Source organism: Oncorhynchus tshawytscha, linkage group LG04, assembly GCF_018296145.1.
Source record: "Oncorhynchus tshawytscha isolate Ot180627B linkage group LG04, Otsh_v2.0, whole genome shotgun sequence".
NCBI classification, from domain to species: Eukaryota; Metazoa; Chordata; class Actinopteri; order Salmoniformes; family Salmonidae; genus Oncorhynchus; species Oncorhynchus tshawytscha.
The window spans coordinates 66,867,380-67,011,558 of record NC_056432.1 but is presented as its reverse complement, the minus strand read 5'-3'; the positions used below and the strand labels follow the sequence as shown (position 1 = coordinate 67,011,558).

General features: G+C 43.1%; 6 protein-coding genes across 11 annotated transcripts; 4 read left to right on the top strand and 2 right to left on the bottom strand.

The window, feature by feature from the left end:
- Positions 1-41,023: 41,023 nt before the first annotated feature.
- Positions 41,024-80,699, top strand: LOC112249268 (chromodomain Y-like protein 2). Its single transcript, XM_024419077.2, has 7 exons — positions 41,024-41,520; positions 56,308-56,980; positions 60,558-60,775; positions 74,661-74,833; positions 76,620-76,830; positions 76,954-77,097; positions 77,395-80,699. The coding sequence occupies exons 1-7, from the start codon at positions 41,497-41,499 to the stop codon at positions 77,551-77,553; spliced, it is 1,602 nt and encodes a 533-aa protein (XP_024274845.2). The 5' UTR covers positions 41,024-41,496; the 3' UTR covers positions 77,554-80,699.
- Positions 80,700-82,956: 2,257 nt separating this feature from the next.
- LOC112249267 (COX assembly mitochondrial protein 2 homolog) lies at positions 82,957-88,848 on the bottom strand. 6 transcript variants are annotated; one of them, XM_024419070.2, is made up of 5 exons: positions 88,447-88,848; positions 87,940-88,006; positions 87,724-87,794; positions 83,569-83,640; positions 82,957-83,435 (listed from the first exon to the last, which is right to left on the bottom strand). In XM_024419070.2, exons 2-5 carry the CDS (start codon positions 87,974-87,976, stop codon positions 83,352-83,354), a joined length of 264 nt encoding a protein of 87 aa, XP_024274838.1. In that variant the 5' UTR covers positions 87,977-88,006; positions 88,447-88,848; the 3' UTR covers positions 82,957-83,351. The 6 variants fall into 6 exon arrangements, with proteins under 6 accessions (XP_024274838.1, XP_024274839.1, XP_024274840.1 ...); XM_024419071.2 differs by having other exon boundaries at positions 88,496-88,848; XM_024419072.2 differs by having other exon boundaries at positions 87,724-88,006; positions 88,447-88,847.
- A 491-nt stretch (positions 88,849-89,339) lies between these two features.
- LOC112249265 (centromere protein N-B) lies at positions 89,340-93,003 on the top strand. Its single transcript, XM_024419069.2, has 10 exons — positions 89,340-89,652; positions 90,051-90,096; positions 90,200-90,259; positions 90,427-90,500; positions 90,647-90,820; positions 90,934-91,035; positions 91,170-91,224; positions 91,354-91,463; positions 91,558-91,681; positions 92,701-93,003. Exons 1-10 carry the CDS (start codon positions 89,482-89,484, stop codon positions 92,787-92,789), a joined length of 1,005 nt encoding a protein of 334 aa, XP_024274837.1. The 5' UTR covers positions 89,340-89,481; the 3' UTR covers positions 92,790-93,003.
- A 132-nt stretch (positions 93,004-93,135) lies between these two features.
- On the top strand, positions 93,136-102,969 carry LOC112249264 (ATM interactor). Its single transcript, XM_024419068.2, has 4 exons — positions 93,136-93,515; positions 96,569-96,694; positions 98,663-98,862; positions 100,122-102,969. The coding sequence occupies exons 1-4, from the start codon at positions 93,285-93,287 to the stop codon at positions 101,905-101,907; spliced, it is 2,343 nt and encodes a 780-aa protein (XP_024274836.1). The 5' UTR covers positions 93,136-93,284; the 3' UTR covers positions 101,908-102,969.
- Positions 102,970-105,956: 2,987 nt separating this feature from the next.
- On the bottom strand, positions 105,957-108,987 carry LOC112249263 (uncharacterized protein C16orf46 homolog). Its single transcript, XM_024419067.2, has 3 exons — positions 107,909-108,987; positions 107,304-107,534; positions 105,957-107,026 (listed from the first exon to the last, which is right to left on the bottom strand). Exons 2-3 carry the CDS (start codon positions 107,505-107,507, stop codon positions 106,139-106,141), a joined length of 1,092 nt encoding a protein of 363 aa, XP_024274835.1. The 5' UTR covers positions 107,508-107,534; positions 107,909-108,987; the 3' UTR covers positions 105,957-106,138.
- Positions 108,988-109,120: 133 nt separating this feature from the next.
- LOC112249591 (protein phosphatase 1 regulatory subunit 3E) lies at positions 109,121-116,922 on the top strand. The gene is made up of 2 exons (XM_042321106.1): positions 109,121-114,134; positions 114,193-116,922. Exon 1 carries the CDS (start codon positions 109,521-109,523, stop codon positions 110,442-110,444), a length of 924 nt encoding a protein of 307 aa, XP_042177040.1. The 5' UTR covers positions 109,121-109,520; the 3' UTR covers positions 110,445-114,134; positions 114,193-116,922.
- Positions 116,923-144,179: the final 27,257 nt, after the last annotated feature.

Here is a 144,179-nt window from a genome sequence, read left to right as displayed (position 1 = left end):
GTCCCTTCTTATTAATGGTATCTGTTGCTTTAATACATGTCTTACTACTCGAAAGTCATCTAAATTGTCGCTCAAAAAACTCCCATGGATTATTTTTCAAATTGGCATGTTTTGTTTCTAAATGTCGGTGCAAGAGTGTAGGTTTCTTTTGCACATATAACACACGGTGCCTGAGGAGAGGCACTACTCCCAATATAAGTGAACCCCAAATCAATGTAGTTCTCATCATATTTACGCTTCTTTGATAGTCCAACGTCCTGTCTGTTGTTCAGTATTTTCCTGGGTAAGGGGGCAGTAGATCTTCGGCTGCATCAGATTGCCACTGTCCATGCTAGCTGGGCTAACAACAAATGTAGAATTACTGATGCTAGCATTAGATGTGCTCGTAGAAGCAGAACAACTTGTGTTGTCGACAGGTGCAGGTGTAGTACTGCTGGTAGTAGCAGTACTACCAATAGAGCTGGTATGTGTCCCTATGGACGAGGGCCTTATGTTTTTAACCATTTATCCATTTTCGAGCAAACGGAATGAGCAGCAGCTGCGTTTGGCTAAATACGGAACATTAGTGGAATTCCCGCAAGAGAGTAATGGTTAATGTGATTGGATGTTAATTATTTGACTAGGCTACCTGTATTTGACATTGTGTTGTTATTTCGCTGAACACTAGATGGTTTAATTTTATTTTTGGCAGTGAAATGAGGCTACTCATGCGAGAAAAAAACCTCATGCAAACATATAGCCCGTTGGAAAATATAAATGGAATGTTTGAAAATGTGAAGAAAAAATATCTATTTTTTGTGAATCACATTTTTATTTGGTGTACCCCGATGGCATTGTGCATACCCCCGTAACCCAGTTTGGGAATACCTGCTATAAATTAATATTTGTAAATGTGTTGGGAACATTCTAGAATAACGACATTACTGTATACATACACTACCGGTCAAATGTTTTAGAACGCCTACTCATTCAAGGGTTTTTCTTTATTTTTACTATTTTCTATATTGTAGAATAATAGGGAAGACATCAAAACTATGCAATAACACATATGGAATCTTGTAGCAACCAAAAAACTGTTAAACAAATCAAAATATATTTGAGATTTGAGATTATTCAAATAGCCACCCCTTGCCTTGATGACAGCTTTGCACGCTCTTGGCATTCTCTCAACCAGCTTCATGAGGTAGTCACCTGGAATGCATTTCAATTAACCAGGTGTGCCTTCTTAAAAGTTAATTTGTGCACTTGAGCCAATTTGTGCACTTGAGCCAATCAGTTGTCTTGTGACAAGGTAGGGGGGTATACAGAAGACAGTCCTATTTGGTAAAAGACAGAACATTTCAAGAACTTTGAACGTTTCTTCAAGTGCAGTCGCAAAAACCATCAAGCCCTATGATGAAAATGGCTCTAATGAGGAATGGAAGACCCAGAGTTACCTCTGCTGCAGAGGATAAGTTCATTAGAGTTACCAGCCTCAGAATTTGCAGCCCAAAGAAATGCTTCACAGAGTTCAAGTAACAGACACATGTCAACATTAACTGTTCAGAGGAGACTGCGTGAATTAGGTCTGGTCTTCATGGTCGAATTGCTGGAAAGAAACCACTACTGAAGGACACCAATAAGAAGAACAGACTTGCTTGGGCCAAGAAACATGAGCAATGGACATTAGACCGGTGGAAATTTGTCCTTTGGGCTGGAGCCAAATTGAAGATTTTTGGTTCCAATCGCTGTGTCTTCGTGAGACGCGGTGTCACGCCCTGACCTTAAAGAGCTTTTTATGTCTCTATTTTGGTTTGGTCAGGGTGTGATTTGGGTGGGCATTCTATGTTCTATTTTCTATGTTTTGGCATTTCTTTGTTTTGGCCGGGTATGGTTCTCAATCAGGGACAGCTGTCTATCGTTGTCTCTGATTGGGAATCATACTTAGGTAGCCCTTTTTCCCTCTGTGGGTAGTTAACTTTGTTTGTGGCACTTAGCCCTGTGAGCTTCACGGTTGTTTCTTTCGTTTGTTGTTTTATTGCCGACATTTTAAAATAAAATAAAATGTACCCTTACCACGCTGCACTTTGGTCCACTTTTGACGGCTGTGACACGCGGTGTGGGTGAACGGATGATCTCCGCATGTGTATTTCCCACTGTAAAGCATGGAGGAGCAGGTGTTATGGTGTGGGGGTGCTTTGCTGGTGACACTGTCTGGGATTTATATAGAATTCAAGGCACACTTAACCAGCATGGCTACCACAGCATTTTGCAGTGATACACCATCCCATCTGGTTTGGGCTTAGTGGGACTATCATTTCTTTTTCAACGAGACAATGACCCAACACACCTCCAGGCTGTGTAAGAGTTATTTTACCAAGAAGGAGAGTGATGGAGTGCTGCATCAGATGACCTGGCCTCCACAATCACTCAACCTTAACTCAATTGAGATGATTTGGGATGAGTTGGACCGCAGAGTAAAGGAAAAGCAGCCAACAAGTGCTCAGCATATGTGGGAACTCCTTCCTGTTGGAAAATAATTCCTGGTGAAGCTTGTTGAGAGAATGCCAAGAGTGTTCAAATCTGTCATCAAGGCTGTTTGAAGAATCTCAAACATAACATATTTTTTTATTTGTTTAACACTTTTTTGTTTACTACATGATTCCATATGTGTTATTTCATAGTTTTGATGTCTTCACTATTATTGTACAATGTAGAAAAAAGTCAAAATAAAGAAAAACCCTTGAATGTTCTAAAACTTTTGACCGGTCGTGTACATATAGAAAATAATCTGACTTGCATAAGGTCAAAGCTCTCCCTCCCTCCCTCCCTCCGACACCTTACAAGTGTTTTAGGAAGCAGTGTATTTTCTGTTAGTCATGGCATCTATGGTTCACTGTAACACTAAGAGGGATCTTCTCTCCATGGGTGTTAAGACAGAAACGGCACCCCACAATGAGATAGAGAGATGATATCTTCTTCCTGTCCCTGTCTAAGACAGTCACACAACGCACTGCACCAGCAGGTGACAAGCCTCAGGAATCTCACTGTCTCTTTCTGGAACACATTACATTAGATAACATCACACTCTCACCCTATACAGGTAGATAATGTCACAGACTCAAACTGTAACCAATCACATCATAGGCAGATATTGTCATAGTATCAATCTGTGATCAAGTACATTTTGAAGGTTGATAATGGCACTGCCATACTCCTATAACAAGGTAAATTGAGTAAACTACATTGTACAGGACAATTGTTCTAGTCAAGACTTTGCCTGAGAACTGCGGCACAAAAATATTACACAGCTGGGTAAACAAGGACCTGTGTCACAAACACACTGTATACCTATGTTAGAAACATCTCAACTCTCAACATGCTCTCGTACAAGCAATCGAAGCAACACGCTTCACAGTCCCACAGAACAGAAACTCCCGTTCAACATCTTCCTCCCCTCATTCATCCATTGAAATGACTGTTACAGCGGCCAATTTCATGGATGTCAAAGTATTCCTGAATCCCTCCACTTCCCTGGAGTGAGGAGAGACTTCCAGGCCTTCATAACTCATATTCTCTAGCCAACAGGCAACATTTCAACACCATCATTCACATTTGCTATTACAGGGATAGCGTGAGCTGTTCTCTATGTCTCCCTGTTGGGTGAAATATGAGCAAATATCTATTCGTCATGCTGGTTATGGATGGGTGTGTGCTCAAATGTACGCTAAGAACCGGTCATTTATAACCACACTGCTACAAACAATCATGCGTATATAAAACATGTATGACTAATGTACAGTGTATGCCTTTATTTCCCTGGTGGGTTATTGACAACAATCTCCTTTTCAAATAAGACCTGTAAGAGGTGTAGCAGACAGAGACAATGATTATTTCACTAATAAATAGTCCTCTTCTTCTCTAGACTCAACCTTTGACCCTTGAACTGGTTCTCTGTTTCTTTGAAACATTTCCCAATCTGGTGCAGAGATTGTGGCTAAGGGATCTGGGCATGTTTTGATTCCAGAGGAAACTAATTCAGTGTTGCTTTACCAGTGACCCTCTCTCTTTTCTCAGTCCTAACTGGCTGTGATTGAAGGGGTCAAAGGTCAGCTGTTAAGCTGCTCATGACACATCCCTTGAGAATGATCCATGTGCGTGTATGCTCACAGGCATTGGCCAGAGTAGCCTGCAGTCATAAAACTTATTTTCATTAATAAAATAAACCTTACCTCAAAGAGATATATTGTGGTCGCTTTAGTTATAATAGATACAGAATTATGTAATTGATTCCCATTCATAATCTTTTTATTTCTAATAGCTGTTAGGAAATATTGCACTTTGACATGTTATGGTAAGTCTGTCAGTGGCAATACTAACATAAAATGAATTGGATCAGTATTTCAACAGAGGTCAAGAAAGGTCAAGAGAATCTTACTCTGTTGTATGGAGTGCAAGGCCTATATTTACTTGTTGAACATCCTGCAAAGGGAAAAACAGCTAGTTCCAGGTTTTTACTGACAATGTGAGTTGACCGGAATTAACTCTGGGCCTTAGTCATATGACCAGGACCAACTCCTGTCCCTACACACAGTACACTAACCCAGGCCTGTCTGCCATGGCTGCTGTTAGCCTGCCTGTCTTTGTGTCTCCGTGTTAGTCATTCTATTTGAGTCACATTAACACTGCATGATGAGGTGTTAATGTTTGCCTGAACTCAGAGGGGGAGATATTAGGGCCTTCAGCTATGGCTGACATCTGGTTCCCATTAACTCTCCAGTCACACAGGCTGCCCCTCTCATCCACTGGATGATCCCCTCATTTACCTACTTGGAATGATGGATGGAATGGTCCTGGATAAAGGGCTACCACAGTCTGAGACTTCTGTGAGTAGTTGACAAGAGTGAGGCCTGTAATCTTCAACGATGAAATGACAAACAGCCATGCTCACTTTGTGGACTCAACATGTGACTATAAGCAAGATGAACTGACAGTCATGTCTAAGCATCAAATTGTATCCTGACTTTAACTGACACAACAGTGTTTTTCCACCATGCACATCTGCTTACTGTTAATGCCCACAGTGCCCACATTACGCTCATTGGCTACTCTGTGGCGGTTCCCTTACATAAGCAAGACATGCCGAAGTCATGACGGGACGACCCTGGGCTGTCCCTCTTCTCCCATGTTCATCAGTACGGTCATTGAACCACACAGGATTTCCCCACCACTGGCATAGAAATCTGGCGCCTGGCGATTAGGGCTTACGCCTTGTGAAATGTGATATTATATCATGCTCTGGATGTATCTCTGACTCTGACCATTAGGTATTAACACCAGACTGAAATGTTGTCCTCAGTACAGTTTAAAGAAAAGGTGTGGTCCTCAGAGCATCATGCTAACACACAGATGGGAAAGACATTAACCTTGTAGTGTTCTGTAAAACCATCCAGATTGACTGCAGGCATTACGGCTACAGGTGATGACATCTAATCTCCTGCATGTTCTAATGATGAACATGGAACATGAAACAAACTAACACGGACACTTTCTGAGATGTAGAATGCCAATGCACATACATGAACTATACGACAGTAATGCATTGAACACACACACACACAAATAAAAGTCCTACCAGCTCATGGAACATGTAAGTAGAGGGGGATTACCACTGTAACCCAGCAAGAGGTTTTCCTAAATCTCCTCTTACAGAATGGGTGGCAAGACACAGGGCACATAACCAGACTGTGTGTGTGTGTGTGTGTGTGTGTGTGTGTGTGTGTGTGTGTGTGTGTGTGTGTGTGTGTGTGTGTGTGTGTGTGTGTGTGTGTGTGTGTGTGTGTGTGTGTGTGTGTGTGTGTGTGTGTGTGAACTTAATCCAGTGTTCAAGACTATTCAAGCCCAGCATGCTGAGACTTCACACTCTCCACCCCAGAAACCGGTTCTGGTATTTCTGAGGGGGGCTCTCACTCTCCCGTCACGCTATATACCACATCCTGGCAGCTGCCCCTCCCAGTGGGAAGAAGGAGTGAAGGAAAGAAGGAAAGAGAGAGAGAGAGAGAGCGAGAGAGAGACTGTTGATGTTGGAAGCCACCAGCGGAGAAGGTGACAAGCCAAACTCCAGGAGCTGGGCTGAGGTGCGGGCCCTCCCCCATCCTACCCTTCTCTCTTCTCCTCTCTCATCTTCTCTGTTTTTAAACCACTCTGTTCCCCTTCTCCATTATGGTTCATTCTTCTACCCAGCTAACTATCTCCTCTCTTCTCCTCTCCACTTATGTACCACTCATATATTCTACTCCTCCCTCTTCCTACTCATATCAGCTCTTCTCTTTCCTCCTTTCATCTAAACATGAACGTACACATCCTTTCTGCACAACATGTTTGGGTTTGGGTTTTCCTCGTGGAGCTTTTTCTGTCTGTTTCGGTCTCCTCCTTCTCTGCCCTCTGCTAATGCAGGCATGAACGAGCACCCTCTTCCCCTGTTGTTGCTCCTCTCTGTATCTCAGTGGGAAAGGTGTTTGTCCATTGAGAGGAGAGCTGGGTTCTCTAGAACAGCACACATGGCCAAGCCTTTGATTGAAGTTGTTTGCCAATGGTTACTTATCTGTTGATGAACTTCCAGAAGAGGAGTGAGTGTAAAATATGGGGAGTGTGTACTAGGGGTGTAATGGTACAAGCATTCATACCGAACTGTTCGTACGGAGACCTCAGTTCGGTCCGCACTGTGAACCTGAATGAATACATCAAATAAATATAAAATAAATATAGAACAAATAAAAACAAGCTGCTTTCTATGCTTGGTATGCCTGTTGAGTAAAACATTTCAGGCTATTCCATTAAAACAACAAGATCCTATGCACATATCGTAATCAAAATTCAAATCAAATTTGGCGCATTTCATACTGTCCTTTTGTGAGGTGCAGCCGGGAACTAGTTCTGTATAGTTCTGTACAGTGGCGAGTGGTGGGGTCGATAAACCAGGAGGATTCTCCATCATCGTTAGATGAACGGCGATGGACAGAGAGGGTATATCGCTACTGTTTAACAAGAAGAGCCTATGCAGCAACAACACCTCAAACATGTTGACACGTTTACGCAGACATCACCCCAGTATTCACCCCAGACATCACCCCAGTATTCACCCCAGACATCACCCCAGTATTCACCCCAGACATCACCCCAGACATCACCCCAGTATTCACCCCAGACATCACCCCAGTATTCACCCCAGACATCACCCCAGACATCACCCCAGTATTCACCCCAGACATCACCCAGTATTCACCCCAGACATCACCCCAGTATTCACCCCAGACATCACCCCAGTATTCACCCCAGACATCACCCCAGTATTCACCCCAGACATCACCCCAGTATTCACCCCAGACATCACCCCAGTATTCACCCCAGACATCACCCCAGTATTCACCCCAGACATCACCCCAGTATTCACCCCAGACATCACCCCAGTATTCACCCCAGACATCACCCCATTATTCCTGCCACCGGAACAAGACGGAAACGCAAAAAAACAACATGACTTATTTTCCCTTCTGCAGTCAAGCAGTCTTTTGCAGCTGATTCTGACTGGGCCAAATAAATTACAAGTGCGATAGGTATCTTTATAGCCGCGGATATGCGCCCATTCTCAGTGGTTGAGAAGAATAGTGGGTGTCAGCACCTCGTGAAAATGCTCGAGCCACGTTACGAACGCCACCCTCGAGCAACCATTACAGCTAACACGTAGTACCCGCTCTAAGCAAGCTAAAGCCGAATATGTCAATGAATTGGCCATCGCACCCTGAGTTGCGCTTACTGCAGATGGATGGACCAGCAGGGCTACAGAGAGCTACTTATCAGTGACAGTCCATCACATTACCCTGGAGGGGGAAACTAGAGGTACAGTGCTACAGACACGCCCCCTTTATGAGAGTCACACAAGTGTGCATATTATTCTCTTTGTAAGAAAGCATGATAGGTCTATACAGGTCGGAGCCATGTTAAATATTGATTGCACAAGCATATTGCACTTTATCTTAGTGTTGTTGATGAGTAACTGTGTGTTTTCATTGAAGAAAATACAAAGTGTTGTTATTCCTAGTTGGACTCTCATCAGGGATTATATGACTCATGATCATATGGAATCAGGAATACCAAACAGTTTCTATTTCATTTTCCCACTGTACTGAAACCGAACCATGACCCCAAAACTGCCATACGTGCCACACCGTCGAAAGAACTGGACCAAAGCTCAACAGGGTGAGCGTACATTTTTCCTTAATTTAAAATGACGCCAACAAAACAATAAACCATACAAAACGACCGTGAAGCTTACGGGCTATAGTGCCACAAACAAAGACAACCTCCCACACAGAAAGGAGGGAAAAGGGCTACCTAAGTATGGTTCCCAATCAAAGACAACGATAGACAGCTGTCCCTGATTGAGAACCATACCTGGCCAAAACAAAGAAATACAAAAACATAGAAAATACAACATAGAATGCCCACCCAAATCACGCCCCCCCAAAGGTGCGGACACCGGCCGCAAAACCTGAACCTATAGGGGAGGATCTGGGTGGGCATCTATACGCAGTGGCTGCTCTGGTGCAGGACGTAGACCCCGCTCCACCTCTGGCTCACCCCACTTTGGTGGAGCCTCTGGTGCGGGGACCACCGTCACCAACCTCGGACTGGGGACCCTCGTAGTGGGCCCCGGACTGGGCACCCTCGTTGCGGGCTCCGGACTGGGCCCACCTTAGCCCGGCACGTGCGGGAAGCTGGAACAGGCCGCACTGGGTTCTCCTGGCGAATTGTGCGTAGAGCTGGCGCAGGATAACCCGGGCCGAAGAGACGCACCGGAGACCAGGAGCGCTGAGCCGGCACAATCCCTCCTGCCTGAATGCCAACTCTAGCACGGCAACTGCGGGGAGCTTGCAGAAAGCGCACCGGGCTATGAGAGCGCACTGGAGACGATGAGAGCTGCATAACCTGGTACCTGACTAATCACTCTCTATAACCTGACTCCGCCAATCTCCCCGTGTGCCCACCCCCAAAAAAATGTTTTGGGGCTGCCTCTCGTGCCTGCTTCGCTGACTTGCCTCCTCATATCGCCGCCGCTCTGCTTTAGCTGCCTCCAGTTCCTCCCTTGGACGGCGATACTCCCCAGCCTGCCTCCACGGTCTCTTACCGTCCAGGATCTCCTCCCATGTCCAGGAGTCCCTTTCACCACGCTGCTTGGTCCTTTGGTGGTGGGAAGTTCTGTCACGACCGTCGAAATAACTGGACCAAAGCGCAGCGTGGTGAGCATACATTAATCAGAGTGGGTTAAATAAATAACAAAGGGGAAAAGGCTGCCTAAGTATGATTCCCAATCAGGGACAGCTGTCTATTGTTGTCCCTGATTGGGAATCATACTTAGGCAGCCTTTTCCCCTTTGTTATTTGTGGGAAGTTGACTTGTGTTAGTGGCACTTAGCCCTCGTAAGCTTCACGGTTGTTTTTCGTTTGTTGTTTTGTTGGCGACATTCACTAAAATATAAAGGAAAAATGTACGCTCACCACGCTGCGCTTACCACGCTGCACTTTGGTCCAGTTCTATCGACGGTCGTGACAATATGTACCAAACCGTGGGTTTGGTGAACCATTACATCCCTAATGATTATGATTCTCGTTAGTTCACATTTAAAATGTGATAATGTGTTATGTCCACCTCAAACTCTCAACCTTTAAAACTATTTGTCTTGCATTCAATATGAAATAAAGAGCATTATAGAAGGTTACATGAGCCGGATATGTTAAGGCCAAACCCTCTTCCATGAAGCCATATTGGACAAGTGGATCATGTTCTTATATAATATGTCTTGAAAAAAGACGTCTCTCCAGTGCCAGGGTCTTGACACTCTTGGATCTCAAAGAGGAAATGGAACTTAAAAATAAAAAATACTGAATGGCCGCAGAGGAACAGGTCCAAAGCCAGATTCTCCACAACACAATGAGCTGAAACCCAACCTATCACACCACAGGATGGAGAGAAGGAGTGATGGAGAGATGGAGAAGATGAAGAGAAGGAGCTATTGAGAGTTTCACTATATGTAATGGTATGTTTTTATTCGGCCTCAACATTTTGTTCTCTACATTATATATTTTGAGGGAGACAACATTAACCCATGGGAGCTTTTATATTCCATCCCATGACACTGATGTTACCCCAGTTGAATTAAAGTTCATGGTGTTGTCATGAGAAATTGAGACATATAGTTTGTAATCAGTCTACAAAGGCTCTGTCCCCTTCAGAGGTGACCTCTAGTCCCACTCCTCCTCCTCCTGTTCTCTCCATCCTCCTCTCCTCCTTAGACTTCACAACCTCCACCCTTTATCCACCACGTCCTCTCTCTCTCTCTCACTCACACACACAAACACACACCTGCCATCCCATGTAGTTTGTCACCCCACTGCTCTGATTACTGGTAACACTGTCTAGCCTATTTCCATTTTCAGCACCTTGTCTTCTCTCTCTTTATGATATTATTACATCCCTTTATCACCACCATCAATACTCCTCCACCACCTTGTGTGTGTGTGTGTGTGTGTGCGTGTGTGCGTGCGTGGTGTGTGTGTGTTGCACCGTATGATGGTCCTAGTTGGCCAAAGCCCTAAAGCGTTACTTAGAATTGTGTAAATACAGCATATGTTACAATCCAGCTTGTAGTTTATGTATTCTCTATCCCACATCGTCACCACTTCAGTTATATGGAGAAGATAATCAGTATTGATCACTGGGCTTGGATGTCATTTTCTTGCATGTTAATACTGGTTGGCTGCTCGGTGTTGTCCTCTGAGGAACGCAGACGTTCGATAATTTGACTAACCAAGCATGTGGAGGTTTTGTTACAGGCCTGATAAACAAATTAATCAAAAGGAGATTAAATAGACATCACCGAGAAATCCAACTCCATTTCTCAAACTGTTAACTTACACAGATAAGACAGGGACAGGAATAATGACAGGGAATCACAAGAAGAAGAGATGAGAGAAGAAACCACAAATAAAGAAAGGGAAAATGTGTTCCATCATTTCCATACCGCTCCTCTCATACAGTATGTGTGTAAATCACATGTTTCACACACATTTAAAGCGGACACTTTCATCTCTCCTCTAGTCATTGAATAACTTCACCACAAATCCATCTGCCATTTCCTTCCTCTTAGTCCAGGGTTAGTCTTTCCAAGTCCAGCCCCGGAGTTTTCAACCAAAAACCCATATTGAATGCAGATCATGTTTTTGGAGTGTGGGACAATTCCAGGTGTCGGCCAAAGGGGAATGGGCCGATGAGGGAAGGAGGAGGGGTAAAAGGGGATGGGGGGGTGTCCTGAAAAAATTTGAATGAAATCTTAAATAAATCAAACCAGCACACCACCTAGCAAATCACTCAGTGTAACAGAGATGTTCACAGGCAATATTGTATACTGGGTCTCAGTGTTGAGTCTATGAACATCGTTTCAAAATGGTTTACAAAGACATTCAATATCAATTTATATGGTAAATCTATATTGTCAAAGTAAACCTTTTATTATTGATATTTTAATGGATATCTATTTCAAACACTTCTAAAACATGTGACCGAAACGGGGAAAAAATGTTTTCACCATAATGTTGTTGATGGTTATCTGCCAGGAGCGTGGAGGCACCAGTATGTTGCCTGCTGAGGCATCAAACCACAGGAGATGAGGCTGTTGTCCATGACAGAGGGACAAAGTACAACAAATGAGCCCCTATTCTGGACTACCTTAACAGACAGAGATCGATTGAGGTGAGGAGATAAATAGAGCTGGTTTATAAATACACAGAGGCCTACCATGAAATGGAATAGAGACATGTAAATACGCAGAGGTCATCATACATCATACTGTTGGCACACAGAGGCACATTCAGTGGAAACTCAAACACAACTGTGCATGTGTCAGTCTAAAGTCTGTGTACAAAAGGCATAATTCAAGTACATAGTTCCATAGTCTTATCAAACCATTGTCTCTCAGTAGCAGACACTACGCCCATCCTTATCATTCAGAACATTCTGTGGAAAACCACAGAGCAGGCCCAGGCTTCCAGCTCAGTAAATAACAGTTAGGCCAATGGAAGGGAATTATGGACGAAGGGACGACAGAGGCAGGTAAGTAACAGTCACTTAGGCCAATATAAAGGAATTAGGGGTGAGGAGAAGACACAGGATCACTAATGGGGATGAATGGTAGACATCAGCCAGAGAGAGGGAGAGAGAGGGGGGGGGGAGAGAGGGAGAGAGGGCTGGATCTGCCAGTAAACTGCAGAAGAAGTGGATAGGGGTGGAACTGCCAGTAAATACCACAGAAGAAATAATGCAACAGGAAATGCTTCCTTGGATTATGTTAGATAATGTTACATTTTTTCTATCTTTCATATAATACTGTAGATCTGCTTGTTCTCTCATAAATGCAGTGTGGGCGGGCATGCGTTGTGTGTCTGTCTCTGTGCGTGCGTGCGTGTGTGTGTGTGTGTGTGTGTGTGTGTGTGTGTGTGTGTGTGTGTGTGTGTGTGTGTGTGTGTAAATCCCCAAAAGTCCCCTCAAGGATAGTAAAACAAAGAAAATTCTCCCTCGTGGGGACATTTCCCACATCCCAAGCTTAGGGGTTAGGTTTAGAGGTTAAGGTAAGGGTAGGGGTTAGGCGTTATGGAAAATAGGATTTTGAATGGAAATCAATTTTAAGCCCCCACGAGGATAGAAAAACAAGTGTGTGTGAGCACTTGTTTCTTTGTGTCTGTGTACACAGTAGCTTGCCTTGATTAAAACCGGGTGAGATTAGCATGTGCGAGGCGTAAGCACGGTTTCACAATTATGCCGTTTGAATGTCAGAGGAGCAGTGTACTGCTGACAATTACTATTGACATCTTGCTAATTGTAGCTGAATAATTAATATTTAGTGTTGTGGAGAGGAGAGGAGGGGCCAGGAAAGGTGAGGTGGCTACAGCAGCCCTGAACCCTGGTGCAACAGCAGTGACGCCAGTCGCTAATTGGAAATAGAATCATAATATTGTTTTATTGTATTATTTTACTGTTCCCCATCTCAGTTCAAGTTGTAGTTCATGGTTAAGGAGGTGAGACATTATCTGAATTTAAATCAGGATACTGTTGCTGCTGAATACAGATGACCAACAAATACAGAATGTTTTCAAATTATTTAAATATTCCCGTGCTCTAAAGTGCTGGTAAACAAATTCACCAGTCACATTGTACTAAATTCCTTAGATAGAAACAGTGTGTGTGCAGTATGTTAGCAATGGATGTAGATATTGTGATTAATTTGGCTCCGTAAATTCTTTGTGAAGGACTTGTCTGCCCTCTGCAGGGTAAGAAGAGACACAGTCATGTCATTCACCAAACTCCTATGATGATGGGGCCACCAAACACCTCATTAGTTATATTCTAATATCTAGATGTCATTGCATTACAAGTTTAGCTACAAGTTTAATTACAAACTGAACAGGGAGTTTCATCTTCCTAACAGATTAGAGTGGCTTGTGAGAGGAGTGACTGGAAAAACACACATCACTCTTTAGGTCTAATTTCTCCTATCTACAAGCTAATTCACACAACTGCAAATAAGATGTCATGTGATTTCCAATTAGGACATGACACTGCCATTCATTCAGTCAGATGTTGTGGAGGGGATGCATCTGTCTCAAGTCCAATCAAATCAAATTGTGTTTGTCAAATGTGCCGAATACAACAAGTGTAGACCTTACCGTGAAATGCTTACAAGCCCTTAACCAACAATGCAGTTCTAGAAATAGACTTAAGAAAAGATTTAATAAATAGACTGAAGTGGGGAAAAAAATAATAATCTAAAACTAACACAAGAAAATGACTACACAAAAGCGAGGCCATATACAGGTGGTACTGGTATCGAGTCAATGTGCGGGGTACAGGTTAGTCTAAAGACCATTAGATGAGAAGCATGTGATGATGCTATCTGTTCTGATTAATAATGACGTCACCTGATTCAGCTGGACTAATGACGCTCTATTCATTCCTGCTGCTGCATTAACATGTGATTAAGGATGTTGAGCGTCCATCATAGAAATGCTGGTCTGTTAGAGAAATGATTGAAAGACTATCATAGTAGGATGGAGTTGTACTTCTTCACTGATCTAAGGTCAGATTTACATTTCTACCTCCTATAGTTATGGTTAAGATTGGAAGATGGTTAGCTGATCCTAAATCTGTGCATGAAGCCAGGGCAACGTCTACCAACAGTTTAATGTGGTGGTCTGTAGGAGAGGTAGCAGTATAGCAACGTTTTTTCTATAATACAACAACGCCATCTAGTGAGTGATCAACTGAACCGTGTCGTGATGTCCCGTTTCAGTCAACCTGTCCTTAAATAAACAGACTGTGTAGAGTAGACTACATTATGACCAGGGACTGGTAAACAATTAGAGATGATACCGTTCTTTACCTTGATGTATTCAGGTGGGTTCTTGATGTCCTCCTCTCATTCACCTCTTGTACATCCTCAGTTCTTCATGTAGAGCCAAGCAATACAGCTCTGCTCTCTCTCTCTCTCTGAAAGTCCTGTTGTGGGATGGGTATGTTTGCACAGTGTTAGACTTTACAGCACAGAGGATGAAAATACAGCCAAGAACAGAGGTGGAAAAATAACCCAATTGTCATACTTGAGTAAAAGTAAAGATGCACCATATGGCCAAAAGTATGTGGACACCTGCTCATCGAACGTCTCATTCCAACACCATCCAAACCGTGATTCATCACTCCAGAGAACGCATTTCCACTGCTCCAGTGTACAATAGCGGCAAGCTTTATGCCACTTTACACCAGCTTTACACCGCAAGCTTTACACCAAACACCAAGTGCTTACCGCCCAAATAGGTCCACAGACGATGCAATCTCAACCACACTGCACACTGCCCTAACCCATCTGGACAAGAGGAATACCTATGTGAGAATGCTGTTCATCGACTACAGCTCGGCATTCAACACCATAGTACCCTCCAAGCTCGTCATCAAGCTCGAGACCCTGGGTCTCGACCCCGCCCTGTGCAACTGGGTACTGGACTTCCTGACGGGCCACCCCCAGGTGGTGAGGGTAGGCAACAACATCTCCTCCCCGCTGATCCTCAACACTGGGGCCCCACAAGGGTGCGTTCTGAGCCCTCTCCTGTACTCCCTGTTCACCCACGACTGCGTGGCCACGCACGCCTCCAACTCAATCATCAAGTTTGCGGACGACACAACAGTGGTAGGCTTGATTACCAACAACGACGAGACGGCCTACAGGGAGGAGGTGAGGGCCCTCGGAGTGTGGTGTCAGGAAAATAACCTCACACTCAACGTCAACAAAACTAAGGAGATGATTGTGGACTTCAGGAAACAGCAGAGGGAACACCCCCTATCCACATCGATGGAAAAGTAGTGGAGAGGGTAGCAAGTTTTAAGTTCCTCGGCATACACATCACAGACAAACTGAATTGGTCCACTCACACAGACAGCATCGTGAAGAAGGCGCAGCAGCGCCTCTTCAACCTCAGGAGGCTGAAGAAATTCGGCTTGTCACCAAAAGCACTCACAAACTTCTACAGATGCACAATCGAGAGCATCCTGGCGGGCTGTATCACCGCCTGGTACGGCAACTGCTCCGCCCTCAACCGTAAGGCTCTCCAGAGGGTAGTGAGGTCTGCACAACTCATCACCGGGGCAAACTACCTGCCCTCCAGGACACCTACACCACCCGATGTTACAGGAAGGCCATAAAGATCATCAAGGACATCAACCACCCGAGCCACTGCCTGTTCACCCCGCTATCATCCAGAAGGCGAGGTCAGTACAGGTGCATCAAAGCTGGGACCGAGAGACTGAAAAACAGCTTCTATCTCAAGGCCATCAGACTGTTAAACAGCCACCACTAACATTGAGTGGCTGCTGCCAACACACTGACACTGACACTGACTCAACTCCAGCCACTTTAATAATGGGAATTGATGGGAAATGATGTAAATATATCACTAGCTTTATATCACCACTTTAAACAATGCTACCTTATATAATGTTTACATACCCTACATTATTCATCTCATATGCATACGTATATACTGTACTCTATATCATCGACTGCATCCTTATGTAATACATGTATCACTAGCCACTTTAACTATGCCACTTTGTTTACATACTCATCTCATATGTATATACTGTACTCGATATCAGCTACTGTATCTTGCCTATGCTGCTCTGTACCATCACTCATTCATATATCCTTGTGTACATATTCTTTATCCCCTTACACTGTGTATAAGACAGTAGTTTTGGAATTGTTAGTTAGATTACTTGTTGGTTATTACTGCATTGTCGGAACTAGAAGCACAAGCATTTCGCTACACTCGCATTAACATCTGCTAACCATGTGTATGTGACAAATAACATTTGATTTGATTTGATTTGATTTGATGTGTTGATGGGGGTTTGTTTTCTCAGCCTCAACACTGGAGATGAATAAGATATGGAACTGGCTGGCAGGACCTCCGCACTACAGAATATATGAAAAGCATTAATGCCCTTAAATTAATTACCCGCCCAGCCTCCCAACTTTTACTGACCTGCAACTTTCAGCAGACGTCCGGAGACATTTACATCCAAAATGTATTTTGGCAGAAACGTGCTGCCTGGATCAGCTGGTGATTAAAGTTTGATTGGGAAATACGGTTCGGTTCTGATTGAAATAGACTCTCAATCCATTTGTTGCATTCTATTATTTGAGTGCTGGCTGATTTAGTACCTGAACAAAAACCCTGTAGGCCTATGGACACCTCTCGGACCATCAGATTACACGACCGGGCTTACCGTTTTCTAAGCTTTTTGGGAAAAACCTTTTTATATGAAAAGTACAGACCATTAAACAGTTAATTCACTATTAGAATATGTATCATTATCATAATGATACAATCTTAATTAATTCATCAAGATATGTCCTTCGGGGCACCGGGGTCTTGTAAGATCTCTCCTACAATGACAAGCTTGTGAAAAGTTAGTTGAGTACTGGTACAGTGTGGCATATCTGTTTTATTTTTACTGGTCAATGGAGTCTGTAAAGTCCTTTTATTTGAAGCGCTAGATGAGGACTCAAGACAGTGAATTCATGCATTATGCACTGGCCATTAATTGCCTTCGAGATGAACTAGAGATGAAGACAAACAGCCGTAAAAGCCTGAATGTTTCATGACTTCTATAAGGTTTCCTGCCACCTCTCTCCTTCTCTTCTGTGTCCTCTCTTCCTCCCTACTTCCCTATCCCTTCTCTCTTCTCTCAAACTGTCCTCCTCCTTAGTGTTGGCAGGCTTCTCTAGCCTCCATCCAAACTTTCAATCATATTGTCCATCTATGCTCTAGGATCCTCTCATCTCATCTAGGTGTCCTCCCCTCTCCTCTCCATCTGTATGTACATATCTATCCTCTCATCTCATCTATTGCCACAGGTCCTCTTTAAATACCTCCAATATAAGGAGGGTATTAGGTTTTTGAACAGGGCCCATGTATTTAAAGCCTCCATGAAGAGAACACCCAGTGAAATTTTCCAGGGAATAGATGTTGTTAGCTAAAGTGATATTTTGCATGGACATGAACAACAAAATTAGATTAGGAGTTTACCAGCCATGAAAATGTTTACACAATTAAATGCAAATCAGGCACACATTTGATTGAGCTGAAGGACATTGTCTGCCTAAAGTCACATTCAGCAAGTAGTATCCTTGATGTAAAATGAGTGATATGGCCTGCATTTGACCAGCACTGCAAGACAAGCCCTGTCTTACAATTGCCTCTGCTAACATTAGCTGTAACTATAGGCCTTCTCATGAGTCATTCCACATCCCTTTTGATTAGCTGAGGTGATTCGGTCAACTGTGAAACGCATATCTAGAAACAATTGTTATTTGATTGCGACTGAAAACCTTGAACACTTAAATATTATTGAAAAATAAATGTACAAATACAAAATATGCACTTATTTTTGGCAGTTTTTCCCATCGTTTTTTTTTTTGTAAAAGTTTTGAGACAAAATATTTTCTACAATGTAAAAAACCTCAGCGCACAATAAGTGCATCTTCTGTATTTCTAAAATGATTTGAAAGTTGAGTTTCTGAGGTTTCCAAAACAATATTGTGTGCAGTAATCAGGGCCAGTCCCAGTCACTGCCTGGTACGGCAACTGCTCGGCCTCCGACCGCAAGGCACTTCAGAGGGTAGTGCATACGGCCCAGTACATCAATGGGGCAAAGCTGCCTGCCATCCAGGACCAGGCTGTGTCAGAGGAAGGCCCTAAAAATTGTCAAAGACCTCAGCCACCCCAGTCATAGACTGTTCTCTCTACTACCGCATGGCAAGCGGTACCGGAGTGCCAATTCTAGGATAAAAATGCTTCTCAACAGTTTTTACCCCCAAGCCAGAAGACTCCTGGACAATTTGCACTGTGTGCCCCCTCTTGTACCCTTCTGCTACTCTCTGTTCATCATATATGCATAGTCACTTTAACGATACCTACATATACATACTACCTCAATAAGCCTGACTAACCGGTGTCTGTATATAGCCTTGCTACTCCTATTTTCAAATGTCTTTTTACTGTTGTTTTATTTCCTTACTTACCTACACACACACACACACACACACACACACACACACACACACACACACACACACACACACACACACACACACACACACACACACACACACATACCATTGGTTAGAGCCTGTAAGGAAGCATTTCACTGTACAAATAAACTTTGATTTGATTTGATTTGATCTTTTGGGGGCCCTAAGCAACATTTTGTTGGGAATTTTGTTTTATCCCCGGATTTCTACAGCAAACTGAACATTTTCATCTGGATCTTCACAACTAGCTAACCGCAATCCCGGATGACTACTCCTGGCTAGCATTTCCATCCCAGAGAAAGCACCAATTTAGCTTGAAGCTAACCCGGCCAGGGCTCCTGTGCTACCACCGAAGCATACACCAGGGCTACAATATCAGCCTGCTAGCTACCTAGAGCTACTTGGAACCCTACTAATTCCACGACTGGTCTATCGACGTCACCGCACGAAGAAGCAAAAACAGACTTACCCCCATCGCGATGTCCCCCCCCAGCCCCTGCTATCTGCTTGCTTGCTAACCCGGTATGCTATCTGCTAGCTTGTACTGGTCTACTAACTGCTAGCCCATGCTAACTGCTTGCTTGCTAACCCGGCCTGCTAACTGATAGCTTGCCCTGGTCTACTAGCTGCTAGCTTGTGTAGCTCCGGCCTACTAACTGTTAGCTTGTTAGCCTGCTAACTGTCTGAATCGCCGTGTCCCCAGCCAGCCCAACCACTCACTGGACCCATATGTTCACTTGGCTACGCATGCCTCTCTCTAATATCAATATGCCTTGTCCATTACTGTCCTGGTTAGTGATTACTGTCTTATTTCACTGTAGAGCCTCTAGCCCTGCTCAATATGCCTTCACCAACCATGTTGTTCCACCTCCTACATATGCGATGACATCACCTGGTTTAAACATCTCTAGAGACGATATCTCTCTCTTCATTACTCAATGCCTAGGTTTACCTCCAATGTACTCACATCCTACCTTACCTTTGTCTGTACACTATGCCTTGAATCTATGCTATCGTGCCCAGAAACCTGCTCCTTTTACTCTCTGTTCTGAACGCGCTAGACGGCCAGTTCGTATAGTCTTTAGCCGTACCCTTATCCTACTTTTCCTCTGTTCCTCTGGTGATGTGGAGGTTAATCCAGGTCCTGCAGAGCCTAGCTCCACTCCCACCCCCCAGGTTCTCTCATTTGTTGACTTCTGTAAATGTAAAAGCCTTGGTTTCATGCATGTTAACATTAGAAAACCTACTCCCTAAGTTTGTTTTACTCACTGCTTTAGCACACTCTGCCAACCCAGATGTCTTAGCCGTGTCTGAATCCTGGCTTAGGAAAACCACCAAAACCCCTGAAATCTCCATTGCTAACTATAACGTTTTCCACCAAGATAGAACTGCCAAAGGGGGCGGTGTTGCAATCTACTGCAAACAATTTGTACCCAAATAATTTGAGCTTCTACTTCTAAAAATTCACCTTTCCAGAAACAAGTCTCTCACTGTTGGCGCTTGCTATAGACCTCCCTCTGCCCCCAGCTGTGCTCTCGATACTATATGTAAACTGATTGCCCCCCATCTATCTTCTGAGCTTGTGCTACTAGGTGACCTAAACTGGGACATGCTTAACACCCCGGCCATCCTACAAACTAAGCTTGATGCCCTCAATCTCACACAAATTATCAATGAACCTACCAGGTACAACCCCAAATCAGTAAACACGGGCACCCTCCAAATACACCTCTGCTGTTTTCAATCAAGATCTCAGCGATCACTGCCTCATTGCCTGCATCCGTAATGGGTTTGCGACCAAACGACCACCCCTCATCACTGTCAAACGCTCCCTGAAACACTTCTGCGAGCAGGCCTTTCTAATCGACCTGGCCGGGGTATCCTGGAATGACATTGACCTCATCCCGTCAGTAGATGATGCCTGGCTGTTCTTTAAAAGTGCCTTCCTCACCATCTTAAATAAGCATGCCCCTCTCAAAAAAAATTGAACTAGGAATAGATATAGTCTTTGGTTCACGCCAGACCTGTCTGCCCTTGACCAGCACAAAAACATCCTGTGGCGTTCTGCATTAGCATCGAATAGCCCCCGTGATATGCAACTTTTCAGGGAAGTTAGGAACAAATATACACAGGCAGTTAGAAAAGCGCAAGGCAAGCTTTTTCAAACAGAAATTTGCATCCTGTAGTACTAACTCAAAAAAGTTCTGGGACACTGTAAAGTCCATGGAGAATAAGAGCACCTCCTCCCAGCTGCCCACTGCTCTGAGGCTTGGAAACACTGTTACAACCGATAAATCCACTATAATTGAGAATTTCAATAAGCATTTCTCTACGGCTGGCCATGCTTTCCACATGGCTACCCCTACCCCGGTCAACTGCCCGGCACCCTCCACAGCAACCCGCCAAAGCCCCCACCATTTCTCCTTTACCCAAATCCAGACCCCTACAAATCAGCCAGGCTAGACAATCTGGACCCTCTCTTTCTAAAATTATCTGCCGAAATTGTTGCAACCCCTATTACTAGCCTGTTCAACCTCTCTTTCGTATCGTCTGAGATTCCCAAAGATTGGAAAGCTGCCGCGGTCATCCCCCTCTTCAAATGGGGTGACACTCTAGACCCAAACTGCTACAGACCTATATCTATCCTACCCTGTCTTTCTAAGGTCTTTGAAAGCCAAGTTAACAAACAGATAACTGACCATTTCAAATCCCACCATACCTTCTCTGCTATGCAATCTGGTTTCAGAGCTGGTCATGGGTGCACCTCAACCACGCTCAAGGTTCTAAACGACATCATAACCGCCATTGATAAGAGACATTCCTGCGCAGCCGTATTCATCGACCTGGCCAAGGCTTCGACTCTGTCAATCACAACATTCTTATTGGCAGACTCGACAGCCTTGGTTTCTCAAATGGTTGCCTCGCATGGTTTACCAACTACTTCTCTGATAGAGTTCAGTGTGTCAAATCGGAGGGCCTGTTGTCTGGACCTCTGACAGTCTCTATGGGTATGCCACAGGGTTCAATTCTCGGGCTGACTCTCTTTTCTGTATACATCAATGATGTTGCTCTTGCTGCTGGTGATTCTCTGATCCACCTCTACGCAGACGACACCATTCTGTATACTTCTTGCCCCTCCTTGGACACTGTGTTAACTAACCTCCAGACGAGCTTCAATGCCGTACATCTCTCCTTCCGTGGCCTCCAAATGCTCTTAAACGCAAGTAAAACTAAATGCATGCTTTTCAATCGATCGCTGCCCGCACCTGCTCGCCCGTCCAGCATCACTACTCTGGACGGCTCTGACTTAGAATATGTGGACAACTACAAATACCTGGGTGTCTGGTTAGACTGTAAACTCTCCTTCCAGAATCACATTAAGCATCTCCAATCCAAAATTAAATCTAGAATTGGCTTCCTATATCGCAACAAAGCATCCTTCACTCGTGCTGCCAAACATACCCTCGTAAAACTGACCATCCTACCGATCCTCGACTTCGGTGATGTCATCTATAAAATAGCCTCCAACACTCTACTCAACAAACCGGATGCAGTCTATCACAGTGCCATCCGTTTTGTCACAAAGCCCCATACACTACCCACCATTGCGACCTGTACGCTCTCGTTGGTTGGCCCTCGCTTCATACTGTCGCCAAACCCACTGGCTACAAGTCTCTGCTAGGTAAAGCCCCGCCTTATCTCAGCTCACTGGTCACCATAGCAGCACCCACTCGTAGCACGCGCTCCAGCAGGTATATCTCACTGGTCACCCCCAAAGCCAATTCCTCCTTTGGTTGTCTTTCCTTCCAGTTCTCTGCTGCCCATGACTGGAACAAATTGCAAAAATCTCTGAAGCTGAAGACTCACATCTCCCTCACTAGCTTTAAGCACCAGCTGTCAGAGCAGTTTACAGATCACTGCACCTGTTCTTAGCCTATCTGTAAACAGCCCATCTACCTATCTCATCCCCATACTGGTATTTATTTATTTTGCTCCTTTGCACCCCAGTATCTCTACCTGCCCATTCATCTTCTGCCGATCTACCATTCCAGTGTTTAATTGCTATATTGTAATTACTTCGCCACCATGGCCTATTTATTTCCTTTACTTACCTTATTTGCACTCACTGTATATAGACTTTTTGTTTTCTTTTGTTCTACTGTATTATTGACTGTATGTTTTGTTTATTCCATGTGTAACTCTGTGTTGTTGTATGTGTCGAATTGCTACACTTTATCTTGGCCAGGTCGCAGTTGTAAATGAGAACTTGTTCTCAACTAGCCTACCTGGTTAAATAAAGGTGAAATAAAAAAATAAAACATTTTTTTAAATGTGGCTTAGTTGCTAGCAGCTAGATAGAGGATTTAAAAGCCTGTTTTATCATGGCCAGTGCCATTGGGGACTTTCACAATGTTTAAGCAGTCAACTGCGTGGTACTTCCTATGGGTCAAGGAAGGCTCAAATAATTAAATCTGGGTCATCAGGAGGGATCAACCAATGAATTATGCTCGTGAGCAAACATTTAATAACTGCAGGTGGCATTAAATCACCAACCTTGGCTTTATGCCTGTTCAGAAACACACTCCTGGTGGCAGTATGCCTCCTTTCAGTTTGTTTACCAATCATAGAAGTAGTAGAAGAAGAACATCATTTTTTTTTGATTGCCTCAATGACACTGTCTGTGCACTCACAGATGCCATAACGGGACATATACAAAGAAGAGTCCTTTATCATCCTCTATGCTAGCGACCCATATTGACTAGGGACGACATCATGTGACGAAATATTCATTTTCAATGGAGGGAAAGCGATGAGACGCTGAGTGGGCGGGGCAGTGTTGGGTAATGCGAGCAGGGTCAAGAGAGCATGAACAGGGCGGGAGTGAAGTTGGGGAAAGCTGAACTTCATACAAATGCTCAGCAATATTGCAGAGCAATTAACCAATCGAAGCTCACCATAGCATCCAGACACTACTGGATTGGCTGTTGATACCTAGCACTAAGTACAATGCTGTCGGCTTGCTAGCACCCACATCATGGGTGAAACTAGCAGCAAAGTGTAGTCAATCACGGCCGTAGGGCCGGCCTGGGCGATGATTATTTGCGGTTAGAAGAGGGTCAGGACCGCTGTACACATTGACCCTGCTGTGGTCAATTGTTCAAATGAGAACATGTGGTTATATGGCCTTGGGTTCTCCAGAGCTACCTTAACTACAGCAGAGCAACCATACAGACGCCATGAAACCAATCCGCTTACAAGTCAAGGTGCAGACATGAGCAATAAAATAAATCAATAAAGAGGTGAATTACTGATTTCATATTTATTCAGTTAAAGGGAGAATATAAGTTATATTTTGTATTCAGTGTTTGTTCAAGGGCAGACATGTCAAGTCTCTATCTGTGTCTCATTGTGGCCAAACCATTGAACAGCCAGCTGCCGATGACAGTATGTAGGACGATGTCAGAGAACTCTAAATACAAAGACAATATTTTCTAAGTTTGTACTCTGACACAATCGTTCAATTGGTTTAGGCGCCAAACATTTGTTTGTTGCTCCGCTAGGTTAATTTGTCTTATCATGCCTTTTGTTAATTTAAATGTTATCACTAACAAGTGCACGTGTTTTGGGGTAATGAGATCGCGAGAAATCGTGTTTAGAACTTAGACCTACCTGCATTCTTTCTAGCTGAAGAGGTGACATTTTGGGAATTTATTTCTGTCTTGCTTGCAGGTAGGTGACTCAAACAGCCTAGTGGTTAGAGCACTGAGCCAGTAACAGAAAGGTTGCTAAATCAAATCCCTGAGCTGACAAGGTACAAATTTGTCATTCTGCCCATGAACAAGGCAGTTAACCCACTGTTCCTAGGCCATCATTGTAAATAATAATTTGTTCTTAACTTACTTGCCTAGTTAAATAAAGGTAAAAATAAGGTATAATAATTTTAAAACAAAGCGGATTTCAGAAGCGCCAATTAGCATGCTGTTTGGGTGATGCTAGGCCTTGTTGCTAACCCTAGGGGAGAGTGTATTGTGTTGCAGGCAGGTGCAAAGATAGGGCTGTACCTGTGCAAAGCACATGCCCATTTGCCCTTCCAGTCTCCAAAGTGTCCTTTTGGGTGACGGTATAATTAGTATACATTTTTTTAAATATTTTTTTTCCATTTTTGTTCGGAACCGACTGCCAGCATGTCATCATCAAGTTCGCCACACCCACACCCCGTTCGTTGGTTCCACCTGTTGATCTGCCCTGTAGCCTACAGAGCTTGTGTCCGCCCAGTTGCGCCTGGTATCCAAACGAACATGGCTTGAGAGATGCAGTTACCGATGGAGTGTGTGTAGCTAGCTAGCTACCTAGTTTATTAAATATCAACAAAACTGCCACAGAAGCATTACACTTCATTCACACTTTATAACACTTGATTTAGCCTACACCATCATCAATATTCAGTCTGGTTGGCTGATACACAGCAGCATTACACTTCATTCACACTTTATAACACTTGATTTAGCCTACACCATCATCAATATTCAGTCTGGTTGGCTGATACACAGCAGCATTACACTTCATTCACACTTTATAACACTTGATTTAGCCTACACCATCATCAATATTCAGTCTGGTTGGCTGATACACAGCAGCATTACACTTCATTCACACTTTATAACACTTGATTTAGCCTACACCATCATCAATATTCAGTCTGGTTGGCTGATACACAACAGCATTACACTTCATTCACACTTTATAACACTTGATTTAGCCTACACCATCATCAATATTCGGTCTGGTTGGCTGATACACAGCAGCATTACACTTCATTCACACTTTATAACACTTGATTTAGCCTACACCATCATCAATATTCGGTCTGGTTGGCTGATACACAGCAGCATTACACTTCATTCACACTTTATAACACTTGATTTAGCCTACACCATCATCAATATTCAGTCTGGTTGGCTGATACACAACAGCATTACACTTCATTCACACTTTATAACACTTGATTTAGCCTACACCATCATCAATATTCGGTCTGGTTGGCTGATACACAGCAGAGAGAGGCAGAAAGACATATAGGTAGGCCTCAAACACAATCAGTAAAAGAAATGGAGCTATCTAACAATCAGATTTACATCAATTATCTTCATCAATGATCAGCTGATAGCCCACCCTCTTTTCCTGATGTCAATCTTCTTTAGGTGGTACTCTTACTAGCTTGCTTACAATTTGTGATGATGAGTGAGTGTGTTGTTGCAGAAATAAATAGGCATATGCAACAACAACAAATGTATTATGTTATGAATTCCGAGATATGAGAAAGTATTTAATTTATGTTTTGAGCACATGCCGCCTGAAAGGTGAAAGGTCATTGGGTCTTTGGTCACCTTCCTGACCAAGGCCCTTCTCCCCTGACAATTCCTTCAACCTCATGGCCTGGTTTTTGCTCTTACAGGCACTAACTGTGGGACCTTATATAGGCAAGTGTGTGCCTTTTCAAATCATGTCCAATCAATTTAATTTAACACAAGTGGACTCCAATCAAGTTGTAGAAACATCTCAAGGTTGATCAATGGAAACAGGATGCACCTGAGCTCAATTTCGAGTCTCATAGCAAATGTTCTGAATACTTGTGTAAATAAGGTATTTCTGTTTTTATTTTTTTATACATTTGCAAAAATGTTTTTAAAAATCTGTTTTTGTTTTGTCATTATGGGGTATTGTGTGTAAATTGATGAGGGAAAAAACCATTTACACCATTTTAGAAGAAGGCTATAACGTAACAAAATGTGGAAAAAGACAAGGGGACTGAATACTTCCACTGTACGTTAGTCTGAGACTAATCATTGAAGTTGTTTGACGAGGGGCGTTGTACGAAACAAAGTAATCAACGATTGGATTGTCTCTAGCCCAATTGTCTCTAGCCCGATTGATTCTGGCTCTAGCCCAACCCACTGAATTCTGAACGTCCCGAATGTGTTTGCATTCAGTGAAGGGTCGGGGAGGTACACAGATCCAGACTCACTGTGGAGAAGAAACTAACGTCTGTAGGTTTGGCGTAGAGTTTTGCCGGAGAAAGGAGTCTGGGTAGCCAGGCAATATTTTCCTATCCTCACGGTAATAAAAGTCCTCATACTAAATATTGCAGCGTGACCATGCTATTTAAAAATGCACCAAATACAACAACCTTACAGTGAAATGCTAACTTGTAAGCCCTTAACTAACAATGCAGTTTTAAGAAAAATACCTAATCAAATAAGAAATAAAAGTAACAAATAATTAAAGAGCAGCAGTACAATAACAATAGCGAGGCTCTATACAGGGGGTACCAGTATAGAGTCAATTTGCGGGGGCACCGGTTTGTCGAGGTAATTAAATAACTGGTTCCACAGTAACTGGTTCCACAGCCTTTTTTTCTTTACTCAACTCTTTTTTTCTTTACTCAACTCTTCAGTCAGTGTCACCTGAACTTGACATGTTTAGTTTGCCCAAACTTAGCTCCAACATGAGAAAAACGTAGGCACAAAAAATGCTGTCAACTTAAAATTATGTGTTTGCTCACTTTGCCTCATATGTTCATTCATGTTCATTCATTCATTCAGTCGTTTAGCTCAGTTACCTTAGCAACCTTAGCAACCTTAGTTACCAAGAAAGCTAAGGTAACTGAGCTAAACGACTACCACCCCGTAGCACTCACTTCCGTCATCATGAAGTGCTTTGAGAGACTAGTCAAGGACCATATCACCTCCACCCTACCTGACACCCTAGACCCACTCCAATTTGTTTACCGCCCCAATAGGTCCACAGACGACGCAATCGCAACCATCGAGACCTTGGATCTCGACCCCGCCCTGTGCAACTGGGTACTGGACTTCCGGACGGGCCGCCCCCAGGTGGTGAGGGTAGGTAACAACATCTCCACCCCGCTGATCCTCAACACTGGGGCCCCACAAGGGTGCGTTCTGAGCCCTTTCCTGTACTCCCTGTTCACCCACGACTGCGTGGCCACGCACGCCTCCAACTCAATGATCAAGTTTGCGGACGACACTACAGTGGTAGGCTTGATTATTACCAACAACGACAAGACGGCCTACAGGGAGGAGGTGAGGGCCCTCGGAGTGTGGTGTCAGGAAAATAACCTCACACTCAACGTCAACAAAACAAAGGAGATGATTGTGGACTTCAGGAAACAGCAGAGGGAGCACCCCCCTATCCACATCGACGGGACAGTAGTGGAGAGGGTAGTAAGTTTTAAGTTCCTCGACATACACATCACAGTCAAACTGAATTGGTCCACTCACACAGACAGCATCGTGAAGAAGGCGCAGCAGCGCCTCTTCAACCTCAGGAGGCTGAAGAAATTCGGCTTGTCACCAAAAGCACTCACAAACTTCTACAGATGCACAATCGATAGCATCCTGTCGGGCTGTATCACCGCCTGGTACGGCAACTGCTCCGCCCACAACCGTAAGGATCTCCAGAGGGTAGTGAGGTCTGCACAATGCATCACCGGAGGCAAACTACCTGCCCTCCAGGACACCTACACCACCCGATGTCACAAGAAGGCCATAAAGATCATCAAGGCCTGTTCACCCCGCTATCCTCCAGAAGGCGAGGTCAGTACAGGTGCATCAAAGCAGGGACCGAGAGACTGAAAAACAGCTTCTATCTCAAGGCCATCAGACTGTTGAACAGCCACCACTAACATTGAGGGGCTGCTGCCAACACACTGACTCAACTCCAGCCACTTTAACAATTGAAATTGATGGAAATTGATGTAAAAATATATCACTAGCCACTTTAAACAATGCTACTTAATATAATGTTTACATACCCTACATTACTCATCTCATATGTATATGTATGTACTGTACTTTATATCATCTACTGCATCTTTATGTAATACATGTATCACTAGCCACTTTAAACTATGCCACTTTGTTTACATACCCTACATTACTCATCTCATATGTATATACTGTACTCGATACCATCTACTGCATCTTGCCTATGCCGTTCTGTACCATCACTCATTCATATATCTTTATGTACATATTCTTTATCCCTTTACACTTGTGTGTTTAAGGTAGTAGTTTTGGAATTGTTAGGTTAGATTACTCGTTGGTTATTACTGCATTGTCGGAACCCGCCATCACACAATTACCAGTTGAGGACACAACAGTTCACCTGACACAAGACCGACTCCAAACATTACATTACTCCAAACAAGCATTTCGCTTCACTCGCATTAACATCTGCTAACCATGTGTATGTGACAAATACATTTGATTTGATTTGAACTATAATTTATTTTTATTTTTATTATCTTACCTAAAAACTAGTTACACACACACACACAATGCTTTTAACATACGTTTTAAATGTACATATTTGACACGCATTGACATACATGATCACATTGTGCATGTTCCTTCATACAGTAATTAGTATTCAACATCTCTTCACCTGGGATTTGAACTCATAGTAAAATGAATATAGTAAAATATGTACATTTGTACGTTCCTGTATTATGTCCAGTCCCTGTGTTGAACATGTAAGTATCCAGTGTACAATTAGGTTTCCTACCAAACATCAAATGGACTCTGGAGTTCCACTGAACGCCTTAGAACTCAACTTTTTTCCTAATTGTCCATTTTCTTCAGATCCAGCTAGATGCTCTTGTGGTCTCTTTCTGTTCCTGCACATTATCCTCCCCTGGCTAAAGATCACAGCATCAGCTCCAGTGTGCAGTGCTGAGTGTGTTGTGCTCTGGGCTGTGACAAAGATTGTATTTCTGCACCAAGGGGACCAAAGGGGTTGTATTTCTGTGTTGCACAATAGGATCAATACGCTAGCCATCTAACTTTTATAAACTTTCAATAGAGACTCTCCACAAAGACTGTTTATTTTTGTACAGGAGTTTCATCAGGGTCCATGAACCTGGATTTTAATTCCCAGATTAATATTGAATAAAAGGTTGGATAAAAAATATATGAATATGGGACATTTAGAGAATCTAGATAATCAGATATATAGAGTTGTTAAAGCTGGCTAATTCATTGATGGTGCTTTGTGACATACCCCCTATACTGTTCAGAGCCTGTTTGTACACAGCACACACTCCTGCACTCAATGAGGAAGTGGGCATTTCCTGGTAGTGTTTACATAACTCCAGCTAGATGTTGCACTTAGGAACTGATGTAGGATCTTGGTCAGCTTACACTCTTTGAATTGTAACCTTTGAGGAAAGGGGAAAATACAAAACACTGACCTAAGATCAGTGTTAGGTGCTAGTTTATCCAACTGTGTTTACATGGTGCTGTAGGGCTGCTGTCAAACACACAGAGCATATTTGGCGATGTCAACAAAAATGTATGTGAACAGTCAGGTTTGAAACCATGTTGTATATTTGCCATATGACTGTGTTAGCATGCTAGCTAAAGTCTGGGCATTTGCTAATGCAAGTCTGCTGGTCTCAAACAAGGGTGATCATTATGCGAGCTTGGCTCACCCAATCCAGTTTCCTTTTTCTCCTAAAGCATTGATATGGGACAGCTCTATGTTTGTATTTTGCCCGCACCCAATGCATTGCTTTAGACAGAAACCTAAATCTGCTCTTCTGCAATGAGAACATTGCCCCCAGACATTGGCAATGATGAATAAAAGTAATTCCCCAGCAAAGGCTGCTCCAGAACGAACAGCCACTTGAGGAGCAAAATAAATCAACGTTCTGGGGAGTCTCACACGGCGATAAAGCCTGAAGTTGTGTATTACTTTTGTCTGATGCCTCATGACTGTTTTTGACTGAATCCTTTGCGGGCCACCAGGAGAGAAATGAATAAGCTATGTAGAGCATGGGGCTGCTGCGAGGAGGAATGGCTGCTGTGATAGACTGGAATGGTTCCGCTTTCCCTGGTTAAGGATTCACAAACTGTTACTGTGTAACCACACTGCCTGTTCTGTGGTGCAGAAGGAAATATTCAGCTCTCTAAAAAGCATTTGGTGTGGTGCATGTTCCATTTCTCACACAATTGATGATATCGACTCAGCATCAGGATGTTGTTTAACCCAAATTCTGGAACACTGCTCGTGGCAGCCATTTTTTATTTGTCCTATAATCATTTGTCCCTCTATTGCTTACTCTCTCTGTCTTTCTCTTCTCCTCACTATCTCTCTTGTTTCTCTACCCTCACTAACTCACACTCTTCCCCTCTCTCTCTAGAAGGCTTTATTTATTCATATGCAGTGCTCCCTGCTCCTCTCTCCTGGCTACCTGCCACATGACTATGGTTTGACCCTGTTTGAGCTGAAACCCATTACCCCGTGTCAGGGCCGGCCCTAGACATTAGCAACCCCGACCGCAAGAAATACATCATTTTTTAGGAACTAAGTCTGGGTCTCAATTTACTGTTGAGAATTAGAATAGCAATTTCAAAATGTGATTGTGTGAAAAAATGTGAACTGCATCAGCAGTTTTTCTCTTTTTATGTCAGTCACTGACTGTCACTCAATTATCCCTTGACAGCTATTTATTTTGGTATTGGTAAGTTAGTCTACCCAGCTTTCTAAACTTGTAGTAATCATGGTCAAATAACCGACCGGGCACACAGGGCATGTGCCCAGGTGCCCTGACCTCCAGGGAGCCCCCATTGATTTTGTTAGTCACCCTCACTCAGATATCATATTAACATGGCATAAGTCTTGGAAAAATCTATAGAATTGCATGAAATCACCTTTCAAACTGCAAAATCTTCTCTCAGCCCGGTTGAAAAATGTGTAGAATTGCAGCAAACCTTCTTTTAACTTGCTTTTCATGCATAAGCATGGTAGCAATTGAAAGGGAACCGTTTGGAGATTATGGGAATATTATTAGACCAGTTGAGGACACAACAGTTCACCTGACACAAGACCGACTCCAAACATTACACTGTTGATTACACTTTTGATTACATTGTACATTTACTGTACACATTTGCCTCATTTGTATGATAACGAAATGTGAAAATACTCTGGATACGTTCAGTATAATGATAAGAATATTCTTTAAAATCTGGGGTAGGGACAAGGGTTTGAGTAAGAGGAAACTGGTGTCTCCAAGTAGCCACACACCTCTCCAAAGTGTTGACAGTTCCTAAGTAATTCCCCCATGCACTTCTATAACTCAAAGAAGTCTTCAACTATAAGGTGCTTTTTTGAGCTCTCCAGGCTGTGCCGTTGAGGAACTAGAGCAAGCACACTTAGTTGTTTTGTTTGGAACACAGCACAGCATCCCCGCCATCACACAATTACAGTTGTTTACGCAATCCATAAACATCCATTATAAATCACTATCTGGGTCAGGTGGGCATCATTTGAAAGGTTGTTCTATTGCCAACATGACTAGCTAAGTTATAAAAAAAACAATCTTACAATGTTAGGCTTTCACAGGGCAATTTAGAGAAACAGATCATAATGTTGGGGCGTATAGAAAAGAGTTATGCATGCCACATTTGTCTGTTTTCTTAACAATAGACAAATACAAGCTCATTCTGTTCCGAACAACTCAGGGTATGACGCTATATCATCTTGTAACCATACATCAAACATAGCGATAATAAACTTTGACAATGTACATGACATTAGTTTTATGTTGACGAAATGTGAAGTGAACATTTGGCTTGTTTGTATGACATTAAAGCGGTATTTACAGTTGAAGTCGTAAGTTTACATACACTAACGTTGGAGTCAATAAAACTTGTTTTTCAACCACTCCACAAATGTATTGTTAACAAACTATAGTTTTGGTAAGTCAGTTAGGACATCTACTTTGTGCATGACAAGTAATTTTTCCAACAATTGTTTACAGACAGATTATTTCACTTATCATTCAATGTATCACAATTCCAGTGGGTCAGAAGTTTACATGCACTAAGTTGACTGTGCCTTTAAACAGCTTGGAAAATTCCAGAAAATTATGTCATGGCTTTAGAGGCTTCTGATAGGCTAATTGACATAATTTGAGTCAATTGGAGGTGTACCTGTGGATGTATTTCAAGGCTTACCTTCAAGCTCAGTGCCTCTTTGCTTGACATAATGGGAAAATCAAAAGAAATCAGCCAAGACCTCAGAAGAAAATTGTAGACCTCCACAAGTCTGGTTCATCCTTGGGAGCAGTTTCCAAACGCCTGAAGGTACCATGTTCATCTGTACAAACAATAGTATGCAAGTATAAACACCATGGGACAACGCAGCCGTCATACCGCTCAGGAAGGAGATGCGTTCTGTCTCCTAGAGATGAATGTACTTTGGTGCGAAAAGTGCAAATCAATCCCAGAACAACAGCAAAGGACCTTGTGAAGATGCTGGAGGAAACCGGTACAAAAGTATCTATATCCACAGGAAAAAGAGTCCTATATCGACATAACCTGAAAGGCCGCTCGGCAAGTAAGAAGCCACTGCTCCAAAACCGCCATAAAAAAGCCAGACTATGGTTTGCACCTGCACATGGGGACAAAGATCATACTATTTGAAGAAATGTCCTCTGGTCTGCTGAAACAAAAATAGAACTGTTTTGCCATAATGACCATCATTATGTTTGGAGGAAAGGGGGAGGCTTGCAAGCCGAAGAACACCATCCCAACTGTGAAGCACGGGGTGGCAGCAATATGTTGTGGGGGTGCTTTGCTGCAGGAGGGACTGGTGCACTTCACAAAATAGATGGCATCATGATGGAGGAAAATTAGGTAGATATATTGAAGCAACATCTCAAGACATCAGTCAGGAAGTTCAAGCTTGGTCGTAAATTATTGAATTTTTTTCACCTTTATTTAACCAGGTAGGCTAGTTGAGAACAAGTTCTCACATACAACATCACAGAGTTACACATGGAATAAACAAACATCCAATAGAATAATACAGTAGAAAAATGTATATACAGCATGTGCAAATGAGGTAGGATGAGTGAGATAAGGCAATAAATAGGCCATGGTGGCGAAGTAATTACAATATACCAATTAAACATTGGAGTGATAGATGTGCAGAAGATGAATATGCAAGTAGAGATACTGGGGTTCAATGGAGCAAGATAAATAAATAAATATAGTATGGGGATAAGGTAGATTGGATGGGCTATTTACAGATGGGCTATGTACAGGTGCAGTGATCTGTGAGCTGCTCTGACAGCTGGTGCTTAAAGCTAGTGAGGGAGGTAAGAGTCTCCGCAAAACCTAAACCCATAGGGGAGGTTCTGGGTGGGCATCTGTCCGCCGTGGTGGCTCTGGCGCGGGACGTGGACCACACTCCACCATAGTCTTGGCCCACTTAAGTGGCTCCTCTGGCGCGGCGACCCTTGCCGCCGACCTCGGACTGGGGACCCTTACAGCAGCTCCTGACTGACGGGCGGCTCTGGCAGCTCCTGACTGACGGGCGGCTCTGGCAGCTCCTGACAGATGGGCGGTTCTGGCAGCTCCTGACAGATGGGAGAACCTGGAGGGAGGAGACGGAGAGACAGCCTGGTCCTAGAAGTAGGCACAGGATAGACCGGGCCGTGGAGGTGCACTGGAGGTCTCGAACTAAGGGCCTGCACAACCCGTCCTGGCTGGATGGTGATTTTACCCCGGCACGTGCGGGGCACAGACACAGGGACGCACTGGGCTGTGCAGACACACGGGAGACACAGTGCGCAGAGCCGACGCAGAATATCCTGGCCCGAGGAGACGCACTGGCTGTCTGGGGAGCAGGGCTGGCACCATCCGCCCTGGCTGGATCCTCACCCTAGCCCGGCAGTTGCGGGGAGCTGGGATGTAGCGCACCGGGCTAAAAACTCACACTGGGGACACCGTGCGCTCCACCGCATAACACGGTGCCTGACCAGTACGACGCCCGCCACGGTAAGCACGGGGAGTTGGCTCAGGTCTCCAACCTGACTCTGCCACACTCCCCGTGTGCCCTCCCCCAAAAAAATGTTTGGTGCTGCCTCTCGGGCTTCCTTGCCAGCCATGTTCCCTCGTATCGCCGGTTCCCTTTTCCTGCTGCCTCCGCTCTCCTGGCTGCCTCCACCTGTTCCCATGGGAGGCGATCCCTTCCAGCCAGGATCTTCTCCCATGTGTAGGATCCCTTGCCGTCTAGAATGTCCTCCGAAGTCCAGGAGTCCAGAACCCTCTGGTCCAGGTTACCACGCTGCTTGGTCCTTTTCTGGTGGGTGATTCTGTAACGATTGTCGTCGGGAGAAGGAGAGGAGGACCAAAGTGCAGCGTGGTATGTATCCATGATATTTTTAATCAAGAATGAATACACGAACAAAAACAACAAAATGATAAACGAACAGTTCTGACAGGTGCAACAAATATTAACCAGAAAACAATCACCCACAACTCAAAATGGGAAAACAGGCTACCTAAGTATGGTTCTCAATCAGAGACAACGATAGACAGCTGCCTCTGATTGAGAACCATACCAAGCCAAACACATAGAAAAAGAAAACCTAGACCTACAACATAGAATACCCACCCACATCACACCCTGACCAAACTAAAAATAGAACATACAAAGCAATCTACGGTCAGGGCGTGACACAGTGAGAAATACCTGCTGGAGCGTGTGCAATGGGTGGGTGTTGCTATGGTGACCAGTGAGCTGAGATAAGGCGTGGCTTTACCTAGCAGAGACTTGTAGATGACCTGGAGCCAGTGGTTTTGGCAACGAGTATGAAGCGAGGGCCAGCCAATGAGAGCATACAGGTCGCAGTGGTAGGTAGTATATGGGGCTTTGGTGACAGAACGGATGGCACTGTGAAGGATGCTTTGTTGGAAAATAGGAAGCCGATTATAGATTTAATTTTGGATTGGAGACGTTTAATGTGAGTCTGGAAGGAGAGTTTACAGTCAAACCAGACACCTAGGCATTTGTAGTTGTCCACATATTCTAGGTCAGAACCGTCCAGATTAGTGATGCTGGACGGGCGAGCAGGTGCGGTTGAAGAAATGGGTCTTCCAAATGGACAATGACCCCAAGCATACTTCCAAAGTTGTGGCAAAATGGCTTGAGGACAGTCAAGATATTGCAGTGGCCATCACAAAGCCCTGACACAAAGCCCTCAATCCTATCGAAAAAATGTGGGCAGAACTGAAAAGGCATGTACGTGGAAGGAGGCCTACAAACCTGACTCAGTTACACCAGCTCTGTCAGGAGGAATGGGCCAAAATTCACCCAACTTATTTTGGGAAGTTTGTGAAAGGCTACCTGAAACATTTGACTCAAGATAAACAATTTAAAGACAATGCTACAAAATACTAATTGAGTGTATGTAAACTTCTGACCCACTGGGAATGTGATGAAAGAAAGAAAAGCTGAAATAAATCATTCTCTCTACTATTATTCTGACATTTCACACTCTTAAAATAAAGTGGTGATCCTAACTGACCTAAGACAGGGAATTTTTACTAGGATTAAATGTCAGGAATTGTGAAAAACTGAGTTTAAATGTATTTGGCTAAGGTGTCTGTAAACTTCTGACTTCAACTGTACTTTAATCGTCAATGGCTCATATTTCAAAATACATTGAGTCCTCTTAATTTACAGCATTTCTCTCACTCAGACAATTACCGGGAGGGATGTTGGCATCTTCTTGTCGCAAATGTGTGCATGTTCAGAACAACTGTCAGTTAAAACCCTGACTTAATTTATAGCATGTTACTGTGCAGCCAATGTTCCATTTTAGGCACTTATCAGTGCCCAAATCTGCCATTTTCAACCTGTCTATGGGTGTGAGTGCTTAGGACCCCCAAAATGCTAGGGCCAGCCCTGTCCCCTGCTTCAGAACTGAGGTATCAGGGATGGAATGGTGCATACCCCATTCCTCTCTACCTTGGTTGAAGAGCCTGGAACAGGATGTAATAAAAGTAAAGGGGTCATTCTCCTCGTCCGTGTGATTGGAGGTCAATGTTGGGATTCTGCCCAATCATCTTTTGGCCTATAGGGTTGATAGGATATCATACACGGTTCATTGTGGATGCCTTCCACACACACACACACACACACACACACACACACACACACACACACAGACAGACAGACAGACAGACAGACAGACAGACAGACAGACAGACAGACAGACAGACAGACAGACAGACAGACAGACAGACAGACAGACAGACAGACAGACAGACAGACAGACAGACAGACAGACAGACAGACAGACAGACAGACAGACAGACAGAGACACACACACACACAGACAGACAGACAGACAGACAGACAGACAGACAGACAGACAGACAGACAGACAGACAGACAGACAGACAGACAGACAGACAGACAGACAGACAGACAGAGACACACACACACACACAGACAGACAGACAGACAGACAGACAGACAGACAGACAGACAGACAGACAGACAGACAGACAGACAGACAGACAGACAGACAGACAGACAGAGACACACACACAGAGACAGACAGACAGACAGACAGACAGACAGACAGACAGACAGACAGACAGACAGACAGACAGACAGACAGACAGAGACACACACACACAGACAGACAGACAGACAGACAGACAGACAGACAGACAGACAGACAGACAGAGACACACACACAGACAGACAGACAGACAGACACACACACACACCTCCAAACCCTCTCAAAGGTTCTATGCAGTGCACCTTTCTCAAACACCTCAGGTACTGAGGATAACAGGTGTGTCATTATACAGTTGAGTCTCTGAGTGACTTCAGATTATTCTGAGAAATGTATCATGTGCCATATGTTTACTGCTCTGGGCAAGTGTTCTGCACACATCAGTTGTTTATGAAAGGCATCCACAAGAATATATGATAGTTCTGATAAATGTGTTGCGTAGAGGTGACACCATCTTTCTGATGCAATGGAACAACAGTGGACTTAAGAAACTGCCTGACATTGTTGATAAAAGACACAAATCAAACAATTACCTGAATGAAGTCTGTTGGGAGGACAGATAGTTTGAGAAAGACAATGTCTTAAGTATTGCCAAATAATGAGTAATCATTCCCAACTGATACAAGGTCAAATATGTCTGTGAGGACTGTGGCTCATGAACAAAATACTATTGGTTTATAATGGCTTTAAGTGCTGGAAAAGACAGGCTGAACCTTGATGTGTAAACTACAGGGGGATTCATTGACATACAGTAGATGCTATGCTAGGCTTTTTTAGCAGATTTGTTTTATTGTATGAACACCTCAGAGGCAAAAGGCATAGTTAAAAGCTAGCTCTGTCAAAGAAGCAAGCCACATAAGCACCCTGACTTTAAAGGCTTGATGGCAAAACATACAAGTACAGATTTTCTAGAATAGATGAAGTGTAAAATGGGGTTTTAAAATTTAAACAGGCTACGGAAAATGACCATTGCTGTGGGATTCACACTGGCATGTATGACATTTAGAAGTGATCACAAACCGCACACATACACCCACCACTTTACTGCTGGGTTTGTCTGGTGACATATGGGGGGAGAACAAGTATTTGATACACTGCCGGGTTTGCAGGTTTTCCTACTTACAAAGCATTTAGAGGTCAGTAGTTTTTATCATGGGTACACTTCAACTGTGAGAGACGGAATCTGTCTTAATTCCCTGTCTTAAGTCAGTTAGGATCACCACTTTATTTTAATCCTTGATGGCGTAGTGTGTTACTAATGGTTCTCTTTGAGACTGTGATCCCAGCTCTCTTCAGGTCATTGACCAGGTCCTGCCGTGTAGTTCTGGGCTGATCCCTCACTTTCCTCATGATCATTGATGCCCCGCGAGGTGAGATCTTGCATGGAGTACCAGACCGATGGTGATTGACCGTCATCTTGAACTTCTTCCATTTTCTAATAATTGCGCCAACAGTTGTTGCCGTCTCACCAAGCTGCTTGCCTATTGTCCTGTAGCCCATCCCAGCCTTGTGCAGGTCTACAATTTATCCCTGATGTCCTTACACAGCTCTCTGGTCTTGGCCATTGTGGAGAGGTTGGAGTCTGTTTGAATGAGTGTGTGGACAGGTGTCTTTTATACAGGTAACGAGTTCAAACAGGTGTAGTTAATACAGGTAATGAGTGGAGAACAGGAGGGCTTCTTAAAGAAAAACTAACAGGTCTGTGAAAGCCGGAATTCTTACTGGTTGGTAGGTGATCAAATACTTATGTCATGCAATAAAATGCAACTTAATTACTTAAAAATCATACAATGTGATTTTATGGATTTTTGTTTTAGATTCCGTCTCTCACAGTTGAAGTGTACCTATGATAAAAATTACAGACCTCCACATGCTTTGTAAGTAGGAAAACCTGCAAAATCGGCAGTGTATCAAATACTTGTTCTCCCCACTGTAGAAGGTAGGACACCGAGGCTTACATTCACTGCTGTATATCCAAAGTAGAGTAGAGTCATTTCAGTTCTGTCCCTTCCTCCTTTTTGCTCTCTGTGACAAATGATTTGGGAGTAAGGTATGAGGTGAAAGTGCAAACAGAGAGCTGACATCATGTGTTCAAAAGGGCACACCTCCCGGTGCCTGATAATTGTGTTATCATTCTAACAGTGAAGGGCATAAACCCTTTGTCACGGTCTGTAAATAGCCATGGCTAAACATGGGCGTTTGCCAAAGCAGCAGGAACATGTTACTTATGGTCAACAGGTACGATGGGTTATTATGCAGTCATACGGCATTGTAGCACTTACCAGGAGCACTTATACGTTATAACCCCACTATATCTTAGTAGTACTGTACATGATAGGCCTACAGCGGTTTTGTAGACGGGAGACGTTTGTGTCCATCATACCAATACCGTATAGTGGTTTCACAGCTAGAAATACAGAGAATTCAACTTTTTCAGGGATGTAATTTCTTATTCTTCTCTCTCCCTCTCTCAGTTTTGGCCTTGCTTTACACCTAACACTTTGCCTAGTCATGCCAAATACAATGAAATGCAGAGCCTCTGGAAGCATATGATACTTGGTGTTGGTGCACCTCCGGCTAAACAGTCCAAACAGTTTCCAGCAAATGGAAAAGGTGACTTATCCTCAGAGGAATCTCATACAGCAAACTGGAATCTATTCAGACTACACCTCCTCCTCTGTCATTTCCTCATTCCCTTACTGCCAGAGATGTCCCTGATTTTAAAGGCAAAACGTGTCTGACGTCAATGTTTTAACATGCCAGTAACATCCCTACAAATCATTCTCACAAATGTTCAGCACTTGTTTCATACTCCAAGAGAGGGTTTGTTACAGTTAGAAATGGTGTCAACCTCTGACAACATTGAGGAAACTCCAGAGTTTATTTTACCTGTCATTAAATGGCCAGGGAAAACCCATGATTCTAAATAAGGCTGTATGAACTGCAGTAGGAGAGAGAGACGCAGACAGGGGACAGTAAATGGGGTCACAGGAAGATCCACAAGCCCTAATTTCCCATCAACCGTGCTGCTGTGTTGGCTTAGAGGCCGTTGTTGGGGGTGGGGTTGAAGGGTGTGGTTTGTTGTCAGCCACACACACACACACACACACACACACACACACACACAGCCTTACTGGAACACAAATAACCCCTACTGTATGTCTCTGTAGAGAGAAAACAAGTGTCTCTAAATATCTGGTGAGTAGGGGCTAAATGTGTGTTGAGCATTTAAGAGTTTATTATGAAAGCAAACCACAGCCAATTAAAGGGGTATCACAGGACTATAATCAATATAGAGCATTACAATCTAAATTATCTATCTATTTCCCTCATACACTTTCCACTAAACTGTAAACTGTCAATAATTGCCGATGTGACTTACACAACTGTTGAAAGTACCATACTGTTGCTTATCACTGTCTTCAGTCTTATTTGCATTGCATTGTGGCTATTGCCCATTTGTCAAGTCAAGGCTGGGCAACCCTGGATGTGGAATGCAACAGGTTCTGAAGGATTATGTTTTAAAATAAAATAAAACAAATGTGAGTCCACACTATGTCAGTATTGAAAAAGCAGTGATAATCTTATTCTTAATTAAATTAATAACCAGTTGAGTTTAGCCACCAACTAAAACACGAAGGTATTCAGAGGAGCAGGACTATTTTATTAAGCATTTCATTTACACCTAATGAGTAAATGTAACCCATTCATTATTGGAAAAGTAGGTCTATCTCATTTAGGGTAAATAAATGTTAACAAGTATGTTATTACATGGAGAACAGTCATTACAGTGAGTGTCAGGGTCATCGTGTCATTTTAACATTTAATGTGAAAAATTGCAGTAAAATGGAAGAGGACAATATGTTTACTACAATGTGCAATGACAGTTCTCTAATCAAATGTACTACATCGCATAAATCACAATAACACATGTGCTAGGTGAAATTGATTAAAAAACCAATTAGTTCTTCAAATGATCGTCTCAATTCAACTGGACAGACAGGAAAGGAAAGCAAATTGGACTCATCATTTGGTGTCCCTCAACAGTAGACGTCTATTCATCAGCCATTTGGTTCATGGATATTGGGCTACCTCTACAGCGCAGAGGACTGGAGCGCATTTCGCACATGATTTACGTTCATACGTTGACTAATTTCAGTCATCCACTCGGCACTGAATAAACAGCACCGCCCCAATCTCCCCTTGGTTGTTTGTTTTAAGTGAAGAGCGATCCATCGCAGAGCGCAGGGCTCGATTGACACTGTCTGATGATCTGCTACTGCGGCTGGCTCAGAATAACAAGGCTGCTCGCTAATACCCGTCCATCAGGGCTTTCGCCAAAACACCGAGCGAATAGGATCCAAAAAAGCCAACAAGGCAAGCAAGAACGCCGCGCCGCCGAAGTCCGCACCACAGGATGGCTTCGGGAGACCTTTACGAGGTACTGTGAAACCATGTCTAAGCGACATACTCTGTAGTATTGACGAATACTGGAATTAGGAAGTAAGGGGAGGTCCTCGTTTATGGTGAAAAAACGAAGTCCTAAACCCTTTAACAGGCGTAACTAACCAACCCTCTCGAGAAGATGAGGCTCGTCGTTTTTTTCGATGTGCCTCGGCGACTTTTGTATGGGGTGAATTGTATAGAGTTGTGTGTGTTCGAGTTCGCGATAAGATCATAAAATATAAACTCCCTATCGGTCGCGCTAGTTGAAAGTCATGATAAAGTGACAAGAGCACTAAACGTACACGGCGAATTGCTCCAGATTGGTGATGGTTAGGAAGGTGCGCATGCCAGAGGATAGGCAATGTATTATTAGCCTAGCAAACATTTAGTGGAGGTGACAACAATGTAGTGGAGAAGCTTCGATGGAGTTATTGTGTTTTAACTAGATGATGCATGTGTCGTACCAGAATGTGCGCCTCAACAATTCCGGGGCGAAAAGTTTGCTAAATGTTGGGTGATGGATGGATGGAATAGCCTAGAAGGTCTCGATGATTACGCGCACATCCCACTGGCCACACGTCAGTTCAACGTCTAGTTTAGGCCTAGATTTGGTTCAGTTTTCAACTAACGTGAATTCAACGTAAAATCAATGACATTGTGCATTTTTTTTTGTTAGTTTTAGGTTAAAAGTTGGGCGAAAAAAGATGACCTTATGTTGATTACTTTTTGCAATTCTTTTTGCAAATCCAGTTTTCCACGTTGATTACAACGTCATCACATTGCTTTTCGGGGGGGGGGTGAAATGATGTGGAAATATCTTTGATTCAACCAGTTTTGGCCCAATGGGGGTGGCATGATTTATGGTGATAGATTGACCAAGATGTTGGCAGCAATAAATAGTCTTCCATGCTAGTCTTGTGCTTATTGTAGGCCTATTGTTGACAATGTAGCTGACTCCAACTCTTCTTTATTGGAGGAGTGATGTCATGCGACCATGTTTCACTTTCTTTTCACGGTGGCCTATACCAGTTGCACTGCAAGGTCATAAACTAGTTGGATTGTCTGGTCATCACCAGATAGGTAAATAAGTTGCCTTGTACTTGACCTATTGTGTGGCATGTTACCATCAACTGTATGCTGTAGTGATTGATTAGAATTCTTATTCATTACATTTGAGTCATTTAGCAGACACTCTTATCCAGAGGGACTTACAGGAGTGAGTGAATACATTTTCATACTGACCCCCTTGGGAATTGAACCCACGACCCTGGTGTAGCAACCGCCATGCTCTACCAGTTGAGTTGAGCCATTAGTAATAACAAGTCATTTTTAGTCATTAGGAATAACATTGTCATAAGGCCTACATTTCCTGTGTTTGCTGACATAGTTGGAAAATGTGCATGTCCACTTTCCACCGAATACTCCTCCTCAGGCGTTTGAATCCATATTCATTTTAATCATTGCACCGTAAACAGTTGACCTTAAAATAAACAATGCAGTAATGAGAAATGCACTTATATGATGGGAGGTCTGTTGCTCTATATAACCTAACAAGCCCTGGTCACATTTCATATGGCATATTAATTGGCTACACCGTAAATGTGCAATTTCTGACGGTAAGTGATCGGTGGCGATCACTGACTGAAATTGACAGTTAGCACATGTTCCTTCTGGAAGTGCCTTTTTTGCACATAGATCTGTGTATTCCAGTAAGCGAGTATGAGAGGAAGACTTCACTATCAATAGTGTCCCTCTGTATGACTCATGAATTGGATTCAGGAAATGTAGGCCTGTACGTGTGTTACACGTGAAGGTGTGTTTAGGCTACCTAACAAACTGTAGGACTATAATACACTTAGTTTAGAAGCATTAAGAAGCTATGATGTGCTGAAGAGGAATTTGAACTGGAGTTTTTACTTTCCAATTAGGAACTGCAACATCTAGGCCTATACACCCAGTTAAATGCCATGTAAGTTGAATCAAAATTATCTGAATCGAATTTGAAACATTGAAGAGCTCAGAATTATTGATATTTCAAGATCATGTCTCAACTTAATTTCGCAAAGTTTTCAGAGGAATATCTTTGAAATATGATAGGCCTATGATTGTACAATTATGCTACTTATGCACCATCACTCAAACATTAATCTATCAGTTTCTCTCAGTTCCTCTCTGCTTCTCTTTCTGCTTCTCTCTGTCCACCCCCCACCCCACCCCCCGCAGACACACTCTCTCACTCGCTCTCACACTCTCTCACTCATTTTATGTTCTCCCTCTCCTTACCTCATATTGATTGAGATGGTCTGGCCTATTCAAGTGGCCACCTACACTAGATGCTCCAATGTCTCAGAACACCTGCAGTTCTGCTAAATCCTCTGTTGTGTGACTGAGCAACAGTAATCCTATGGATTAGCAATAGATAGGCTATATTTAGGAGTTTGTGTTATGTTATCAAGACATGCATGATATGATGTAGGGAAATATGAATATTCTGTTATAGAAATAAATCACATTTGTACGCCTCCAGAAAATGTCATGAAAGTGGTTATGGAGTGAGCTAAATTAGAACCTTTTGATTAGTCAACAAGTGATATAAATATTGTTCAACACAATGAGCTGTCAAGATGCAGCTGAAATAATCATCAGTTCATTATTCTCTTCATTCAAAATTCATAAAGTAATCAAGTTGTTAACCATCTACATGCAGCCTTTATCAGCACAACACACAACCACAAGTTCTAACTCAAAACAAAAGTAGTTGCAACTGGCCATTGGGAGCGGTGGAGAGAGACTGGAGGAAACGGGTTGACCTCGCAGGGGGAAACGTGGGCCATGAGGGCAATAAACTATGCATTGCATGGGAGATACACAGCACTTAATGGGTCGCCAAATACACTGAAGCTGTCTCAGACACAGTATACTCACAATGTGTTCTTTGAGTCTTCAAGCCCATTGCTTAATTTGAGATTTGGCTTCTTTAATGAATTTGGTGTTCACCAACAAACATAAATGTCAATTTAATTGTTAAAGGAATAAATGAACCCCTATGACACCCGATAAACTGCAATACTCAGCCCTGGAAGACCTCAGTGTGTTCCTGCTATACCCAGGCTCTGGGTACTGTGAACAGGATGCTCAGGATAGGCATCTCCCCCTCCACTGATTCCCTGCCAGCTCATAGTCATGTATTGTGTGTGTTGTTGAACCCCTCTCCAACCCACACCCCTTGTCTGTTTTACTAACCTGAGGAAAGAGAGTGTTTTCTCTCTCTGAAGTCGGCTTTGATCTGGTTAGTGTGACAGTGCGCGGGGCGGTAAGCATCATAATCGTCTCTTCATGACAGCCCTGCTGCTCGCCCATCTTAGGTTGTTTAGTCATACTAATGTGCACAGCACCTCGGGTGGCAGGAGCATTCGTCACTTCTGGAGCTCAACAGCTCCACATCCACACCTAAAGCCTTTAACATTAAACATTCTCCTGATAGCCTAGTTGGAATGCAGAGGGAATATAGGAGGAGTGTGTGTATTTCTTTTTTGTTTCTCGTGTTTATGTCCACTTGTGTCACAATCGTTTAGAGATCGATTGGACCAAGGTGCAGCATGGTAGGCGTACATTTTACTTTCATTTAAAATGACACCGAAAAAACAACAAAATACAAAAACTAATGTAACGTTACATGCAGTGCAGAAAGCAACTACACACAAGCAAGACCCCACAACTAAAGGTGGAAAAAAGGCTGCCTAAGTATGATCCCCAATCAGAGACGATAGACAGCTGCCTCTGATTGGGAACCATCCCCGGCCAACAAAGAAATAGAAAAACTAGAATGCCCATCCAAATCACACCCCGACCTAACCAAATAGAGAAATAAAAAGGCTCTCTAAGGTCAGGGCATGACAACTTGTCTGCAAATGTGCACGTAATCAGTGTTTCTTGGCTTGTGACTCCTATTGAATAGTTGGTGAACAGGCATACAGAAATAATCAATTTGGAAGTAAGAACCCAGCAGGGTGACATGTCAGGTCTGGCCACTAACAATGGCCCTTATGTCAGAGTGAGAAAGAGGATGTTACGGTCTCATCACACCAGCCGAACTGTGTGTGTGTGTCTGTGTATATGCATGCACGGGTGTGTGTGTGTGTGCGCTACTGAGATTGAACGTCTGCCCCCTGCTGATTGTCCCCCTTGGGGGTGGTCATTGTCAGAAGGAACAGATTGGCCAGGGCCACCATGGCGCTGTAAGAAGCAGCTGGCTCCGGGGAATGAGGTGAAGACTCCACAGCACAAGTCTCTTTAATATATCTCCTCTCTCTGGTAATGAGCAAGCTGGGCACAGACCACCATTCAGGCTCAATATGATACACTGTGTGCAGTGCATTTGGAAAGTTTTCAGACCCCTTCACTATTTCCACATGTTGGTACGTTGCAGCCTTATTCTAAAATGTATTAAATAAATAAAAATCCTCATCAATTGACACACAATTTCCCAGAATGACAAAGCGAAAACAGGTTTAGACATTTTTGCAAATTTATAAAACATTTTTAAAAAACAATACCTTATTTACATTTTTTTTTCATCTTTATTTAACCAGGTAGGCTAGTTGAGAACAAGTTCTCATTTGCAACTGTGACCTGGCCAAGATAAAGCAAAGCAGTGTGACACAGACAACAACACAGAGTTACAAATGGAGTAAAAACAATAAACAAGCCAATAACACAAACAAATCAATGACACAGTAGAAAAAAGAAAGTCTATATACTTTGTGCAAAAGGAATGAGGTAGGCAATAAATAGGCCATAGGAGTGAATAATTACAATTTAGCAGATTAACACTGGAGTGATACATGAGCAGATGATGATGTGCAAGTAGAGATAATGGTGTGCAAAAGAGCAGAAATGTAAATAAATAAAAACAGTATGGGGATGAGGTAGATTGGGTGGGATATTTATAGATGGAATATGTACAGCTGCAGCGATCGGTTAGCTGATCAGGTAGTTGATGTTTAAAGTTGGTGAGGGAAATAAAAGTCTTCAACTTCAGCGATTTTTGCAATTTGTTGAGGATTTGTCGAGGATCGGTAGGATAATCAGTTTTACTAGGGTAAGTTTGTGGGCGTGAGCGAAGGAGGCTTTGTTGCGAAATAGAAAGGCGATTCTAGATTTGATTTTTGATTGGAGATGTTTAATATGAGTCTGGAAGGAGAGTTTACAGTCTAGCCAGACACCTAGGTATTTATAGTTGTCCACATATTCTAGGTCGGAACCGTCCAGGGTGGTGATGCTGGTCGGGCGGGTGCGGGCAGCGAACAGTTGAAAAGCATGCATTTGGTTTTACTTGTATTTAAGAGCAATTGGCGGCCACGGAAGGAGTGTTGTACGGCATTGAAGCTTGTTTGGAGGTTAGTTAGCCCAGTGTCCAAGGAAGGGCCAGAAGTATACAGAATGGTGTCGTCTGCGTAGAGGTGGATCAGAGAATCGCCCTCATCAAGAGTGACATCATTGATATATACAGAGAAAAGAGTCGGCCTGAGAATTGAACCCTGTGGTACCCCCATAGAGACTGCCAGAGGTCCGGACAACATGCCCTCCAATTTGACACACTGACTTCTGTTTGCAAAGTAGTTGGTGAAAAACCAAGGCTATTGAATCTGCCGATAAGAATACGTTGATTGACAGAGTCAAAAGCCTTGGCCAGGTCGATGAAGACTGCTGCACAGTACTGTCTTTTATCGATGGTGGTTATGATATCGTTTAGTACCTTGAGTGTGGCTGAGGTGCACCCGTGACCGGTTCGGAAGCCAGATTGCACAGCGGAGAAGGTACGGTGGGATTTGAAATGGTCAGTGATCTGTTTATTAACTTGGCTTTCGAAGACTTTAGATAGGCAGGGCAGGATGGATATAGGACTGTAGCAGATTGGGTCTAGGGTGTCACCCCCTTTGAAGAGGGGGATGACCGCGGCAGCTTTCCAATCTTTAGGGATCACGGACGATACGAATGATAGGTTGGACAGGATGGTAATAAGGGTTGCAACAATAGCGGCAGATAGTTTTAGAAAGAGAGGGTCCAGATTGTCTAGCCCAGCTGATTTGTACAGGTCCAGGTTTTGCAGCTCTTTCAGAACATCTGCTGTCTGGATTTGGGTGAAGGAGAAGCTGGGGAGGCTTGGGCGAGCAGCTGCGGGGGGGGGGGGCAGCTAGCAGCTGTGTTACCTAGCCTCAGTGCAGTGGCCAGCTGGGAGGAGGTGCTCTTGTTCTCCATGGACTTTACAGTGTCCCAAAACTTTTTGGAGTTAGAGCTACAGCGTGCGAATTCCTGCTTGAAAAAGCTAGCCTTTGCTTTCCTCACTGACTGTGTGTATTGGTTCCTGACTTCCCTGAACAGTTGCATATCGTGGGGACTATTCGATGCTATTGCAGTCCGCCACAGGATGTTTTTGTGCTGGTCAAGGGCAGTCAGGTCTGGAGTGAACCAAGGGCTATATCTGTTCTTAGTTCTGCATTTTTTAAACGGGGCATGCTTATCTAAGATGGTGAGGAAATGTACTTTTATAGAATGACCAGGCATCCTCAACTGACGGGATGAGGTCAATATCCTTCCAGGATACCCAGGCCAGGTCGATTAGAAAGGCCTGCTCGCAGAAGTGTTTTAGGGAGCGTTTGACAGTGATGAGGGGTGGTCGTTTGACCGCGGACCCATAGCGGATACAGGCAATGAGGCAGTGATCACTGAGATCCTGATTTGAAAACAGCGGAGGTGTATTTGGAGGGCAAGTTAGTCAGGATGTCTATGAGGGTGCCCATGTTTACGAATTTAGGGCTGTACCTGGTGGGTTCCTTGATGATTTGTGTGAGATTGAGGGCATCTAGCTTAGATTGTAGGACTGCCGGGGTGTTAAGCATATCCCAGTTGAGGTCACCTAACCGAACAAACTCTGAAGCTAGATGGGGGCGATCAATTCACAAATGATGTCCAGGGCACAGCTGGGAGCGGAGGGGGCTCGATAGCAGGTGGCAACAGTGAGCAACTTATTTCTGGAGAGGTTCATTTTTAAAATAGAAGTTCAAACTGTTTGGGTATAGACCTGGAAAGTATGACAGAACTTTGCAGGCTATCTCGGCAGTGGATTGCAACTCCTCCCCCTTTGGAAGTTCTATCTTGATGGAAAATGTTGTAGTTTGGTATGGAAATCTCAGAATTGTCGGTGGCCTTCCTAAGCCAGGATTCAGATGGCAAAGACATCAGGGTTGGCGGAGTGTGCTAAAGCAATGAGTAAAACAAACTTCGGGAGGAGGCTTCTGATGTTGACATGCATGAAACCAAGGCTTTTTCAATCACAGAAGTCAAAAAATGAGGGTGCCTGGGGACACGCAGGGCCTGGGTTTACCTCCACATCACCCGAGGAACAGAGGAGGAGTAGGATGAGGGTACGGCTAAAGGCTATCAAAACTGGTCTCCAGTTTTGACCGTTGTGGACAAAGAATAAAAGGAGCAGATTTCTGGTAGAATAGATGGCGTGGTAGAATAGATTCAGGGCATAATGTGCAGACGGGTATGGTGGGGTGCGGGTACAGCGGAGGTAAGCCCAGGCACTGAGTGATGACAAGAGACGTTGTATCTCTGGATAAGCTGGTTATAATGGGTGAGGTCACTTATAATGAGTGGAACTAGGGGCTCCGCAGTAAACTAAAACAATGATAACTAACCAGGGGCGTGCAAAATTATTCAGCCCCCTTAAGTTAATACTTTGTAGCGCCACCTTTTGCTGCGATTACAGCTGTAAGTCGCTTGGGGTATGTCTCATCAACATATGTTGGATATTTCATATATATAACTTTTTAACAAAAACTGAAAAATTGGGCGTATTTTTGAACTATTCCATTGTAGATTTTGGAGAGCATTTGCAGCAGTTTTCATGATTTTGGATCAGGTCTGGACTTTGTCTTGTTGGAAGACAAAGACAAATCTCCGTCCCAGTCTCAGGTCTTTTGCAGACTCCAGCAGGTTTTCAGAATGGTCCTGTATTTGGCTCCATCCATCTTCCCATCAATTTTAACCATCTTCCCTGTCCCTGCTGAAGAAAAGCAGGCCCAAACCATGATGCTGCCACCACCAACAGTGGGGATGGTGTGTTCAGGGTGATGAGCTGTGTTGCTTTTACACCAAACATAACGTTTTGCATTGTTGCCAAAAAGTTCAATTTTGGTTTCATCTGACCAGAGCACCTTCTTCCACATGTTTGGTGTGTCTCTCAGGTGGCTTGTGGCAAACTTTAAACAACACTTTTTATGGATATCTTTAAGAAATGGCTTTTTCTTGCCACTCTTCCATAAAGGCCAGATTTGTCAATATACGACTGATTGTTGTCCTATGGACAGAGTCTCCCACCTCAGCTGTAGATCTCTGCAGTTCATCCAGAGTGATCATGGGCCTCTTGGCTGCATCTCTGATGAGTCTTCTCCTTGTATGAGCTGAAAGTTTAGAGGGACGGCCAGGTCTTGGTAGATTTGCAGTGGTCTGATACTCCTTCCATTTCAATATTATCGCTTGCACAGTGCTCCTTGGGATGTTTAAAGCCTTTTTGTATCCAAATCCGGCTTTAAACTTCTTCACAACAGTATCTCGGACCTGCCTGGTGTGTTCCTTGTTCTTCATGATGCTCTCTGCGCTTTTAACGGACCTCTGAGACTATCACAGCGCAGGTGCATTTATACGGAGACTTGATTACACACAGGTGGATTGTATTTATCATCATTAGTCATTTAGGTCAACATTGGATCATTCAGAGATCCTCACTGAACTTCTGGAGAGAGTTTGCTGCACTGAAAGTAAAGGGGCTGAATAATTTTGCACGCCCAATTTTTCAGTTTTTGATTTGTTAAAAAAGTTTGAAATATCCAATAAATGTCGTTCCACTTCATGATTGTGTCCCACTTGTTGTTGATTCTTCACAAAAAAATACAGTTTTATATCTTTATGTTTGAAGCCTGAAATGTGGCAAAAGGTCGCAAAGTTCAAGGGGGCCGAATACTTTCGCAAGGCACTGTATAAGGCATATTGACATATGAGAGACATACAGCGAGGCATAAAGAAAGCACAGGTGTTGATTAGGAGAGCTAACTAAGACCACAACGGGTGAGACAACCACAGCTAATGAACTAAAACAACAACAGGTAAAATGGCGATGACAGGGCAGAGAGGGTCAGTTAACTACACTCAGGGCCTGAGTTCGAGGCTGGGGCCGACAGATCATTTGTATTATTATTATTATGTTTTTTACAAATAAATAAACAAACAAACAAAATGGAGTACAGTGATTAATGGACAGTCCAGCGGGCATCAGCTATGTTGCCAAGGGATCATAGGGGGCAGCAATAGAAGGAACAGGGGAGCCGCGGAGTAGTTGCTATCACGCGGGTGACGCAGTGTTTAAAGCGTCTGCTCCGACTGAGGCCGATTGAAGGCACAGCGGATGGAGTATTCGTCGGCAGACGTGTCGTGGTGGTGCGGCGGGCTGCCGTGTCGACTCAGTAGGCCGGGAGGTGGGCTTCGGATAGCTTCGATACTGGGTAACTCGGTGGGTGCTAGCTAGCTGTGAAGATCAGGAGAATGGGCCAGGGATTACGACAGGAATCCGGCGTTGTAGTGGAGAGACAGTCCGTTACTGGTAGGCTCGCGAGTATTATCCATGCTAAAAAAAGGGCTGGTACCTGTGCAGAAGGTAAAGGCCGCTAGCAGTGGCTAAATAGCTTGTAGCTAATTAGCTGGTTAGCTTCTGATGGCTAGGTGGTTCTTGCTGTAAGGTTTAAATATGAAAAATAATAGCGGTTCCGTATCACATTGGGTGAGGCAGGTTACCGGAAGGTATAATTGAACTAAAATGGAGAAGAGATTGAAAATAAAATTGAAATATATACAAAAAAAGACGAAAAAATACAAAAGTACACAAGAGGATGAACAAAACACGTCTGCAGTGCTACGCCATCTTGGAGAATGAGTATAAGTATTCAGACAATAAATTGAGCTCAGGTGCATCCTGTTTCCATTGATCATCCTTCAGATGTTTCTACAACTTGATTTGGAGTCCACCTGTGGTAAATTCAATTGATTGGACATGATTTGGAAAGGCACACACCTGTCTATATAAGGTCCTACAGTTGACAGTGCATGGCAGAGCAAAAAAAAAAAACAAGCCATGAGGTCGAAGAAATTGTCCGTAGAACTCTGAGTCAGATTTGTGTCGAGCCACAGATCACAGATCTACTAAAAAATGTTTTGCGGGGGTTGTTTAATCCATTTTAGAGTGCTGTAATGTAACACATTGTGGAAAAAGTGGGGTCTGAATACTTTCTGAATGCAGTGTAACTGTTATGCACAGGCCAGCATAGTATCAATGTGGAGCGGCTCTGTATTTCTGTACCTGTTTCTCATCCCATCCCTGTCTGGTAATGGGCAGATGGCCATTTGGGCTCAGTGTCTTCCTATGTGTTAATGGGCTTGCTGGGAGGCAGACGACCATTCCGGCTTTCTGTGTGTGTGTGTGTGTTACACAGAGGTGTATGTCGTGTGGAGCTCTGCGCTACTCGCTCTCTCCTGTGTGGGTGCAAAGCACTACTTTTTTGTTACTCCTTTTTTTTTAAGGCATTTCATTAAACTCTCCTCTGTACACCTACACTGCCCCTCCCACCTTCGATGTCATGTGGGTGGGAGGATGTTTTCTAAAGGAAAGGAGAAAAGCATTTGAACTGGAGGCAGGCCGCTACATAACTAGTGGGGAGGGTAAAGTATAGGAGCCAGACTGATGTCTGCATGCTCCTTAGTGTGGGAGCCTGCTTGTCTTCCCACAGCATGTCATCCACAGCATTGTGTACGAGACAACTAAACACCAAGGAAAGGCTGGGGCTAAATGTCAGGGCACTTCCATCTGGTACAAGGTTAACTGCTGAAGAAAAACAACTCTTGGCAAGATGTGAGGTTGTGTGATGAATGGAGGACTGGATCAAGAAATGGATTGCAGTATAAAACAGACTCTGTTCTCTATAAAACCGCCCCCTTTCCAATACTAATTTGGTTTCTATCTTTGTTGTACTGTCAGAGAACAACCTAGGTCAACAGTTCAAGTTAGTAGTTGACATTCAGTGTACTGTATATTAATTTGCACACTAAGAGCCCATCACAGATTATTGAAAGAGGACATCATAGATATCGAGTTGTCTAATAACACACTTGAATTCTACAGTGTGTGGCTTCCTAAATGTAATAATAAAGATTGCTTCTCTGCAGCATGTAATGATGGTTATTGGAATAAAGCATGAATGGCTACAGAGAACCTCAGTGAGGTCCCTGATGCATCAAGGTCTGCTGCTAGTTTCTCCAGTGCCATTGTCAACTGCCTCCATGAGAACAGGAGATCTAGAGGGAAGGTCCCTCCTGAGATGTGGTGGAGGGCGTGAGAGAGCTGCTGCCAACCAATTAGGCTTGTTTCTGTCTGCTTGGTCTCTGGGGGTGGACATGCAACAGGCAAACAGAAGAACACCTGTACCACATGCACATCTATACACACATGAACATACTCCGAAAACAGAATGTTATACAGAATAATATCGACCACTGAAAGGGTCATGACCCATGATCCAGAGAACATAACCTTTATTATGCATCCGGGTGTCTGTGTGTAGAATGGAGAAAGCTCCCCCTTGACTATTTGTATTCTGTGGTCATTCATAATGGCTCTGTCAAATGTCATGCTCAACGTGTGTGTGTGTGTGTGACCATGAATATCCACAGTCATGTTTAAGGGTTCTCCATGATAACAGCCTACATGTCAGCCTATGGGTTCTTATCTCCTTCCCACAGTGGGTCCTACTGTATCTGCCACCAGCAGCACGTTACAAATGTACTTTTAGGAATCAACTATCCCCGGAAGCCGAGAGACATACACTACATGACCAAAAGTATGTGGACACCTCCTTGTTGGACATCTCATTCCAGAATCATGGGCATTAACATGGAGTTGGTCCCCTCCTTTGCTGCTATATCAGCCTCCACTCTTCTGGGATGGCTTTCCACTAGATGTTGGAACATTGCTGCAGGGACTTGCTTCCATTCAGCCACGAGCATTAGTGAGGCCGGGCACAGATGTTGGGCGATTAGGCCTGGCTTACAGTCAGCATTACAATTCATCCCAAAGGTGTTCAATGGGGTTGAGGCCAGGACTCTGTGCAGGCCAGTCAAGTTCTTCCACACTGATCTCGAGAAATAATTTCTGTATGGACCTCGCTATGTACTCGTGGGCATTGTCATGCTGAAACAGGAAAGGGCCTTCCCCAAACTGTTGCCACACAGTTGGAGGCAAAGAATTGTCTAGAATTTCATTGTATGCTGTAGCGTTAAGATTTCCCTTCACTGGAACTAAGGGGCCTAGCCCGAACCATGAAAAACAGCCCTAGTCCATTATTCCTCCTCCACCAAACTTTATAGTTGGCACTATGCATTGGGGCAGGTAGCGTTCTCCTGGCATCAGCCAAACCCAGATTTGTCCATCAGACTGCCAGATGGTGAAGTGTGATTTATCACTCCAGAGAACGCGTTTCCACTGCCCCAGAGACCAATAGCGGCAATCTTTACACTACTCCAGCCGACACTTGGCATTGCGCATGGTGATCTTAGGCTTGTGTGCGGCTGCTCGGCCATGGAAACCCATTTCATGATGCTCCCGACGAACAGTTATTGTGCTGACGTTGGTTCCAGAGGCAGTTTGGAACACTGTAGTGAGTGTTGCAACTGAGGACAGACAATTTTTGCGGGCTGTGCGCTCCTGCACTCGCCAGTCCTGCTCTGTGAGCTTGTGTTGCCTACCACTTCACGGCTGAACCGTTGTTGCTCTTAAACATTTTCCCTTCACAATAACAGCACTTACAGTTGACTGGGGCAGCTCTAGCAGGGCAGAAATCTGACAAACTGACTTGTTGGGAAAGGTGGCATCCTATGACGGTGCCACATTGAAAGTCACTGAGCTCTTCAGCAAGGCCATTCTTCTGCCAATGTTTGTCTATGCAGATTGCATGGCTGTGTGCTAGATTTTATACACCTGTCAACAACAGGTGTGGCTGAAATAACCAAATCCACTCATTTGAAGAGGTGTCCGCACACATTTGCAGAAGTCTAAGAACTTCATGAAGTTATCTGTGCTAGAATATTCTGAGATGTTAAGTTTTACTCTATTTTTGAATGGATATGGGATATGCTGCCCTGACGTTCCCAGCTCTCTGGAGTTGCTACTATTGGCCGGCTTGAGTAGTGTTAATATAGAGTTTAAGAAGAAGTGCTTTGTGCTTATACTGTAAGTGTCTATATGGCAAAACCAAATAATTTGGTCAGCTTTGAAACAGATTCTTCCACTTCAGAGATCCTTCAGTTTAGTCAGGGGTGTGTGTCTGTATTTATGTGTGTACTATTCCACTGACATCTACTCTTTATCAGTACATTTGTGTTCCCCTGCCAGTCCTTCTGTGTTGGAGCCAGGATGGAATTGCTTCTATTGTTGGTGTTTCTGTTTGTGTGTGTGTGTGTGTGTGTGTGCTGTTCTTATTGAGTCTGTCTGTGTCAGTCTACACTTTAAGGTTTGGGATTTGTATTATTTGTGTATTCCAGATATAGTCGCTGAACATTGAATGTTTCCTCATTGGTAATGGACTTGTTCAGTGCTGCCAAACATTGTCTCCATCATTACCAGCTCTCCTGAGTCTAATTATTGTGCTTTTGACAATATGTCAAAAACACCCTGCCTGTCTGTTACACAATGGACAAACGAGACTGTAGTAGAGGCACTATAATCACCAATTTCATTTCATGTTTCTAGAACAATGAAATCTCTCAAGTGAATGAGAAAGTGGCCATTGCTTTCAGACAGCAGTTTGGAGTCACGCTTCTCACTGGTTTGTAGGCACGACATGGCTTTCACCTCTCTACGTGATTATTAAAGAGTTTGACAACCCTGTTTGTAAGCTTTCAAATGATATCAAACCCTGCTGTTTATCTTTTTTCAGTGATGAAAACATGGATGTCTCATGGTAGGGTGGGTATGCAAAAGGGGTCAACTTTGACCACATTTATCTCCTGAATGTTTTGGCAATTATGTCAAGCAAGTCACTTTCTGACCACTTCTACCATGGGCAAACATGCATGGAATATTTCATGCAAATCAAAAGTGGGGCAGTCAGAAAGTGATTGAATTCATATAGAACCACCCTTATGCCAAAATACTCAGTCTGTCAGCTCCACATTTTACATGATTGAAGTTCGAAAACTTGGAAATGTACCACTCTGACTTGCTGATCAATCCTCTCTCATCATCCACAGAACAGATATCTGGTTCATCTGTAATGGTGTGATCACAGTGCTGCTCCCATTGTTCCTCTCCTACATCTCCCATAACCACTCTCTCTAACGCATGATGAGAGCTTGCCTATCAGCACAGCAATTCCAGAACAGAATCACTGATAGACTGGTTATGCTAACATTAAAGAGGAGAGATTCAAAGTGGAGCTCTAACCTGGTCAGACTTTATTTACATCCCTATAACACATACTTACCACCTGTCACCATGACATTCTCTAGTATTTTTGAATCTAATTTGAAATCATTACAAACGGTGTCGTGTGCAAATTTATGAATGAATCGCCAAGAAACTGATAGGTATTTGTTAGGTAAGGATAATGCCATTGAATTGTGATCATGTCATTTGAAATTCTGACTCTCTTTCTTGATTTTCTCCCTCTAGGTGGAGCGGATCATGGACAAGCGGCGCAACAAGAAGGGGAAGTGGGAGTACCTGATCCGGTGGAAGGGTTACGGCAGCAAGGAGGACACCTGGGAGCCCGAGCACCACCTGCTGCACTGTGAGGAGTTCATCAACGGCCTGCATCTGCACACCCAACACAAACAACCCAAACCTCCCAAGCTGCCCACCGGGACGACAGGGGGACCATGGAGGCCGGGAGGGCCCCCAGGGGGGGTTGGACCACACCTCCTATCCGCCCGTCCTCCCGCCCCAGACTCCCCGAGAGCACGAGCAGAGGCACGTAAGAAGAAAAGGACTGGTGTTAGTCCAGGGGCCGGGGTTAATCCTGGGGCAGGAGTAAGGGAGGGCATGGGTTTGGGGGTTGGTACTGGAGCTTCTCAGAAGCAGAAGAAGGTGAGCGGAGGAGGAGGAGGAGGAGGGGGGGGGAAGCATGTCTCTCCACACAGGATGACCAAAGCTATGCCGTACAAGGCTCCTCCGGGGGGACTGCAGTTTGTGCCCCCGGTAAGGGCCCCTCATAACGGACTACAGAACGGAGAGATGGACCATGTCCTGTACAGGGCAGCAGCCGGGACACACAGACTGACCCATGACACGGAGAGGGTGATGGGGGGCGTGGAGACCCCCGGGACACCACTGGTCAATGAACTAGGTAAGTGACGCACTCTGGATGGTGTATATATACCTTTATTATAGATAGTTGGACCGTGAGTTTCTCCTGGCCAAGTGACCTGGCTAGAAAACATTCAGGCCCCTAGCTATTGATTGAATGAACATGTGCAGTAAACTGTAGGATTGATAGACAGAGGGATAGACGGAACATTTACATCACAGCTTGAGGTGATGCTGGTTTGTTCAGTCAGCTTGCTATCTTGCCAATATGCCAGCCAACGTTAGCTTACATAGTATCCCAGTGGAAATGACATTGTTATATTGTTGTTGTCATTTTTGTTTTCACTCAATTCCAATTCAATGTAGTTTTGTTCTCTATTGAATTACAGTGATTCCAGCGGGATGGGAATATTCATTTGAATTGGAAATCCATTGTATCCTGGACAGTTAGCTACATGCCATAGTGGATCTGGTAAACCAGGTTGTATCTCTGCATTGTACCAGATGTAGATGAGACAGCCAGAGGATGCCTCCGTAACCTATAGTTGAATGCATGCTCTGAGGTCCTTATGGTTCAGTATTGTACTACTGAGAGTGGTGATAAGGACAGTGAATTTCACTCCCGGGTCACAGTCCAAGACTAACCTCATTGAGTTAATGATTATATATATGAAGTCCTTTCCACCTCTGCCAGGGTCAAATCACAATGTGTGGAGGCTTTGTCATCACATTGATAGTTAGATTCTTCTACATTTGTCTTGATAGACTGGGTGTTTGTCAGTGGTAGTATTTTGCACTCTTATTATGATTTTGTTTTAGTCCAATCTCATACCCAAGCAAATCAGTGCCATGTGGCACATTTAACACATTGCAGCATACTGATGATATACTGAAGGCAGTTAATGGCCACATTACCACAATGTGTGACACTTTACAACTTGAAACACAGTACTATTGTACACCTCATATTTATGTTAGGTGTGAATCGTGTTCTGTAAAGCATTTTATTGTTGCTGTTAGTTCTCTATTATCACTCAGGATAAGCTGGAGCCCTCGGCCACGGTAGAGCTGTGAAGAGGTTGAATAATGTTCGCTTATCTGACTAGAACAAGGCATGGAAAGTCACTGCATTTATTTGCGCCAAACTACGAAGAAAAGCCAACAGCAGGCATCCTTGTAAAAAGCATAAACAATCTGTGCTTTTCCACAGACACCCTTTGTGTGTTTCCACAGACAATTATTGTTTTCCTATCCAGAATCAGTAGACCCCAGCTGAAAGGCACAGCAATGGGCTCATAAATGTGACCCGTTTCAGGAAGCTAGGCTTATGTCGTACGTCACTACTTCACAGGAGAGTCATTTGAACGTAATCGTTTTATTTTTATAAAAATGTGTTTTTGGGCAGAAATGCCTTCTGGAATATGTGAATGTTCATCTGTCTTAATAACAAACTTGTATGCCATGTGTAAATACAAATACAATTGTTAAATTACGAGCCTAGTTGGTTTAGCCACGGAAAAAGACAGGAACCTTCCTGCTAGCCATGATTGGCTGAGATAATTGTTGGGCTGGACTTGCCGAGAGATGAGTTTGGATTGGTCTGCCTTGTAGCATGCTTCTGTCAATAACAGAAGCCTTCCTACCGCATATTATTTTTAAAGATTTAACATTAGCCATGGAGAACTGCAAAAGTGTTGCTACTGCTCGAAACAACATTGCTTCCCTGAATTTAGCAGGTGCTATTGACAAAGTGGAAAAAAGTTGTGGACTACTTTCTGTACACGATCAGTATGAACTGGAGGTACTTGACACAACGCAGGCCAAACAAGTTGTACAAGCAAACTGCACCATTTACACCTTTTGTATCCTGTGCATGTGACAAACAAACTTTGATTTTGTTTGGTATAGTGTGTGTTTACCAGAGACGGTAATGTGAACAACAACATTACCTGCACCAAAGTCAGATTAGTATATAGGCAAAGGACTACATAGTGTATTGTTACCTGGAGTTTCTCCTTATTGTAGGCTACTACATTCACTACTTTTAGTCTTGAAATCTTTGGTTGTTTACTACAATACCTTACTCACTCTGTTTAGCACATGGCCTCGCATGTGAATCCCTAAAGAGATGGGTGGGGCTAAAGCTTAAGAGGGTGTGAACGATGATGAAGATGTGTAGACAAAGAAGAGCTCTGCAGTAGGTGTACCAAAACTTTCAAGGGCCATTTCCTCAAAAGTAGGGTTACAAGTTTATCAACTTTCAAAGCAGAATTACTTTCCCATTGTTCCTCATCTGCAGTGTAAGATGTACCATTTTGTAGCTCTGAATCACTACTTTTGTCCAATGTAAAAAACACCATTTCTAATTTTGCCACATAAGACCGAATCGAGGTGGTCGGTGACAAATTAGCTACAGTCCCTTATGCTTTGCATTATCGTCTCTACCTCTGTCTATCATGAAAGCAGGACAGGGTTGAGGTTATTATGTCATCCATCTATATACATCCACTATACGGATTCATTAGTGTCACTTTGCCTTCATAGAAACATTTGCCTCAATATGGTCCCATCGCAACAAATGTAATAGTTTATTGGTTGGGTGATAACATTGACCTACGATGTCTAATGTCACGAGATGACAGACGAGAAATGTCTGTCACACTTACAGCTAGCCTTGGATTCTAACATCTGTCTGGGGTCTGGGGACTCTTGACAGGCCTACCTACCCCTGAGGGATCAAACCAAGGTTTGGACATGGTTTCCAGCATTTACGATCTAGCTCTTTTTCCCATGGTCAAATCAGGTCATAGAATACTTGTGCTGAAACATTTGTTGTGATAAAATATATTTGTAGAAATAGAATAAATGATCATTGTAGTTGGTAATGGGTCAAGTTAAGTTTTCCTTGGTCAGTAACTGAATGTTGGTCCCTGTTTGGTCTTCTGTGCTCACTAACTGTTCTATGTTGACCTGTAAACAAAATGAATCACTTTGTTTCTCTCTGAGGATCCTAGTCTTGCATTTGAATGTTGTCACAGCCATAGTTTACCCCAGACTGGGGAATTGGTGTGAATCCATTCTCTGTGCTCATTTGCAGTCATGCCTCTTTCATTGTCTTAGAAACAAATAGAATCAAGATGGGGTCTGATTCAATAGTTATGATACGTTGACAGGAGCAGCATGCAAAATGAGGATGATGTTTCCTGATGATAAAATTGATATAGCCTTCTCACTCTTTCAAGGGAGTATTTTAAGAAAGTGTGAATAGACAACTATTGAGATGCAAACAGAGCAATGTAGTTGACCAAGTTTTTTTCCTTCGATATCAGTAATGCACATCCCATCTCTACGGAAGTTAAAATATGATTTACATGTCTATTGTGTCACTAGCTGAGCTGGCACTTGCAGTACTACTGTGGGCACAACAAATGTATCTGAATAAGTCTTCCAGTGAAGAGGCTCAAGTACACCCCTTGAGATGCACCAGGTCGTTTTCCAGGAAAGTCTCTCTAAAGTAGGGTACACTGCTCTGACTCCTGATGGATCCTCTGCCCATCACGCACTCTGCCCATCACGCACTCTGCCCATCACGCACTCTGCTCCATATGTTCCAACAGGCTCCACACTCTCCAACGGTGAGGTGAATCTGCACAGCTCTGTGAAGAGGAAGCTTGGAGAGGACAAAGGCTACGTGTTCCACAAGCGGCTGAGGTACAACGTGCGGCAGAACGAGACCAACTGTCGATTCCGTGACATTGTCGTCAGGAAGGAGGAGGGCTTCACGCACGTGCTGCTCTCCAGCCAGACGTCTGACAACAACGCACTAACACCAGAGGTAGGGGATACGTTACACACACACTCATGAATGCACGCACACACACAACAACAATGCAATGACACCATAGGTAAAAGCTTTGACATAGAAATTGGACTCAAGCTGTGCATGACCTTTTTGAATAATTCAGTACCTAGTGTTTTTTCCCATGTATGTACTGGAGCACTACATAATGTATATGTCACTATGCATTGCCTCACATTTTAAATGAGTAACAATGTGACTCGACTGAATTACGGCCCATCGCAGACTATTGTTTGATGGGATTTCTATGGATATCTCAATAGGAAGATTATGACCGAGAAATTAATACCTCTCTGATAGTGTTACATTTTGATGCCAAAAACCTTTTATTGTCTTGACATAACTCAGCATAGAAGCGTTTTTTCCTATTTTTCTTACGCACTGAAAATGGGAATGGATTGTCTTTGTGTAAAATATGACTATTGTCAAAGTATGCCTTCACAGTGGTTCTCCGCAGGACTTTCTTCACTTCAAACGACTGTACTGAGCGATTCGCAAGCCTGTCCATTAATGTTTTTGGGAGTCTCGATACATGAGAAAACCCACTGCCTCTCAAATGACACTGGTGCCCAGTTATCAGCGGGTCCTTAACTGATCATTACCACTGCTGAAAAGCTGGTATTAATTGGCCAATTAGTTCCTCTGCTGCTCTGACTGTCCACGGTACTGGAGGCTTTGTCCTGGCTAACTCACAACATGGCTATAACAACTAGGGCCAATGTTTGTTCAATTTACTTTTTCGCACCCTCAAAAGAGCTTATCTCATTGGCGACTGTTACTGTAGAAAACTGCCATGAGCGACCGGAGCAGCTCTAGTGATATGCAAGATTCCCTTGCATCAAAATCCTTCTGCTTAAGTGTGGAATACGTCTGACTCATCCACTCTCAAGTGCTGTATTTCCATACTGCTCTTCTATGATACATTCCATAGATTTCCGAGCTGAGTGGTCCCCCTTTAGAAAATCTTCTCTTGGGAGATGTGTATCTGTCTATGTGTGTGTTTGACTGACAGCTGATTGCTTATTTCCCCAGGCATCAAGCTATTAATGGGGCGGCAGGTAGCCTAGTGGTTGGAGCGTTGGACTAGTAACCGATAGGTTGCAAGATCAAATCCCTGAGCTGACAAGGTACAAAATCTGTCGTTCTGTTCCTAGGCCGTCATTGAAAATAAGAATTTGTTCTTAACTGACTTGCCTAGTTAAATGAAATAAGATAATAAGCAGTTGTATGAGTCTATGACACTTCCCTGTGCATCCCAGTAGGCCATAACATAATGTTTGTATAAATCAAATCAAATGTTATTGGTCACATGCAGATGTTATTGCGAGCAGATGTTACTTAGCGACAGCGTCTTCTCCATGTTAATGTGCTCGCTCCCTCTTTTCACCTCTGGACACTTTCTTTCCTTTATCAAGCCTGTAGATGACCATTATTCTGTATATGGAAATGCATATTTAACTGGCTCTGGAGTGTGCTTGACGTAATCTTACACAAGGTCATATGCAACCCAGTATTTTTCATGGAACATTTGCCCTCTGCCGTATGTTCCTCCAGTTGTGCCAGATAAATTAGGGATCATTGGGGGTGAAAACCTTCAGTCTGGGGAATCACTCATGCTTTGTCTCTGTTTTCTTCATATTATGTCTAGTTCTGATTAGCTACCCAGGAAAGGGCAAATAATAGCCCATATTAATATATTTAGCCTGAGAAATAAGGTTTATGAAATCAATAAATTGCTCAAATCAGTTAACATTCAAACAGTGCCTTCAGAAAGTAAACACACCCCTTGATATTTTCCAAATGTTGTTAGAGCCTGAATTTAAAATGGATTATATTGAGATTTCTTTGGTCACTGGCCTACACACAATACCCCAAAATGTCAATTTGGAATTATGTTGAATAAGTCTGGCTGCACATCTGATTTGGCAAACTTACTGTAAATTGAGAAATTATGTGACTAAACTGAACAAAAATAAGAATAAATTGTATTATGAAACCATGATAAATGACAAAGTATGATGGATACAAGTTTTTTAATACTTTAAATGAAATTATGGGCAGAAAGACTAATTAAACTCAATCTTTCATTGAATCAAATGCCTCGTTTGTCACAAAACCTTTTGATGTTGCCAATTACTTTAAGGTAGAGTGGCCAGACGGAAGCCACTCCTCAGTAAAAGGCACGACAGCCTGCTTGGAGTTTGCCAAGAGGCACCAAAATGACTCTGACCATGAGAAACAAAATTCTCTGGTCTGATTTTACCAAGATTTAACTCTTTAAATCAACACATCGGTAGGAAACCTGGCACCATCCCTACGGTGAAGCACGGTGAAGCATGGTGGTGGCAGCATCATGCTGTGGGGATGTTTTTCCGTGGCAGGGACTGGGAGACTAGTCAGGATCGAGGGAAAGTTGAACGGAGCAAAGACCAGAGAGATCCTTGATGGAAACCTGCTCCAGAGCACTTAGGACCTCAGACTCGGGCAAAGGTTCACCTTCCAACAGGACAACGATCCTGAGAACACAGCCAAGACAACATAGGAGTTGCTTTGAGGCAAGTCTCTGAATGTCCTTGAGTGGCCCAGCCAAAGCCCAGGCTTGAACCCGATCGAACATCTCTGGAGAGACCTGAAAATAGCTGTGCAGCGATGCTACGCATCCTACCTGAGAGAGCTTGAAAGGAGCTGCAGACTAGAATGGGAGAAACTCAAATCAAATCAAATCAAACTCCCCAAATATAAACTAACATTCAAAAGTTTGGGGTCACTTAGAAATGTCTTTATTTTTGAAAGAGTAGCACTTTTTTTGTCCATTGAAAGAACATTAAATTGATCAGAAATACAGTGTATATTCTGGTTAGAGACAGTTTGCGCTGTTTTGTGAAGGGAGTAGTACACCGTGTTGTACGATATCTTCAGTTTCTTGGCAATTTCTCACATGGAATAGCCTTCATTTCTTAGAACGAGAATAGACTGACGAGTTTCAGAAGAACGTTATTTGTTTCTAGCCATTTTGAGCCTGTAATCAAACCCACAAATGCTGATGCGCCAGATACTTAACTAGTCTAAAGAAGGCCAGTTTTATTGCTTCTTTAAAATCAGGACAACAGTTTTCAGCTGTGCTAACATAATTGCAAAAATGTTTTCTAATGATCAATTAGCCTTTTAAAATGATAAACTTGGGTTAGCTAACACAACATGCCACTGGAACACAGGAGTGATGGTTGCTGATAATGGGCCTATGTATATATTACATCAAAAATCAGCCGTTTCCAGCTACAATAGTAAATTACAACATTAACAATGTCTACAGTGTATTTCTTATCAATTTGATGTTATTTAAATGGTAAAAAAAAATGTGATTTTCTATAAAAAAACAAGGACATTTCTAAGTGACACCAAACTTTGAAACGGTAGTGTAGGTGTGCCAAGGTTGTAGTGTCATACCAAAGAAGACTCAAGGCTGTAAACACTGCCAAAGGAGCTTCAACAATGTACTGAGTAAAGGGTCTGAATATTTATGTAAATGTGATATTTCAGTTTATTTGTAATTCATTTGTAAAAATGTCTAAAAACCTTCTTTAAAAAAAATCATTATGGGGTATTGTGTTTAGATTGATTAGGAACAAAAAAAAGTGTCAATTTTAGAATAAGGCTGTAACGTAACAAAATGTGTAAAGACGAGGGGTCTGAATGCTTTCCGAATGCACATTATGTCATGCATGTATTGATGTCATAGAGCAGCTGTCAATCAGTCATTCTGTATTGGCTTTATTTTAGTATCTGTCTATGCAGTATTTATGTGGAACCCCCACTGGGTGAGACCATTATTCCATGAACCCCGAGGTCGTCTGGAGCCTCCATAACCCTGCCATCACCCCACTCGCTGACCTTAACCCATGTAGTCTGATTACTAGGGCAGGGACAATACCGGGGTATCAATATTTTTCCCATGGCAAAAATTAAAGCACGAAGCAAGTCTTTGGTCCTTTTTAAAAATCTGTTGTATGTTAAATAGTGTGCTATTTGACATCTAATGAAGCAGTCTTTTTCATGATTTCTGTTTGTGACAACTCCCTTTCAGCCCTTCCTCAACTCTTCATACAAGCTAACCACTTCTTTGGTATTTGAATTGGTATTTTATTAGGATCCCCATTAGCTGTTGCGAAAGCAGCAGGGGTACAAACAAAACGTGTCATAATAAAGAGATTAATAGACAGAACAGCTCAAGGACAGAGCTACATACATTTAAAACACCACACACAGCCTACATATCAGTACATACACACACAATATCTAGGTCAAATAGGTGAGAGGCGTTGTGCCGTGAAATGTTGCTTTATCTGTTTTTTTAAACCAGGTTTGCTGTTCACTTGAGCAATACTACTGTATGTTTTCTTGCATTTGTTCTGGATTTGGGGACTGTGAAAAGACCCCGAGTGGCATGTCTGGTGGGGTAAGTGTGTGTCAGAGCAGTGTGTAGGTTGACTATGCAAACAATTAGGAATATTTCAATTGTGTTTCTTATAAAAAGAAGTGTTGCAGTCAGTCTCTCCCCTACTTGTAGCCAAGAGAGACTGGCAGCATAGTATTGATATTAGTCCTCTGATTACAATGAAGAACAGGACGTGCTGCTCTGTTCTGGCAGCTGCAGTTTTTCTAGGTCATTCTTTGCAGCACCTGACCATATGACTGAGCAATAAGGAAGATAAGATAAAACTAGAGCCGGCAGGGCGAGCTTTGTGGAGTGGGGTGTCAAAAAAAAGCAGAGCATTGCATTATCACTGACAGACCTCTCCCCATCTTTACAACCATTGAACCAAAATGTTTAGACCGTGACAGTGTACAATCCAAGCTAAAAAACCAAGTAATTTAGTATTGCTCAACAGCCCCGTTTATTCTTTATCAGATTCAGCTGAGGTCTAAAACTTAGGGAATGATTTGTACCAAATAAAATGCTCTTTAGTTTTAGAGATGTTCAGGAATAGTTTATTACTGGCCACCCATTCTAAAGCTGACTGCAACTCTTTATGGGTTACAGTGATTAGTGTATAGGGTTGAATCATCAGGATACATACAGTGCATTCACAAAGTATGACCGCTTGACTTTCACCCCGTCAATCTACACACAATAACCCATAATGACAAAGCATGGCTGTGTGCTTTGGGTTGTTGTCCTGTTGGAAGGTGAACCTTCGCCCCAGTCTGAGGTCCTGAGCGCACTGGAGCAGGTTTTCATCAAGGATCTCTCCGTTCAGCTTTCCCTCGATCCTGACTGGTCTCCCAGTCCATGCCGCTGAAAAACATCCCAACAGCATGATGCTGCCACCACACTTCACCTTAAAGCTGGTGCCAGGTTTTCTCCAGAAATGACCCTTGGCATTCAGGCCAAAGAGTTCAATCTTGGGTTTCATCAGACCAGAGAATCTTGTTTCTCATGGTCTGAGAATACTTTAAGTGCCTTTTTAGCAAAATCCAAGCGAGCTGTCATGTGCCTTTTACTGAGGTGTGGCTTTCGTCTGGTCACTCTCCATAAAGGTATGATTGGTGGAGTGCTGCAGAGATGGTTGTCTTTCTGGAAGGTTCTCCAGTCTCCACAGAGGAACTCTGGAGCTCTGTCAGAGTGACCATCGGGTGCTTGGTCACCTCTCTGACCAAGGCCCTTTTTTTTATTTTTTTTTATTTCACCTTTATTTAACCAGGTAGGCTAGTTGAGAACAAGTTCTCATTTGCAACTGCGACCTGGCCAAGATAAAGCATAGCAGTGTGAGCAGACAACACAGAGTTACACATGGAATAAACAATTAACAAGTCAATAACACAGTAGAAAACAAAGGGGGGAGTCTATATACAATGTGTGCAAAAGGCATGAGGAGGTAGGCGAATAATTACAATTTTGCAGATTAACACTGGGGTGATAAATGATCAGATGGTCATGTACAGGTAGAGATATTGGTGTGCAAAAGAGCAGAAAAGTAAATAAATAAAAACAGTATGGGGATGAGGTAGGTGAAAATGGGTGGGCTATTTACCAATAGACTATGTACAGCAGCAGCGATCGGTTAGCTGCTCAGATAGCTGATGTTTGAAGTTGGTGAGGGAGATAAGTCTCCAACTTCAGCGATTTTTGCAATTCGTTCCAGTCACAGGCAGCAGAGTACTGGAACGAAAGGCGGTCAAATGAGGTGTTGGCTTTAGGGATGATCAGTGAGATACACCTGCTGGAGCACGTGCTACGGATGGGTGTTGCCATCGTGACCAGTGAACTGAGATAAGGCGGAGCTTTACCTAGCATGGACTTGTAGATGACCTGGAGCCAGTGGGTCTGGCGACGAATATGTAACGAGGGCCAGCCGACTAGAGCATACAGGTCGCAGTGGTGGGTGGTATAAGGTGCTTTAGTGACAAAACGGATGGCACTGTGATAGACTGCATCCAGTTTGCTGAGTAGAGTGTTGGAAGCCATTTTGTAGATGACATCGCCGAAGTCGAGGATCGGTAGGATAGTCAGTTTTACTAGGGTAAGCTTGGCGGCGTGAGTGAAGGAGGCTTTGTTGCGGAATAGAAAGCTGACTCTTGATTTGATTTTCGATTGGAGATGTTTGATATGAGTCTGGAAGGAGAGTTTGCAGTCTAGCCAGACACCTAGGTACTTATAGATGTCCACATATTCAAGGTCGGAACCATCCAGGGTGGTGATGCTAGTCGGGCATGCGGGTGCAGGCAGCGATCGGTTGAAAAGCATGCATTTGGTTTTTACTAGCGTTTAAGAGCAGTTGGAGGCCACGGAAGGAGTGTTGTATGGCATTGAAGCTTGTTTGGAGGTTAGATAGCACAGTGTCCAATGACGGGCCGAAAGTATATAGAATGGTGTCGTCTGCGTAGAGGTGGATCAGGGAATCGCCCGCAGCAAGAGCAACATCATTGATATATACAGAGAAAAGAGTCGGCCCGAGAATTGAACCCTGTGGCACCCCATAGAGACTGCAAGAGGACCGGACAGCATGCCCTCCGATTTGACACACTGAACTCTGTCTGCAAAGTAATTGGTGAACCAGGCAAGGCAGTCATCCGAAAAACCGAGGCTACTGAGTCTGCCGATAAGAATATGGTGATTGACAGAGTCGAAAGCCTTGGCAAGGTCAATGAAGACGGCTGCACAGTACTGTCTTTTATCGATGGCGGTTATGATATCGTTTAGTACCTTGAGTGTGGCTGAGGTGCACCCGTGACCGGCTCGGAAACCAGATTGCACAGCGGAGAAGGTACGGTGGGATTCGAGATGGTCAGTGACCTGTTTGTTGACTTGGCTTTCGAAGACCTTAGATAGGCAGGGCAGGATGGATATAGGTCTGTAACAGTTTGGGTCAAGGGTGTCTCCCCCTTTGAAGAGGGGGATGACTGCGGCAGCTTTCAATCCTTGGGGATCTCAGACGATATGAAAGAGAGGTTGAACAGGCTGGTAATAGGGGTTGCGACAATGGCGGCGGAAAGTTTCAGAAATAGGGGGTCCAGATTGTCAAGCCCAGCTGATTTGTACGGGTCCAGGTTTTGCAGCTCTTTCAGAACATCTGCTATCTGGATTTGGGTAAAGGAGAACCTGGAGAGGCTTGGGCGAGGAGCTGCCGGGGGCGGAGCTGTTGGCCGAGGTTGGAGTAGCCAGGCGGAAGGCATGGCCAGCCGTTGAGAAATGCTTATTGAAGTTTTCGATAATCATGGATTTATCGGTGGTGACCGTGTTACCTAGCCTCAGTGCAGTGGGCAGCTGGGAGGAGGTGCTCTTGTTCTCCATGGACTTCACAGTGTCCCAGAACTTTTTGGAGTTGGAGCTACAGGATGCAAACTTCTGCCTGAAGAAGCTGGCCTTAGCTTTCCTGACTGACTGCGTGTATTGGTTCCGGACTTCCCTGAACAGTTGCATATCCCGGGGACTATTCGATGCTATTGCAGTCCGCCACAGGATGTTTTTGTGCTGGTCGAGGGCAGTCAGGTCTGGGGTGAACCAAGGACTGTATCTGTTCTTAGTTCTGCATTTTTTGAACGGAGCATGCTTATCTAAAATGGTGAGGAAGTTACTTTTAAAGAATGACCAGGCATCCTCAACTGACGGGATGAGGTCAATGTCCTTCCAGGATACCCGGGCCAGGTCGATTAGAAAGCCTTCTCCCCCGATTGCTCAGTTGGGCCAGGCAGCCAGCTCTAGGAAGAGTCTTGGTCATTCCAAACTTCTTCCATTTAAGAATGATGTAAGCCACTGTGTTCTTGGGGACCTTCAATGCTGCAGACATTTTCGGTACCCTTTCCCAGACTGTCTCGGAGCTCTACGGACAATTCCTTCGACCTCATGGCTTGGTTTTTGCTCTGACATGCTCTGTCAACTGTGGGATCTTATATAGACAGGTGTGTGCCTTTCCAAATCATGTCCAATCAATTGAATTTACCCCAGGTGGACTCCTATCAAGTTGTAGAAACATCTCAATGTTGATGAATGGAAACAGGATGCATCTGAGCTAAATTTCGAGTCTCAATGCAACGGTTCTGAATACTTATGTAAATAAGGTATTTTTTTATTTTGTTGCAGAAAAATAAAAACCTGTCTTCACTTTGTCATTATGGGGTATTGTGTGTAGATTGAGGGGAAACAAATATTTTATAAATTTTAGAATAAGGCTGTAACTTAACAAAATGTGGAAATAGTGAAGGGGTCTGAATACTTTCCGAAGGCACTGTATAGAGGGGGCTTGATTGCTGCTGCTATGTCAAATTAGGATTCTGCCTTCTCTGTCATTAAGGGGAATATTTATGCTGGGATCTAGAGCCATGTGCACTGATGGCTCTGTCTGTAGCCTCAGTTTCATTGGGCAGGTGTGAAGAATTACACTGAACAAAAATATAACGCAAGGTGTAAAGTGTTGGTGCCATGTTTCATGATCTGATTAAAAGATCCCTGAAACGTTCCATACGCACAAATTGCTTATTTCTCTCAAATGTTGTGCACACATTTGTTTACATTCCTGTTAGTGAGTATTTCTCCTTTGCCAAGATAATCAATCCACTTGATAGGTGTTGCATATCAAGAATCTGGTTAAATGGAATAATTATTACACAGGTGCAGTTTGTGCTGGGGACAATAAAAAGCCACTCTAAAATGTGCAGTTTTGTCACACATGCCACAGATGTCAAGTTTTGAGGGAGCGTGCAATTGGCATGCTGACTGCAGGAATGTCCACCAAAGCTGTTGCTAGATAATGTAATGTTCTATTATGTACCATAAGCCACCTCCAACATAATTTTAGATAAACCGGCCTCACAACTGCAGGCCACGGCGACTTGTGGGCGAGTTGTTTGCTGATGTGATATTGTGAACAGAGTGTTTCATTGTGACGGTGGGGTTATGGTATAAGCAGGCATAAGCTACGGCCAAACAAACACCATTTTATCAATGGCAATTTGAATACACTGAGTTAGCGTGACAAGAACCTGAGGCCCATTTGTCGTGCCAGTCATCCGCCACCATCACCTCATGTTTCAGCATGACAATTTTCACCTCTGGATGAAAAGCGTTCCCAAAGTAAACTGCCTGTTACTCAGGCCCAGAAGCTAGGATATGCATATAATTGGTAATATAAAATATATAATATAAAATATAAAAGTTTCCAAAACTGTTAAAAATGTCTGTGAGTATAACAGAACTGATAAGGCAGGCGAAAACCTGCGAAAAATCCATCCAGGAAGTGGAATTATTTTCATCTGGCTGTTTTTCAACTCAATGCCTATAGAGAATCCAATGGGTTAGGAATCAGATTGCAGTTCCTATGGCTTCCACTAGATGTCAAGTCTTTAGACATGGTTTCAGGCTTTTATTTTGAAAAACGAGTAAACAGCCATTTTGGTCAGAGGACAGAGGAACTTTGCAGACCTGATTCAGCGCACTCCCGTGAGTGTGCCGTTTGTTTCTTTTCTTTTCTATTGAAAACAGTATTGTTCGGTTGAAATAGTATTGATTATATAGACTATTAACAACCTGATGATTAATTATAAACATTGTTTGACATGTTTCGACGAACTTTAACGGTACTTTTAGTATGTATTCGTCTGCCTGTTGTGACCGCCTTGGAGCCATTGGATTACTGAACAAAATGCGTTTTTGGGACATAGAGGAACTTTATCGAACAAAACGAACATTTGCTGTGTAAATGGGAGTCTTGTGAGTGCAACCATATGAAGATCATCCAAGGTAAGTGATTCATGTTATCGCTATTTCTGACTTTAGTGACTCCTCTAATTGGCTGGTAAATGTTTGTTTGCTTTTTTACAAGAGGTGCTGTCCTCAGATAATCGCATGGTATGTTTTCACCATAAAGCCTTTTTGAAATCTGATACAGCGGCTGGATTGGTGACAGGGGTGCAGTATTGAGTAGCTTGGATGAATAAGGTGCCCAGAGTAAGCTGCCTGCTACTCTGTCCCAGATGCTAATATATGCATATTATTAGTAGTATTTGATAGAAAACACTCTGAAGTTTCTAAAACTGTTTGAATGATGTCTGTGAGTATAACAGAACTCATATGGCAGGGGAAAATCCAGGTTTGTCCAGGTTTGTAGTTCATCTCTTTGACATTCCAATATACAGTGTAAATGGTGTCATATTGCACTTCCTAATGCTTCCACTAGATGTCAACAGTCTTTAGAATGTTGTTTCAGGCTTCTACTGTGAAGTGGGGGCGAATGAGAGCTGATTGAGCCAGGTATTTGGCAGAGTGCCACAGGCTCTGAGGCGCAGTCACGAGAGAGTTAGCTCTCGTTCCATTGCTTTTCTACAGACATAGGAATTCTCCGGTTGGAACGTTATTTAAGATTTATGATAAAAACATCCTAAAGATTGATACTATACTTAGTTTGACAAGTTTCTACGGGCTGTAATATAACTTTTTGAACTTTTCGTCCGACGTTCGGCTGGACCTGAAGGCGTGTTTGGATTTGTTTACCAAAAGCGCTAACAAAATAACCTATTTGGACATAAATGATGAACTTTATCGAAGAAATCAAAATTTTATCGTGGAACTGGGATTCCTGGGAGTGCATTCTGATGAAGATCATCAAAGGTAAGTGAATATTGATAATGCTATTTCTGACTAATGTTGACTACACAATATGGCGGATATCTTTTTGGCTGCTTTGTTGTCTGAACGCTGTACTCAGATTATTGCATGGTTTGCTTTTTCCGTAAAGTTAAAAAAAAAATCTGACATAGCGGTTGCATTAAGGAGAAGGATATCTCTAGTTCCATGGATAACACTTGTATTTTCATAAAAATGTATGATGAGTATTTCTGTGAATTGATGTGGCTCTGCACAATCACCGCATGTTTTAGAACTACTGAACGTAACGCCCCAATGTAAAATTAGATCTTTTGATATAAATATGCACGTATTGTGTAACATGAAGTCCTATAAGTGTCATCTGATGAAGATTATCAAAGGTTAGTGATTTAATTATATCTCTTTGCTTTTTGTGACTCCTCTCTTTGGCTGGAAAAATGGCTGTGTTTTTCTGTGAGTTGGTGTTGACCTAACATAATCATTAGTGGTGCTTTCGCTCTAAAGCATTTTTTAAATTAGACACTGTGGCGGGATTAACGAGAATTTGATCTTTAAAATGGTGTAAAATAGTTGTATGCTTGAGGAATATGAGATTTTTGTTGTTTTGTTTTGGCGCCCTGCACTTTCACCGGCTGTTGGCGAGGTGGGACACTACCGTCCCACATATCCCAGAGAGGTTAAGCCGATGTATAACACTTGTATATTTTATGAATGCTTATTATGTGTATTCCTGTATTTTGAATTTGACGCTCTGCAATTTTACCGGATGTTAGCCAGGTGGGAGCGTCCCACATACCCTAGAGAGGTTTTAAAGTGTCTGTGACCAACCGATGCATATCTGTATTCCCAGTCATGTGAAAGCCATAGATTAGGGCCTAATGAATGTATTTCAATTGACTGATTTTCCATATATGAACTGTAACTCAGTAAAATCTTTGAAATTGTTGCATGTTGCGTTTTTATTTTTGTTCATTAAATATTGATCTGATTGCTCAGTTAGATACAGTTAAGTTGGAAGTTTACATACACCTTAGCCAAATACATTTCAACTCAGTTTTTCACAATTCCTGACATTTAATCCTAGTAAACATTCCCTGTCTTAGTTCAGTTAGGATCACCACTTTATTTTAAGAATGTGAAATGTCAGAATAATAAGAGAGAATGATTTATTTATTTCAGCTTTTATTTCTTTCATCAAATTCCCAGTGGGTCAGAAGTTTACATACACAAATAGTATTTGGTAGCATTGCCTTTTAAATTGTTTAATTTGGGTCAAATGTTTCGGGTAGCCTTCCACAAGCTTCCCACAATAAGTTGGGTGAATTTTGGCCCATTCCTCCTGACAGAGCTAGTGTAGCTGAATTAGGTTTGTCGGCCTCCTTGCTCGCACACGCTTTTTCAGTTTTGCCCACAAATATTCTATAGGATTGAGGTCAGGGCTTTGTGATACCTTGACTTTGTTGTCCTTAAGCCATTTTGCCACAACTTTGGAAGTATGCTTGGGGTCATTGTCCATTTGGAAGACCCATTTGCAACCAAGCTTTAACTTCCTGACTGATGTTGCTTCAATATATCCACAAAATTGTTCTTCCTCATGAAGCCATCTATTTTGTGAAGTGCACCAGTCCCACTTGCTGCAAAGCACCCCCACAACACGATGCGGCCACCCCTGTGCTTCACGGTTGGGATGGTGTTCTTCGACTTGCAAGCCTTCCCCTTTTCACTCCAAACATAACGATGGTCATTATGGCCCAACAATTCTATTTTTGTTTCATCAGTCCAGAGGACATTTCTCCAAAAAGCATGATCTTTGTCCCCATGTGCAGTTGCAAACCGTAGTCTGGCTTTTTTATGGCAGTTTTGGAGCAGTGACTTCTTCCTTGCTGAGCGGCCTTTCAAGTTATGTCGATGTAGGACTCGTTTTACTGTGGGTATAGATACTTTTGTACCAGTTTCCTCCAGCATCTTCACAAGGTCCTTTGCTGTTGTTCTGGGATTGATTTGCACTTCTCACACCAAAGTACGTTCATCTCTAGGAGACAGACCGCGTCTCCTTCCTGAGCAGCATGACGACTACGTGGTCCCATGGTGTTTATACTTGCGTACTATTGTTTGTACAGATGAACGTGGTACCTTCAGGCATTTGTAAATTTGCTCCCAAGAATGAACCAGACTTGTGGACGTCTACAAAAACTAATTCTGAGGTCTTTGCTGACTTCTTTTGATTTTCCCATGATGTCAAGCAAAGAGGCACTGAGTTTGAAGGTAGGCCTTGAAATACATCCTCAGGTACACCTCCAATTGACTCAAATTATGTCAATTAGCCTATCAGAAGCTTCTAAAGCCATGACATCATTTTCTGGAATTTTCCAAGCTGTATGTAAACTTCTGGCCCACTGGAATTGTGATTCAGTGAAATAATCTGTCTGTAAACAATTGTTGGAAAAATGACTTGTGTCATGCACAAAGTAGATGTCCTAACCAACTTGCCAAAACTGTAGTTTGTTGACGAGAGTGGTTGAAAAACAAGTTTTAATGGCTCAAAATATGTAAACTCAAAGTATGTAAACCGACATCAACTGTATAACCTGTTTACGCTTGCATTGCCTGTAGCGTGTACGCTCTTATCTTGTCTGTAGATCATGGGGGTAATGTACAGCAGGGCTCTGATCTGATAGTTCAATCTTCCCTCTCTCTTCCTCCTCTCTCTCTCTCTCCACCCTAACTCACTTTCTCTTCTCCCTCTCTCTCTCTGTGTAGATAATGAAGGAGGTGTGTCGGGCTCTGGGGAACGCAGCAGCTGATGACAGTAAGCTGTTGCTGCTCAGTGCTGTGGGGAGTATCTTCTGCAGTGGCCTGGACCCGTCCTACCTGATAGGACGCCTCTCCACAGACCGACGGAAAGAGAGCAGCCGCATTGCTGACGCTGTACGGTAAGAGAGGAACATAAGCTATAGCCACACACGCGCGCGGAAGTAACACACGATTGCAATTATCCACCTAAAGAAGGCTACAGCAGGAACAGAGAACACAGCACACATGCACACTTACCTAGACATCTCTTACCGTTAGTGCATTTACCTGACGTCTTACCAAGGTCAATTATCTTAGCGCACTGGAAGATAATTTTGCTTATTTTAACCTAAAAAAGGCTTGATACAAGTGGGTAAGATAATTTATCTTATTTAAAGATATTTGATCTTAATGAGATGTCTTACCAAGACCAGTTATTTTTCATACTTTAACTTCAACGTGGTAGGGGGCAGTATTTTCACGTCCGGATGAAAAGCTTGCTCAGAGTAAACTGCCTGCTACTCAGGCCCAGATGCTAGGATATGTATATTATTAGTAGATTTGGATAGAAAAAAATCCAACCAGGAAGTGGGAAATCTGAGGTTTGTAGGTTTTCAAGTCGTAGCCTATCCAATATACAGTGTCTGTGGGGTCATATTGCACTTCCTAAGGCTTCCACTAGATGTCATCAGTCTTTAGAACCTTGTTTCAGGCTTCTACTGTGAAGTGGGAGAGAATGAGAGCTGATTGAGTCATGGGTCTGCCAGAAGGCCATTGGCTCAGTCAGGCGTGCGGCCGTTAGAGTTAGCTCCATTCCCTTTCATTTCAAAAGACAAAGGAATTCTCTGGTTGAAACATTATTGAAGATTTATGCTAAAAACATCCTAAAGATTGATTATATACATCGTTTGACATGTTTCTATGAACTGTAATATAACCTTTTTGACTTTGTCTGGACCTAGTGCCTGCACATTTGGATTACTGTACTAAATGCATGAACAAAAAGGAGGTATTTGGACATAAATGATGGACTTTATCAAACAAAACTAAAATTTATTGTGGAACTGGGATTCCTGGGAGTGCATTCTGATGAAGATCATCAAAGGTAAGTGAATATTTATAATGCTATTTCTGACTTTTGTTGACTCCATAACATGGCGGGTATCTGTATTGCTTGTTTTGGTCTCTGAGCGCTGTACTCAGATTATTCCATGGTGTGCTTTTTTCCGTAAAGCTTTTTTGAAATCTGACACAGCAGTTTCATTAAGGAGAAGTATATATTTAATTCCATGCATAAGTTGTATTTTCATCAACATTTATGATGAGTATTTCTGTAAATTGACGTGGCTCTCTGCAGTTTCACCGGATGTTTTGGAGGCAAAACATAACAACGCGCCAATGTAAAATGAGATTTTTGGATATAAATATGAACTTTATCGAACAAAACATACATGTATTGTGTAACATGAAGTCCTATGAGTGCAATCTGATGAAGATCATCAAAGGTTAGTGATACATTTTATCTCTTTCTGCTTTTTGTCTCTCCTCTCTTTGGCTGGAAAAATGGCTGTTTTATTGTGACTAGGTACTGACCTAACATAATCGCATGGTATGCTTTTGTCGTAAAGCCTTTTTGAAATTGGACACTGTGGTGGGATTAACAACAAGTTTATCTTTAAAATGGTGTATAACACATGTATGTTTGAGGAATTTTAATTATGAGATTTCTGTTATTTGAATTTGGCGCCCTGCACTTTCACTGGATGTTGGTCAGGTGGGACGTTAGCGTCCCATGTACTCTTGAGAGGTTAAACTAAGTCTGCTTGACCTGATTCGCCTAAAGTAGGATAAGCACGAATAAGCACAAAGACACAGTCATATTGTACTGTATAGTTTATAATCACTGTTTTGTGTCTCCTCTCCCAGAGACTTTGTGCTGGCATTTATCCACTTTAAGAAGCCCATCGTGGTGGCCATCAACGGGCCTGCTCTGGGCCTGGGGGCCGCTATCCTGCCTCTATGTGATGTGGTGTGGGCCAGCGAACGGGCCTGGTTCCAAACGCCCTGTGCTGCCCTCCGCCTCACCCCCTCTGGCTGCTCCTCCTACACCTTCCCCCAGATCCTGGGAGTGGCTCTGGTGAGTCTGGTTGCCTGGTCCCCTGTGCAGATTTTTCTTCAAACCCTGCAGTAAAACACGATTAAACTAATTATTCAAAGTTTTACATCTATATTACCTTGTCCCCGCCTCTCACCCTGACAGACCAATGAGATGCTGTTCTGCGGGAGGAAGCTCACGGCACAGGAAGCCTGCAGCCGGGGCCTGGTGTCACAGGTATTCTGGCCAACCACGTTCAACCAGGAAGTGATGCTGCGCGTGAAGGAGATGTCCACCTGCAGTGCTATGGTAGGCTTTTCTGACATAGAGATAGTCATGTTGAGCTGAAATGCTATATCCCAGGCCTTGAGCTAGGAGCCTGCCAGGAGCATTGGTCTATAAATTGAATATAACTCTTAGATAATATTATCTAACCACAAACAGAAACCACAAATAAGTGAAAAGGGAAATATATATATATATATTTGTGCATGGGTTCTATAACTAATACAGTACAATGCTGCCAGATCAAGTGTGTAAAAATGAAGGGCCTCAATCTATGAAGCATGCTGCCTCTTACTCTCTGTTTGACCCTGTGTGTGGAAGGTTCTGGAAGAGTCTAAATGCCTGGTACGGAGCATCCTGAAGTCGGTTCTGGAGGAGGTGAATGAGAAAGAGTGTCAGATGCTCAAACAGCTGTGGTGCTCCACCAAGGGACTGGAGGCGCTCTTCAGCTACCTGCAGAACAAGGTGTATGATAACTGACCTCTCACCTCCACACAGCTGCAGAACTATCTATGGTCCACGAGATCTGGTCTTCAGTTACCTACTGAGCAACATCCCTGAAGATATAGGGCTTTGGTCTTCAATTACCAACAGTCTTCTTTAACAACCAGCAGAGCGTAGTTTGCCAGTCTCCGAGGCCTTATCTCCTCTCGTCAACATCTGGGCCTGCAGAGCACCACCATCAATGTTTGTTTTACTTTGGTCATCCCTCAACGTCCCTGCCTGTAAGATGAGCAAAGCATCAACTTCTGGAGAGGATTCATTCTGCGTTCATAATGGCCTACTGGGAGTCCAGTGCCGTGAACAAGGCTCTTCAGGAAACGGATACACAGCAGCAGAATGTTGTGGGAGTGTGTGGAGGCAAAAGAGCTCATCTGATGGCTGTCATTGTTCAATTATTTATTTGAAAATGTATTTAGGTTTGATCCTAAATACAAAAAAAGCATACAATGTGTATATATTTTCTATTAGTCTGCTGTTTTTTTGTATCTTGCTTTAGTCTTTCTGTTTTGAGGTGAAGTGTCCTCCTGGGCTCTGAGGTGTAGTGAAAATCAAAGCTATGCTTGAGGTCAGAGTGGAACATAGATTTTCTCACCTTACAATGCAGTAACCCTGGCCAAAGAAGTAAATAATAATTGAAGTGAAACCTGTCAATTGAATTAGGTGTGTGGTAATAGGAGGGCCACAGGGGAAGAGTTAGAGGTAGGTAATGCCCAATGATACACACCCATAATTGGGAAGTCAATGTGAATGGGCAGTGTTGACAGTGAACTCTTTCTGGATTTATATAGACCATTTTGCGATGCTCTTTTGGAAGTGTTTATTCAATTGCTTGTATTTGGTTTGTCAGTAAGGGTCTTTGACCTCTGATTGAATGTGAATGTGTAGAAGGGCCCTCTTTGACCACGACCAACACTCCCATAGAGAACCAGAGCTGTCTGATTCCATCTTTTCATTAGAATGTGGAGACTGTCGATAGATCAAAAGGAGACCTCTCCCTGGGAAAGGGAGGAAAGAGAGAATGAGGGTGAGACATATGTCATCATTATTATATCAGCAGCAACAAGTGCAGCGTCATCATTATCATCAAGGTACATATATGATGTGTATTACAGTGCAAAGGTGTAGCGGGAGGGGTTTGCTTTACTCTTCTGTGTTGACTAACCTTGCCTGAGACCTGAAGACTTCTTTTGGCTCCCAGAGCTAATGCCCAGCCTTTAGCTCAGAGGGCTACTGCAGTCTTGAATCGTGAAGACGACCAGGGTTTGATACCCCGTTGATTATATAGGCATGTATATTACATTGTGAAGAGTGTAGCTATGATATTTGGACAGATAATTATTTTGATATTACCTTGCAATCGGTTATTAGTGAGACATTGTGTATTTTTGTAACCACAGAAAGATGTTTTGTCCCAAATTAATCACTGCACTTTTCGTCTGTTGGCTGTCTGTGTTGTGAAGATGCAGTAATAGTGCAGCTGAAGCAGATAATACCTGCATGTGATGATGGCTTCAGGAAATGGGAAATGTATATCTACATATATTGTATGTATGGATATCTATTTTTGGTTTACCCAATAATGAAATGTAGTTTTGTGGAAATTGTTTTGTATCATTCAGGAAGTGGTGGGTTTTTGCAGTTGTATACATATATGAACCATGTAGGTGTTATATGGTGTAACTATATGCATGTACAATATTGTAGATACGTGTGTTGCCTGTCAAAATACTTTACATTTCAGGGTATGTTTTGTATTGCCATAGTAAGCAATGTTAGAAATCTTGCACAATTATTATATGTATTTATTTAAAGTTAATGCTAAAGTTCCCCTTGGGGCTACAGTGCCATAATGTTTTCCTTTCCCCAGAGGCATCTCTTTCGCTCTTATCTTCTGTTCCAGATATTCTCAGTCAATTGCTTTTTTCCCTAGATCTGCCCTGTGTGATAGTGGTGACACAACAAACACACACCAAAAACATGGTTACATGTAGCATCATTATTTTTAAAGGCTGTTGATAACCACTTTATGCCAAACTTTGAAACATTTAAAGTAATATTGCTATTAACAGCTCTGACAAATCAAAGCTCTATCAATCTCTAATCAACCATTCCCAATTATATTTGAATAACACTTTCCCTAATTGATGTATTATTTGCGTGTTGATCAGTATATTGCTAAAGTATAGTGTAAGATTAAATGTATATTAATATATTCAAGATTTGAGTTTTGCCTGTACCTCTCCCCAACTTGGTCTCAAGAGTATTTTGTCTTATGTATGTAAACCCATACACTCCATTTTTAGTATGCTATGTTACTTCTGTATGGTATGTATTCATTTGTGGATGTCCATCAACCGTTCGTATGATATGTTACGAATTTGCAAAATGTATAATATATTACGATTTGCTAAACGTATATGTTCCGAATTCTAGCTAGGTGGTTAACATTAGCTAGGTGGCTAACATTAGCTGAGGTTAGGGGTTAGTATTAAAGTGTGGGAAGGGTTAGCTAACATGCCAAGTAGTTGCAAACTAGCTAAAAAGTAGCAAGTAGAGAAAGTTACTAATTAGCTAAAATGCTAAACTTGGTTGTGATGAGATTTGAACTCACAACCTTTAGGTTGCTAGACGTTCATGTTCTACACCAACCCATCCACCCCACACCAACTCATTTTTGCCTTAAGTAAACATCTGTCTTATCTAACCATACCAAACGTAACATATCATACAAATTTGTATCTCAGTTTACATTTACTTTGTTACGTATAGTCTGAGACCAGGCTGCTCTCCCAGGACCCAAATAGAGTAACATTGTGTTTGAATGAATCATTTGAAGTAAAACCGTTATAATTCATTTGTTGAGGACTTATCCTTGAAAATGATGACCGGCCCTGTGTTTAGGTTTAGTTTGTAAACTCCTATCATCACCATATGATGTTTCTATGCATCTTCCAAGCATTTACAAACCTATTACATGTTGAGTTTCTACTCCTTTCTCTCGTCTAAAATCACACCTCGGGGTGCCTTAGAAGTTGTATATTTTGTCTGTAGGATGCTGTATCCATACATTGTGCGAGTTTGGGGATCGAGCTGCTTTGAATAAACTATGACATTAATTTAAACATGGTGTTTTTGTTGTGTGTATTAACTTTTGTTCCTACTTAGTCATCACTCCTACAAACTTTATTTTTGTTTGCTGCATTTGTATAGTATCAATGTCCTTGTTTGGATAAAAGCACACATCATTTGGATCAGATAAATACAAACTAAAAGAGCATCCATCTGTCCTTGGGCTCCTCTCCATTGAAACACACCACATAAAATAAACATGAATGGGTTGCTCCTCTATGGCACTCTCACTATAACCCTCTTCAGCATTCTTTTCACCGTCACTCTGCTTTCCAGAAATGACTGGGGGCCTAATGCTAAACTGCTGTGAGTCATCCAGACAGGAAAAGGAGGGGGGATGTTTGCTCTGAATAAAATATTACAATGTTCCACACAATTACCTAGTGGAATGCATTCAGGATTTAGGCAATACCAACCATGGCTGTGTCTCTGTAGCGTTTCATTCTGCATAACTAAGATGATGATCACTTAACATTTACAAAGTGCATGTTATTCCTAGTGCTAACTGCTGTATAGATGGTCATTGTATTATGTTTCTCTGGAAGATCCACTGACCTTATGGATGTCCAGATGCTTCCCCTCTGTGTTCTGACACACACACACACACTGGGTGGGAGCCAGACTATTCGTTTGACTGAAGTGCCAGACCAATAACAATCGACCACAGCTGAGAATAGGCCTCAGGTGAGTCAAAACGGCCTGCTTTGAAAAAGGCCTTATTTACTGTGATAACAAATACAGTGGATTGTTCAGGATGAATGGAAGCTGGATATTAACAATCATCAATGCAGGTGTAGAAGCACGGTGGCTAGGAAAAACTCCCTAGAAAGGCCAGAACCTAGGAAGAATCCTAGAGAGGAACCAGGCTCTGAGGGGTGGCCAGTCCTCTTCTGGCTGTGCCGCGTGGAGATTATAACAGAACATGGCCAAGATGTTCAAATGTTCATAGATGACCAGCATGGTCAAATAATAATAATCACAGTGGTTGTTGAGGGTGCAACAGGTCAGCACCTCAGGAGTAAATGTCAGTTGGATTTCATAGCCGATCATTCAGAGTTAGAGACAGCAGGTGCGGTAGAGAGAGTCCAAAACAGAAGGTCTGGGACAAGGTAGCACGTCCAGTGAACAGGTCAGGGTTCCATAGCCGCAAGCAGAACAGTTGAAACTGGAGCAGCAGCATGACCTGATGGACTGGGGACAGCAAGGAGTCATCAGGCCAGGTAGTTCTGAGGCATAGTACTAGGGCTCAGGTCCTCCGAGAGAAGAGAGAGAATTAGAGGGAGCATACTTAAATTCACACAGGACACTGGATAAGACAGGAGAAATACTCCAGATATAACAGACTGACCCTAGCCCCCCGACACAAACTATTGCAGCATAAATACTGGAAGCTGAGACAGGAGGAGTCGGAAGGCACTGTGACCATGTCTGACGATACCTCCGGACAGGGCCAAACAGGCAGGATATAACCCCACCCACTTTGCCAAAGCACAGCCCCCACACCACTATGGGATATCTTCAACCACCAACCTACTACCCTGAGACAAGGCCAAGTACAGCCCACGAAAATCTCCACCACGGCACGAACCCGAGGGGGCGCCAACCCGGACAGGAAGATCACGTCAGTGACTTAAGCCACTCAAGTGACGCACCCCTCCTAGGGACGGCATGGAAGAGCACCAGTAAGCCAGTGACTCAGCCCCAGTAATAGGGTTAGAGGCAGAGAATCCCAGTGGAAAGAGGGGAACCGACCAGGCAGAGACAGCAAGGGTGGTTCGTCGCTCCAGTGCCTTTCCGTTCACCTTCACACCCCTGGGCCAGACTACACTCAATCATAGGACCTACTGAAGAGATGAGTCTTCAATAAAGACTTAAAGGTTGAGACCGAGTCTGCGTCTCTCACATGGATACAGACCATTCCATAAAAATGGAGCTCTATAGGAGAAAGCCCTGCTTCCAGCTGCTTGCTTTGAAATTATAGGGACAGTAAGGAGGAATGGGTCTTGTGACCGTAGCGTACGTGTAGGTATGTACGGCAGGACCAAATTGGAAAGATATGTAGGAACAAGACCATGTAATGCTTTGTAGGTTAGCAGTAAAACCTTGAAATCAGCCCTAGCCTTAACAGAATAAGGCTGTGAATATGGCACTGACACATTTGTAAATGAATGAAATGTCCTGTGAGCTTGGAGCTTTCACATATAAGTAAAGCATCTGCTGACTACCCATATGAAAATAACAAGGCAATTCTGTGTTTTGATACACTTTATTCAATAGAAATCCAGTGTTCAATCATCATTGCCATTCCCCAGTCAGAAACGCAGACAATTTAAAACAATTATTTTGTTAAGTACTTTAAATATGCAATCAACCATGATTGCAGGGGGTTGGGTAGCAGTCCTCAAAACAGACCCCCCATATGAGCTCTGATCCCTGAGTAGCGAAATGATCATCCACCACTGTCTATAACAATCCACCCAACACTATTCAACACACATACTGAAACCGACATTATGAGAGACCTCTTGTGGCCAGATGTCCAGGCAGTAAAGTAGGCTTCTCATGGTAGGCCCCAGTAAGTCCTAAGTCCTCCAATACCCAGTTCCTGTGGCCCTTCCTAGGGCATCGGCTCAGTCTACTGCCATTCAGAAGTCTTCCTTAGGGCCGTCTTTCAGCCTCTGTCTCATCTCTTTAGCATGCTGTTTGCTTTTCTCCCTCTTTGCAATTCGCTGTTGGTCAGAAAGAGAAACACACACACATTGTTGAAAATACCGAAGTGCTCCCATCAATGAAATATGACAATAGTAGTCATCTGGTGAGGCATCCCTTGTGAATTAAAACCAAATTGCTGGTAGTCCTCACCTCGTCCTTCAAACAAGCTCTCATGGCACGGTCCATATCATTGCAATGGCCAAAGAACTTCTTGACATTGTGCTGAGGATGAGACATTACAACATGTTTTTGACGGGTAAGAGTGTAGCTATACTTGACTGCTCCTACACATTAGTTTAGAACAGCTACATTGTAGAGCAATACAGTAGATCTTTCAGGTGGAGGTCTATGTGGGACATGTTCTTAGACGCTGTTGAGTCATTCCACCTCAAAAAGCACAAAAAATAGGATTTTTTCACCCACCATCTCAGATTGTTCTGAAATTGTTTCTGTAGTTAAACATATTAGATTAACACTCCTGAAACATTACTTTGTTGAAATATAATTTGATCGCTGAGAAATTAAGGTAATTGATTGCACCCTAATTGGCCATTTTAATTTCTAGGATTCATATAATCTTTAATAAGACAAAAATATAAATGCAAGGTGTAAAGTGGTGGTCCCATGTTTCATGAGGTGAAATAAAAGATCACTGAAATCTCCATATGCATAAAAAGCATATTTTTGCACAAATTTGTTTACATCCCTGTTAGTGAGAATTTCTCCTTAGGCATGATAATCTATCCACCTGACAGGTGTTGCATATCAAGAAGCTGATTAAACAGCATGATCATTACACAGGTGTACCTTGTGCTGGGGACAATAAAAGGCCACTAAAATGTGCAGTTTTGTCACACAACACAATGCCACAGATGTCAAGTTTTGAGGCTATGTGCAATTGGCATGCAGGTTGCAGGAATGTCCACCAAAGCTGTTGCCAGAGAATTCAATCTTCATTTCTCTACCATAAGCTGCCTCCAATGTCGTTTTAGAGAATTTAGTATAGTAGTAGTATGTCAAACCAGCCTCACAAACGCAGACCACGTGTAACCACACCATCCCAGGCTTCTTCGCCAGCGGCATCGTCTGAAACCAGCCATCCGGACAGCTGATGAAACTGAGGAGTATTTCTGTCTGTAATAAAGCCCTTTTGTGGTGAAAAATTCATTCTGATTGGCTGGGCCTGGCTCCCCAGTGGGTGTGGCACCCATGGCTGTGCCCCTGCCAAGTCATGTGAAATACATAGATCAGGGCCCAATTTATTTATTTCTATTGAATGATTTCCTTATATGAACTGTAACTGTAAAATCATTGAAATTGTTGCGTTTTTATATTTTTTTCAGTATAATACCTAACTTCTGATTTGGACCATAATTCTTCCTAGCATGAGAAATCCAACAAAATTATAAAAAGCCACCCAGACCTCCACACCAATCCCACCCCAACAACTAGGATACAGTACTCTATGTGGCAGGTAGCCCAGAGGTTAGAGCGTTGGACTAGTAACCGAAAGGTTGCGAGATTGAATCCCTGAGCTGACAAGGTAAAAATCTGTCGTTCTGCCCCTGAACAGGCAGTTAACCCACTGTTCCTAAACAGTCATTCAAAATAACAAGTTGTTCTTAACTGACTCGCCTAGTTAAATAAAGGTCAAATAAAAATAAAATGTCTGACAAGTAGTATGGAGCTGCTGCTTGGGAGTATTGCTTCTTCATCCTTTGTAATGTATTCCCTGTGATGTTATTTACCATAAATGAGTGTGAAAGTACCAGGTTTTGCCTACTAGATGCAGCTGTTTCTGCTACTGCCACCACAACCTTTTATCCATTTTGCTGGTCTCTTGTGTTTATTCAATATCACAACGTTTTCTTTGCAACTTTGGGTAGAAAAAAGAATATCTTTTGCTCATGATGGAAATAAATTGTATGGTCATCCTCACAATTAAAGCCAGTCCTCCATGAAAGCAATTCCGTTTGTCCTTCTCTTAGGCATAATTTGTGTCCAGGAAATGGCACCTCTGTGTGTGTGATTTATTCCCTTCAAAAAGGTCTGGGCTAGTTAGGCCATTCCTGGCGAACAAGCAAACCATTGGGCTATAGCAGTTCTAACTGTTTCAATGGTAAAAGTCCCAAACACACACTGTATAGTGTTTTTGCATTGGCAATGGTATTGGGTTGGGTTTAATGGTACGTGTCACTAATCACGCTACATACAGAGATATTTTCGAATAATTTTATTGAAAAACATGGAATGCCATGCAATGGTTTAAAATTGTATTATTTTATTAGGGTTGTCATAACATTTTAGTTACTAGCCCAAGTTTTGGACTTGTAGGAAAAGTGTTCATATGGTAATTGCTACATACGGATAGCCCTCTCAGAAAGCTGCCATTTGTTGGACTATTCATGGAGAGTCTCCTGACCCCTCCTGTCTTAGCCTCCAGTATTTATGCTGCAGTAGTTTATGTGTCGGGGGGCTAGTGTCAGTCTGTTATATCTGGAGTACTTCTTCTGTCTTATCCGGTATCCTGTGTGAATTTAAGTATGCTCTCTCTAATTCTCTCTTTCTTTCTCTCTCTCGGAGGACCAGGGCCCTAGGGCCATGCCTCAGGACTACCTAGCATGATGACTCCTTGCTGTCCCCAGTCCACCTGGCCGTGCTGCTGCTCCAGTTTCAACTGTTCTGCCTGCGGCTATGGAACCCTGACCTGTTCACCGGACGTGCTACCTGTCCCAGACCTGCTGTTTTCAACTCTCTAGAGACAGGAGCGGTAGAGATACTCTTAATGATCGGCTATGAAAAGCCAACTGACATTTACTCCTGAGGTGCTGACTTGCTGCACCCTCGACAATTACTGTGATTATTATTATTTGACCATGCTGGTCATCTATGAACATTTGAAAATCTTGGCCATGTTCTGTTATAATCTCCACCCGGCACAGCCAGAAGAGGACTGGCCAACCCTCATAGCCTGGTTCCTCTAGGTTTCTTCCTAGGTTTTGGCCTTTCTAGGGAGTTTTTCCTAGCCACCGTGCTTCTACACCTGCATTGCTTGCGGTTTGGGGTTTTAGGCTGGGTTTCTGTACAGCACTTTGAGATATCAGCTGATGTAAGAAGAGCTATATAAATACATTTAATTTGAGTTGGGTTGAAGCAATAGGTGAAAACTGAATTGCTTTCATGGAGGACTGGCTTGACCACACTATTTATTTTTTACATGAGCAAAAGTTATTGGTTTTCAACCCTAAGTTTCAAAGAAAACGTTGTGATCCATTTTTATATTTCACCTTTATTTACCAGGTAGGCCAGTTGAGAATAAGTTCTCATTAACTGCGACCTGGCCAAGATAAAGCAAAGCAGTGCGACAAAAACAACAACACAGAGTTACACATGGGATAAACAAACGTTAATAACTTAAAGGTCCCAATGCAGCCGGGACACTTAGACCCCCCCGCCACACACACAGCTGAAAACTAGCTGTTACTGGCAGAGAGTTTTGGAACTCTTTCTTAAAACTCCATACCGCCAAAACAAGCTGAAATATTAAGCAGTCTTTTCAAAAAGCTCTTACACTAAAAGGGCATGATCATTATTTCATTATTTTCATTTCATTATCATCATTATTTAATAGAAAATATAAATAAAACACAGGAAAATCACGTATTTGACTGCACTGGGCCTTTGATGAGAACCACAAGAGACCAGCAAAATGGATAAGTGTGTGGTGGCAGTAGCAGGAACAGCGGCATCTAGTGGGGGAAACCTGGTACTTTCACACTAATTTATGGTAAATAATTCTTCAATGGATAACTTCTCTAAATGGGGAAAAACCATCAACTGATTCCCAGAGAATACAATACAAAGGGTAAAGAAGCAATACTCCAAGCCTCACAGGTCCATACTACCTCTGAGACATAGAAAACTGATACTGTATACTGGTTGTTGGGGTGGGATTGGCCTGGGGTGTGGTGGGTCCGTGAGTGGCTTTTGACCATTTTCTTGGATTCCTTATGCCTTATGCAATGGTAGGAAGAAGTTTGATTCAAATCGGATGATGGGTACTATATTTGTTGAATATTATGTAAATCTTATAAATTAAAAGGGCTAATTCAGGACCAATCAATGAGCTTAATTTCTCAGAAATCAAAATAAATTTAAACAAATAATATTTCAGGAATGCTAATCTTATCTGGTTCTACTACAGAAACGATTTCAGAACAATCTGACATGGTTGGTGTAAAGGCTTGCTGAAATGACATGTAACGACCCAGCCTATGGTTCTCAGGCAAGTATACAATATCTTACCTCTGTGTGGCACTGCTTCAGCAGGTTTATCAGTATGTTGCACTCATCCGTGTGCAGGTGAGGCGACAGATCAGAGTGCATTCTGAGTTAAGGTCTTACCACTCCAACAATACTGGAAGACAAACAATACCAACCATGTTTGTGACTACAATGTATGCTGAAAATTACTATTTGACTATTTGGGTTTCTGTAATGTGTGTCTACTCTAAAGGATACTCCATCCACCCAGTCCCTCTCCATCCTGCAAACTCATGGGGATGATCCGTTTTCTGTTTACACTTACCTGCAATGAAAGAGAAAACAAGTGTAAAACACAGGTGGGCAGGTTAAAACTAATACAAGTCTAGGTAAAGACATGGATAGCATTGCCTGTGTGGGTTAATGAATGACAGAGTACCAGACACAGTGTGGCAATTGTCATACAAGCCCATCCTTTCATCCTGATTAATCTCAAAACTGTGATTGCCGAAAAGTGATTTCAGCCTCTACTGTAACAAGTAGGCTAGCAGTTGGCAGCGTTGTTATAAACAGTCATAAAGTTGTGGTTGTATGGATATGGAATTTGTTACATATTCAGAGACCGGTTGAAATAGACTCAATGTGTATGCAGCAAAGGGCGAAGTTGTGAAATTAAATGATGCTAGTTAGTTACAGACTGTTCTAGCTACAGTGCAACTCAGACTGGTAGCTAGTACGGTAGCTACCAAAATAGACTGGAATTACCTTTAAAGCTGTGAATCGAATAAGGTAGCTAGTCGAATAAAGATATTACCAGTTCAGTTGGGATATCATTGAGATATCTATCTTCCAGGAATAGAATATATCGTAGATAGCAAGTTGACCAAATGTAGCTAGCTGCCAATGCCTAGTAGCGAGAAATACCACTTAAGGGCAAATGCAGCGTTCTTTCAACCCCTTGTTTTAACTCCTATTACTGCCAGGTTACTGTCGATGTATTTACATCTAACTAGCTACTGTACAAAGCTTGAAAAATGTGTTTAACAATTCTGACATAGCATTAAATTGTAAACCTAGTAATGTATTTGACAAAAGGAGGACATGCTGGTAACATGCTAGCTAGCTACACGTCTCTCACTCTTTCGTAACAGCAAAGACAGTAAACTCTGTGGAAAATGATAACCTGATTGACATTACAGTAGCAAATCAACACCTGCTACCGTTGGATGGTGGACCAATCACATTAATTGTTGATCACATGTGGGCGGGCACTCCCTCAACGGACACACAACAAATAACTCCAGTCATTGCACGACTGGAACATAAAACACATTTTATTACATATTTATGTACGATTGTAGTATGTATGCATTATAGCTATATCATCAAATGTAATTAAATCTATATCATCAAATGTAATTAATCCTAAGCACTGTGCATCTATGCCTCTCCAGCAGACGGCGCCATCGCATGTGGCAGTGGAAAGAAGAATACATTTTTACGAAACAAAATCCCAGATATCAGTTTTCTAAATTATTTTGTTTTTACACATTTTTTGTATAATTTATGACAATATTAAACCCCATTTAACCTCATATAACCTCTAAACATCTCTAAAGAATGTGAATATGTGGTAAACGTTATTTGCGGGGGAAATTACGAAACAGGAAGTGCGACCCACCAAATAATTCCGATTGGTTGTCTCTCGTTCGGCGGTTTGTTTTGTATTTGTGTGTCTGCTGTTAGCTTACTATCTAATGCGTTTTAAGAGTTTACTTGGTTAAAACAAACATTTTAAGCATGGATGACTCTACAAAGCGTATATTACAACGTCTGATACGACGAATCCCTTATCAAATGCTCCAGAAAATGCTTGGCAAGTGGGCTCATCTATCAAATGAGGACCTGCATTCGCTGGACTTCACACAACCAAAATGGGTGTTGACGGAACATCTACTGGCTTTCTGTGAGGTACATGTAGCTGCTTGACTATAGTTAACGTTACCTATCTAAGTAGCTTTCTAGTGATGTTCTCTTTAGCTAACTTGTTCACTTAATCTAGTGTAACAGTTTAACTTTAGTCCGTTCCCTCGCCCCTACCCGGGCTCGAACCAGGGACCCTCTGCACACATAGACAACTGACACCCACGAAGCATCGCTCCACAAAAGCCGCGGAACAACGACTTCAGGTCTCAGAGCGAGTGACGTCACCAATTTAAACGCTATTAGCGCTCTCCACCGCTAACTAGCTAGCCATTTCACATCGGTTACACTAGCTCACCTTAACAGTTCATCGTGGGCTAAGTGTAATCAACATTTTTTGTTATACTTTCAACCTTTCTGATACACTCTACTTGTATCTTTCCCAGGAGAAGGGCTTGACAGTGAAACACATCACAGAACTCGAAATGATCTGTAAGTGTTATCTGACAGTGTGAACGAACTAATTCCCCCCTCAGTAGCTAATGGTCTACTTAGTAGTCAGTAATAGATAATACATTTCACCAATGCTTTCCAGATATCATTGAGAATCCAAACCAGGGAATGTGGCATGGCTTCCAGCTCCTTGATGCAGAGGGTAAATGAAAGTCTCTAATACCTTGCTCAACATTTAGTATCTGGTGCTTTCACTGACACTCACAAAGTTCCTTTTGAAAGTGGACCTTAATCAGTATTAGAGTTCCAAGGTATTAAATGTAGCCTAATCAGCATTACTGTTAATTTCAAGTATATTTTTCTTCACAGAGGAAGCACCATCCATTGAACTGACACAGTTCAAGGAACAGTTCAAGGCCAACCTCACAGAGCTCATCAGGCATGTATGTATGATTTCCAGCATGTATATGCTTGGTAGAAAAGACAGAACTAACATTCATTAAAATGGACATTGGCTTGTAATGTCCCTCAATTGCTGTGTTTGCGTGTGCCATCTCTGTCAATGTCTGTGTTTGTCTTTCCTTCCAAGGTGTCTATTAAAATAAAGAAACACACAGATGAGGCCATATGGATACGTGTTGCCTGGGGGGACAACTTCACAAAGCCTAACCACCTTAAACCCACATATGTTGTCCACCATCTTCAGACCCCTTATGTCTTTGTGACCGGCTTGACTTCAAAGTATAAGCCTCTTTTAAACCAGGCAAGGATTTCTAAATTGCCCTGGGGGGGATTCATAATGTCATATTGCAGTGCTTTGAATTCAGTTTCTATGGTCTCTATCGCCTGTTTAACAGACTGGGTTCTGTCATACAGGCCTTGGTTCTGGCCACCAGATATGGCTCTATGAAGGACGCTCACCTCAGTGGACGGAACCTCATCGCCATCAGAGACCTACTGACGAGGCAGTACCAACAGGTAGGCCTTGGCCCTGTCCCCTACGGGCCATATAAAAGCCTTTGTCATGACCATCCCACTGCTTATTGATAACAAGGAAAGCTTATTGAACTAACTAGAGATTCTGTGTTCTGCACCTTTTCATTCATTTCTAGGTGTTCCCCACCAAACATCCAAAACCTCTTCAGGAAAAGAATCCTGTCCCTAGAAGTATGTTTTGTTGTCTGCTTATAAAATACAATTGTAATGTATACATGAACATAATCATGGTGACAACCACAACTAATTAGAATATTGATTTAGAATGTCAGTGAAACATAAACTATTTTCTAATTTTAGACCCCAATATAGAGAACGAACAGGCTGAGAATACAGAGAACCGTCTTCAGATGGCCTGTGAGGCCTTTGGCGATGGGACACTACCTCAACTGCAAAAAGCTGTCTACAAGGTGCAAGAAGTTGAACTATGGGTTGTTTACAAAAAGCTTTCTCCTCGTGTGCCTTCTATGCTGTGTGTGACAATGTATTCTGCTCTCTTCTCAGCTGGAGACCAAGTTCCGAGATAACTCTAACAAAACGTTGACAGGCAGAGAAGAGCCCTTCAGAGGAGTGGTGGAGTTTGCCAGCACCAACCTCCTAGAGTCACTCAGGCACTGTGTGTCCTCAGGTACAGTATCTATATGTCTAGGGCTAGGCTTTGTTTAATATCCCCTTTAATCTTTGTCAATGGGAAGAGCCACATCTTCTAGTTTTTTTAAACATCTATTTAACTTGGCAAGTCAGTTAAGAACAATTTTTTTATTTACAATGACGGCCTACCCCAGCCAAAAACCCTAACAACTCTGGGCCAATTGTGTGCTGCCCTATGGGACTCCCAATCACGGACGGTTGTGATACAGCCTGGAATCGAACCACGCCTCTAGCACTGAGATGCAGTGCCTGCAGCGCCACTCAGGTGCCCCATTGGAGCTGCAGAGACAACAAATTATGAACAATAGCTCTCTCTCTCTCTGCACTTTGTTCCATACAGGTTTAGAAGTCACGTCTTCCAGGTGATGCTCAGCATTATAACGTTTTATTTGATGTGGTTATAGTTAGTTAACTGCTCATATATGGCTCCACTTCTTTATTCAATTCTGTCCATGGCCACAAGGGGGCAGAGGAACAATGACAGACTTTCACTGTGTCCATCTCATTCTCCAGACGTGCTGAGTTTGATGCTTTTCAGAGGGTCTGCTAATAAATGAGTGGATTCGATTAGACTGAACTGGGGTGAATCAGGCATTGGTCAGTCACATGACCGGCTAAAACCGGTGAGGGTGGAGTACCCTGCTCAAATTGAACAGTAATATGCTCAACCTGGTCATATTGTCAACATGGCAGCATTATGGATCATTCAGAACAAAATGTATTTTCCATAAAAATGTATGTTCAACTAGCTTTCTTTTGGACAGTAGATAGTGATATATCAATAGAAAACAGTTGTGCAGGTGAACATGAAATCCTAACTCATTACTCCATGTGTTATATCACTTTTGTTTCGTGCGGGGCACCCAGCTCATGCCAGGGAAGACTCACAGATTTAAAAAACGAATGCAATCACTTTTAACCATGTGTAAAATCAGCCTACCCTGTGAACAGGGTGGGTAAAAAGGAATCCCCTCAGTAATTGCTTGTGTTTTACAGGTATGGCGTCAACCCCAGTCACCCCTCTTCTCTCATCCATCACACAGAAAGGGAGAAACTATTTTGTTATCACAGACAAAGGAGTTTAAATCAAATTTAACTATAAGAACTACCAGAACAAGTCGTGTATATTTTGTATTGAATGTGTTAACATTTTATGGGGTTTAACATTCATTTTTTAGAACACCTTGTTTACCCATTCACTCTGTCCTTCGCCCAGGTGTTAAGAATAAGAATCATCTTGTTATTGCTTCTCAATTAGTATACTACAATCTGTACTCTAATAAATGTTATTGGATTTTTTAAACTTTGTGTTACTTGAGAAGTGTACAGCAAAAGGTTATGTTTGCTTGTTTTACATTTTTGCACATGTAATATGTCATAGACTTTAGCTACAATATTGTCACTTGCCAGCCCTCTGATGTTGCCAGGACGCTTGTGTGGGAGTGGCTGTCTGTTGCTAAGAAAGATCTCCCGGAAGTAGCCGCGTCCTCGTATTTTCCAGACCATATTTTCTTGGCTTGTTTGAAGCAGCGCGTCTGCTGCTTGATGAGCAGTTGGTTTGGTGACTTGTCAACAGAAACATGGCTGCCTCTGCGTCCGGGAAAGCATACCCAAACGATAACGCTTCCACGGGCAGTCAAAAATGCACCGAAGAGCCCCCTGCACCGACGCGGGAGATTATCAAACCGTCTATCATGGAGCTCACCAAAGAAGTGCGGACCAATATCCTATGCACTGTAGAAGGATGTGGCAAGATTCTACCGAACACGCCAGCCCTGAACATGCATCTCGTGAAGTCCCACAGAGTAAAGGTAGCTAGCTTGTTAGCCTATTTGCAAGTTAACCAAAGGGGCTACTGACACATTCCAACACGTTGTCTTTCTATTTTTCAATTAATGATCCTTGTATCACTAACTAGTTACGCTAGGTAGTTAGAGGCATGCTTATTGGGAAAACGGCAAGTCATTGTGCACTGTTTGAGGCCAGTTTTTTTTAAGTTGGCTAGCAACAACTGTATATTGCTGATAACGTGACTTTCTTACTATTGTGTTACATTGCTTTAAGCAGTGTTTCAATCATCCTAGGCTAGGATCATAGCTGCATGAGACTGATTATCCGCGCTAATGTTAACTAGCTTTCTTGTACTGCCTTTACATGTCAGCCATACAAATATATTGTCTGTTAAAATCCACACGTTTAGATGCGCACAATAATACGAATATTGTGGATATTCAGATTAATATAATAGTAAGTTTAAAACGTTTACATGCTTTGCAAGAACGATTTCACTAATCCTGTTTTTATGGACACATCTGAAATTAGGCTACTGATGGGACTTTTGATAAATGCGGAAAATCGCCAATTAAAATAAACGTTCTACCACATTGACCATGTTATATTTGAGAAGACGATCTGATTTTGCGTTAGGACATATGTGTGTAAGAGAAAAGATGCATACTTTCAGTTTTCCGAACTCATGCAGGGAGGCTTGAGCTACGGGTGCTGGCACATGCGCAGGTCAAATACACCGCTGGAACGACGATTAAACTGTACATGCCATAATTCGAAGGTTGCTCCGAAAACCAGGTGTTTTAATCGGTTTATGTTTACTTCGATTATGACCTTACGCCGATTAAGATAAGCAGATTAAGGTGTTTACATGACTAATGCCAAACTCAGTTTAATATCGAATTATTTGTGTGCATGTAAACATGCATGTCTCCATGCCCACATAGCCTAACTGTGTGTCATATTATTGAGTCATTTGGTTCTCAAGAAGTTTCTGGAAATTCAAGCAATTAAAATAACCCTCAGTGAATTAATGTTTAAATGGCTGAAGAAGATGGGCTAAGCCTGAGATGTGCAACGAAATCAGTCTGGTCATACAACCAACTGTCACACTGTCTTTAGGCTAAATATGAATACTAGTTATAGTAAGGGAAAGTCTTGGAGACAATGGTCCTCCTCTTTAACTGAAATGTATGCAATGTCCTGGCCTAGTCTTGCTGCCCCGTGGGAGTCCTAGTGATTCCAGTTTCCCCCAAATGAATGCTGGGATCTAGCAATCTTTTGGCTTTCTACAGACTGAGCTCGTTGAAAAAAAGAAAAGGTGAATGTTTGAATTAGGTCAGAAAAGCACTTCATGCTCCTCATTCCCCCACATAAATGCTAACTGTTCTCAATATTGAACTAATTCAACTGGGTCTAATGCAGGAGAATGAGAGATGGAGGAGAAAATGCATGGTGCAGCAGTTCATGAAGAAAACTGTCAATCTGAACAAAATGGTGTCAATTGAGCATAGTCGTAGATGTCTATGACTGTGAAAGGGCTGACAGTAGAGGCAACTCTACCCTTGCTTTCGAGAACCCAGGGCATTATTTATTCCTTATCACACAGGTTCTCCGCTATAGGCACCGTTCTGCAAACCAGTATCTCTACCTGCACATGACCATCTGATCATTTATCACTCCAGTGTTAATCTGCTAAATTGAAATTATTCGCCTACCTCCTCATGACTTTTCCACACAATGTATATAGACTCTTTTTATTTTTTCTACTGTGTTATTGACTTGTTTATTGTTTACTCCATGTGTAACTCTGTGGTGTTGTCTGTTCACACTGCTATGCTTTATCTTGGCCAGGTCGCAGTTGTAAATGAGAACTTGTTCTCAACTAGCCTACCTGGTTAAATAAAGGTGAAATATTTTTTTTATATATATTAGCCTACTGTACTAAGCAGGCTGTAGTGTAGACTAGTCACACTTCCTGTCAAACTTTGCATGTTAAACACTTTTGATGACCTGACTTCTTGAAGCAGCCTACTGACAGATTTTCAGTTTGTATTTCCTAGCTGTCTTGTAGCAGACAGAAACAAAGCTATATCTGCCCTGCCTGCCTGTATCAAAGTCTGGCAATGCACTGTGCCTGAATAATTTTTAGCACTATGCAGGATGTTTATGTATATTAGCCTAACTTCCATCAAAACGTCTCTTTTACTAGTACTGTACACATTTTGGACTCCCGAGTAGCGTAACGGTCTAAGACACTGCATCTCAGTGCAAGAGGCATCACTGCAGTCCCTGGTTCGAAACCAGGCTGCATCACATCCGGCTGTGATTGGGAGTCCCATAGGGCGGCGCACAGTTGGCCCAGCGTCGTCCGGGTTTGGCCGGGGTAGGCCATCATTGTCAATAAGAATTTGTTCTTAGTTGACTTGCCTAGATAAATGAAGGTTAAATAAAAACCAATGACACAGTAAATGTAGCCTGCTAGGTGACCTTGGCCAGTGAAATAGTGCAATGCTAATAAGGATGGTCAGGATGTACACATGGGTCAATGCTGAGGTCTATCTGTGGCCTGTGAGTGTGTGCTGTACTCTTACATAAGCATCATGCTGCTGTTCATTGAGTTAATGTAATGTGCTGCTGACAGCTGCTTCGGCACGGCTATCTGGAGACTGCCAGGAGTGTGGAGTGATGTAGCACACTGGAAAGCACAAACTCGATGTGCTGTTAAACTAATAACTTTAATCTGAACCTCCTTTAAAGTCATAGATGTGGACCCTCCATCTGGACCACCTTCGTCTCTGTATTTGACATTCATATGGTTTTCTACAAAGGATAATTGGCGTGTCCATCCACTGGATGTTTTCATTGTAATGGTACTCCAAGGCTAAAATCATCACTAACTAAGGTATAACTAATACCTAGGCCTAGCCTTTAGCTCAGCGGTCTTGAGAGTTGTGCTGATGGCCTACCTTTCTACTTGTTGTTAGTTAGCCTACATTATTTCAGTGCTGATAGATGACACTAAATCTTAAGCCTATAATATCACAATCTAATCAGTCATCCTCTTTCTCCATAGGACGGCCTTGTCAACCCCACCATCAGGAAGGACATGAAGGGCTCCCAGAAGCTCTACTGTTGTCCCATAGAGGGCTGTCCACGAGGCCCCAACAGACCCTTCTCCCAGTTTTCCCTGGTTAAACAGGTACCACATCCCTACAGTCAGTCTAAGAACTGTATAATGACAGAGATAGCCTGGCTGAAACCACCCGAGTCAGACTCATGCGGATTGTCTAATGAATGGATTGACTGAGACAGACATTTCCTCCTGGTTTCTCCCCTAATCACTTTCCACTCCTGCTTTGGATCTCCCCTGAGATGCTGATGGTGGATGGGAATTGTAAATGATTGAAAAGTGTGTCTAATAATTACGTCTCAATAGAGAGTCTTTTGAAGTATAACTAGGAAATTGGAATTAGTGAACAAGAAGGGAATAATAGATTATTTTATAGCTTTTTTCCAGTTCGTGTAACGAGTAACCTCCTCTCATAGCCCTATGTAGTGTTGAAGTTGGAAGTTTACATACACTTAGGTTGGCGTCATTAAAACTAGTTTTTCAACCACTCCGCAAATTTCTTGCTAACAAACTATAGTTTTGACAAGTCGGTTATGACATCTACCTTCTGCATGACACAAGTCATTTTTCCAACAATTGTTTAAAGACAGATTATTTGAATTATAATTTACTCTATCACAATTCCAATGGGTCAGAAGTTTACATAAACTAAGTTGACTGTGCCTTTAAACAGCTTGGGAAATTCCAGAAAATGATGGCTTTAGAAGCTTCTGATTTAGCTAATTGACATCATTTGAGTCAATTGGAGGTGTACCTGTGGATGTATTTTTAAGGCCTACCTTCAAACTCAGTGCCTCTTTGCTTGACATCATGTGAAAATCAAAATAAATCAGTCAAGACCTCAGAAAAAAAAATTGTACACCTCCACAAGTCTGGTTCATCCTTGGGAGCAATTTCCAAACGCCTGAAGGTACCATGTTCATCTGTACAAACAATAGTACGCAAGTATAAACACCATGGGGCTACGCAGCCGTCATACTGCTCAGGAAGGAGACACATTCTGTCTCCTAGAGATGAATGTACTTTGGTGCAAAAAGTGCAAATCAATCCCAGAACAACAGCAAAGGACCTTGTGAAGATGCTGGAGGAAACCGGTACAAAAGTATCTATAGCCACAGGAAAAAGAGTCCTATATCGACATAACCTGAAAGGCCGCTCGGCAAGGAAGAACTCACTGCTCCAAAACCGCCATAAAAAAGCCAGACTACGGTTTGCAACTGCACATGGGGACAAAGATCATACTTTTTGGAGAAATGTCCTCTGGTCTGATGAAACAAAAATAGAACTGTTTGGCTGTAATGACCATCGTTATGTTTGGAGGAAAAAGGGGGATGCTTGCAAGCCGAAGAACACCATCCCAACCGGTAAGCCCGGGGGTGGCAGCATCATGTTGTGGGGGTGCTTTCCTGCAGGAGGGACTGGTGCACTTCACAAAATAGATGGCATCATGAGGCAGACATTTTTTGTGGATATATTGAAGCAACAACTCAAGACGTCAATCAGGAAGTTAAAGCTTGGTCGCAAATGAGTCTTCCAAATGGACAATGACTCCCAACATACTTCCAAAGTTGTGGCAAAATGGCTTATTGAAGTGGCCATCACAAAGCCCTGACCTTAATCCCATAGAAAATTTGTGTGTGAGCAAGGAGGCCTACAAACCTGACTCACTTACACCAGCTCTGTCAGGAGGAATGGGCCAAAATTCACCCAACTTGTTGTGGGAAGCTTGTGGAAGGCTACCTGAAATGTTTGACCCAAGTTAAACAATTTTAAGGCAATGCTACAAATACTAATTGAGTGTATGTAAACTTCTGACCCACTGGGAATGTGATGAAAGAAATAAAAGCTGAAATAAATCTTTCTCTCTACTATTATTCTGACATTTCACATTCATAAAATAAAGTGGCGATCCTAACTGACCTAAAACAGGGAATTTTTACTCAGATTAAATGTCAGGAATTGTGAAACTGAGTTCAAATGTATTTGGCTAAGGTGTATGTAAACTTCTGACTTAACTGTATATTCTGCTCTATCCAGCACTTTATGAAGATGCATGCAGAGAAGAAGCACAAGTGTTCCAAGTGCAACAACGGCTACAGCACAGAGTGGGACCTGAGGCGCCACATAGAGGACTGTGGGAGGACCTACCGCTGCACGTGTGGCTGCCCCTACGCCAGCAGAGCAGCGCTACTGTCACATATCTACAGGACCGGCCACGAGGTCCCCACAGAACACCGGTAGAGTGTACAAAACATTAGAAACACCTGCTCTTTCCATGACATAGCTTTCACCTGGTCAGTCTATGATACCTTATTGATGTCACTTGTTAAATCCACTTCAGTCAATGTAGATGAAGGGGAGGAGACAGGTTAAATAAATATTTTTAAGCCTTGAGACAATTGAGACGTGTACGTGTGCCATTCAGAGGGGCGGGGGGGTTATACAAATCAATATTACTAAGGTTTTGTTCACTCGGTGTATACTGGATATCATCCTGGAGGGCAGTGTTTCCATTAGCCGGTTATTGACGGGTTTTGGCCGATTTTAAAAATACACAAAAGGCATAAAATATAAGCAATGCCAGAGACATTGTCCAGCAAAAAACATCCTCCATAAATCACATTAGCTACTCATGGAGGTTGGTTCACGTCGTCTTTCAATGATCTCTCTACTTCGCCTGTTTAACTGCCTGTCTGTCTTGAGTTTATGCTCTCACTAGCAAATTTGCATTGTATCAACTGGAACAGGCCCACAAAATGTTCACATGCCAGTCTGACACACAGCTGCATGCACGTGAATGATGAATGATGGATTTTATGGTACATGAATCTCCCTAAAATAGAATTTACAGTAATATCCACCCAGGAGGAATATAGGATATTAAATAATCGTGCTTCCCTACTCTAATCTACTGCCTGTTTGTGTAGTTAACTCAAAAATGTTTGTCTAGCTACTGAACCAAGGTTGGAGGTTCAGATAAGTGGACAAATAGACACTGAAACAAAGGATTTTGACAAGCCAGATGGACAGATTGAGACATGCATTGTGCAAGGAGCCAATGTTCACTTGGTAGGCTATCCTTCCTCCTTGATTATTGCAGTCACTGCCATGTGGTGTCATTGAATCGGCAGTGGATGCTCCTCAAAGCATTAGTCGACACATGACATTCAAATGGGTTTCTATTAAATAAGACTTGTATTTGGTTGGACATGCTGTTGGAGGGGACTTAAAGATGGTGGGGACACGTGGTGGCAGAGAGGCTCAACGTCTTCATGTGTCATGCAGTTTATCCAGTAAACCATGTCATTATTCAATAACAGATCATGTTGGGACAAACGCCTGCATGCACAACGTGGCTTGAGAACAGACCTTGAATTTGACTGCACAATGATGCTGCCACTGTACCTTGCTTTTATTAGTGTTTGTCAAAGCTTTAGAACTACCTACTGCTGTTTTGTCTGCTTGACGTATTCTCTCCTCCGCCCGGTGTTTGCAGGTATCCACCAGTGAAAAAGCGGAAGATGGAGAGACAGATAAGTGGAGAGGAAAAAGTCAAGCCCAGTGAATTCATGTGTCAGATCATAAAAACAGACAGAGAACTTTCAGAGGACTCCCTCCCTGCAGACAGGGTCTGCCACAATAACCCCCCTAAACACCTCCAGAAACTCCTCCTACCCAAGCCCAAAGTGGCTCTGGTGAATTTCCCTGTGATGCAGTTGGCCCATCTCCCCGTCCTCCTCCCCTCCACAGAGAGCGGGGTTCTGAGGTCTGTGGTGCTGGCTGTGGACAGCCAGGGCTCCTTCAGCACCCTCCACCTCATGCCCCAGTCCATGGGGGCCATGGTGCCTCACCTAGACCCGAAGACCCTGGGCTTCAGGGGCAGCATGCCTGCCTCCCGCTCCAGTCTGGGGCCTGTCAGCATGGGGGTGCAGGTAAGTCTGGAGTCATTGGGCTCTGGCGATGACCTAGGAGGGACCAGGGGGAGCAATACCTCCACCAACATCCAGACAGACATCTCATACTTGTCCAGGATGCCTATGGGGGTTGGGGTGGGGACGGAGATGTGCTCCGTTGGTGAGTCGTCGGTCTCATCGTGTTCTCAGACAGATATTAGTGTGAGTGCTCAGGTCCTGCTGCCGGTCAGTGTAGAGACCCAGACGTTCCCCTCGAAGGCCAAAGCCACCACCACCATCGGGGCGCAGACAGATACCTACACCCTCAACCAGCTGCCCTGCCCCTATTCCTCCCCATCCCAGTCCCCCTACATTACCAAGCAGACCCAGACCAGACTCATCCTGGCTGGGTCAGAAGAGCGGGCTCAGATGGACCAGGCTATTATGTGCTCAGACCTCTTCGACAGTTACTCCCTCAGTGTCTCAACACAGACGGCACTGACAGACAGAAGCTTTAGAACCCACGGTGTAGACGACCCCCTCTCCTGTGTCGGTAACGGTCTCTATGACGACGACAAGTCAGCAGGAGGCATGTGTTTTGGCGTGCAGACAGACGATCTCCAGTCGGGCAGCGTGGCTGACAACCAAACCCAGACCACCTTGGCTCTGTTCAACGACTTGGAGAATATCTTGTCAGGTCACTCTCTGTCCGGTCACCAGACGCAGATGGATCATTCAACAGGCTGTGGGTCAGGTCTGGGCTCTGTTCAGGAACAGCACACGGGCATCGACTTTGACTTTGAGGAATTCCTGAACGCGGCCCACATCCAGACCCAGACGGAGGAGAGCGAGCTGAGCGGTCTGGGGGCCGACACACCCCTGGAGGTCCTGGATATCCAAACCCAGACAGACTTCCTCCTCCTGGAAGGCCTGGGAAACAGTGAGGGGCCAGGCCGGAGCCAGGCCAGCGACCTGGAACTGGAGATGTTTGACACCCAGACCCAGACGGACCTCAACTTCCTGCTGAAAGCCGGAGGCCACATGCCACTGGGCAACATTCTGCGACAGTCCAGCTTCTCCATGAGCACAGAGTCCTCTGACACTGAGACACAGACCGACCTCCGCCGACCGCTGACACCAACACCAAACTTCAACACCCTTCCCTCTGTGTCCCAGGGTGACCAGGCCAGGCTCTTGAGCAGCACGGAGACTCAGACGGTGACCGACGCATCTTCTGAGGGCCTTGGAAACCTCTTCCTGACCAGCAACGAGACCCAGACAGTCATGGACGACTTCCTGTCAGCTGACATGGCCTGGAACATGGAGTCCCACTTCAGCTCGGTGGAAACGCAGACGTGTGAGGAGTTGTTTGCTCTTTCAGCACTCTGAGAAGCCCATCAGCTGACCCCTCCCCCAGGTCCTGGGCTCCAACTCATCATCCTCTACAGTCTATGTCCCTCTACTACTGGAGGTTTAGGTGTAGAAGTGAGCCGCCTTAAGAAGTCTTAGGACATTCTACAGGGGGGTAGCATGTCTAGGATCTCCCTCATGCTAGCTCTAAAGCACTTTATTATCAGTTCATGGATATGATTTCCCATCCTTGTTTACATGTTTATTTGCACGTCTTACTACTTAAATATATATTTTGTCTGAAAAGCCAGTTTAGTCCGTTTTCAAAGTTTGAACACTGTTTGCTGTAAGAGAGTATGTAATGCCTTTTGAGGCTTTCCTTAATCATACTGCTGTTGAATGACTTCCGGCAGTTTTGATGTGGCACAAACGTATTAGTGAAATTCTAAAATAGTTGCCACACTCTCATTGTTGACATGTGATTATGAAGTACAGTCTTGTAGAATTGCCCCATTGTTACAGGGCCACCCAGCTATAAGCTGGGTCATCGCGTTAGGAGACTAGCCTGTCATCATCTTTGACTTATTCATTAGCTGGCTGTAAGTATATAGCAGCACAGTGTGCTGAAGTGATACAACACTGTAGAGAAACACTATGAGGATCTAGCTACTCACTAGTCACTGTGATTACATGGTGATTGTGTATGTCCACCACCACCATATACAGTGCCTCAAAGTATTCACACCCCTTGATTTTTTTCCACATGTTGTTGTGACAAAGTGGGATAAAGTGGAACAAAAAATGGAAAATAAAACGAATATGTCTTCATTAAATAAGTATTCAACCCCCTGAGTAAATGCATGTTAGAATCACCTTTCAATTACAACTGTGAGTCTTTCTGGGTAAGTCTTTAAGAGCTTTCCACACCTGGATTGTGCAACATTTGCCCATTTTATTTTCAGAATTATTCAAACTCTGATGAATTGGTTGTTGATCATTGCTAGACAACCTTTTTTGGGTCTTGCCATAGATTTTCAAGTAGATTTAAGTCAAAACTGTAACTTGGACATTCGGGAACATTCACTGTCTTCTTGGTAAGCAGCTCCAGTGTAGATTTGGCCTTGTGTTGTAGATTATTGTCCTGCTGAAAGGTGAATTAATCTCCCAGTGTCTGGTGGAAAGCAGACTGGACCAGGTTTTCCTCTAGGATTTTGCCTGTGCTTAGCTCCATTACGTTTCTTTTTTATCCTGAAAAACTTTCCAGTCCTTAATGATTACAAGCATACCCATAACATGATGCAGCCACCACTATGCTTGAAAATATGAGTTGTAACCCAAACATAATACATTGTATTCAGGGCAAAAGGTGTATTGCTTTGCCACATTTTTTGTATTGTGGAGTAAATACAATTGATCCATCCTCCATTTTCTCCTATCACAGCCATTAAACTATTAACTGGTTTAAAAGTCACCATCGACCTCATGGTCAATGGTGTGCGGTTTCCTTCCTCTCCTGCAACTGAGTTAGGAATACACGATCCAAAGTGTAATTAATAACCTCACCATGCAGAAAGGGATATTCAATGTCTGATTTCTTTATTTTTATCTGTCTACCAATAGGTGCCCTTCTTTGCGAGGCATTGGAAAACCTCCCTGGTTTTTGTGGTTGAATCTGTGTTTGAAATTCACTGCTTGGCTGAGGGACCTTTCCGATAATTGTGTGTGTGAAGGATACAGAGATTAGAATTTTTTTTAATTACTTAGTTAAACACTTATTGTACACAGTTTGAGTCCATGCAACTTGTTATGCACATTTTTACTCCTGATTTTTTTTTTAGGCTTACCATAACAAAGGTGTTGAATACTTACTGACACCAGACATTTCATCTTTTCATTTAGTTTGTACAATTTCCTAAAACATAATTCCACTTTGACATTATGGGGTATTGTGATAAGGCCAGTGACAAAACAAATCTTAATTTAATCAAGTTTAAATTCAGGCTGTAACACAAGTTTTGGTGTGGAAAAGGCAATGGGTGTGAATACTTTCTGAAGGTACTGTATAACAACCCCACTAAACGTTACGGAACATAAACTGATGAAATATTACAATTTCTATCAACATTTTCTTGAACTACACTCTAAAGTATATCGTATTAGTCAAAGCTAGCTGTTGGTATCATTACAATATTTTACCTCATTTGCACATGCATCCCATTCAAATTTCAAGAAACAGACATTTGTTGAGACAGTTTTATTGAATGTGAACTTCACAAAAGAGCTCCAAGTTTAGAGTATTTCTCCATGTTGGATTTTGATCTGTTGGTGCCTTAAGACAAGTATTTTTCATGGTGCATTTTATGTTTCCGTTGGTCAGTGATGCTCTAAGCAGCTTTACGAGGTAGGAAGAAGTTCAGGATCTAATGTATTTAACATTTACATGATATTTATTTGTGGAGGGTGTCTTGGAAGAATACTTCAAATACTTGAGTGTCTTTAATTTGCATGTTGAATATGTTTGAATGCCTTCTATGAGTTGTATTTGGAAAAAGCTGTTTTGTGTTACACATCCAGGTTCTAAGAATGCAATGCAGTATTTGTTTCCAAGGCAGCATTCGCCCTACTGTGGTACACTATCAATATGTGAAGAAGTGGACCCAGAAACGGCAGAATGTAGCCTCCATGACACTGTGCCCATACTACACAACATGGCTTAGTTTTTGCACTGCATCTTAAAGTAATCGAAACAGGACTGTTTCATTCCAGTTCATAACAGACTTTCATACTCAACCACATTTCACAACAATGTATTGTGCTGTACTGAAAACACTACTTCTGTTTAATTTATCGTTCTTGAACTTATAATAGCGCTTAGGGGAGAAACTGCCTTGCTTAAAAAACATGTACATTAGACTACATGGCAGGGTTGAAGTCAATTCTATTTGTATTCCAGGCAATTGAGAAAGTAAAGTAAACCAAATTCCAATTCTGAATTTTCCTCATTTTGAAGAGAACTGGAATTTCTATGTACTTCCTGAATTAAATGGAATTGATCCTAACTGTGCTACATGGGGATGTCAACTTCAGCGCTTTGGTTTTTCTCAGTAAGGGAGTGCATGCAGTCTTTGGTGCCAATATAATTTATTTCAGTTGCATTTCTGTTTGCAGCCTTATCTGTTGTATTTCAGTTGCCTGAATGTGTAGAGGGTCGATCAAGGTTGCCTCTTGTTATTTGTGTTGTTGATGCTATTCAGCAGACGCTCATAATAAACTCTTCATAAAGGGTTGATTGTTTGAGTTGATGTAGTAGCTGGTTGTTTGTACTAGCTTAGTTCCAGTACACTTCAAATCAAAGGACAGTAATGCAGTGCTGTATAAAGCCAAGTCAAATATTTTGTTACTGGTTAAAGCACACACTACTTTTGATTTACAACACCATACTCAATATTGTACACACTCAATGTGCTCTTTTTTGGTAAATGTCAGTCACATTTTTCACCTGGGTTGTGTGGCAGTACAAGTTAGTTTGCTATGTACATGTATAATGCTCAGCCCATTTGAATACAATATTGTAATTGTGTAAGACATTTGGAATATGATACTAATCCCGCCGCCCACACACCTATGCTGTCACAGCCCCTCAGAGTCACAGTGTGGTTCACATCTAGCATGTAATTCAATAGGCTACCAATGACATCTTCACATGGGTTGGAACACTACAATCACTGACTGCTCATTCCATTAGACTGCACTAGCATGCTTTGGCAATGGCTCATATGTTTTCTCTTGATGAGGAGTTCTGACATAAGAATGTCGCAGTTTAACGTTCAGGAATCCAAGAAACCGACCCAGACCTCAGCATTGTAGAGTAGGTAGCATAGTTGCTGAGTAACTAAAAGCTCAAGTGTGAGCATCACAATAAAAGCACATGCAAAATGTAGGATTGAAATCACACATGCATACATACATTTATCACTCCATTTAAAATGATTCACTCATGTCCAGGTGCGTGGAGGGTTTATAATTAAGGAAGGCTGAGGTGGTATAGCCTATAAATCACATAGAACTAACAAATCTGTAAACTCATGTTAATTCCATGTAGTTTAATACGACCAAGTTGAATTCGTCACAGCTTTTTTTTTTAATACAGTCATCAGTGTCATACAAAAAATATGAAGAAATTTCACAAAGTTTCTTTTTAATCACAAACCCACAGAGGCTGAGCTTTTGGGTTGGGAGAGAGTATGGAGTGCGAAGTAACAGTCTCTGTTCAGAGTAGTCTCTGTGCAGAGGCTGGGATGGGCACCCTGGTTCCAAACAGAATGGGCAGTTGGGGCTCTGCACGCTTCAGGATCTTGGTCTTCAGTCCAAAGTAGAGTCTATGAGCACTGCTGGTCCGGGGATCCTGTCTGAGGTGTCTGTCCAGGGGGTAGGTGGCGCGGGGTAGAGGATCTGACAGTGTGCTGAGGGGCATGTCACATCTCTTGGGGACAGGGATGCTGAATGCAGACAGCAGGTGGTGGCTCTGCTGGCTCTCCACACCTCCTCCGCTCCCCCAGGCAGGCGTGACACCGTCTGACCCAGCCTCTGCGGTCTCCCCGTCTGAGGCGCTGCGTCCCGGTCCAGCCTCCACCCTCCGGAGCTGGCTGGTGACCTTAGGGTGTCTGGGCTGGGAGGCCTTCACGGGCGGTAGGACGGCGAAGCTGTTGATGATCAGCGTCATGGGACACTCTGAGGCTGAGTGGTGGTGACCCTGCGAGGGGGCCGAGCCCAGCAGTGAGTCACTGATCTCACACATCTCACCCTTGTCCTCCATCATCTTGTCTCGGAGTGTCAGTTGCTGTGTGGCTTTCTGAAGGTCCCTGAAGGACTCTGGTGGGGACTCCTCTGAAGAGATGCTAGAGGTGTGACTGTAGGGTCTGTTCAGGAAGTCTCCCAGGCTTGTGGGGGAGGTTTTCACCCATGGGTCCAGGGTGGAGTCCCAGAAGGACTCAGGGGAGTGGGTTAAACTGGATTCAGAGTCAGGGGGGTCCGAGAGCTTCACGAGGTCCACACACAGGTGGCAGTGGTGGTCTGTGTCTCCAGTCTTGACCCTCTTTCCTCTCCTCTGGGTCTGAACCAGGCAGCCAAGTGGAGTAGTTCTACCCCAGCCCCGGATCTGTCTCAACAACAAACACAACAGCATTAAGGGAAACGTAATTACATTTTAATCAGTGTTTTGCAATTTAGAGAAAATTAGGTTTCACCTTTTAAGATGATTTCTGAGATTGAATGTAGTTATAAACAGTGAATAAACATACTAACACTGTTTCACTTTGTCTTAACTCGCATGAAATTGAAGTGTGTATCTGGTGCCTACGCAATAACGTGACACTGGCTGAATATTATTCACAATCTAGCCAAAAATAAAAGAGTAACCGCAGTGTATTACTCACAGCTTCCTCCCATCCGGAGAGACAGAGAAACTCAAATGGCTCCTGCTCTTTGGATGAGGTATCATCGCTGATATCCAAAAGGGCATCGACATGGCCCCTGTTGGGTAGTTGGCAGCTCTGGTCCCATCCTGTGTACTCCACTGCCACACTTCTGTCTTCAGCCACTTCTACAGGCGCCTGATCCCATTCCTTGAATTTGTCCATTCTAAGATGAGCCTTTCAGGGTGAAATCTGTTGAGAGTGAAAAAGCATCCCTAATTCGGCACTCATCTTGTAGGCTCGTTGGTAAGAGTGGATATATATGTACACAAACAGCAAGCAACCTATTGTAAGCGTTGCAAAACTATTTGTAAGATATCTGAAGACGTGTAACCTTTGACGTCAACTTTATGACGTGTTAACTCAGTGTTAACAAACTTATTAACACTGTTTACAAAACCTGTCCATTAAATGGATTCATAAACATTATCGCGAGCTAGCAAGAGAACCTCACATTTCTCCCTATCTACTAACGTTAACGATAGGTAAACACTGGCAACTTAAGTAGGAAGCTTGTTCTAACGTTAGCTGAAGCCAGAAGAAAGGCTGTTAAAGAGACAACTTACCATTAAAGTGGGTCGAGTTCGACATTTTCCTTAGCAATACCATGCAAGCATTTGCTCCCTGGGGGTTTGACATTCAACTTAATAGGCAGTAACATAGAATAGTCATCAAATATTTATTACAGTTTGGCAGGTATCGGCAGACGACCCCAAACAAAGTCAAAGATGTGCTTGGCCCACGAAGTGTTTGGAGCGGAGATAGAACGTCGTTGCCATGACAACTCCGCTACAACAGGGCGCTCAGAAGTGACGTAGGGGAAACGAAGAGAGAAATAGGAGGGGGCGTGAGAAAACAAATTGCAGTTGACAGGTTGTTGCTAATCTCCATGTTATCTAAGAAAATGTAACAATTTCTAGAACTGGATTTGCTGCTTGTCACTATTCGTGATTTACAGGATGGTGTCCACTATGTTGCTGACTATTTCATTCAATATCTATAATTAAGACTAACCCTAACATTTCTGTAATCTATAGTAAAATGTCATATACAATATAATCTAAAATAGCCCCTTATAACAGTATTATAATATGCATAATATAACGTAAGGCTATAAATAGAGGGCATGGGCCTATGTTAATTTGATTCAGATGTAAATTATTTACAGGTATCTAGAATATACTCTCAAAGCTAGAGTCCTTGTTGAAACAATAACAAAGTGGCCACACAACTCTGTTAGGGTATAAAAAAAAAACTGAAAAAGGAAGTTGTGTGTTTTATCTCATGGCCGAAATTAGATTGCCTAGCTGCCCATCCACATCGCTCCGGGCAAACGCAACACCCACTAACGTTTCTTCTCCGGGAAGCATTCGATATAGCAGCGGAATTAAATTCAGGATGAGTCGTCAGGCAAGAAATGGGACGTGCTATTCGGCACGTCGTGGTCCAGCCAGGCACAAACCTTATGACTGGAACGTCATGCCTCTCACTGGGTCCCCCTAGCTCTGTGCAGTTTTATGTGCACCTTGGCTGTTGTGTGCTGTATTGTTGTCTCTACCTTCTTGACATTTGTGCTGTTGACTGTGCCAAATAATGTTTGTACCATGTTTTGTGCTGCTACTATGTTATGTTGCTACCATGTTGTGTTGCTACCATGGTGTGTTGTCATGTGTTTCTGCCTTGCTATGTTGTTGTCTTATACTGTATTTATTTTATTTTTTTAATCCCGGGCCCCGTCCCCGCATGAGGCCTTTTGCCTTTTGGTACAGGCCGTCATTGTAAATAAGAATTTGTTCTTAACTGACTTGCCTAGTTAAATAAAGGGTAAATAAATCAAAAGCTCAGCCACACACACACCGTGACTGGGGCATGCTGCTGGAAACGTGCACAAATATAAGATAATCCCCAATTTCATATTATTTCATAATGAACGAATTTGTATGCCTGTGAATGAAATCTAAAATTACGTTAGGTAGGGATGTTTGGTATTTGTGGTGCGTTGTTCTAGCTGCACTTGCAGAAGCTTGGCTTATTGTTTCAGAAATGCGCAGTGTCATAGTCTGACGTGGTACTACGGCGCCTATCAGTGTGTTTATCTCTGACACCTGACGGCGTGTTCCTTTCTCCGTTCCCCTGATCACGACCACTGCGACTGCAGACCAGCGACTCTCCCGCTTTATGGAAACCGAGGCTGTGCGCTCTGTCGTGGTCATGCTACCTCCCAAGAACTGCCTCCCGAGGAACTACAGCTGCATAGCCGGGTTGTTCGGGAGCTTGACAGCAGACCCGAGATTAGAAGACGAAGAGGGGATGGAGCTGAACGGAGCAAGCGAGCCCATCGACATGCACCATGTGGTGGATGAGAGACCAAGAGGACGGGAATCCTTCCTCAAACCCCCGCAGAGTCCGAACCTGCGCCGCAGGTGCAAGTCTCTGCCGACCCCCATAGAGAGAGCGAAGCTTGAGATCTCCCGCAGCCGGAGTCCCTGCAGCCAGAAAAAGGTCCGTTTCGCCGACTCTCTGGGTCTGGAGCTCACCTCTGTGAAGCACTTTAATGACACAGACATGCCCGATGTGCCGGAGCGCATAATGGCGAGATTCGACAGGGGTCCCCTCCATCTGAACCCATTTGACAAGTTCCCCAGGGCACCGACCACCCAGTCAAGTTATATGGAGCTGCAATTCAAGAACCCCGGGACCCTACCAGGCTTTACTGAGAAAGTGAAAGAACTTAAAGTGTTGTTGGAGTGTGCTGAAGCCGACGAGTTCAGTCTGTCGGGCGTCGTGCGGGTTTTGAACATGGCTTTCGAGAAAAGTGTCTATTTGAGGTTCTCAATCAACAACTGGATAACCTTCATGGACAGTCTGACATCATATGTCCCCGAATCAAGCGACGGTGTGACAGACAAATTCTCCTTTAAGATAATCACACCAACGACGTTTCTGGAGAGCGGAGGCACATTCCAGTTTGCCATTAGATACTGCGTTGGTGGAGATGAGTATTGGGACAATAATAACGGGTTCAACTACAAAGTGCGACGCCACAGGTTTAAGATTTCCCCACCCCGTGAGTGGGAGGATGGCTGGATTCACTTCATCTAACCTGCATGCGCCCTTGGCGTTCTCACCGGTGCACTGTGTGTGTAAAGCACGCAATCTCTCCACGGGCACCACTTTACCATAATGAAGAATAGGGCTACCATAGGCTATAGCCTCTACACATTGTGTTAATGATCCAACCGCCGTGTCCAGCTGTACACTCAGTCATTTTTTACATTGTTTGGGTTATGATTTTTTTCACCACCGTCACATTGGTTTTGTTTCATGTCATTATGTTTGACAGATTTGACAGGATTGAAAGACAAGCCCTTCATTATGTGTCCGCCGTAGGAGGTAAATCTGCTGTATGATAATTAGCCTTGGTGTTGGGGACTCTGTAGTCTTGTGCCCTTTGGTGTGGCCCGACTATACTCTTATGTAATGCAGGGACATGTGCCATTGAAAACGTGCCAGGAATATACCCCATTTAAGCGTCACTGTCCCTCTCTAAAACGCAGCGATGCTCGCTTCAATCCCCACTTTTGACTATTTCATTAAACATCTTGTGCGATGTCTTAACTGTCAACGACTGCTTATACAAAACTGAGGAACATGGTTATGAAAAACACTAAGACAGCTTCTCGCCTTCTCTCTGTTTATTTCCGATAGCATGGGACTGTGCTCACGTGCACCCCCCTGTGTACCTGTCATGCCGGATTTCAATCCGATTCTCTCATCTGAAAACTCCAGCGGATGGAGCAGGCCGAAGCTCAGTCACAACAATATTCGCACTGGATCAACAAAGGAAATATTAAATTGTCATTTGTTTGACCAATTCCTCATATTTTCATCTTATTGGATATGCCTTATAATACCCCTTATAACTAAAGGGGAACTCTGCTGTGCTTTTATCTTGATCAATATTGGGTGTATTCAGTTTTATAACTATTTGAACATTAATATTTCAATGTTGGGGTAATGATTAAACCCTCTCTATAGCACTGCTCAACGAGATGATGTTAGAAAAAGGAAATCATCCCACGAGCTTTGTTCGCAGGTTATAAATGCACCATAATTTTTTCTCCAGATGATGGTAACCAATAGCAGGAGAGTAGACTGTGGGTCAGAGTGGAGCCCTACTGTCTAGCAGTAGGTTAGCCTATTAGGATGCTCTGGTATAACCCTCAAACATGTTACATAATAATATGTGGATATTTACCACTCTAAAATGCCAAATAATGCATATGCTATATGCATTATTTTAAACTAGAGGACATGTATATTTGACAAAAAAAACTGTTGTACAGAATTTTTTTGTACGGGATCTTATGCTAGATTTTTCTCTGCAGTGCAGTCTGCATGTATCGGACAGGTGATATTTTACAACATTCCTGTTGTTACACTCTTGATCTCAACCAGTCACAATAATTCACCAGGTGTCTTGTAAACAATAGTTGAGGATACCTCTAACCCTAAGGTCCACTGCAGAGTCAGTCACCACTGCCTCACCCATACAGTATCTCTACCTTCTTCAAGGTTGAGCGTTAATGACAAAATCCACACGCATATCACTCCATTTTATAACTGTTATTACACAATGATAAATTACAGAGACAGATACTGTTGGACTTTTGTTTCTGTTCCTTGTTGGACCTGAAATGCAACTGTTGTGGAAAATGATACATTTACCTCAGATCGTTTCTAGAGTGCGGACCTGACGATCTTCCAAAAATTCCAGGTTTCTCTCCTTTTATTCAGGTTGAACAAAACAAAACATTATTTTTTTATGAAGTACAGTAGAACCAAAATAGTCAAACTCATGCCATTTTTAAAACACATCCAGTCCAGTAAAACAGTAGCATTTCATTGTCAGTATTTTGTAAATAACTTCCACTGTGCAATGTTGTATTTTACAGTAGAACTGTGGTGATGACAGCATCTGAACTACTTTTAGTAGTTGATGCTATTGCACTGGTGCATCATGCTGAACTCATTTGTTGGCACATTGGCATCACATAATGCATGTGTCAAACTCATTCCACTGAGGGCCAAGTGTCGGCGGGTTTTCGCTCCACCCTTGTGCTTGATTGATGAATTAAGGTAAACAATTAGTAAGGAACTCCTCTCACCTGGTTGTCTTTGACACCCCTGACATGAGGTGAGGGAGCTCATTATGGATGGATGTCAAACTAAACTTAGGTTATGTAGCGCAACAGCCACATTACACAAACGGTTTATCTACATGTGTACTGGATGTACAGCATGTTTAAATGAGAGTTTCTATTTATTTGGGTTGTTATAATTTGTGGGAGTTTTCTATGCCATGAATGCTTGGAATGTATCAATATTTTGTTTTGAATAGGACACCTCTGAGAGATCAGCAGCTTGGAGATGTATCTGTTTAGAAAATGGAATGCATCTCTGAGACTAACAGATGTAGTTATGTAATATAGTTAGTTACTGTTGTCTGCCTATGGTGGTCAGTAAGAAAAGCCTGTGTTTACATGAACCAGGACTTGGCAGCAGCTTGGTCAGATAATTCAACCCTTGAGATTGAAAATGGAAAATAGACTACTCATGTGACCACTGAGCATGTCCAAATGACTCAAACAATTTAGAAGAGATGTTTGGCTTATAGCAGAGCTGTTTGGTTTCCAGAGTCCAGCAGTTGGCTCTTTCTAATATCTCCATGGGAAATCTGTAGAGCCTGGTTGGACCAAAATAACCTCAATCACGGTCTCACGTCCACCATGACATTAACCAACCTCTAGGGCTGCACGATATGGGCAAACAAATGTAATAGCGATTTTTATTTTTAACAAATATGGTTATTGCGATTTGACGTGTGATAAATATCAAAATATTTGGGTGAACTGTTGGAATTATAGAAATATATTGAATTAAATTAAGAAGCTAAGTGGAAAGCAGCATCGTTCTTGTTTGGAACAATTTGTTGACTGCGTTCACCTGACGGAACAAAATGCAAATTTATAGTCAATCATCTAACAGCGAGGGGGAGGAACTGTGCTGCTTGAGTGACAGGGGCGAGGCTTAGTGTGTGTGGGAAGCAGCCACAAGATGCAAAAAAAACTGAGTTAAAACCGAAAGTTACTCACGGCTGAGATGCATTTCAAAATATTGCATATGATATGGATCTCTTGCGATATGGATATGATTTTGATGTGAATTCGATTAATTGTGCAGCCCTCTCTTGAGTTGAGACATGACCATTGGTTGACAACTGGTTGGCCTCACTGTGTTCAGAAGCATGCTAGTCTGTGCAGTCAGTGAGTTCCACACACACGGCAGCTGTATCTCCACAAAGACTACTGTGGTTAACAAGATGTCACGCCTTGTCAGAGATTGTTTTATGTTCTTAAGTCTGATGAAATATGATGGTTATTTTTCCTCATGTACCTTTTGCTTATGATTTCTGTTAACTGTAAAAATTCTCTCAATAAGTGTACATGTAGTACAGTATGATTTCACTCATGAATTGTTTCAATCAAAACATTTCACTGTGAATATGTCATGGAGGTAAAGATGATTTATAGGGGAAGGATGAAAGGCTTCCAGAAACAGACCGTATGGGGTGAATATGTCATGGAGGTAAAGATGATTTATAGGGGAAGGATGAAAGGCTTCCAGAAACAGACCGTATGGGGTGAATATGTCATGGAGGGAAAGATGATTTATAGGGGAAGGATGAAAGGCTTCCAGAAACAGACCGTATGGGGTGAATATGTCATGGAGGTAAAGATGATTTATAGGGGAAGGATGAAAGGCTTTATGGGGTGAATATGTCATGGAGGTAAAGATGTTTTATAGGGGAAGGATGAAAGGCTTCCAGAAACAGACCGTATGGGGTGAATATGTCATGGAGGTAAAGATGATTTATAGGGGAAGGATGAAAGGCTTCCAGAAACAGACCGTATGGGGTGAATATGTCATGGAGGTAAAGATGTTTTATAGGGGAAGGATGAAAGGCTTCCAGAAACAGACCGTATGGGGTGAATATGTCATGGAGGTAAAGATGATTTATAGGGGAAGGATGAAAGGCTTCCAGAAACAGACCGTATGGGGTGAATATGTCATGGAGGTAAAGATGATTTATAGGGGAAGGATGAAAGGCTTCCAGAAACAGACCGTATGGGGTGAATATGTCATGGAGGGAAAGATGATTTATAGGGGAAGGATGAAAGGCTTCCAGAAACAGACCGTATGGGGTGAATATGTCATGGAGGTAAAGATGTTTTATAGGGGAAGGATGAAAGGCTTCCAGAAACAGACCGTATGGGGTGAATATGTCATGGAGGTAAAGATGATTTATAGGGGAAGGATGAAAGGCTTCCAGAAACAGACCGTATGGGGTGAATATGTCATGGAGGGAAAGATGATTTATAGGGGAAGGATGAAAGGCTTCCAGAAACAGACCGTATGGGGTGAATATGTCATGGAGGTAAAGATGTTTTATAGGGGAAGGATGAAAGGCTTCCAGAAACAGACCGTATAGGGTTTGTCAACACAACATGAGCTATATGAATCACTCCAATATTTTGGTATCACTCTGCGCCGGAGGGATACATCCGAGGTGAGGATTTACAGATTTACTCCCATGTACACATGTGTCATGGCTGGGGTCCGCCCCTATAGATAGACTCCATGGCGGTGTCACACATTCTCTACATCATTTGAGGCCCCTCTAGGACCGTAGAGGATTGGAGTGATCCATATAGCTCACATAACCGTGGTTACATACGTAACCTTCGTTATGTTTCACTATATTGGATCACTCTAATATATTGCTATACGCGTACCAGATTAGTCTGTGCTAGAGGGACCTGGCCAGCCAGCGGCAAAGTCCCAGCGCAGGACTGGGGACCTCAGTCCACCCTGATGGTTGATGTAAGCCACCAATGCGGTGTTGTCTGTTCTCACCAGGAGATGTCTTCCTTTCAGATGTGGAAGGAAAGACCGCAGGGCTATGGAGTCGTAGTGTAAAGTTAACAAAACACAAGCATGACAAACCACGGGCAGAAGACAGATCAACCGTGCGCAGCAAGTGGAGCACTCAAGAGGGGCTGCTCCAGGCTGCAAAACAGCCAGTGAGTATACTTCCACGCAAGATATTACACTTACCAAGCGAACTTCAGAAAGTTTGTACCTCAAACCATACGGACGTCCGCTGAGAAAATGAAAGAGAACTTGTCACGGCCATGGGGTCTATATATAGGGGCGGACCCCAGCCGTGACACAGGTGATCACAGGAGTAAATCTGTAAATCCTCACCTCGGATGTATCCCTCCGCCGCGGAGTGATACCAATAAATTAGAGTGATCCAATATAGGGAAATATAATCAAATTTTATGAGCACTCGCTGATGTTTATCTCTTTTTTATGTGTTGCATATTGAATGTCTTTCTGCTACCATATTATGTCGTATAATAGCATTTCAAAACCAGGATTGCAAGCGGTGGATGGATACCCAACTCAGAACTACAAAGTAATCTAAAAACAATCTGAACAAAATAGAATTTCAGGAAATTTCCTTTAAAACTGTGGTACGTCACTGAACCTTAAGCCAAAATTTGGGTGGGGTACCAGGAATGATAGGGTTATTGTATAAGGTGTAACTAAAGATGGTTCCATTGCCTTATGTTTAGAGTTCATACTGAAATGAACACATAAGAGGTCTGAGCTGTGAAGGGATGTTATGGTAGGTTGTTCAACATGTGATAATAGGTCGAGCAGTCAAATCATACTGGACAGTATGTACTGTGGCTAAGCTGAGGGGGTCTTTAGGCTAAAGAGTCGCATTCATGCCACTAAAGACAACATACACTTCGGAGTATCTGAAACGTCTGAAAGGAGTGACTAATGATTGTAATTTTGAGCTACTCAAAGTGCATAGTGCACTTTGAGTAGAAAAGTAGGAAAGCTAGGGAAAGCGGTATGGTTTGGTTTGATATGCCTCTTCCGACTTTACATGTATTCCTGTGAATTGCTACTCACCAAGATGTTCTCCATCCCCAGTCATGTTTGATATGCCTCTTCCGACTTTACATGTATTCCTGTGAATTGCTACTCACCAAGATGTTCTCCATCCCCAGTCATGTTTGATATGCCTCTTCCGACTTTACATGTATTCCTGTGAATTGCTACTCACCAAGATGTTCTCCATCCCCAGTCATGTTTGATACACAGCCTTCTCTCTCACTGTGAAATGTTAAACACCTGAAATAGGTTAAATCAAGTTTGTTTTACTCATATGTGGAGTGGAGGAAGTGAATTTCCCTTGGTTTGACCTATAAGGTTATCAGTATTCGTCTTTTGAACCTATGCAAACCTTCGTACTGCAATCCATCATCTGTCTGTGTTGTTGTGTCTTGGTGTCTGGCGTGTTGTTTGGAGCTAATGTTTATCACTGTATTCTGGCTGTTTGCATGCACGGCGGAAGTACCCCTGTTATTTTTATGGTGAGTTTGTAATCTAGCCTATATTTTATTAAAACAATGACAATAAAGGCCTTTGTGATGGGAAATTTAAATGTGTTTTAGTTTTGTCCATTTCCTTTATCACGCTACAGTCAGCAGCATGGTATATTTAAGCAATAAGGCATGAGGGGGTGTGGTATATGGCCAATATACCACCCACGACGCATCGTGGAGTGCCTGGACACAGCCCTTAGCCGTCATATATTGGCCATATACCACAAACCCCCAAGGTGCCTTATTGCTATTCTAAACTGGTTACCAATGTAATTAGACCAGTAAAAATAAATGTTTTGTCATACCCCTGGTATATGGTCTGATACACCACGGCTGTCAGCCAATCAGCATTCAGTCCTCGAACCACCCAATTTATAATAACCTTTACCTTAACCTTTCATTACAATAGCTTTATTAACTCAATTAGAATCAATGTCACAGTATCCTCTGAGATGACACAGGTTTAATACAAAGGTCTACAGATTAATTTCCCTGCAGGGTGTGATTTTGATTGTATTATGAGAGATCTCATTTTCTCCTCTGAATGCTCCACTGCTGTCTGTCTGCTCTGAGCTGACCGGCTCATTTATCAGACGACCGTCTAATCCACACAGAGTCCTAGTCCTGTAGGCCATAACATGTCTTGCTGCGCTGCGGTGGTCAGCCACCCAGCCCCTCGCCGCAATCATGACGAGACACATGTCCTTGAGTCATCTTTGTCGGCACGCCCCTCAGTGTTGCATGGGTGGTTTTGGAGGGCAGGAGGACAGGCTGAGGGATATCTTGTGATCAGGAGGGTTGGCTTCAGGGACAATTTTGTCTCTGACATGTAGGCTGTATAACAGAGAACAGGTACTCTTGCTGTCCTTGACTTTTTCCATTCTGATGGATGGGCATATTCTTATAATGTCTTCATGGTATAGGGTATCCATTTTATATGCAAGGGCACACAGAGTTCCAGTTACAGCCGTATGATATTACCATGACATTTCATTAGCTAGTCATTGATCTATTCAATAGATTGCATTTAGCTCTCCATCGACTAGTTTCCTCTCAAAATATTGATTGCTCTGGAGCACCATTCTATAGGACAGAATCTCAATAGTGAAAGACTCTATAGGATGGAATCTTAATGGTGAAAGACTATAGGATAGAATCTTAATAGTAAAAGACTATATAGGATGAAATCTTTATAGTAAAAGACTATAGGATGAATCTTCATAGTGAAAGACTCAACAGGACTGAATCTTTATAGTGAAAGACTCAACAGGACTGAATCTATATAGTGAAAGACTCAACAGGACTGAATCTTTATAGTGAAAGACTCAACAGGACTGAATCTTTATAGTGAAAGAATATGTCAAATCTTGACTGTACTTAATACAGCAGTAATTATGCCATGAAATCAGGCACCATATCCATCATTGATTCCCTTGACTCTGACCCAGTTAGATATGAATGAGGACATATTGAACTGAGGCCTCAGTCCCTGTTATTTTTGCTATTCACAAACCAATGATGAGGGCTGAGGGAGGATAAGAGAGAAGGGAGGGAGAAGGGTGGTAGAAGGGGTATACCCTGAGGAAACAGTCAAGCTGTTTTGCTTCTTGCCAGATGACAACTCTATCTGTGTGTGTGTGTGTGTGGTGTGTGTGTGTGCGTGCGTGCAGTTGCCTCTCCTAAATGTAAAGGGGCAGTTAGAAAATCTCAGTTCTGATTCTAGATGTCATCCCAAGAGTCTGTGTGGAATGGGTGTAGGGGTCGTTTTGGGTACATAGTCCCTTTTTGAAATACCTTCTGGGTATAAAAACACAACAACATTAGTTTAATTTGTCACAGGTAACCTCCAGCTCACCCCTTTGAGTTGATGTGAATAAACTGAGTTTAGACCGTTGTTTTATAACAATCGTCCACCAAGTCAAACATTCATCACTAGTGAATATGATTGATAATGTTATTATACTCCAGCCTAGCCTGCTCTGACTCAGTGTGTATCAGTCAGCAGTGTCTGGCGGACCACATCAGAACACAAGTAGTCAGAGAACCAGACAAACAGAGAAGCCAAACAATTGGGGCTACATTGACAACCTAGATTAAAGCGATGGTAGCAGACTACTGTATATTGCCACTTCTATTTGCCACATCTTTAATCTGTAGATTAATGTCTGTAGAGTGTTTTTCCACAGACCTGGAGGGAAGCAAAAGTAATTCTGCTACCAAAAAATGGTAAAGCTCCCTTTGCTGGTTCTAACAGCCAACCAATCAGCTTGCTGCCATTTCTTAGCAAACTTATGGAAAAGATTGTGCTTGACCAGATACAATGCTATTTCTCTGTGAACAATTAAACAGCTGACTTTCAGCACACTTATAGGGAAGGACACAAAACATGTTCTGAACTGACACAAAGTACTAATGATTGGCTGAAAGAAATTGATAATAACAAGATTGTGGGAGCTGTACTGTTATATTTCAGTGCAGCCTTTGATATTATTGACCATTTGTTATTGAAAAAAATGTAGAATCTGCCATATCATGGATAGACAGAGTTACCTTTAATGGAAGCTTCTCTGACGTTAAACAGTGGTGTTTTCCACAGTGGAGCCGGTTCAGAGTGGAGGACAGATTGACTGCATCAGTGCTGCTCTTTGTAACAAGTATTGATATGCTGAAAGTAATGAAATTGTCTGTTCAGCCAGTTAACACACAGCTCAAAAACCCATATATACCCCACAAGACAAGCAATCAGGTGTCTCTTCACAGTCCCCGAGTCCAGAACAGAGGCTGGGAGACACACAATACTGTATAGAGCAATGACTATATGAGTTACCTCAGGTAACCCAGGCAAGAAGTGCAGTCTATTAAAAAAAATACAATAAAACAACACGTCAAGGAACAATGAGGACTGTGAAGAGACACAAACACACACACACACACACACAGCCGAAAAGTGCGTGTGTGTGTGCGACAACCTAAAAGTGTCGACATGGCAAAGCACTTGAATGTTTAAGATGAGTATTATTAATGTATTTATTTTATCCTTCTTCTTCTTAAAAACAAAGAGTTACACTCGTTAGTCGTAGTGTTCTTAGTTTAAATGTGTGTTGCTGTTCTTGTCCATTAGTGTTCGGTATTTTGTCATGGTCTATGTTTTGTGTGGACCTCAGGAAGAATAGCTGCTGCTTCTTCGACATCTAATGGGGATCCGAATAGAAATCACAAAAAAATCACATTGAGTCAGCAGCAGGGAGCCTGCCGTCCAAAATCACCCATTGACTTTATGGGCACTATGTCATTACAGATTCAAGTTCTTCTTTTGAACATCTTGGCAACAAGCTTTTTAGAGAGCTGATGTAGAACCAGAGCATGAAGTACAGTAAGGTGTCTTTCCACTATATGGATATGACAGAATGGGTTGATTCTAACCCTACCTCTAACCCTGGCAGTGTTACAGTCATAGTTCTATGTGGTTAATCACATCAGAAGGAGATGGGATCAATCATTTGTATTTTTTATTTAAACTTTATTTAACTCGACAAGTCAGTTAAGAACAAATTCTTATTTACAATGATGGTCTACCCTGGCCAAACCCTGACGATGCTGCGCCAATTGTGTGCCGCACTATGGGACTCACAATCACGGCCGGTTGTGATAAAGCCTGGAATCGGTTGTGATACAGCCTGGAATCGGTTGTGATACAGCCTGGAATCGGTTGTGATACAGTCTGGAATCGGTTGTGATACAGCCTGGAATCGGTTGTGATACAGCCGGGGGTCTGTAGTGATATAGCCTGGAATCGGTTGTGATACAGCCTGGAATCGGTTGTGATACAGTCTGGAATCGGTTGTGATACAGCCTGGAATCGGTTTGTGATACAGCCTGGAATCGGTTGTGATTCAGACTGGAATCGGTTGTGATACAGCCTGGAATCGGTTGTGATACAGTCTGGAATCGGTTGTGATACAGTCTGGAATCGGTTGTGATACAGCCTGGAATCGGTTGTGATACAGCCTGGAATCAGTTGTGATACAGCCTGGAATCGGTTGTGATGCAGCCGGGGGTCTGTAGTGATATAGCCTGGAATCGGTTGTGATGCAGCCGGGGGTCTGTAGTGATATAGCCTGGAATCGGTTGTGATGCAGCCTGGGGTCTGTAGTGACACCTGTAGCACTGACAGGCAGTGCCTTGGACCGTTGCACCACTCGGGAGCCCAAGGATTTAATTAAAACAATTGAACCATTGATTGACAATATTGGTTCAATCCAATACCTCAAAATGTCAACATATATCATTCTTAATTAAACATAACTAATTGAATGTGTGAATGTGCACTATTGGATTGTGTTGGTATATACTGTACAGTGACTGTTGTTATTGAACCTTCAGGGTGTCCGTAGAACAAGTTATCCTGAGTAATCCTACAGTATGACACATTATCTAGGCCTGGCCTGTAACGTTACTGTATGTTGGTGTATCATGTATGTGTCACATTCGTGTCACGTTCCCTTGTGCTTCCCCCCCATGCTTAGTTAGGCTGTGCTTCTCCCCAGAGTGGTGAGTGACCTGTGCTGGCTCACAGGAGTGGTGCTTAGGTAGGGTCATGTTGATGGTCATGTCATGTTTATAGCTGCACAACAGGCCCAGCAGGTCACTTTGTATACATTATTCTAGGTGTCTCCAATCCTGGTTCTGGTGTGTGACATGAATTTACGTGACATTTATTTGTCATACATTTTAAAAGGCTCTGGAAATGATATACAGTAGCTTCATTTATAAAACATTACACATCGCCCTAACCGTGCGTGTGCGCTCATTTATCAGTCTCTCATCATGGGGTGGTAATCAGCCGTAAAGTCATGTGCTGTTTGACATAACCACTGTGTTAATGTGCCCATCTGATGATTGTGCCTCCCTGCACTGGGATGTTATCACACCACAACAGCCTCAGTGATATATTTAGATGCTAGACAGCTTGTTCCTAATGTTTGGTATACTCAGTGTTTATCTTGAAAGATAGTTATGTGTCGTGTCTTTAATATCATTAACTGAAGACTGATAGTTTTTATCAAAGATGCTCTGTAATTAGTTATTAGGAGATCAACTGATTAATCACGTAACTAATTAACTAGGAAGTCAGGGCACCAAAGAAAAATATTCAGATTACAAAGTAATCATTTCCTAAAATAACTTTTCAGATATTTAATCTGATCAATTAGTCTTCGAATTATTGAATTATTTACTTTACCTCACGTTAGTCTCATTCCAAACGTCGTAAATTATTGGTTATCTGCACGAACCCAGTCTTCACTATGAGTCATACATACATCAATTGTCTTAAATCATTTATTTATTGCTAACTAAGTAATTCACAGAAATGCATAAACAAACAAGGTAAATGTGGTTACATGAAATGATAGGAGAATGTGCCCTAGTGGGCTAAACCGGCATGGCAGCTTGTTAGACAAAAGGGGAAGTGGGGGTCGACTAAGAAGTCACTACAGAGTGATAATTCTAACAATTGAAATGCTAATCCTTTGCACATGAACGCTCACTCATTCGGGAACAATTGCAATCAATATATATATTTACGCTCAGTGGGTCGTCTTGATCGCTGGTGAAACGTTTGTTTCTTTTGAAGAATTGTCCGTCTCTCTCCCTCTCTCTTGTGGTTAGAGGGGATTGTTCAGAGTGACATTCGTTATAGAATGTATGTTTTGGCGGTTGTCGTTCTTCGCGTTCAATGATACCGAATTCCTAGCTGCAGACTAGTAATTAATATCAAAGACTTGTTCTTATTCTGTCGGTATCGATAGTCTAAGAGTTTAACCGCGTGGTATGGTTAAAAGATTCAGCAATGGTCTACAACCTTTGTCCTCCTAATGGAGAAAAACATGGTCTGCAACCTTTAGCCATCTCGTAATTGAGGTAAGCTCGGTCTCCTGATCGAAAACCCGAGTCGAGGTTTTATTCGGAAGGGCCGAAGAGGGCTGTCCCAGGATGTCTGACCCTAACTGGGCTCAGGAGCGGTCCTCTGATTTAGTTCAAATCCAATTCCCTTTTTTGAGTTTTCCTTCATTAAACAGTCCAAAACCACATTGTAAAATTGTGTAAACAGTATCATACTCACTCATTCATCTTATACAACAATTAGATGTAAACCTCATATCTGGGGCTATTATATAAACAGCGTTATGGTAATGTGGCCACACCGTCTCCCATGAGCTTCCCCAAGTTGTGACAAACGGACCAGTTCCTAGCTGGATTCTTCACCGTTCTTTTATACTTTCTCCGAACATGAAATTTGTTCGTACCTCAGGTTCTGTGAGGTGGAAGGATTTCCTTTGTTCTCCATGAAAATCTACTCTCTCTATACTGTGTGTCCATGAGGAGATCCTTAGGAATTTACGACGTCTCTCTGACCACAGCAACCGAGTTGAAGGAGGAAAGGGGGAGGCAGGGAGAGGGGGATGGGCTTGCTATACCCAATGAGGCCAACGTCATGACATATGCAAATCTTAATCGCAGGCCTGTTCTGCTAAAACATGCAGAACACAGATGCATATACAGTGGAGTCTGAAATGATTGACACACTTGATAAAGATATTACAAAAACTGTATAAATTATTGAAATACTGAGCTGATGTCTGTTGTATGCAAAAATAATAATAATAATATGAAAAAAAATGAATTTATACTAATACAATTACTAATACAAATGTTTTTCTCAAAAAAGGTAGGGGTCAAAATTATTGACACCCCATTGACATTCCATACAATTAACCATTTCTTTGTGGATTTTGATGTGTGCTTGGGGTTGTTGTCTTGCTTGAAGATCCACTTGCGGCTAAGTTTCAGCATCCTGGCAGAGGCAAACAGGTTTTTGGCTAAAATGTCCTGGTACTGGGTAAAGTTCATGATGCCGTTGACCTTAACAAGGGCCCCAGGACCAGTTGAAGCAAAATAGCCCCATTTCATCAAAGGCATATTTTACAGTAGGTATTGGGTTATGTTCTGCTCATGCATTCTCATTTCAACACCAAACACACCACTGGTGTGCGTGGCCAAAGAGCTCTATTTTCATGTCATCCAACAAATGTAAACGCCTGGAGTTAGCTAATCGGCATTGGCACTTGGATTGGATGCGGTTCTTAGGTCAGACTTGAAAATAGAGCTCTTTGGCCACGCACACCAGTGCTGGGAAATTGTATTAGTATAAAATAATATAATTCCCCCATTTTTTTTTTCATACAATATAGCTCAATATTTAGATTATGTATATTATACAGTCATTCTTGCTCATCTTTAACCAGGGTGTCAATACACTGTAATATCACTTGTTAGTGAGTGTTGCAACCGAGGACAGACAATTTTTAGGCACTACGCGCTTCAGCACTCGGCAGTCCCATTCTTTGAGCTTATGTGGCCCACCACTTGATGGCTGAACCGTTGTTGCTCTTAGACTTTTCCGCTTCACAATAAAAGCACTTACAGTTGACCAGGTCAGCTCTAGAAGGGCAGAAACTTGTTGGAAAGGTGGCATTCTATGACGGTGCCACGTTGAAAATCACTGAGCTCTTCAGTAAGGCCATTCTACAGCCAATGCTTGTCTATGGAGAGTGCATGGCTGTGTGCACGATTTTATACACCTGTCAGCAAAGGGTGTGGCTGAAATAGCCGGATCCACTCATTTGAAGGGGTGTCCACATACATTTTTTATATATAGTGTATGTTGGCAGTCTGCTGTTCAAGACATTTGGCTTGTCACCTAAAACCCTCACAAACTTGCACAATTGAGAGCATCCTGTCGTGCTGTATCATGCCTGGTATGGAAACAGCCCACAACCGCAGGGCTCTCCAAAGCGTGGTGCGATCTGCACAATGCATCACCGGGGGCAAACTACCTGCCCTCCAGGACACCTGATGTCACAGGAAGGCCAAAAAGATTATCAAGGACAACAACCACCCGAGCCACTGCCTGTTCACCCCGCTATCATTCAGAAGGCGAAGTCAGTACAGGTGCATCTGGGACAGAGAGACTAAAAAACAGCTTCTATCTCAAGGCCATCAGGCTGTTAAATAGCCATCACAAGCACAGAGAGTGTCACGTGTGCTCCCTCTCCGGCCTCTAGGTCACCAGGCTGCTCATTATGGCGCACACTTGTCACCATCATTTCGCGCACCTGCACTCACCTGGACTCCAACACTTCCCTGATTATCTTCCCTACAGTGCCTTGCGAAAGTATTCGGCCCCCTTGAACTTTGCATCCTTTTGCCACATTTCAGGCTTCAAACATAAAGATATAAAACTGTATTTTTTTGTGATGAATCAACAACAAGTGGGACACAATCATGAAGTGGAACGACATTTATTGGATATTTCAAACTTTTTTAACAAGTCAAAAACTGAAAAATTTGGCGTGCAAAATTATTCAGCCCCCTTAAGTTAATACCTTTTGCTGCGATTACAGCTGTAAGTCGCTTGGGGTATGTCTCTATCAGTTTTGCACATCGAGAGACTGACATTTTTTCCCATTCCTCCTTGCAAAACAGCTCGAGCTCAGTGAGGTTGGATGGAGAGCATTTGTGAACAGCAGTTTTCAGTTCTTTCCACAGATTCTTGATTGGATTCAGGTCTGGAATTTGACTTGGCCATTCTAACACCTGGATATGTTTATTTTTGAACCATTCCATTGTAGATTTTGCTTTATGTTTGGATCATTGTCTTGTTGGAAGACAAATCTCCGTCCCAGTCTCAGGTCTTTTGCAGACTCCATCAGGTTTTCTTCCAGAATGGTCCTGTATTTGGCTCCATCCATCTTCCCGTCAATTTTAACCATCTTCCCTGTCCCTGCTGAAGAAAAGCAGGCCCAAACCATGATGCTGCCACCACCATGTTTGACAGTGGGGATGGTGTGTTCAGGGTGATGGCCTGTGTTGCTTTTACGCCAAACATAACGTTTTGCATTGTTGCCAAAATTTCAATTTTGGTTTCATCTGACCAGAGCACCTTCTTCCACATGTTTGGTGTGTCTCCCAGGTTGCTTGTGGCAAACTTTAAACAACACTTTTTATGGATATCTTTTAAGAAATGGCTTTCTTCTTGCCACTCTTCCATAAAGGCCAGATTTGTGCAATATACGACTGATTGTTGTCCTATGGACAGACTCTCCCACCTCAGCTGTAGATCTCTGCAGTTCATCCAGAGTGATCATGGGCCTCTTGGCTGCATCTCTGATCAGTCTTCTCCTTGTATGAGCTGAAAGTTTAGAGGGACGGCCAGGTCTTGGTAGATTTGCAGTCATATAGACATGTAGACATATATACAAATACACATATATACATATACACATATATACATATATACAGTGCCTTGCGAAAGTATTCGGCCACCTTGAACTTTGCGACCTTTTACCACATTTCAGGCTTCAAACATAAAGATATAAAACTGTATTTTTTTTGTGAAGAATCAACAACAAGTGGGAAACAATCATGAAGTGGAACGACATTTATTGGATATTTCAAACTTTCTTAACAAATCAAAAACTGAAAAATTGGGCGTGCAAAATTATTCAGCCCCTTTACTTTCAGTGCAGCAAACTCTCTCCAGAATTTCAGTGAGGATCTCTGAATGATCCAATGAATGATCCAATGTTGACCTAAATGACTAATGATGATAAATACAATCCACCTGTGTGTAATCAAGTCTCCGTATAAATGCACCTGCACTGTGATAGTCTCAGAGGTCCGTTAAAAGCGCAGAGAGCATCATAAAGAACAAGGAACACACCAGGCAGGTCCGAGATACTGTTGTGAAGAAGTTTAAAGCCGGATTTGGATACAAAAAGATTTCCCAAGCTTTAAACATCCCAAGGAGCACTGTGCAAGCGATAATATTGAAATGGAAGGAGTATCAGACCACTGCAAATCTACCAAGACCTGTATATTGCACAAATCTGGCCTTTATGGAAGAGTGGCAAGAAGAAAGCCATTTCTTAAAGATATCCATAAAAAGTGTCGTTTAAAGTTTGCCACAAGCCACCTGGGAGACACACCAAACATGTGGAAGAAGGTGCTCTGGTCAGATGAAACCAAAATTGAACTTTTTGGCAACAATGCAAAACATTATGTTTGGCGTAAAAGCAACACAGCTCATCACCCTGAACACACCATTCCCACTGTCAAACATGGTGGTGGCAGCATCATGGTTTGGGCCTGCTTTTCTTCAGCAGGGACAGGGAAGATGGTTAAAATTGATGGGAAGATGGATGGAGCCAAATACAGGACCATTCTGGAAGAAAACCTGCTGGAGTCTGCAAAAGACCTGAGACTGGGACGGAGATTTGTCTTCCAACAAGACAATGATCCAAAACATAAAGCAAAATCTACAATGGAATAGTTCAAAAATAAACATATCCAGGTGTTAGAATGGCCAAGTCAAAGTCCAGACCTGAATCCAATCGAGAATCTGTGGAAAGAACTGAAAACTGCTGTTCACAAATGCTCTTCGTCCAACCTCACTGAGCTCGAGCTGTTTTGCAAGGAGGAATGGGAAAAAATGTCAGTCTCTCGATGTGCAAAACTGATAGAGACATACCCCAAGCGACTTACAGCTGTAATCGCAGCAAAAGGTGGCGCTACAAAGTATTAACTTAAGGGGGCTGAATAATTTTGCACGCCCAATTTCTCAGTTTTTGATTTGTTAAAAAAGTTTGAAATATCCAATAAATGTCGTTCCACTTCATGATTGTGTCCCACTTGTTGTTGATTCTTCACAAAAAAATACCGTTTTATATCTTTATGTTTGAAGCCTGAAATGTGGCAAAAGGTCGCAAAGTTCAAGGGGGCCGAATACTTTCGCAAGGCACTGTATGTCCCTCCCTTTGGTTCCTTCCCCAGGCATCATTGTTTCTGTTTTTGTGTCATGTCTGTGTGCTGTTAGTGTTCCTTACTTTGTATTATGTTCCATTTATTTTATTTAAACACTCACTCCCTTCTCTCAGCGCATATCGTTACAGACAGGCTGCTGCCTATATACCCAGACTTGAAATCATTAGCCACTTTAATAAATGGATCACTAGTCACTTTAATAATGTCACTTTAATAATGTTTACATATCTTGCATTACTCATCTCTTATGTGTATACTGTATTCTATACTATCTACTGTATCTTACTCTTTGCCGCTCTGATATTGCTCATCCATATATTTATATATTCTTAATTACATTGCTTTATTTAGATTTGTGTGTATTGGATATATGTTGTGAAATGGTTAGATATTACTTGTTAGGTATTGCTGCACTGTCGGAACTAGAAGCGCAAGCATTTCACTTCACCCGCAATATACCTCAGCTGTTCTCTTACCATTCCTAATGAGGCCCCCTCTCTGTCTCGAAATCTCGCCACACACACACACACACACACACACACACAAACACACACACACACACACAGATGGATATAAGCAGTGACGGCAGTCAAACTGAATCATTCTCACACCCTCTCTCCGTCTGGTCTCGTCATCCCTCCTTCTCTGCATCGCGCTTCTCTCTTGGTAATTGTGATCAGTTGTGCTGCTGCTCAGCCTCTGACATCGCATTTAATTATTCTCCTTCCTTGGTAACTTTTTTAGAATACCCCGAAGTGTTTACAGTAAACCTCTGCCGACAGCAGTTTACCACAGTTATTCAAGGTGTAGAGGTGACTAACTCTCCTGAGGTTCATTGCTGCCGGATGTGAGCAAGCTGTTTATTTATACATGTCAGCTAAACAATACGTAGAATGGTGCTGAAAGTAATTGAATATTCATAATTCTACTGTAAAGGCAAGTGGCAAGTGTATCACGAGGAGTGAGTCAGAGCTGTACTATGTATGCATAGTCACATCACCCCCACCTACATGTACAAATGACCTCAACTTACCTGTACCCCTGCACACTGACTCGGTACCGGTGCCCCCTGTATATAACCTCATTATTGTTGTTCTTATTGTGTTACTCTTTATTATTACTTTTTATTTTAGTGTACTTGGTAAACATTTTCTTAACTCTTCTTGAACTGCACTGTTGGTTAAGGGCTTGTAAGTAAGCATTTCACGGTAAAGTCTACACTTGTATTCGGCGCATGTGACAAATAAAGTTTGATTTGATTTATGTGGGGAGTGGGAGGGTCTGCCTGCCCTCTGTGTGGCGCTCCATTATTGTCCCAAACACTTCCACACACACACACACACACACACACACACACACACACACACACACACACACACACACACACACACACACACACACACACACACACACACACACACACACACACACACACACACACTTATTCAGTGAGGAGGGGAGAACACATGCCTCCTGTTCTCATTGTATTCTAAGCCTTTAGTGATTCCAGTCATCCTCCCCTCATCAGGATTCAATTCCAGTACTCTATTTATGGAAAATCCCAGTTCTGAAGCCAGTGAAAACTCCCCTGTAATGAGAACAACAAGACATGAGGAAGCAGGCTTATCACTGCAATCATCAAAGGTTTCTCAACTTGTGGCCATTTAGATGTTTTCAATCTGAAGAAATAGTGGCCCATGTGGGAATCAAACTCACAACTCTGGTGTTGTCAACACCACATTCAGAGGTAAAAAGGACAGGATGTCCATTAGAGTGAAATTCAGGGTCAGTGTTATGAGATGGAAATGAAATGGTTTCATACCAGAGGAAGGGAAATGGTTTCATACCAGAGGAAGGGAAATGTTTTCATACCAGAGGAAGGGAAATGGTTTCATACCAGAGGAAGGGAAATGGTTTCATACCAGAGGAAGGGAAATGGTTTCATACCAGAGGAAATGCCTTGTGTGATTTGTGTGTGTCAGTAATAATCTCTCATTCAAGGAATAACAACGAGATGCAATTCTACTAATATAATGCAAACAATTGCCAAGTCAGGACACGTAACAGGTCCAATCATATTAGGTCTGTGGTATGGCTATGAATCATTCTGTCTTCTACTGGGGTCAAAGTTCGCTTGGCACTGTGTGTAGACTGTTGTCGTGGAGAACTAGATTAGAGCAGTAGACATTGTGGTACCATGACTTTACCACTACTTGGTATTCCTCCTGTCTCGACCAACACACACGCACGTATGGACACACACATGGAGGCACACACACACACACACCCATAGACACACACACACACACACACACACACACACACATAGACACACACACACACACACACACACACACACACACACACACACAGCTCACTGCGACAGTCTGGAACCTGTTTAGCCTCCAGTAATAAACAGTATTATGCTATCTTCACCTCTGACCCCAGCAGCCTGGCTGTAAACATTGCACCAGGATATATTGCGCTGACTATCTCCCCCTCACTCTCCCTCTCCCTCGTCAGTAAATAATGGCACGAGTCATGACACAGTCTGGAAGGGAGTGGTCAGCTATTTTCAGTAAGTTCTTCCCCTTGAGCATCTTATTACTTTTATTTGTTTTTCTCTATCCTGCTTTTTTTTCTCTCTCTCTCTCCCTCCCTCTCTCCCTCCCTCTCTCTCTCTCTCTCTCTACCTGCCCTTGACCTGTCGTTTTCCTGCCCCCTGTTTTGTAAATAAACATCTGTGATTCGAAATGTCTGCATCTTGGTCTATCCTGAGTCCTGATAATGTCTATATACAGTGTTGTAACGATGTGCAAATAGTTAAAGTACTAAAGGGAAAATAAATAAACTTTAATATGGGTTTTTATTTATAATGGTGTTTGTTCTTCACTGGTTGCCCTTTTCTTGTGGCAACATGTCACAAATCTTGCTGCTGTGATGGCACACTGGAATTTCACCCAATAGATATGGGAGTTGATCAATATTGGGTTTGTTTTCAAATTCTTTGTGGCTCTGTGTAATCTGAGGGAAATATGTGTTTCCAGTATGGTCATACATTTGGAAGGAGGTTAGGAAGTGCAGCTCAGTTTACACCTAATTTTGTGGGCAGTGTGCACATAGCCTCTCTTCTCTTGAGAGCCAGGTCTGACTACGGCGACCTTTCTCAATAGTAAGACTTTGCTCACTGAGTCTGTACATAGTCAAAGCTTTCTTTAATTTTGGGTCAGTCACAGTGGTCATGTATTCTGCCACTGTGTACTCTCTGTTTAGGGCCAAATAGCATTCTAGTTTGCTCAGTGTTTTTAATGATTCTTTCCGATGTGTCAAGTAATTATCTTTTTGTTTTCTCATGATTTGGTTGGGTCTAATCCTGTTGCTGTCCTGGGGATATTTTAGGTGATTTTAGAATTTAACGTCTCTTTTCTGGATTTTGATCATTATTGGGAATTGGCCTAATTCTGCTCTGCATACATTATTTGATGTTTTACGTTGTACATGGAGAATATCTTTGCAGAATTCTGCATGCTGTCTCAATTTGGTGTTTGTCCCATTTTGTGAATTATTGGTTGTTGAGTGGAACCCAGACCTCACAACCATAAAGGACAATGGGTTCTATGACTGATTCAAGTATTTTTAGCAAGATTCTAATTGGTATGTCAAATTTTGTGTTCCTTTTGATGGAATAGAAGGCCCTTCTTGCCTTGTCTCAGATCGTTCACATCTTTGTGAAGTTACCTGTGGCGCTGATGTTTAGGCCGAGGTACAGTCTGCATAGTGTTTTGTGTACTCTAGGGCAACGGTGTCTAGATGGAATTTGTATTTGTGGTCCTGTCAACTGGACCTTTTCTGGAAAACCATTATTTTTGTCTTACTGAGATTTACTGTCAGGGCCCAGGTCTGACAGAATCTGTGCAGAAGTTCTAGGTGCTGCTGTAGGCCCTCCTTGGTCGGGGACAGAAGCACCAGATCATCAGCAAATAGTAGACATTTGACTTTAGATTCTAGTAGGGTGAGGCCGGGTGCTGCAGACTGTTCTAGTGCCCTCACCAATTTGTTGAAATATAGGTTGAAGAGGGTGGGGCTTAAGCTGCAACCCTGTCTCACCCCACGGCCCTGCGGAAATAAATGTGTATCTTTTGTCAATTTTAACCACACACTTATTGTTTGTGTGCATGGATTTTATAATGTCGTATGTTTTCCCCCCAACACCACTTTCCATTAATTTGTATAGCAGACCCTCATGCCAAATTGAGCCGAAGGCTTTTTTGAAATCAACAAAGCATTAGAAGACTTTGCCTTTGTTTTGGTTTGTTTGTCAATTAGGGTGTGCAGGGTGAATATGTGGTCTGTCCTACGGTAATTTGGTAAAAACACAATTTGGCATTTACTCAGTACGTTGTTTTCACTGAGGAAATGTACAAGTCTGCTGTTAATGATAATGCAGAGTATTTTCCCAAGGTTGCTGTTGACGCATATTCCACGGAAGTTCTTGGGGTCAAATTTGTGTCCACTTTTGTAGATTGGATCAGTCCTTGGTTCCAAATGTTTATTTTATTTTCACCTTTATTTAACCAGGTAGGCTAGTTGAGAACAAGTTCTCATTTACAACTGCGACCTGGCCAAGATAAAGCATAGCAGTGTGAACAGACAGTAACACATAGTTACACATGGAGTAAACAATAAACAAGTCAATAACACAGTAGAATTTTTTTTTAAATAAAAAAAAGAGTCTATATACAGTGCATTGTGTGCAAAAGGCATGAGGAGGTAGGCGAATAATTACAATTTAGCAGATTAACACTGGAGTGAAAAATGATCAGATGGTCATGTGCAGGTAGAGATACTGGTGTGTAAAAGAGCAGAAAAGTAAATAAATAAAAACAGTATGGGGATGAGGTAGGTCAATTGGGTGGGCTATTTACCGATGGACTATGTACAGCTGCAGCGATCGGTTAGCTGCTCAGATAGCAGATGTTTAAAGTTGGTGAGGGAGATAAAAGTCTCCAACTTCAACGATTTTTGCAATTCGTTCCAGTCACAGGCAGCAGAGAACTGAAAGGAAAGGCGGCCGAATGAGGTGTTGGCTTTAGGGATGATCAGTGAGATACACCTGCTGGAGCGCGTGCTATGGGTGGGTGTTGCCATCGTGACCAGTGAACTGAGATAAGGCGGAGCTTTACCTAGCATGGACTTGTAGATGACCTGGAGCCAGTGGGTCTGGCGACGAATATGTAGCGAGGGCCAGCCGACTAGAGCATACAGGTCGCAGTGGCGGGTGGTATAAGGTGCTTTAGTAACAAAGCGGATGGCACTGTGATAAACTGCATCCAGTTTGCTGAGTAGAGTATTGGAAGTCATTTTGTAGATGACATCGCCGAAGTAGAGGATTGGTAGGATAGTCAGTTTTACTAGGATAAGTTTGGCGGCGTGAGTGAAGGAGGCTTTGTTGCAAAATAGACAGCAGATTCTAGATTTGATTTTGGATTGGAGGTGTTTGATATGAGTCTGGAAGGAGAGTTTACAGTCTAGCCAGACACCTAGGTACTTATAGATGTCCACATATTCTAGGTCGGAACCATCCAGGGTGGTGATGCTAGTCGGGCGTGCGGGTGCAGGCAGCGAACGGTTGAAAAGCATGCATTTGGTTTTACTAGCGTTAAAGAGCAGTTGGAGGCCACGGAAGGAGTGTTGTATGACATTGAAGCTCGTTTGGAGGTTAGATAGCACAGTGTCCAAGGAAGGGCCAGAAGTATACAGAATGGTGTCGTCTGTGTAGAGGTGGATCAGGGAATCGCCCGCAGCAAGAGCAACATCATTGATATATACAGAGAAAAGAGTCGGCCCGAGAATTGAACTCTGTGGCACCCCCATAGAGACTGCCAGATGACCGGACAACATGCCCTCTGATTTGACACACTGAACTCTGTCTGCAAAGTAGTTGGAGAACCAGGCAAGGCAGTCATTAGAAAAACCGAGGCTACCGAGTCTGCCGATAAGAATATGATGATTGACAGAGTCGAAAGAGGGGGATGACCGCGGCAGCTTTCCAGTCCTTGGAGATCTCAGACGATATGAAAGAGAGGTTGAACAGGCTGGTAATAGGGGTTGCGACAATGGCGGCGGATAGTTTCAAAAATAGAGGGTCCAGATTGTCAAGCCCAGCTGATTTGTACGGGTCCAGGTTTTGCAGCTCTTTCAGAACATCTGCTATCTGGATTTGGGTAAAGGAGAAGCTGGGGATGCTTGGGCAAGTAGCTGCGGGGTGGGGGGGTGGGGGGGTGGAGCTGTTGGCCGAGGTTGGAGTAGCCAGGAGGAAGTCATGGCCAGCCGTTGAGAAATGCTTGTTGAAGTTTTCGATTATCATGGATTTATCGGTGGTGACCGTGTTACCTAGCCTCAGTGCAGTGGGAAGCTAGGAGGAGGTGCTCTTGTTCTCCATGGACTTTACAGTGTCCCAGAACTTTTGGGAGTTAGAGCTACAGGATGCAAATTTCTGCTTGAAAATGCTGGCCTTTGCTTTCCTGACTGACTGCGTGTATTGGTTCCTGACTTCCCTGAACAGTTGCATATCGCAGGGACTATTCGATGCTATTGGAGTCCGCCACAGAATGTTTTTGTGCTGGTCGAGGGCAGTCAGGTCTGGAGTGAACCAGGGGCTATATCTGTTCTTAGTTCTGCATTTTTTGAACGGAGCATGCTTATCTAAGATGATGAGGAAGTTACTTTTAAAGAATGACCAGGCATCCTCAACTGACGGGATGAGGTCAATATCCTTCCAGGATACCCGGGCCAGGTCGATTAGAAAGGCCTGCTCGCAGAAGTGTTTTAGGGAACATTTGACAGTGATTAGGGGTGGTCGTTTGACCGCGGACCCATAGCGGATACAGGCAATGAGGCAGTGATCGCTGAGATCCTGATTGAAGACAGTGGAGGTGTATTTGGAGGGCCAGTTGGTCAGGATAACGTCTATGAGGGTTCCCTTGCTTACAGATTATGGGTTGTACCTGGTGGGTTCCTTGATGATTTGTGTGAGACTGAGGGCATCTAGCTTAGATTGTAGGACTGCCGGGGTGTTAAGCATATCCCAGTTTAGGTCACCTAACAGAACAAACTCTGAAGCTAGATGAGGGGCGATCAATTCACAAATGGTGTCCAGGGCACAGCTGGGAGCTGAGGGGGTAGGTAGCAGGCGGCAACAGTGAGAGACTTATTTCTGGAGGGATTAATTTAAAAAATTAGAAGTTCGAACTGTTTGGGTATGGACCTGGAAAGTATGACATTACTTTGCAGGCTATCTCTGCAGTAGACTGCAACTCCTCCCCCTTTGGCAGTTCTATCTTGATGGAAAATGTTATAGTTGGGTATGCAAATCTCAGAATTTTTGGTGGCCTTCCTAAACCAGGATTCAGACACAGCAAGGACATCAGGGTTGGCAGAGTCTGCTAAAGCAGTGAGTAAAACAAACTTAGGGAGGAGGCTTCTGATGTTGACATGCATGAAACCAAGGCTTTTTTGCTCACAGAAGTCAACAAATGAGGGTGCCTGGGGACATGCAGGGCCTGGGTTTACTTCCACATCACCCGCGGAACAGAGGAGGTTGTAGAATGAGGGTGCGTTGGGGACAAAGAATAAAAAGAGCAGATTTCTGGGTGTGGTAGAATAGATTCAGGGCATAATGTGCAGGCAGGGGTATGGTGGGGTGCGGGTACAGCGGAGGTAAGCCCAGGCACTGGGTGATGATAAGAGAGGTTGTATCTCTGGACATGCTGGTTGTAATGGGTGAGGTCACCACATGTGTGGGAGGTGGGACAAAGGAGGTATCAGAGGTATGAAGAGTGGAACTAGGGGGTCCATTGTAAACTAAAACAATGATAACTAACCTGAACAACAGTATACAAGGCATATTGACATTTGAGAGAGACATACAGCGAGGCATAATATAATCACAAGTGTTGATTGGGAGAGCTAACTAAAACAACAGGTGAGACAACAACAGCTAATCAGCTAACACAACAACAGCAGGTAAAATGGCGATGACTAGGCAGAGAGGGTCGGATTAACTACACACAGAGCCTGAGTTCGCGGCTGGGGCCGACAGATAAAGAATAAATTAACAGAATGGAGTACCGTGATTAATGGACAGTCCAGCAGGCATCAGCTATGTAGCCAAATGATCATAGTGTCCAGGGGGCAGCAGTAGATGGAACAGGGGAGCCCCACTACGCTAGCGACACAGCGTTTAAAGTTAGTAGCCCGGGGCTAGTAGGAGCGTCTGCTCTGACGGAAGTCGGATGAAGGCACAGCGGATGGAGTATTCGTCGGCAGACCAGTCGTGGTGGTGCGGCGGGGCGCCGTGTCGACAGAGAATCCAAGCCAGATGGCGATAGAGGTATTGTGGAATTTAGTTTGCTAGCCGGGAGATGTGCTTGGCTCATGGCTAACTGGTGCTAGCTTCGTGGCAGTGGCGTTAGCCACTATATCCAATCGGTGGGATTTACAGCAAGGATCCGGTGGAGTTTTGGGCTCTAGCAATGTATGAGTGGGGTTCGGGTGAACAACAGAGTAGGCCGGGAGGTGGGCCTCAGGGAATAGCTTCGGTACTAGGTGCCACGGTGAGTGAAATATTGGGGAAGATGCCAGGGCTGAGGATGATGTTAAAGAGTTTAAGTATAGCCAATTAGAATTTGTGGTCTGTATATTATATAATTTCATGTAGGATACCATCAACACCACAGGCCTTTTTGGGTTGGAAGGTTTGTATTTTGTCCTGTAGTTCATTCAATGTCATTGGAGAATCCAGTGGGTTCTGGTAGTCTTTAATAGCTGATTCTAAGATTTGTAATTGATCATGTATATATATATATTTGCTGTTTGTTCTTTGTTATAGATCTCTCTCTCTCTCTCTCTCTCTCACACTCTCTCTTTGTCTTTCCATTTCTCTCTCTCTCTCTCTCTCTCTCTCTCTCTCTCTCTCTCTCTCGCTCTCTCTTTCTATCCCTCAGTGTTTTGTTAGAACTCACCAGTGCAGCTGTGTATCCAGACATCAGCAGACATAAATAACTGGGCCTGGCACACTGCACTGGAGGAACAGTGCTGGAGTCACACTCATAAATAATGAATTGATCCAGACTATTCTCACATCCTCTTGGTGCTTCCAGACACATGCACGCCTGCACATACGTGCGTAGTTGAGTGCACTTGTACACGTACTGACCACTTCCGTATTGAGCGAGTCACTGGTACTTCCTGCTTTAGTTTTTGCTTGTACGCAGGAATCAGGAGGATATAATTATGGTCAGATTTTCCAAATGGAGGGCGGGTGAGAGCTTTGTATGTGTCTCTGTGTGTGGAGTAAAGGTGGGCTAGGTTTTTTTCCCCACTGGTTGCACATGTGACATCCTGGTAGAAATGAGGTAAAACTGATTTAAGTTTGCCTGCATTAAAGTCCCCGGCCACTAGGAGCGCCGCTTCTAGATGAGCTTCAAATGGCCACCCGGACTATTTACATTACCCCCTTTGATTTGATTGATTTACAACAACAACAACAGTTCATCATCATGTGTTTCGGTGTGTTTCTCTGACTCCTCAGTTGCTGTGCTGTGATAAAATGTCACTAAGATCAAGGCATAGGTGTGTGTTGGTGTGAAGGTGAGAGTGTGACCATGTTTGTCTGAGTGTGTGAGTATGACAGATCACACAGATAACCTTGCTCTCCCTCTCTGTGCTGATGTTGCAGACTAGGCATTGGGCTCTGGTGTTTTCCAGTTCTCTGCAGTTCTCTGCTTGCTGTGTTGGCGTTGCCTGCTGTATTCTGCATACTGTAACAGAGCACACCATCTGGTCTGACGCTATACGTCTCCTGTGGTGTTTGTGTGTGTGTGCACGTGTGTGTGAGTGTGTGTGTGAGTCTGAGACGTCTGCTTTAGTCTAGATCTTGTTGATGACATAATCCCCAGTTCCCCCCATCTGATGTCTGGGGCATGAGGTGTGAGTGACTCAGCAAAACGTGACTGCTGTCACCACGGACACTCATATCTTTATTCCCTCCTCCATCTGATGTCTGGGGCATGAGGTGTGAGTGACTCAGCAAAACGTGACTGCTGTCACCACGGACACTCATATCTTTATTCCCTCCTCCATCTGATGTCTGGGGCATGTCTGTGACTGCTGTCACCACGGACACTGATGCTCATGAAATGATTCATCATGCGCTGATCACTAACAATATGAGAAGAACATGGAAAGTACTTGGTGTGACTTAGCGTGGGAGAATGTGTGATGGTGCGCACGTGTGTGTGCGCTTGTGTATGCATGCATTTCATTGTGTGTGTTTGTGTGTTTGCATGTGTTATTGGTATCACTCCTATGCTGGAAGGCAGTGATCTGTGAGAGCCATGTTGCCTTGAGGTCCAGAGCACTCAGAACAGTTCTCATGAAACAGTAATGAAACAGCTACCAGCTCTCACAGTCTCGCATCAGATTTAGACGGTCATTCTTGTTTCACAAATCTAACATTTTGAAGTTATTCCAAACGTCAACTTTGCATTCAAACTTGCATTCAAACATTCAACTTTGCATTGAAACTTGCAACCTTTGGAATCAGAGGCAGATGCTAACTCCAATCCCCCATCCCCGTCCACAACGCCCTAGCAAACCAGAAACCTACTTGAAGGTAACAGTGCTCACTGTTGCCTCTAGTGACCGGTTTCAACATCATCTCCCGACTTCCTCAGACATGGATGGTGAATACTGACTTGGCTGCAGATCAGATGGTTAACCTGATACCATCTGTTCAGGTAAAGGATGTAATCTATTAAAAGGGAAAGAGCGACTCATTGGTCTGAGACTCTCTGTTGCTTTAGGTCTGTGTGAGTACAAGTCTGTGTCAGTATGAAACTTATGTCATTATGTGTGTGTTACTGCACGTGTGTCACAGTATTCTCCAGGGTTAGCATGCTGATGTTGACTCTCTGCTGCCCTCTCCTGGTAAAATATGTTCATTCACAATCCACTCCGTTCACTAGGGTTCAATGTGAATGGCTAGTAGATGTTGTTTACCTGATTCAAATAAAAACCAAAGATACAGTATAAGAGTGGCAAACAACTTCAACTTCTTTCTTTTTAATGTGTGAAATGTCATTTGGATGTAGATCCTGTCCTTCTAAGGTTCCTGTGATGACCTCAGTGGAGGACAACTCATAATAACGGCTGTAATGGAGCAAATGGAAGGGCATCAAACATATATAAAACCATGTGTTTGATGTATTTGATACCATTTAACTTGTTCTTCTCCAGCCATTACCACGAGCCCGTTCTCCCCAATTAAAGTGCCACCAACCTCCTGTGGATGACACTTGAAGAATGTTATCCTGAGAATGCTAGCCTATTAGGTCTCTCTTTATGTAGTGTTGTGTCTCTCTTGTTGTGATGTGTGTTTTGTCCTATATTTATATTGTTTTTAATTCAATTTTTTTTCAATCCCAGGCCCCCATCCCCACAGGAGGCCTTTTGCCTTGCCTAGTTAAATAAAGGTTAAATAAGAATAAATAAATGTCACCCTTGTCCATACAGTGCCTTCAGAAAGTATTCATACCCCTAGACTTATTCCACATTTTGTTATGTTAAAGCCTGAATTCAAGATGGATTAAATATATGTTTTCCTCACCCATCTACAGCCCATAAAGACAAAGTGAAAACATGTTTTTAGGAATGTTTGCACATTTATTTAAAAATGAAATACATAAATATCTAATTTAAATAAGTATTCACACCCCTGAGTCAATACATGTTAGAATCACCTTTAGCAGTGACTACAGCTGTGAGTCTTTCTGGGTAAGTCTCTAAGAGCTTTGCAGACTTGGTTTCTACAATATTTGCACATTATTATTTCCATAATTTGTCAAGCTCTGTCAAATTGGTTGTCAATCATTGCTAGACAACCATTTTCAGGTCTTGACATAGATTTTCAAGTAGATTTAAGTCGAAATTGGAACTCGGAAACTCACACTTCTTGGTAAGCAACTCCAGTGTAGATTTAGCCTTGTGTTTTGGGTTATTGTTCTGAATACATCTCCCAGTGGCTAGTGGAAAGCAGACTGAACCAGGTTTCCCTCTAGGAGTTAGCCTTTGCTTACCGCCATTCCGTTTCATTTTCATCCTGAAAAACTTCCTAGTCCTTAACGATTACAAGATTATAGCCACCACGATGCTTGAAAATATGGAGAGTGGTACTCAGTAATGTGTTGTATTAGATTTGCCCCAAGCATAACACAAAAACTGGATGTATGTTTTGGAATATTTTTATTCTGTACAGCCTTCCATCTTTTCACTCTGGCAATTATGTTAGTGTTGTTGAGTAAATACAATGTTGTTGATCCATCCTTAGTTTTCTCCTGTCACAGACATTAAACTCTAACTATTTCATGATGAAATCCCTCAGCGGTTCCCTTCCTCTCCGGCAACTGTAGGAGGAACGGCTGTATCTTTGGAGTGACTTTTTATTTTTTTACCCATCTACCAATAGGTTCCCTTCTTTGCGAGGCATTGGATAACCTCCCTGGTCTTTGTGGTTGAATCTGTGTTTGAAATTCACTGCTCGACTGAGGGACCTTACAGAGATGTGTGGGTTACAGAGATGAGGTAGTCATTCAAAAATCATATTAAACACTATTATTGCATACAGAGTGAGTCCATGCAACTTATTATGTGACTTGTTAAGCACATTTTTACTCCCAAACTTATTTAGGCTTGCCATAACGAAGGGGTTGAATACTTATTAACTCAAGACATTTCAGCTTAAAATGTTTAAATTATTTGTAAAAATTGCGAAAAACATAATTCCACTTTGACTTTATGAGGTATTGTGTGCAGGCCAGGGACAAAAGAAAATCTACATTTTATCCATTTTATATTCAGAATGTAACACTACTTTCTGAAGGCACTGTATGTCACACCAGTATGTATCTTAGGTCTCAGATGCTTAAGCAGTCAGTGGATTGGAGAACATTATAGACAGAAATGTGTGCCTGAGGGCGGGAGAGAGGAGCAGGCGAGAGCCCTGGTCTCTTGGGCTCAGTCATCAGACACAGCATCACTGCCTCCAAATGTCTTCTCTGAACCTCTTTTTTCCCCACCTCTCTCTCTCTCTCTCTCTCTCTCTCTCTCTCCCTCTTACCCCTCCTATCTCTCTCCCTCTTACCCCCCCTCCTCTCGCTCTCTCTCTCTCTCTCTCACTCTCGTCTCTCTCTCCCTCTTACCCCCTCCTCACTCTCCCCCTCTTACCCCCTCCTCTCTCTCTCCCTCTTACCCCCCTCCTTACTCTCTCTCCCTCTTACCCCCTCCTCTCTCTCTCTCCATCTTACCCCCTCCTCTCTCTCTCCCTCTTACCTCTCTCTCTCTACCCCCCTCTCTCTCCTCTCCTCTCTCTCTTACCCCCTCCTCCTCTCTCTCCTCTCTCTCTCCTCCCCTCTCTCTCTCTCCTCTCCTCTCTATCCCCCCCTCTCTCCCTGCCTACTATGGCTCCATTTGCTCTGTTTTCTTCAAACTTAACAAGTCTTGTGGGGCAGGGCTGTGAACATCAACATAGAGATGGGTTTATGTCCCTGAACACATCACACATCCAACTTCACACTTACTGTACAGATCACTAGGGCTCTAAGTTTTCCCTGGTTAGTTTCCCTGGTTCGTTTCCCTGGTTCGTTTCCTCGGTCAGTTTCCCTGGTTAATTTCCCTGGTTCGTTTCCTCGGTCAGTTTCCCCGGTTAGTTTCCCTGGTTCGTTTCCTCGGTCAGTTTCCCTGGTTAGTTTCCCTGGCCAGTTTCCCTGGTCAGTTTCCCTGGTTAGTTTCCTCGGTCAGTTTCCCTGGTTCGTTTCCTCGGTCAGTTTCCCTGGTTAGTTTCCCTGGTTCGTTTCCTCGGTCAGTTTCCCCGGTCAGTTTCCCTGGTTCGTTTCCCTGGTTCGTTTCCCCGGTTAGTTTCCCTGGTTCGTTTCCCCGGTTAGTTTCCCCGGTTTGTTTCCCTGGTTCGTTTCTCCGGTTAGTTTCCCTGGTTAGTTTCCCTGGTTAGTTTCCTCGGTCAGTTTCGCTGGGTTAGTTTCCCTGGTTCGTTTCCCTGGTTAGTTTCCCTGGTTCATTTCCTCGGTCAGTTTCCCCGGTTAGTTTCCCTGGTTCGTTTCCTCAGTCAGTTTCCCCGGTTAGTTTCCCTGGTTAGTTTCCCTGGTTCGTTTCCTCGGTCAGTTTCCCCGGTTAGTTTCCCTGGTTCGTTTCCTCGGTCAGTTTCCCCGGTTAGTTTCCCTGGTTCGTTTCCTCGGTCAGTTTCCCCGGTTAGTTTCCCTGGTTCGTTTCCTCGGTCAGTTTCCCTGGTTCGTTTCCTCGGTCAGTTTCCCTAGTTCATTTCCCTGGTTAGTTTCCCTGGTCCGTTTCCCTGGTTAGTTTCCCTGGTTCGTTTCCTCGGTCAGTTTCCCGGTTAGTTTCCCTGGTTCGTTTCCTCGGTCAGTTTCGCTGGGTTAGTTTCCCTGGTTCGTTTCCCTGGTTAGTTTCCCTGGTTCATTTCCTCGGTCAGTTTCCCCGGTTAGTTTCCTGGTTCGTTTCCTCGGTCAGTTTCCCCGGTTAGTTTCCTGGTTAGTTTCCTGGTTCGTTTCCTCGGTCAGTTTCCCGGTTAGTTTCCTGGTTCGTTTCCTCGGTCAGTTTCCCAGGTTAGTTTCCTGGTTCGTTTCCTCGGTCAGTTTCCCGGTTAGTTTCCCTGGTTCGTTTCCTCGGTCAGTTTCCCTGGTTCGTTTCCTCGGTCAGTTTCCCTGGTTCATTTCCTGGTTAGTTTCCTGGTCCGTTTCCCTGGTTAGTTTCCTGGTTCGTTTCCTCGGTCAGTTTCCCGGTTAGTTTCCCTGGTTCGTTTCCTCGGTCAGTTTCCCGGTTAGTTTCCCTGGTTCGTTTCCTTGGTCAGTTTCCCTGGTTCGTTTCCTCGGTCAGTTTCCCTGGTTCATTTCCCTGGTTAGTTTCCCTGGTCCGTTTCCCTGGTTCGTTTCCCTGGTTAGTTTCCCGGTTAGTTTCCCCGGTTTGTTTCCCTGGTTAGTTTCCCGGTTAGTTTCCCTGGTTCGTTTCCCTGGTTCGTTTCCTCAGTCAGTTTCCCCGGTTAGTTTTCCTGGTTCGTTTCCTCTGTCAGTTTCCCTGGTTAGTTTCCCTGGTCAGTTTCCCTGGTTCGTGTCCCTGGTTCGTTTCCCCGGTTAATTTCCCTGATTCGTTTCCTCGGTCAGTTTCCCTGGTCAGTTTCCCTGGTTCGTTTCCCCGGTCAGTTTCCCTGGTATATGAGTACTTCTGAAGCATACTATAAAACCCATTTCTGTATTTATTTTTGGTAAACATTTTGATGTTCATTTGTCCTTGATTGAGCAGCAATGAACAGGACGACATGATGACCATAATAGCAATGCTGCAGAGACACTTACCTGCTACCTGCTGGAGATCAGAGATATGATGATTAGTCCTCTGATATTCACAGTACATGGAGAGATCACACAGACGTTCACAGTTCAGGTGTCTTTTACAATCAGAGCACTTCTGCCTCTCCCTCTCACTGTGGTTACTGAACCCGAGAGGTCCCCAGGTGCATCTCCAATGGCAACAGCCACAGTGGTGTCACATCTTTGATACCAAGACACATACACACTCATGTCATACATGAACGATCACGCACACGCGAACACACACAGATAATCTCCCTCTCTCGCTCTTTCTCTCACTCTTTCTCTCTCTCTCGCTAAATGCATGACACCGTTGCTACGGTAACCTCCTCCATAGTAGGTGAATCTATATTCAGTAAGAGGGTCAATGGAAGGTCATGCTGGCAGCTTAGCTCTCATACTATCTGGTTATGTAATGTCCGTCACCTCTCCATCATAAGGAGCAGATGGGATACAGCCTGCGCATTTTAAATAGCACATGTAATGCTACACTTCTAGCCAGTGAGAGTATTATGTGCATGGTATTACTTATATGCATAGCCTTGTCAAATTCACAAAATACAATATTTAGTCCCTAGAAACTCATATGTGAGCTAGAAGTACTTGGGAATGGTCTTTGGCTAGAGATGAATGCTGAGCTTCTGGTTTTGGCCCCGGTGTCTTTATGGGGATTCAGGATGGCTATAGCGTAGTCTGTGTGCAGTGTTATTTCAGCTGGCCTGCCCTAGGGAGGGAACAGACAGATCAGCCAGCAGGATATCTCTGTAATCACACCCTGTAATCTCACCCTGTAATCACACCCAGTAATCTCACCCTGTAATCTCACCCAGTAATCACACCCTGTAATCACACCCTGTATTCTCACCCTGTAATCTCACCCTGTAATCACACCCTGTAATCTCACCCTGTAATCTCACCCTGTAATCACACCCAGTAATCTCACCCTGTAATCACACCGAATCTCACCCTGT

Excerpts from the sequence above, each read along its gene's own strand:
- LOC112249264 (XM_024419068.2), top strand. The coding sequence starts at position 93,285 with ATGGCTGCCTCTGCGTCCGGGAAAGCATACCCAAACGATAACGCTTCC. Across the intron at positions 93,516-96,568 it reads TGAAGTCCCACAGAGTAAAG|GACGGCCTTGTCAACCCCAC; the intron begins GTAGCTAGCTTG and ends CTTTCTCCATAG. Across the intron at positions 96,695-98,662 it reads AGTTTTCCCTGGTTAAACAG|CACTTTATGAAGATGCATGC; the intron begins GTACCACATCCC and ends TGCTCTATCCAG.
- LOC112249268 (XM_024419077.2), top strand. The coding sequence starts at position 41,497 with ATGGCTTCGGGAGACCTTTACGAG. Across the intron at positions 56,981-60,557 it reads ACCACTGGTCAATGAACTAG|GCTCCACACTCTCCAACGGT; the intron begins GTAAGTGACGCA and ends ATGTTCCAACAG. Across the intron at positions 77,098-77,394 it reads TGTCCACCTGCAGTGCTATG|GTTCTGGAAGAGTCTAAATG; the intron begins GTAGGCTTTTCT and ends TGTGTGTGGAAG.
- LOC112249591 (XM_042321106.1), top strand. The coding sequence starts at position 109,521 with ATGGAAACCGAGGCTGTGCGCTCTGTCGTGGTCATGCTACCTCCCAAG.
- LOC112249263 (XM_024419067.2), bottom strand. The coding sequence starts at position 107,507 with ATGGACAAATTCAAGGAATGGGATCAGGCGCCTGTAGAAGTGGCTGAA. Across the intron at positions 107,027-107,303 it reads TCTCCGGATGGGAGGAAGCT|ATCCGGGGCTGGGGTAGAAC; the intron begins GTGAGTAATACA and ends TTGTTGAGACAG.
- LOC112249267 (XM_024419070.2), bottom strand. The coding sequence starts at position 87,976 with ATGAGTTTGCAGGATGGAGAGGGACTGGGTGGATGGA. Across the intron at positions 87,795-87,939 it reads AGAGGGACTGGGTGGATGGA|ATCTGTCGCCTCACCTGCAC; the intron begins GTATCCTTTAGA and ends GAATGCACTCTG. Across the intron at positions 83,641-87,723 it reads TGAAGCAGTGCCACACAGAG|CACAATGTCAAGAAGTTCTT; the intron begins GTAAGATATTGT and ends TCTCATCCTCAG.
- LOC112249265 (XM_024419069.2), top strand. The coding sequence starts at position 89,482 with ATGGATGACTCTACAAAGCGTATATTACAACGTCTGATACGACGAATC. Across the intron at positions 89,653-90,050 it reads ATCTACTGGCTTTCTGTGAG|GAGAAGGGCTTGACAGTGAA; the intron begins GTACATGTAGCT and ends TATCTTTCCCAG. Across the intron at positions 91,225-91,353 it reads AAAGAATCCTGTCCCTAGAA|ACCCCAATATAGAGAACGAA; the intron begins GTATGTTTTGTT and ends TTCTAATTTTAG.